The 144,179-nt window shown below is 34.6% G+C and overlaps 9 protein-coding genes, 2 long non-coding RNA genes and 2 other non-coding genes across 19 annotated transcripts; 4 read left to right on the forward strand and 9 right to left on the reverse strand.

Moving 5' to 3' along the window:
- Positions 1–3,521: 3,521 nt before the first annotated feature.
- LOC147393690 (uncharacterized) lies at positions 3,522–14,964 on the reverse strand. Of its 2 annotated transcripts, XR_015182158.1 has the most exons (4): positions 13,240–14,964; positions 5,001–5,046; positions 4,238–4,324; positions 3,522–4,138 (listed from the first exon to the last, which is right to left on the reverse strand). It is a non-coding gene; the product is annotated as an uncharacterized LOC147393690 (long non-coding RNA). The 2 variants fall into 2 exon arrangements; XR_015182157.1 differs by lacking the exon at positions 5,001–5,046.
- Positions 14,965–19,347: 4,383 nt separating this feature from the next.
- On the forward strand, positions 19,348–29,767 carry LOC147393691 (serine/threonine-protein kinase BSK3-like). 2 transcript variants are annotated; one of them, XM_086456698.1, is made up of 11 exons: positions 19,348–19,760; positions 19,949–20,232; positions 20,345–20,565; positions 20,738–20,873; positions 21,739–21,872; positions 21,998–22,103; positions 22,924–23,009; positions 25,686–25,874; positions 27,427–27,579; positions 28,712–28,825; positions 28,966–29,767. In XM_086456698.1, the coding sequence occupies exons 2-11, from the start codon at positions 20,151–20,153 to the stop codon at positions 29,215–29,217; spliced, it is 1,473 nt and encodes a 490-aa protein (XP_086312824.1). In that variant the 5' UTR covers positions 19,348–19,760; positions 19,949–20,150; the 3' UTR covers positions 29,218–29,767. The 2 variants fall into 2 exon arrangements, with proteins under 2 accessions (XP_086312824.1, XP_086312825.1); XM_086456699.1 differs by having other exon boundaries at positions 19,348–19,746.
- A 1,710-nt stretch (positions 29,768–31,477) lies between these two features.
- On the reverse strand, positions 31,478–33,641 carry LOC147393692 (Haloacid dehalogenase-like hydrolase (HAD) superfamily protein). The gene has a single exon (XM_086456700.1). The coding sequence runs from the start codon at positions 32,871–32,873 to the stop codon at positions 31,713–31,715; it is 1,161 nt and encodes a 386-aa protein (XP_086312826.1). The 5' UTR covers positions 32,874–33,641; the 3' UTR covers positions 31,478–31,712.
- Positions 33,642–38,999: 5,358 nt separating this feature from the next.
- Positions 39,000–43,283, reverse strand: LOC147393693 (uncharacterized). The gene is made up of 3 exons (XM_086456761.1): positions 42,910–43,283; positions 41,122–41,176; positions 39,000–39,600 (listed from the first exon to the last, which is right to left on the reverse strand). Exons 1-3 carry the CDS (start codon positions 43,135–43,137, stop codon positions 39,152–39,154), a joined length of 732 nt encoding a protein of 243 aa, XP_086312887.1. The 5' UTR covers positions 43,138–43,283; the 3' UTR covers positions 39,000–39,151.
- Positions 43,284–45,706: 2,423 nt separating this feature from the next.
- On the forward strand, positions 45,707–54,168 carry LOC147393694 (uncharacterized). Its single transcript, XM_086455183.1, has 4 exons — positions 45,707–45,850; positions 48,284–48,631; positions 50,943–52,697; positions 53,789–54,168. The coding sequence occupies exons 2-3, from the start codon at positions 48,348–48,350 to the stop codon at positions 51,571–51,573; spliced, it is 915 nt and encodes a 304-aa protein (XP_086311309.1). The 5' UTR covers positions 45,707–45,850; positions 48,284–48,347; the 3' UTR covers positions 51,574–52,697; positions 53,789–54,168.
- Positions 54,169–55,650: 1,482 nt separating this feature from the next.
- LOC147393695 (Pectinacetylesterase family protein) lies at positions 55,651–70,185 on the reverse strand. Its single transcript, XM_086455181.1, has 13 exons — positions 69,091–70,185; positions 68,867–68,949; positions 63,513–63,642; positions 61,181–61,260; positions 59,476–59,562; positions 58,389–58,513; positions 58,206–58,266; positions 58,018–58,074; positions 57,842–57,919; positions 57,634–57,739; positions 56,470–56,618; positions 56,150–56,260; positions 55,651–56,035 (listed from the first exon to the last, which is right to left on the reverse strand). Exons 1-12 carry the CDS (start codon positions 69,248–69,250, stop codon positions 56,156–56,158), a joined length of 1,221 nt encoding a protein of 406 aa, XP_086311307.1. The 5' UTR covers positions 69,251–70,185; the 3' UTR covers positions 55,651–56,035; positions 56,150–56,155.
- A 3,138-nt stretch (positions 70,186–73,323) lies between these two features.
- Positions 73,324–83,881, forward strand: LOC147393696 (signal peptide peptidase-like 1). Its single transcript, XM_086455182.1, has 4 exons — positions 73,324–73,473; positions 73,942–74,819; positions 81,133–81,333; positions 83,603–83,881. The coding sequence occupies exons 2-4, from the start codon at positions 74,016–74,018 to the stop codon at positions 83,717–83,719; spliced, it is 1,122 nt and encodes a 373-aa protein (XP_086311308.1). The 5' UTR covers positions 73,324–73,473; positions 73,942–74,015; the 3' UTR covers positions 83,720–83,881.
- Positions 83,882–84,114: 233 nt separating this feature from the next.
- On the forward strand, positions 84,115–84,188 carry TRNAV-CAC (transfer RNA valine (anticodon CAC)). The gene has a single exon. It is a non-coding gene; the product is annotated as a tRNA-Val (tRNA).
- Positions 84,189–87,090: 2,902 nt separating this feature from the next.
- Positions 87,091–89,791, reverse strand: LOC147393698 (uncharacterized). The gene is made up of 6 exons (XR_015182296.1): positions 89,229–89,791; positions 88,794–89,080; positions 88,624–88,694; positions 88,182–88,233; positions 87,898–88,011; positions 87,091–87,533 (listed from the first exon to the last, which is right to left on the reverse strand). It is a non-coding gene; the product is annotated as an uncharacterized LOC147393698 (long non-coding RNA).
- A 21,909-nt stretch (positions 89,792–111,700) lies between these two features.
- Positions 111,701–119,458, reverse strand: LOC147393699 (serine/threonine-protein kinase 12-like). 3 transcript variants are annotated; one of them, XM_086457004.1, is made up of 12 exons: positions 118,980–119,452; positions 118,576–118,812; positions 116,355–116,429; positions 116,109–116,189; positions 115,819–115,916; positions 115,506–115,626; positions 115,352–115,431; positions 113,687–113,749; positions 113,436–113,548; positions 113,264–113,349; positions 112,164–112,282; positions 111,701–111,961 (listed from the first exon to the last, which is right to left on the reverse strand). In XM_086457004.1, the coding sequence occupies exons 1-12, from the start codon at positions 119,010–119,012 to the stop codon at positions 111,823–111,825; spliced, it is 1,245 nt and encodes a 414-aa protein (XP_086313130.1). In that variant the 5' UTR covers positions 119,013–119,452; the 3' UTR covers positions 111,701–111,822. The 3 variants fall into 3 exon arrangements, with proteins under 3 accessions (XP_086313130.1, XP_086313131.1, XP_086313132.1); XM_086457005.1 differs by having other exon boundaries at positions 115,819–115,913; positions 118,980–119,450; XM_086457006.1 differs by lacking the exon at positions 118,576–118,812 and having other exon boundaries at positions 118,980–119,458.
- A 1,674-nt stretch (positions 119,459–121,132) lies between these two features.
- Positions 121,133–125,542, reverse strand: SKIP4 (SKP1 interacting partner 4). 2 transcript variants are annotated; one of them, XM_086456529.1, is made up of 3 exons: positions 125,454–125,542; positions 124,290–124,798; positions 121,133–121,883 (listed from the first exon to the last, which is right to left on the reverse strand). In XM_086456529.1, the coding sequence occupies exons 1-3, from the start codon at positions 125,526–125,528 to the stop codon at positions 121,280–121,282; spliced, it is 1,188 nt and encodes a 395-aa protein (XP_086312655.1). In that variant the 5' UTR covers positions 125,529–125,542; the 3' UTR covers positions 121,133–121,279. The 2 variants fall into 2 exon arrangements, with proteins under 2 accessions (XP_086312655.1, XP_086312656.1); XM_086456530.1 differs by lacking the exon at positions 125,454–125,542 and adding an exon at positions 124,971–125,381.
- A 1,584-nt stretch (positions 125,543–127,126) lies between these two features.
- On the reverse strand, positions 127,127–127,200 carry TRNAV-CAC (transfer RNA valine (anticodon CAC)). Its single transcript has one exon. It is a non-coding gene; the product is annotated as a tRNA-Val (tRNA).
- Positions 127,201–127,741: 541 nt separating this feature from the next.
- Positions 127,742–141,077, reverse strand: LOC147393702 (P-loop nucleoside triphosphate hydrolases superfamily protein with CH (Calponin Homology) domain-containing protein). Of its 2 annotated transcripts, none has more exons than XM_086455265.1 (22): positions 140,871–141,077; positions 140,301–140,394; positions 139,792–140,173; positions 139,544–139,654; positions 138,099–138,378; positions 137,140–137,267; positions 136,948–137,031; positions 136,728–136,805; positions 136,545–136,637; positions 136,404–136,433; positions 133,775–134,116; positions 133,610–133,691; positions 133,425–133,520; positions 133,151–133,330; positions 132,093–132,199; positions 131,785–131,964; positions 131,395–131,558; positions 131,056–131,309; positions 130,796–130,959; positions 129,127–129,653; positions 128,147–128,247; positions 127,742–128,032 (listed from the first exon to the last, which is right to left on the reverse strand). In XM_086455265.1, the coding sequence occupies exons 3-22, from the start codon at positions 140,086–140,088 to the stop codon at positions 127,971–127,973; spliced, it is 3,360 nt and encodes a 1,119-aa protein (XP_086311391.1). In that variant the 5' UTR covers positions 140,089–140,173; positions 140,301–140,394; positions 140,871–141,077; the 3' UTR covers positions 127,742–127,970. The 2 variants fall into 2 exon arrangements, with proteins under 2 accessions (XP_086311391.1, XP_086311390.1); XM_086455264.1 differs by having other exon boundaries at positions 140,301–140,422.
- Between the last annotated feature and the right edge of the window lie 3,102 nt (positions 141,078–144,179).

Genomic DNA, 144,179 nt, shown 5'->3' on the forward strand with positions numbered 1-144,179 from the left:
TTTACTAAATGTCTTGCCAAGCAACCACCAAAAACTTAGAGACTATTTAGAAAGAAACCCTTCTATGAGGGTCCTTTAAGTAATTTTTCCTACTTTAAAAGCAAATCCCAACATGAGATAAAAAATCTAAATATACGAAAAGAATTGATTAATTCTTGACAAAAACTTGATAATATATTAAATGATGAAAATCGTAATATTTTTAAATAAAGATTTCAATCATGATAATTTGATTCTCTTTTTATATATGCTCTTTATACGCTCCCTCCAAAAAAATATATAAAATTATAAAGATTTGTCCTTGTACATCCCAAAGCAAATAATCTACTGTTCTGCGAAGAAAGCGTATATAAGAAGAAAGTCAGATTATCAAGACTCAAATCATTAATATAAGACTTGAATGATGATAATTCCTAATTTGTTTATTTTTTAAGAGTATTAAAGGTCATTATTAGTTCCCAATTTTGATGTCTTCATTGTTACAATCCATGGTTAAGTTAGTCAGAGTTTCCAAATATGCATATAACGGCCGTTATAACCACAGTTGACTAAGACAACGAGTCTTGTACTCCTTTTAACTTTAAGCGAAACACTTCCCTTACTAAGATAGTAAGATCTTAAGCCTTACCATGGGTCATTTTGCTAAAATGGAGTATCATATCAGCAAATCCAACACCATAACCCTCTAAATTTCATGAAAAAAACTCAGATTCAGAAAAAAAAAATAGAAAAAAACTACCTTTAAACCAATATTTGAAAATGAACAGCTACCGAACTTTCCTATAACTCTCAAACTTAAAATTAAAATTTAATTGTGAAAAATAACTTTTTTTTTTCGAGTTCAGAGATTTTAATCTCTACAATCCCGAAGCATTGGATCATTTTATTTTTTTGATGCCACAAGGTGGTCCAAAGGACCCTTAGTAAGGGTGAAAATCTTACTAACTTTGTAAGGCTAGTGGACTCTATCTTTAACCAGTTACAAGAGCTTCTTTCAACCATTACTATTCCACCCCATCATTAAGCCATTATAACAGATTCTTTTAAATCTTATATAATACAATAAAAAAAAGTTTACATCATCATCAAGCCCTTATTTCCAGATTTGGGGATCAATTAAATGTTTATTTATTCAATTATCTTGAAAGTCAGCATTTTTAAATACAAATATTATGAGTCGTGATACTATGACTCACCCGATGGCATACTCAATCAAGTCTCTGATGTGGACAAGTTCTGGAACCGTAGATCTGTACGTCTCACGATACACGATTACACTTCCTCATAAAAAGGAGTATCTCGAGGGAATCGTGTATCTCAAAACGTACAGATCTACAATTCTCAAACTTGTCCACGTTAGAGAATCAATTGAATATGCCAACTTGGCAAATCATATTATCACAACTCAAATATTATATATATTAAAATATTTTATGATAATTAATTAAAAAATGAAATTAAAAAAAAAAAAATTATGAGGGTGCATTTACGAATTTAAGGGAGGTGCAACTGCAAGAAGTTGTCATGTAAAAGTTAATTAAAAAAAAAAAAAAAAGAAGAAGAAGAGATGATAAGTAAGGAAAAAGGTGCCCTTTGAAATTAAAAGAGATGAAGTGAGCATGTTAGTAATTATGAGGACAGATAGGCAGTATGGACTCTCTTTTTAAGGCTGGTAAGAGTTGCAATCGAACAGCTAAGGTTGATAGGAAGACTAACAGCAATCAACCCATCTAAGAAAATGACATTTTTCCTATTTTATATATTTCTTTTTTTTCTTCACTTAATTTACTATTTAATCTCTCTAAAGTCCAAACTAAAATTTTAATAAGATAAAGAAAAATGTACACGAATGAAAAGCATCTATGGTTAAGTGTGCATCTCCACACCAGATGCTAAAATAAAATAAAAGAATAATGATTTTCTCATGCTCCCATCACAAATCGTAGATCATTTGCCTCGAGATACACAAAATTATAGATACAAGCACACCTGCTTTTAGCTCGTAGTTTCACTCTCGCTTTTGAAAGAAAGATGTAAAATGACGGTCTTATTGTCACTCTTTAGAATTGGGCTAAGCAATTGCTACAGCGCGCTCGTATTAGTGTAGAACATTTCTACTCGGCTCCATCTCCTCATCGGTAGGGCTTGCTCTAACCTATAAAATATAGAGAGAAGGTTTCAGATTCATTCTAACGTATCCCTAGGCAAATGATCTATAGTTCTGTAATAGGGGTATATTGGGGTGTTAGATTATCATGACTCTAAATAAAAAGAGGACTTATTTGTGTTTGGCAATGAGTACAAAGTTACATGCCTAAGTTAATCCCAATTTGAGCAATCCAAGTATGGTTTCAAAATTCGATTTGACGTCTTGTCCATAGACAAGATTGAGTAGTCTCGAATGAGACAATCCATTTTACTTGGTTTATATTAATTGATTTACATATATTTAAATTAAAATAATTATAATTTTTTAATAAAATAAAATAGATTAGAAAAAAAATTAGTGATAAAATCATATTTTATTTATATAATAAATATTTAAATTCTAAAAAAAATTAATTATTTAAATCAAAATCTCAATTGACTCGGCCAAGTTTTACTAACTCGTCTGAGATTTTCAAAATATATCGTCCAAAATATCTCGTTTATCTTTCGAGATGATGCGAATGTTAAAACACTATGTATGTCCGTACCGTTGCTAAACGAGATTGAGACGGCTCAAGCGTCATTTGAATCTCGGATGAGATTTAAAACCATGAATCCAAGATTAACTTTTGGGCCACATGTGCTCGCACACCACGCCCACCAAGCGATTGGGTGCCTATCAACATCAATGTTCTTTCTTGCGTCCAAAGCTAACCCTAACGTCCTAACCCAACTCACCGTTGAGGCTCACGTAAATGGAACTTTGAAGAGATGAAACATATCCAAGGTTAGAATAACAAGAACTCGATATGGATTATAGGGGCAACCCTATTTTTAGGTTTCCTAGTAAGATAATGGAAGCAATGATATGACCATGTTGAGCCAAACTTTAGTTTCTAAAATGTTAAGCAGATATAAATGAATTATTTTTATTAATACGTTAGACAGGAAATGGCATTACTAGGAAAATGCATTTTCCACGTATTTGATTTTAATTTTATTGAAACAACCATTTTCCAGAAGAAAATAATTTCCCTGTTTCAAGTTGAAGGTCATAAAAGAGGAGAGGAAGACCCAAACATGGATGGAGATATCGTCAACAATAAAAAATGTGACTCTGAGCAGAGTGGAATGGATAAACATGATTCATTTAATTGACCTCAAATCTTTAGAATAAAACTTTGTTGTTAGGGAATATTTTTTTTTGTATTTCCTTTTGTTGGTCTCCTCGACTGTCTTAATGAAATGAGTTTTACCTTATAAAGAAAAAAAAATCCAAAAAAATTTCAGGAGCATTTTCTTTAGAAATTGATTTCCCAGAGAAAGCATTTACTTAGCAATCATACTAGGTCATCTTTGTTGGTTCAAATGTCTTTTAATTGAAATACCAACTATAATAATTATCATCATCAAAGCCTTATCCTCATGATTTGTAATCAACTAAACGAGTACAAATCATGTTCCACTATTCAATAAGATTCAGAGCCACATCTTATTACATTAAAATTCCAAAATAATAAATTATTAAATCCATGAATCATGTAGAAAATAAACTTAAAAAATGGCATATAATAATAAATAAATAAAAGCTGAGAAGTCATGGTCCAGCTTGACCTTTGATTTGAGATTGAAATTTGGTGGTGCATGTGTTTCCTCTCCATTACGTGAAACAACACTGTACGGAAGAGTTCCACACACTCACTTCATCAGTCAAACCTTCTTTCTCTACATATTACAAAAAAAAAGGACATCAACATGTGAGGTGTTTGGAGTAAGGTTAAAACAACTATGACAAGATTTTAGGCAAATCAAAGCCCCACAAGCTGATCATGCGCGATCTCTCGAGATATGCTTACGCCAAAAGGTCCTCTCGATCCGGCACACGTGGGCTCTTTGTACTATGTAACACCCTCTTTTTCAAACGAAAATGGTGATGGTCTATGTAGGTCTTTTCATGTTATATCAATGACAAGGTTTTGATATCGTGAAACTGAAAAAAGAGAGGATTTTATCTCATAAAGTAACCAAGAGAAAGCGATAAGAATCTACAAGATGAACTAAGCTAGATTGAGCAAGAAAAGAGTCGTACCATATCTCGATTTGGTCGAAGAAGGCAGTAAGTTTCCATCCAAACAACATGAGCAAAAAAACAATGATCTAGTATGCGACCCCACAACTGCAATCATACCACCATTAAAAAAACAGGATAAGGACCAGCATATATGGAGAAATTATTGTAATTAATAGCTGTCAATATTAGTAATAAGATCCTGTTTTCTATTTTAAGGATGATTAATTCCCACTTCTCCCAAATACAAAAACATTGTCTTGGGAATGGTCTGTCATAAGAGCAGCTCCAATGGGGATACCCATCTCCATGTCCATTAATAAGTAATCATGGGCTTATTGATAGCCACTTTGGATATTGATGGGATATGCACTCCAACCGTGCTACCCAAAAATCACTATCCATAAATATTTTAATATTTTTTTAATTCAACCCAAATTTCAAACAGTCTGACATAGTTGAAATTTTTCCCTCAAAAAAATAGAGAAATCAAGTGTAACTAACCACGACCCAAAATGGGTTGTGGGATGGGTCTTGCATTGTAGACCGCTATTTTGGATTTCACGACCCAAAATGGCAGTTGAGAAGGGATGGGTAGTGCGATAGGTCGTGCATTGGAGTTGCTCTAAGAGTATTTTATCAGGTAATGGGTCTCAGACCCACCCTTTAATGGGCAACCAAGCCAAGAGATGTTAAGCTGAAAATCAACCCCAAGCAATGATTGAAACATTTGATCTAAATAAAGTGTTTCTCCTGGACAATTTAAAGTTTGTTCCAACCATACAAAGATTATTATAGATCTGGCAGTCGTCGTCATCTGGTCTAGTCAGCTTTTGATCAGCAAATCAACCCACATGAAAAGGAAATTGACAAAAGAAGAAAAAGGTTTAAAGTTGGTCATGGCCTTTTAATGATTCTAATCTAATGCAACAAAACACATGTAACCAAGTTAGTAAAAGATGAAATTTTAGTCATTATTGCTTAGTGAGCTGGCAACAGATTACTGAGGTTAAAACATAAAAATCAATTGAAAAAAGATTAAATGATTAACAATGATTTAGCCTTCCGTTTACTTTTAAGAAAGGAAAATATGGCATTTCTCCTAAATGGCTTACTTTCCAGTTTTCACCACAACATATAATCAATATCACTAGACGAACTCAAGATGCTAATAAGATTAAGGGAAAACCAGCATCATTTGCTGTAGACTAGACTTTGGGCTACTTGATATGTCAAAGCATTGAAAGATTTACCAATTATTCGAACTTTGAAGCCTAGAAAATGGATAACATCAAGTCAAAAGTAAGACATGACAAACACTATGTACAAGAGATGCACAATGATTTCTATAGCCAACAGTAAAGTATTTGTTATATAATCAACACATATGATCAATGACCAAATGAATAGTAAGACATTCATTTGGCTAGATTTATATGTCTGCTTCTGTCCTCAACACTCAACAGAAATCACAACAACATAGTAAGTCTCACATGGCTGCAACTGTTCACCAGAATGATGAGATCTTGATCAACTATGGTTCTCAGGACCAAAGACAACCATTTCAGGGTGTTATATTATGGACAAGATGATTGCATTACTAAAAATCATGACTCCTTGAGAATGAGGGGAAGAAAACAATATGGTTTGATACATAAATAGATAGGTGCACTTGTCTTGTGCAGTATAGACCATAGAAAAACATGCCAAGTAAAACAGTATGTATAGTTGAATTCTGCCAATCAACGGACATGTTCATAGATTGAGCATAACAAAGATGAGAATGTTGAGATGGCTGAGTGGAAAAACTAGAATGAACATATTTGTGAAAATGTGATAGCAGTCCCAATAGATGATGAACTAAGTGGAAATTGACTGAGATGTTTTGTTCATTTGTAACAAATACCAAAAACAGTTCTAGTAAGAAAGAACACGCAAGTTGAAGGTTCTAAAAGAGTGAGAGGAAGACAAAAAGGACAGGATTGAGATAGTGAGAGCATATAAAAACACATTTGAATAAACAGAAGACATGGCTTTAGAAAGAATTGAATGTAGGAACAGGTCATGTTCAGTAGGCCCAAATTTTTGGGACAAGGCTTTGATGATGGCAACAATTATAGAAGATTATATTGGTTAGCAAATTTAAGGCTAGTAGATAGATGTGATGTTTGAACTACATATAATCCAAGAGGTGTCCCACTGATGGAACACACTACAGCTCAATAATCACAGTGGCACAGAGGGTATCACATTGTCTCCTATCTAAAATGTGATTCCATTTATCAAAATGTCCAAAAACTAGGATACAACACAGAAATTGGTTAAATATTTTTCTTCAATCAGACATATCTTTTATAAAGCTATCCTAATCAGAAGTTACATTCCAAGCAATAGCAATTCCAATAATTGGACCCCACTTTAAAGGTTGTGAACATGGTTTCAGGGATCAATGATCATAAAGTTAAGAAAACATGACTCGGAATACACAAGGAATTGTCTTGACTCTTGATCATTGTAGGACTGAGAGAACTGGCCGATTCGTACCAATAATAAAGTAACGCTTTTTTGTCTTTTTTGCCAAGGATCTCTCTGGAACTCACTCCACTCTTTCTTTCATCTCCAAAACTACTAGTTTCTGTTGCAATATCCCAAGGTTTTGATCAAAGAAAAATCAATCATTAGTGCTCATTTTTCGAGGTATGTAAAATCCAATTATTTATTTTTCTTTGCTTTTAATCTCACAAATAGTTTGTATATTTCTCTCAAATGCGTTGTCAGTGTTAAATCTATAAAATACATGCATTTTCAAGTAGAATGGATATGAATATCTAGCACTATGGTTTTTCCCTACTTTTTTTGTTATTTTGTCAAATTATTCAGAATTTTCAAATATTAAATAAAAACACATTAATTTAATATTAGTAGTATGATACGAAATGTGTTGTAGATCCATGCACACCTTTTTATTTATTTTGCTAAGCAAGCAAGGGATTGGTGATTAATGGAGGTGAAGATGGGTTCAATTGGATTTGAACCTAGGTCATGGGATCAACTTTCCTTAAAAGCCTTTACCACTTAGCTAAGTGTCACCTTCAATGTTGGACCACTTATGCGCAGCCTTTCTTTCGTTCTTTTTTTTTTTTTGTGTGTGGTTATTTTGTCAATTTATTATTTTTTAAATACTATATAAACAAAGATCTATCTAATATTTTGACTTGGATCGGAAATACGTTATGAATCCACGCATGAACATTCTATTGGTGAAATTCCATTGTATTTTGACCCATTTATTATGGCTTTTCTTGTTTTCTTCTTCTTCTTTTCCGTCATTTTATATGTTTTGACTTTATACAAGTAGTTGTTCGTTTCTGTTATTCAAATATTGAACCTTTTTATTTTAAAAAAATGCCTAAGGAAGTGTACCTATTATGACTTGGATCTGAAATATGTTATAGATCCACACATATGATTGCTCGATTGGTGAATTCTGGTGTATTCTGGAGCTTTATGGAAGCATTTTATTGTTCTTTTTGTCATTACATATGTTCTATGTTTGAAGGTGCCAGCTTGCTAACTTGGTTAAAGTCCATGAGCAGTGACACCACACAGATGTGTGTGTGTGTGTGTGTGTGTGTGCAAACATTTTAGCTAAAAAGAAAAGATGCCCAAAGAAGAGGACATCGACAAGCCACATGGAACACCAATTGGTTATAGCAAAAGACAAGTTAGGTGTAACTGTAACTAATATGATAGGGATTGTATGATTTAAGAAGCATTTAGCAGTTAACAAATATACACTAGCTAGGTTGAATTAACTAGATGGGTGGTAGTATTAGCCCTTGTGATGACATCCACCTTTCCAATTCATTTAGCAAGTCCAGTGAGTCATTTGTCAGGGAAGAGACAAAACAACTCAGAATGGCCTATACAACTCGGACATTAAGACTTTATGTGAAAAGGAGCAACTGTGGCATTCTAGGTGTGGCGCCTAGTAGTTCTAGGAGGGGGAGGGAGGATTTGATGTGAAGATGTTGGCACTTGATCGAGCACAACCAAAGTAGGGATGTTTCTAGGTTCAGTGATGAAGGAAGGCAGAAGCTAGGGTAAGGGAGGAGAATGGGGTATACGAGGATGACACCAATAAATGGACAGACCCTTCCACGTACTGGTCCAAGAAGGCTACCCAGAGACAATTGAAAGAGTCATGGTGTGAGAAGAAGATTTTGATTCTTGAGTAAGGTTTGGAAGGCAATCAGAATATTATTCATATTCACTTGACCCCCTTCAACTCAACAAATAGACATCATTGCATAGTCAAAAACTATAATCAAAGGCCCTACTCCATATCATGAGCGACATGTTAAATATGGAGGTGAAAAAATTGATTGACTACATTACATCCTTGGAAAATAAATGGTCGTCATTTGAAGGCATTGTGATATGAGATGGATGGACATCATGAAACATGAACTTCACAAATCGATAAATGCACCAAGATAGAAAAGAATAAATAATAGTTGCTCCATCAGACTGAAAGAGTTATTGATGAGATGTGCAAGGAAAATGGTATATGGATTGCAATGATTAATGAAACATCATTTAAGGCCATAGGGATTTCAACCAAATATTTAAAAACTTGTAGTTACTGTGCAAAACCTATAATGCTAGTCCATTACTCTGCAATTGTATATATCATCATATGATATTAAGGATCCTTTAGTTTCCAAAAAAAATATAATAATAATATGGCCACTTTGAAGTGAATTGGATTGAATGGGAACAATTTTGTAATATTCCTCCCAACTTTATTCAAAATCTACTTTACACCCTGTGTATCTTTCAACTTTTACAGGTAACCTTCGTGGATCTATACCTGAAAAGGTCCAATCCTTTATGTACCTCCTTCTTTGACCTTTTAAAACCAGTTTTGGTATTTCCCACCCCCTTTTTGATCCTCTAGTATCATCCCTAAAACCCCAACAAGATCTTTTTTTAAAAAAAAAACTATCCTAGTTGCACCCAAAGATGTGTCAGCTTCTCCACCCTCCTATCTGCTACCACCAGAACTAGTAAACACTTCATGCTTGAATATCGGATTCATTCCTCCTCAAGGAAAGTCTAATGGCTACTTTTATGGCCATCGTCAGGCATGCTCTATCTTTCCTATAAAATGAATCACTGGACTTTTCAGATGAATTGAAAAGGTGGATGCCCTTATTTGAAGCCAACATTACCATCAATTGACATATTCAATCTACCTAGAATCGCCTTTTTCTTTTTCAATAGCCTCATTTCAACTCCACTTAGGAAGGTAATTGCATCCTTGTAATGTTTCCAATTTTCCCAAATCATCTAGTACAAGCTTTCACCTCTCTTTGTTTAGTAGCTAAATATTGCTTAAATCGTGCAATCCTCTCATACACTCCATAATCACAATAGTTTTACCTAAGTTCCAATCAATGTCATCTTCCTTAGGCATCCTTTATTTTATTAAAAAAAATATTCAATAGTCAAATATTTAAATAACAAAGGAACAAACACACTATTTGCACAAAATGCTGGAAATATCATGCATAGATCTACGAGGTATTTTAGATTCACATCATAATATATAACAAATTTATCTTTTGTTTCAATATTCGAAAAAATGGGTAACAAAAACAATAAAAGTCCCACAAATGGTCAAAATACATCAAAATTTCAACAATAGAACAAGCATTCATGGATCTACTACATGTTTCACATCCAAGTCATAATATATTAATATTTGAATTCAGAATAAATTGACAAAACAACAATAAAAATAGGAGAAAAAACGTAATGCAAGGCATTAGCATGCATTACACCATAAGAAAAGTAATGATAAATCTCACGCTGCAAACGTATATGAAAACATCTAACAAGAAATTAATAGGTCTCGTTTATTGAATACTCTCATATATCCTTTGAACAACTACAAGAGATTGTGGACCTGGAATAAGAATAGAAAATTCTTAGTTTTACCATTCCTTGATAAATTCTCACTTCCCTTCTTTCCTTGCTTCAGTCATTCGGGACACAAAAATCCCTTCCCTATATATATATACTTTATGGATTGCAGACATAACACTAAACCATCTTAGTTCTCAAATTGGACGTTAGAAACTTTTTGTTCCATGTATAAACCTAAGGGAGAATCAATGAATCATTTGTTCCTACACGGTCGCATAGCCAAAGCCATTGAGATTTTTTTATTCATTTTTTTACAACAGTATGGGATGCACTGATTATGAGGGAGTCTGTTACGACATTGTTTAGCAGTTGGTATACAAGGTTGCATATTGTGGAGTTCATTTCAATTGTAATTTTGTGGGTGATTTGGAATGAAATGAATAATAGGAATTTTTTTAAGGGAAAAGGGTAGATCTTCAAGACATTGTCCTATCAATCATGGCCATATGTTTAAGTGAGCATCAATGCACAAAAACTTTAAATGGGTATTTTCTGAGAACATTGTTTTCCAATTGGAATCTCTTGTTCATGTGTAAACTTAGTGCGTGCTTGATAGCGCTTCAAAAAGCAGCTTTTACAATTAAAACTTGATTTCGTGCCGCGATTTGCATTTGATAGCACTTCAAAAAGCAGCTTTTTTTTTTGCGGCTTTTGACCGCAGTTTTGACGAGTAGGTTATATGAGCTTCTCTCACAATTGCATTTAAAAACTATTCATGTGAAATGACCGTAATACCCTTCATCAAATAATTTATTTACAACGTAAGTCCCACGACCTAAAACCCAAATGATCTCTCTCCCTCTCTCAGCTCTTGTTTTCGTTCAACCTAAACCCCACAGCAACGGTGATCTACGATCAATGCCATTGACGAAGAAAGCATCTCTGATCGATATACACATCCTTCACTAACCAGAAACGTAAAAAAAGGGAAAAAATATTTTTTTCCGCGAACCTATTATCCCTAAGCGTCCCTGAACCAGCTTTCAAGTCATGGCTTCGCGACAATGGCTACCTCGAGATACTTGACGAATGAACCACCAATCTTGACCGCCACTCCTCTTCCAACCACCACAATCGCTCCACCTCTAACCCACCACCACCAACAACAACAATAGTTTCTTCTTCAACTTCTCTTACTTGTCCACAATCATCTCTCTCTTCACTCTTAACCCCTTCTCCAAGCTCACAACCGAAGCTTTCTCAGTTGAGACTCCATCATGGACCATTGGATTTATTGGTCTTTGTGATTCTTGCTCGTTTCCTTCATCTCCTTCAAAAACTAAACATAGGGTTCATGAGAACGTCAAACATTACTATGGCAACTACGCCACCTTATTTATTCTGTTCTTCGCTTGTTCCTTGTAATTTTTAATGAATTTTGTTCTCAAATTTTTTACCCTTTTTAGTAATTTGTGAGTAATTGTTTGAATTTGTAGGATTTGGTAATAAACAGGTATCAAATGCCGGTTGCCCTTTTGGGGTTGATATCTTATTTGGCTCTTTGGGATTTGTTGAGATTGGGTGGTGAACGGTGGGGGTTGGAGCAGTACTTGTCGGTTTGGCACGGATTGGTTCGTCTTGCTCAATGTGGTGAGCCATTGTTCTTGCCCTTTCTTTCTATTATGTGGGTATATAGGAAATGAATTAAATATATTTTGTGTAATTTTGCAAATATTGTATATGATATCGATTTTTGATTGTAGAATTTATATGCATCTGCTAGGAATAGATTGGAGGACAATTATCATGATCGATATGTTTCAGAAAAAATAAAATTGAAGAACACTACATATTATCTTGTTCATTTCAAGTCGTCCCCCCCCCCCCCCCCCCCCCGCAAAAAAAAAAAAAAAATGCTTGGACAGATATAGGGTTAATAATAAGTTATAAGCCATTACTATTAAAAAAAAATTGAGTCCTATTTTTTGTTCCTTGTATCCTCTGTTGTCCTCAATGATTCACAGTAAACGTCAAAAGACCATTACTTTGTATTATATATAGGCAATAGTGGTCAAGGACCTTAATGTACCAAGTGATCAAATTGGCTGATAATTTTTTAATATAAATTTATTATATTTATATATATAGTGTACTTATATATTTATTAGGGTATTTTGGTCATTTTACCAGAATTCAGCAGCTGTATCAAACAATAATTACCAAATTCTGGTAAACAGCACAACACTTTTACAAGACTCTATCAAATAAGCTTTTCAGTGTTCCAACTTTTTACAGCTGTTTCTGACAACTACTTCTTACAACAAAATTTGACAGCATTATCAAACGGGGCTTTAGATTTTCAATTTTTTTTTCATTGTATGTTTTTAGCTTCTTCATTCCTTCCAAGTAGATCCTCTCAACCTCCTTTTTCATGTATTTCTTTTCTCATTAATAAATTATTATGCCTAGCATAAAAAAGGGAAATTGCTTAAAATTTACAAACAAATTGTTGATTTTTCTATGATTTAAATGCTTCAAAATCACCTAAAAATGCTCTTAATACAAGGAAGGAGAATTTAAAGGTGAACAAATGAGAGGAGCAAATTTGGAAGGGATTTATGGCAAAAAGACAACATGCATTACTTTTTATTCACTGATATAGACAAGGCCAACTCGACTAATCCACAATGATTGGATGATCCTATTACTAACCAGGGTGATCTATTGTGGATCTCAAATCACATATGTTTTTTCGACTCAGTGAACGTTATGTTCGACTCGAGATCGGCCAATCCCTGAAACCATGTTAAGGACTATTAGCAAATCTAACCAAAGTTTTCTTCTTTCTATATGTATCCAATTTATCCGTATTGTAATCATAATTCCTCAATTCATATGCTCATACTCTTCTAAAGTAATCATCGATGAAAGTAACAAAATAACGAGCACCTCCAATGAAGCTTACTTTCATAGGGCCACAAACATCATAATAAACCAATTCTAGAACATTTATTTTTCTTCGTGAGTTCTTAAGAAATAGAAACTTATGATATTTTCTAATTAAAAATCAACACGCGAAGTTAAAGACACACCTTTCATGTCAAATAGGATCTGCTTCTTCACAAGAGTTTGTAGGCTCTTCTCGCTCAAGCCACAAATCGGTAAACGGATCTTTCTCCGTTGTGTTCACCTCTCCTTCATACAATTGTGTTTGTAACTTGTAGAGAATGCAACACTTCTTTCCTCTTGCTACCACAAGAGATCCTTTGGTAACCTCCCAACATCCATTACCAAAGTGATTGATGAATCCTTCCTCATCCAACTTTCCAGCAGAAATTAAGTTGAGACGAAGATCTGGAGCATGTCTCACATTTTTTAGAACCAATTTGCAACCAATATTGGTCTCAATGGTTGAGGTGTCTTCATTACCCATTCTTACAAGGCCGTGATCGCCTAGATTGTAAGATGTAAAGAAATCCTTTTGTGGACTGGCATGGTAAGAAGCATCAGTATCGACAACCCAATTTGTATCTTGAGAAGTGAAACTGAAGCAATATTGATCGCAGACAGAGATAACAATAAAATCACCATCTGAAATAGTAGCAGTGGTATCTTTATAATAATGTTTTCTTCATCTTTTTCCTTCTTTTTTTTTCTCTTGACTGCAATCCCTTTTCATGTGTCCCGACTTGCGACAATTATAACAAATAATTCTTTTCCTTGACTTGGATCTTCCTCTTGACTTCTCAAGATTGAAGGCTTTCTACTTTTGCTCCGACCCCAATTTTCTGTGATAAGAGCCTCAGATTCTGAAGGACCCAAGGAATTTCTTCTAGTTTCCTCGTTCAACAAGCTACTTGTCACTTGACTCATTGTGACAATCCCATCTGAAGCAAAATTAGTGGGAGACACCACTAGAGTCTCCAAACTTTCAGACAAGGAACAGAGGAGTCGTAGGGCCTCCAACTCATCATCGAGCACCAACTTCATGGATGAGAGTTGGTTCACGATACATTGCACTTCAGTCAAATGTTCTTCAATGGAACTTCCTTCTTTGTATTTCAAATTCACAAGCTTTCTAATCAAGAAAGCTTTGTTGCCAACTATTTTTCTTCCATACAACCCTTCCAATTTCTTCCAAAGAGTGTGTGCCGAAGTTTCTGTGGACACTTGACGAAAAACGCTACCATTGACCCATTGTGGGATGAACCCAAAAACTTTTCGATCGAGTTTCTTCCAATCTTCGTTGGTCATCTCTTTAGGTTTGGTTTCATCACCTTCTAGGGGTGCATACAAGTCTTTGCAATATAGGAGATCTTCCATTTTTACCTTCCAAATAATCCAGTTAGGTCATTTAAAGTTTAAACTAATCATACTTGTCTCCATGATTTACACAAGAACTGAACTCAAGATTGAGATAAGAACCAATAGCTCTGATAACAATTGTTGGGAAAATATTTAACAAACTTTTCCCTGTATGTCTAATCAAGGAGATGATGCAACATTAAATTAGTTCACATTGGGATAAAAGAAGGGAAATTGAAGCATGTCTGCTTCCAGGATGGAGATATAGTAGAATTTTGACCTAAAACCCCTCTTTTTCAATTGTTCTTTGCCTTCATTTCCCCACTAAAATCATGAACTAGAGAGAAAACTTAAACTGTAAAAGGAATTTCTAGGGTTTCAAAAAGTACCTTAATGAAGGATTTGAAGCTCTGAATCAAAGCTTTAATGGCGGATTCGTCTATCACAAACTGGCCGTCTCACGTAATGTATTTTCTCTCACTGTAGAAAACCACGTTACTCGTTCTCACAGTCTCACTTCGTATTTCGTACTTCGTAGAGCTGCCAATGGGCTGGTTTTGAACCGGATTGAGCTGGACCTATCGGGTTTGAACCGTTAATAATCCTAGCCCATGATTGGCCTCTCTAATGACCAGACTGGGCCAAATAAAAATCGCTTGTGATAAGCCCGGCCCTTCATAGCGCTTCAAATTTTTGAAGAAGGCAGGCCGCTTCAAAATTTTGAAGAAACCCTCCTAATTACAAGACACATGGCTTTTTGAATTTAGTTTAATTATCATAAATAAAATTAATTTACTGGTCAGGTACCCATCAGATGACCGAATGAGAGCTTATCCTAATCTGGTCATTAAGATAGTTACCCAAGACCGAACCCAAAAATGTTCAGATCTATAATAGTAGACCCAAAATGGATTAATCGATTTCGGGTACATCAGGTAATTGGGTACCCATTGACACCCTTATCACACGCATTAGTTGACTATGTTTATACCGAACAACCTGTCCAAGAATCCAACTGTGTTTGGGGTGGAAATCGGGCATTGGTGACTCATTTCAAAGAGCCAAAGTTGCAACTCCCGATCGCTTCCACTACTCCCACTACTCCTAGGTTTGGTTGTTTTCATTCCTACCAAAAAGGGGTGGCTTTGCAACTATGGCTATTTGGCATCACCACACTCACCATGTCATCTCATCGCGTATCCTTCGTCGGGAACCAATTGTGCCCATGCCTTCCATGGTATCGAGCTTACCATGGGTAGAAGAAATAATGTACATGTCGGTAGGTAAGATTAGTTGCAATAAATTAGTTTGGAATTATGAAAAAATTATGGACCGTAAGTACTGTTTTTAATTTCATCAAATTGTTTCTTCCCACATTGAAATCACTAAACCTCTTCGACGACAAGTATACGTGCGTTTGAATTGGATTTAAAAGGGGTGCAACTTGGTTCAGTTTGGTTTAGTTTGAAGTTAAATTGGAACTAAATCGACATAAGTTGGTTCCACTAAATAAGAACTATAACCGAACCAAATTCCATTGGAATCAAACCAACCCAAGCCAAAATAAAGTTGGTTTGGTTCAGTCCGGTTTAGTTCTATGGGTTGCCAATATTCTACAAATTGTAAGTAACATTTTTTAATGAAAAAATAAATATATAATAAAGATAAAATTTCATACAATGAAATTCATACATGAAATTTTTTGTTTTTAAATATTTATTTGAAAATTATAATAATCATTGATTAACAATTGGACTCAAAAGATTCCATGTAAGGTAGCCAATAGAATCTTTATCTTGGACAACAACATTGCTCATGGTATAGTGTCAATAACTCCCAATCTACATGTAAATCTAGTAATGAGTAATCTAATTAGATCCTAATCCACTGTAACTTTGCTTCTACTATTTTTGTATTTTTATTTCATAATTTCGGATGCTTCCCTTATGCGGTTTACTCCTTATTTGAGAGTTGACAATTGCATATTTTTCAAGAGTCGAACTAGAGTGACCTCAAGATTGTACTTCATATCGCACATCCTGACATTAAAGTGTGTAAGAATCATAGATGCCTTTTGACTCATATCTCAATGAAAAGCATCTATCATTCCTACACACCTTCACGTCAAGATGTGTGATATGAGGTACAATCTCGAGGTCACTTTACCATTATTCATTTTTCAATAAGGGAAACTAGGAAAGGATTCCACAATACTTAATCCATTTTTCTATTTGTTGGGATCTTTGAAAGGAGACGATTAATCGAGTTTTGAAGGAAATTAGAATCATTTTTTTAATTATTTAAAGAGTTCGCACATTGATGTGAAAAGTGACTAGGAACCGCAGATTCTTTTTTATTCACATCTCAATGAAAAGCATCTATCGTTCCTACACACTTTCACGTCAGGATGTGCAATATAAGGTACAATCTCGAGATCACTTTAGCATTATTCATTTTTCATATAAGGGAAACTAGGAAAAGATTCGACAATACTTAATCCATTTTTTAATTTGTTGGGATCTTTAAAAGGGGATGATTAATCGAGTTTTGAAAGAAATTAGAATCATTTTTCAAAAAAAATTATTTAAAGAGTTGAAGAATATCTTGTTTGAAAACTTTTTAGAGTAATGATTTTTAGACGCCCCCCTCTAACATTCACTCCCATACACCCCCTAACATGACATGTGCTAGAATCATAAATCTTTTCCCTCAAGATACACAACTACACATGTTTATGGGGATGTACAGTTGTGTATCTCAAGGAAAAAAGATCTATGATTCTAACCCATGCCACATCAAGGGGCGTATGTCAGAGGGGGCGTAAGAAAATCACAACTCAACTTTTTATACAGATAAGGAATTTGTTATGTAATTGGATGGGCTCAGATGTGGGCTAACTTTATCTTAAAAAAGCAAAGTGGATTCATGTGATAAGCCTATAAACCAATAATTATGTTGGGAACTACCAACATTATGAACAATGTATGTCTATCTTTATTCATACATTCTATATCATTTAAAGGTTTAAAAATGAAATAAAGTTCCATTATTGATTCAACCAAGTAGACATTTTCCATAATCCAGCATGTCTAGGCCCATAAATGTATTTTAGGCACAAATGTGTCTCCTATCTACTCCTATGAGAATCTAAAACACAATCTTGTATATTAATGTGTCTACGTGCACATTATGGTATCTAGCTATGACTATTGGAGAAAAGGAGACCACTCACGTGCTATCATGGAGATCTAATAGTGGTCCCATTAGAAGAATTAAATATTTGCTAGTTGCACACCAAGTCTACGTAAGCAAAGACCAAGGAAATTGTAACCTAGTGAAACATCAAGGGCGGAACCAGGATTTTACCCATTTGGGGGCAATTAAGAATGAAAAAAATTTTGTGAGGGCAATAACGACGGATTTCTTTATTTATCATAATAGCCCATAAATTCTTGATAGATTTTGAAAATTCTTGTGAGGGCAAGTACCCCATTGTAAATCTGTCCCTGTTGATCATCATTTCAAATAATATAAATTCGAAAACACACTTCTAAGGAAATTCATTTTTAGGGCATGTTGATTCTTTGGAAAAACGCTTGTGAAAACATGAATTTTGTGGGTAAATGAATTTCGTTGTTTCATTGCACCCAGGAAAATATCAAGAGGTAATTTGACTTTTAGTTTAAGAGGTTATATTGGCATACCAAATTTTATTGATAACACACCATCCTTTTGAAATTAAAGGGTGGTTTGCATTAAATTGACATGTTATAAGTCGGTGTGCTAATAAAAGCTCTCTTTAATTTAGGGCTGAGGATATAAAATCATTTTTGTCATGGGTGGAGTGGAAACATTTTCCCTCTCAAAGTTGGGAAAATGGACAATCATACATCAGAAAATCATATTTTTTTAGGAAAATATTTTTCTACCCATTTCCCATAAACGATTATACAGTCCCATAGACGAGAATCATACATACTCATAGAGAGGTGGTGGGGGTAGATAGGCATAGAGCTTTAGTAAAAGAGTCCGCCTATCCTTACTAAGTTAATAAGGGTATCACCCTTACCAAGAGTCTTTGGGCCCATCTTGTGATATCCAAAAACATGATCCAATGCTTTATGATCATTGAGTTTTAATTTTAAATTTTGGAGTCACATAGAAGTTTAGTAGCCGTCCATTTTCAAACTTAAAAGAAATTATTTATTGAAAAAAAAATTGAATCTTAGTTTTTTGATGAAATCTAGTGGGTTGTGGTGTTGGTTTGCTAATATGGTAATCCTTATTAATAAAATCACCATTAATAAGGCTTAAAATTTTTACTAAGTTAGTAAAGATTTTAAGATTTGTTAAGTAAAATATCAAAGCCCATCAAAAGATGGATGAGGTAATTGGTGTATTATAATTAAATAATAATGTGCCAATAAAGTATAGAGAGCTTCTATTAACACGCCAATCCTTTTGAAATTAATTGGTGTTTACATGTAGGTTGGTGTGCTATAAGTGAAAAATAGTGTGTTAATATAAGTCCTTAAGAAAATTCATTTTAATTTAATAAAATATATAATTAAGAATGAAAGTTTCTATTGCCACGTCAACTTTTACTAGTGCCACACCAATCCCTATGTGATGTGGCGTTGGTAAAAGTTGATGTGGCAATAGTAACCCTCTTAATAATAAAAGAAAAATAAATTCAAAAAATAATTGCGGCGTGTCACGTGTGAGGATGAAGTGTGAAGAAAGGTCTTCATGTCTGAACCCTGAACACTCAGATGCCCAAGTGGAAACTCATTAAAAATATAAAAATAAAATCATTTTTTAATAATTTAATTGCAAGCATGTCGGTGGAAAATAGAATAATATTAAATTAATAATAAAACCAATCATATATGACTATGAAGAAAGAAGAACTATTCTGAGATCTGATCTGATCAAACTGACCTAATTCTCTCTCCCTCTCTCTCTCTCTCGATTTCTGAAAATTCTCCTTCGCAGACCCTCAGAATCGATGATTTCGATCTGATCAAGATTTTGTTGTCGTACTTGATTTGATCGAGTTGAAGACTTGGTTTGGAGAGCTTCGATCTGGTTGTAAGATCTGAAGTGTCACAGGTTTTGATTAGTTTAAGGTTTCAAAACGTCGATTACTTTGTAATTTAAGCTTTAATGGAGATTTTGGGGATGTTTGAAGTAAAAAAGGTGGTACCTTTGGAAAGTTTGCAGAGCTGATCTTTCTACTTATTAGTGTTTTGTTCTTCTGGAGCTAAAACGGTTCTACTGAGTTGACTCAAAAGGTGGATCGCTTTTGGTATTTCTATCTTTTATCCCAAATCTTGATTCCTCTTTACTTATTACTATAGTTGACTTCAAGATTTAGGTTAAAGAAGCACGAATTGGAGAATAGATGTAATTTCTAGTTCAATCGGTAATTAATACTTGTAAGTAGGTTTCATTTATGATCAACTCTGAAAAAAAAAAAATTGAATTTCATTGCAGATGTGTGAGAAAGGGCGACAAAATTGCTTTTATGTGAATTAGGGATCCTAGGTGAATCATCTCTAGTGTTTATATTCAGTATTGCTTGATTAGTGTGGTGAGTGTGGAATCTTCGATCGGGTGCCATGAGCTTGAACAACAAATTGGATTTGTTTCTGTGAAGTGGAATCACTGGAGTTAGTTTTCAAATTCTGATATAAGAATGGGGTGTCAATGCTCCAAACTCACGCCATGTTGTTGGGATTCACAGTTTAAGGGATCAGTTCTTGAGGCGCCCGACATTGGTGAGTGAAGTTATCTGGTGTTCGGTTGATAATTTCGTTCAGTTTTGGTAAAAGGGCAGATAAATGTATATGTTGTGACTTGCCATGTTTGTTTGTTTTTTTTTTTTTTCAGAGAATGTGGAGAAGAGTGAGGTTGATAACTTGCCCCTGTTCTGTGAGTACACTTTTGAGCAACTTAGGATTGCAACATCTGGTTTTGCGGTAGAGAACATTGTGTCTGAACATGGGGAAAAAGCCCCAAATGTTGTTTATAAAGGGAAATTGGATAACCATAGAAGGATTGCTGTAAAGCGCTTCAATAGAATGGCTTGGCCCGATACACGACAATTCTTGGTATTTTATTGATCCTCTTTGATTTTGTGATCCTGTACTATATGGTCATAGAGATACATTTTTTTCCTAGTTTAGTGTTATATGATATCTGCTTGGCTGTGGAAATATTCAGAAATACTTCATTTTTTCATTCCATAAAGTACCTTGACTCTAAGTTCCTTGGTAACTTTAGGAGGAAGCGAGATCTGTTGGTCAGCTCCGCAACCATAGATTGGCAAATTTATTTGGTTGTTGTTGTGAAGGTGATGAGAGGCTGCTTGTGGCAGAATATATGCCCAACGATACGCTTGCAAAACACCTATTTCACTGTAAGTCTTCGTGTGCCGCTTTACAATGTTTTCCAAGCATTCTGTTGATGTTCAGAGTTCTTGTTTTGTATAATTTGAAGAAAATGCATTATCTGTGTTACTTAGAACCGCTTATAATGCATATGAGAGCCTTCAAGTTGAAGCAGATTTGATGTTGATTTGTTGGTCTGTTGGACATCTCTGAACTCAATCCTATGTGCAGCGGTCTGAATACGATATAGCTAACTTCTGTTGATTCTCTTAGGGTACTGAATTGGAATGTATATACACACACACACCCACACCATTTTTGACACACAAACATGCATCATCCTGACCACACTACCGCACATTTGCAAAAACAGTGGTCAGGGTGGTATTCCTTTTGTGTGTGTGGGTGTGTGTGTGCGCGTGCGTGTGAATACATATATCACCACTTCCATGGATTACGATTACGACATCATTACCTGGCAATTTTCTGGGATGCTGTTGTGCCAATCTCTCTCTTTTTGTCTGATCTTTTCTTTATTTAAATTACCGCACTGATCTCAGCCATACCCATTCTGAATCAAGTTGAATTCCTGAAACTCGCTGACCACCTTTCCATTCTTTTTCTTATTCTATATTTAGCATAAAGAACTTGAAAAATAAAACAATTAACATGTATGCACCTTTTTGATGTCCATTTTCCATGAATTTCTCCTTGATTCTAAGTTAGACCTGCCAACCTGGACTATCTCTTACTCGAATATTATGGAAGTCCCAGGTTATTCAGTCTTCACTACTTGCTTTCCTCTCTTCTTTCCCTGATTGAATCTGTTGTGTATAGAATAGAATTTTATTGTGTTATTTATAGAATGAGATTCTGATCACCTTCCTAACATAGGGGAAGCACAACCAATGAAATGGGCAATGCGATTGAGGGTGGTTCTACATCTGGCACAAGCTCTAGAGTATTGTACTAGCAAAGGACGTGGCCTTTACCATGATCTTAATGCATACAGAATTTTATTTGATGATGTAAGTATTAAATATAAAAAAAGAAAAAAAACAAGCAAACAACCTATCATTGATTAACTTGGCATCTCTTTTCTACGGTCAAAGTTTATTTATCTATTCCTCTCATCATGTATTGCGTTTTGCAGGTGGGCAACCCCAGACTTTCATGTTTTGGTCTGATGAAGAATAGTAGGGATGGAAAAAGTTATAGCACAAATCTAGCATTTACTCCCCCAGAGTATCTCAGAACTGGTATATACCCATTTTTAATTCAGTAATCTGTTCATGAACAAACATATTTAGATTATTGTTGATCCATTTGGACTTGGGGTGGTTTACATGTGAATCTTCATGGACTTCACTCTCATAAGTTTTCAGGATGAATTCTGTGAGCTCATCAAGTTGTTAGTCATTTTTTATGCTTGCCACAGTTTTTCTGTCAACTGGTTTGAGGTTATGATATCATGGACTTCTAAGACCTGCTTTACTGAAAAAGTAGAATTGATATTTCTTTGGTATTAGTAGGATAGATTCCAAAGAAATTGGAATCAACATTCTTTAGTTTGGGTTTCCCCACAATCAAATTGTTATTCCCAATCAGGATTCAGATATCCCTTTTTGAAGATTTTCACCCTGCCGTGCTAGAGTAGAAATGGGTCAGTTCAATGTCAAACTTTGAATCAATTACAGAATTGTATTATTCATCCAACTAGTTTCGTCTGTTTAAATGTTTAATGAAAATTGTGATGCAAGTGTTATACGTAGCAGTTATTTTGAACTTTCATGACATAGGAGAAATCATGCTCTCCTATAGTGTACATGGCATGATTATAGTTGTGATGTGTTTGCTATAACTCGAAACAGCCCTTGAATATGTTGCTCAATCTTATTCTTTAATGTGATCTTATGCATTTATGTCTGGTTTAATGCCTCCATGATTATGCGGCTACTCTAAATTTTTTTTTCATGATGCAATATTTGATCCAAAATCTCAATGATCGTGGTTGTACTTCAAACGTTTGAAATTCCATAACTGGTTATGCGATTTCATTCTCTTATTTTTATTGTGTAGGAAGAGTAACAGCAGAAAGCGTTATATATAGCTTTGGCACTCTTCTGCTTGACCTTCTCAGTGGAAAACATATTCCTCCCAGCCATGTAAGTGGTCGTTTCTTTTCGTATGGCACTGTTCTGCTAAAATATGAAATTCAATCTGTGGACCGTTTTCTTATAATGTTGATAAAAGTAAGTTATCTTGTATGTTTTGCTCATAAGAGGTGAGTGCTGGCAAGGAAACGTCAACGGAAAATTCTTTAAAACGGCAATTTTAGAGAGGTGTGACTGAAATTTAGTCTACATCTAAACATGGGAAACATTTCTGTACTCAAAGTGACTATTATATTTTGTCAGTGTAAATGTGACAACATTGAGAATAAACTGCACCAACAGTACTTACCACTGAGGAGAAAACATTAAGGAAGGTGCCACCTTGGTGAGGTGATAATGTTTGTGTGCAGTAATACCACATACCTGGGATCAAATCCCTGCCTTTACATTGTACCAACGAAAAAAAAATAGAGAAAAGATAAAAAGTGAATTAACATGAAAAATGTATTATTGGATTTGACGGAATCTGGAATACTTATGTCAAAATATGGTTCTGGGGGGCAGGAGACTGGAAAGGAGATAAGCTTGGGAATTTTGTAGTGACAGAGGTGATGACATTGTAGTTATGCAATTTAGCTAGTTTGACATGTTAAGTGTGCATATTCTTTCAAATGTGAATATTGTGAGGACTTTTGATTCTATAAAGATGAGCTCATGTTATGAATTTTGATATGGGTCATTAATATTCTTTGCTTGGCTTCGCTGTTCTAGGATATGTTTTGTGGCTCAAAGGTTCTTCTGTATATGATGAGGGGACACGTGGGTGGCGGACATTGGTACGAGGTGTCTAACACCCTTCATAGTCACCAAAGTCGCTGACTATTTCAAAAAATCGAGTTTAAATCGCGATTTTAAAGACTGACGATTAAATCACGACTTTTTGAAAAAGTCGCGATTAAAACAAAAAAAGTGTGATTTTTTGTTTTTGTTTTTGTTTTGCTGTGCAAGCTATTTTCGATTTTTTTTATTTTTTACGAATTTTTCCCTTGCTGACTTATTCCCGAACTCCGACTTGGTGATTATGACACCCTGTGCCTTTGAGAAGCCTGAAAAGTCCACACATCTGCTCACATCTTTACATTATAATACTTTTAACTATATCAATATACCATGGGTGTTTTTAAAGTAAAAAATAAGGAAAAATGTTTGTGAAAAATAAAAGAACATTTCTATATATCATAACTTAATAAAAGTACATTTCTAATACGATCAGACATGTTTAGTAATGGACGTGAATCTAGTATGTCTGCTGTCTTTAACAGTCATCTTCATCTTTAACAGTCATCTTCATTTTTGTGCTCTTAGCACCAGATTTTATTACCATAGGGAAATTTGGTACTTTCTCACAGGATTTTCAATGTTGTGATTCTTCTATTTGTTAGTGTGGTTTAGTTCATTATTATGTTCCTTCTTAAGTTCCTTAAAAGCATACCTGATTGACTTCAGTTTTGGTTTTAATCACCTTTTGTGTGTCTTATTGCTCTGCTATATTCATTATTCTGAATGCAAAAAGCTTCTATGTGACTTCCTCCACCGAACTACAATTTCTATCCCATTTTTGTTTCCTCGTTAGAATTTTAACATTGGATATATATGGGGAATGCTAATGTCCAATACGTCATGGGGACGTTAGCATTCTCCATCACACTTTTTTTCCCAATAATATATATGGGTGGCGGTTGGAGGCCCTAAAGAGAGTCAAACATTGTGCCAAACATTTTTTCAATATATTGGTTAGAAGTTCGGAATGGGCTGATTTTTTGTGAGGATGATCTTTATATAAAGATCATCCTCACAAAAAATCAGCCCATTCCGAAACTTCTAACCCCATCAAAAGTGGAGGATGATCTTTATGATAAAGATCATTCTCACAAAAAATCAGCCCATTCCGAAACTTCTAACCCCATCAAAAGTGGTTTACAAAAATATGACGGTCCATGATTTTTCAACTTGTAAACTAGGGTTGGAAGTTTCGGAATGAGCTGATTTTTGGTGAGGATGATCTCTTCGCCATAGAGATCCTCACAAAAAATCAGCCCATTCCAAAACTTCTAACCCCTATTTTGAAAAAATGTTTGGCTCTCTTTAGGGCCTCTGAACGCTTTCCAATATATATACTTGTGTGTGTGAGTGCACGTGTGTGCTTGGAAATTTTAGATATGTGAGGAACTTTTTGCGATTTCAGAAAGGAGATTGAGAGAGAACTTGAGAACTCCTCCCCTTGAGAGGCTTTGGACAGTTGGGTCAGAGCTTGCTCCCCATCCCATCCTCCATTATCTCCAGCATTGAATTCACTCCTTGAAACAATAGATTGGGATCACCCCACCCAATTTGCATCAATATTGTTTTTCCATTTTTTTTTGATGGAGCAAGATAGTCCATATCAAATATTGTTTCCTGTATACCATTGTCACTGCTTGTGTGGTTACTTGAGCTCCTAAAGTTTGGGAGTTTCATACTGTTTTACCTGTTTCAATGAGTTGCTCTAGTCTAAATTTTACTATTATTCAAGTTTACATAGTCTATACTGGTGACATGTTTTGTCAAACTTGTACCTAGTTCACATAGAAATGTTGTAGACATCTTATATTTTTTCTTATTTTTTACTTACTTTATCATGAATGGTTTTGCGTGAATCTTATTCTTAGTTGCTTAATTTCTGTTCAGGCCCTTGATCTGATTAGGGACAGGAATATTCAGATGCTAACAGATTCCTGTCTGGAAGGACAATTTTCAAATGATGATGGGACAGAGTTAGTACGCTTAGCTTCTCGTTGTTTACAGTATGAGCCCAGAGAGCGGCCAAATCCAAAGTCACTGGTGGCTTCTCTAACTCCTCTCCAGAAGGAAACGGAGGTCAGTTATCTTTCCTTTCTTATGTGGCAAGCATTTCGTCAATTCCTGTTTCGGATTTCCCTGTTCTTTTATGCCACTTCTCTCTTTGATGCTTTTAAATGCTGCAGCTTTGTAGAATTCAATCACCAATAGTTGTGGCTCCAGTATATTGTATGGAAATCCCTTTTTTTTTTGCGGTATATTCTTTGATGCATATTTATGCTTGTATCATCTTATGGTAGCTAACCACATAGTTCTTAGGTTGAGATAGCTCTTAGTTTCTCTTTGGATATAATCTTCCTGGAATGGTACTTACGCTCATGATATAGGTCCAACCATGAGCTGCCTTGCTGGTCAGTGCCACATTATGCTAGCTTACTCTTCATATTACATCTCAGAAGGGGTAAATTTGGCAAGTGTAGATTCAAAGCATGTGTGAAGGATTCGGACTTATCTCATTAAGTAGAAGTAAATACTAAAGAATGTAATGAAGAAATGAAACATGAACAACATGTTTACAATTTTGCTGTTTGCTTACTGAACCAAAAATAAAAAATAGAAGAGTCAACAATAACCGTTTTAGGGGTAACAAGGTGATATGGTTAGGATTTTATCCAAAATAGCTCCCCAAGAGAAAACAAGAGTTCTTGGAAGGAATCTTGGACCTCCAAACAATGAGGGTTTGGGAAATAAAAAATTAATAGGGAATGCAAAGTAAAGTTAAAGGAGTTCACCAAGAACAAAGCCTTCCAACTCCAAGAACACAATCTCTTACAATCATACAAGGGGAATACGAGATTCCTCGAGATGAATAACGTGCCAGGAATCAAATCATTCTCACTCTACTGACAAGCACCCTCTACGTCTCTTTCATTTGAACAGAGGATTATTTTTAGCCTGCTAAAGATTCGTCTTGTTTTGGATGGTAAGCTAAAGATACATTGAATGTTTCTATTTAAAGGAAACTAGTTCTAGTTCTCAATGATCACTTTGCTTCTACCAGGTTCAATTTTTTCCTGGAATTGAATAATTCATCACAGACAGCTCAAGTCCCAAAGTGCTTGTCCCGGGTGTTTTTTTTTTCTGGAACCTGGGTGGGGGGGATTGTAGACAGGAAGTTTAACATTTGCTTTCAAGATGTCACTTATACCTTTTTGACCTACCTCTTTTCTTATATGCCATGTAGTATTTTATTCGTCTAGGATGTTTGCATGTAAATGATTACTAATACTTTATTTGCTGTCGTATTGGAAGAAGGCTGATATTATCTACTTCTATTTGTAGCACTCAAAATGTTTTTTTTTTTTTTTGGGGGGGGGGGGGGGGGGGGTAATTTTGTTTTTTTTGGGGGGGGGGTAATTTTGCTCCTTAAATGTGGCTACATATTTTTATTGGAGCCTATATACCCGTTACCTTATCTGTGTATTTAGATATATTGAGTTCTATCCATCTACATTCGATCGGTGCATGTTGAAGGCCCAAAAGATATGTAATCAGTTACTGGATTGCACTAGAATGTTGAACTCGTTTGAGGGTCTTTTTTTCTTTTGATTGATGGGAATTTATACTGCAGGTTCCTTCTTATGTCTTGATGGGTATACCATATGGTGCCACATTCTCACCTTTGTCCCCTCTTGCTGAAGCTTGCTCAAGAATGGATTTGACTGCCATACATGAGATCTTGGAAACTGTTGGGTATAAAGACGATGAGGGAACAACAAATGAGGTGAATGTTTTGACCCTTTAAGAATTACAGAATTATGGATTTATATTTCACTGTGTTGTCATCATCTCTTCATGATTTACTGTACTCATGTAGTGAAATGTACTGTCCCTGTATTGTGTATTTTACCAGTACCATTGACACTAAGTTGATAGATGTTCTTTCACTAACTTAACCATATTATTTTAAAGAGAGCTTCACTTGAGCTCCTCTATGGGTTGCTAAATGTTTCAAGACAACCCCTTTATATCAACTGTAAAGATGATTCAGTACTGCAATATTTCTGAATTTACAACGAGACCATCATGTCCTTACCTCACCCATCCTTTAAAAAAAAAGGTAACAGAGGGATCAAGTATATAATTCAATGTTCCCCATCATGCTTTGATGCATGATTGGTAGACCAAAATATTTCCTGGGAGTCGATGGTTTCTTTCTATTGATTTTCCTTTGTTGAGAATGTTAGAGAACTTTTCGTCGGTATATAGAAAGACTTCATTTGGACAGCAATGGATTTTTTTTCTTGTACAAAAGTATGTCATCTATTGATTGAAATTATTATATGCATCATTGCCAATTATCAACACAGATTATTGTTGAGGACATTTGGAACAAATTCAATTACCTGTAGACTGATCTTCCTCTTGATCTTGGGATTATCATATATTTCCTGTTACTTCAAAAGTAAGATTTCTTCCAGAGATTCAACATTGTGCACTTGGAACTCCTCCCGTTCAGCTATTTTTAATGTACAAGGTTTGTTGTAGTGTGTGATTCAAGTATGTTGGTTCCTTGCCTATGGTAATTTGTGGGCAAGTCATAATAACGATTAATTATTGAATTTGTTTTTAAAGCTTTTTTTTTTTCTCATTGGTTTTGGGCAAATTCAGTTTCTGTCACAGATAAGGCTCTGATTATAAATTTTATATATATATATATATATTTACACATGCATAAGATTTGTTGTCTGCAGGTTCAGTTGGGCGGCATGTCCATTTTGTACTTCATTTATTTTAACTAATATCACGCAGTGTATTCAACAATACATCGTCAATTAGTAATCACTAGATTGTTGGTTATTTATATTATCCATTGCTCACTTGAGTTCTTTTTCTTTTTTTTTCTCGTGCTCTAGCTGTCATTCCAAATGTGGACCAACCAAATGCAGGAAACACTGAACTCAAAGAAAAAGGGTGATGTTGCATTCCGACACAAAGAATTCACGGCTGCAATTGAATGCTACAATCAGGTAATTAATTATATTCTTCTACTATTAGATTTCCATTAAAATTATAGAATGTTAACGGTTCAGTCATGATTCATTCTTCTAGTTTAACAAGGGAGGATTCTCTCTCTCCATACTGACAATAAAATCTTAATTTGTTGCAGTTCATTGATGCGGGAACCATGGTTTCACCTACAATTTATGCACGCCGTTGTCTATCGTATCTCATGAGTGACATGCCCCAGGAAGCACTTAATGATGCAGTGCAAGCCCAAGTCGTATCCCCAGTTTGGCCCACTGCATCCTACTTGCAAGCCGTGGCCCTTTTCACACTTGAAATGGAAAATGAAGCACAAGCAGCACTTAAAGAGGGCTCGGCCCTCGAAGCAAAAAAGATTGCGGCTACTAGACAATAGAGAAAATTACGAACAAATCTGAGAAATACTCATCTGATGACCACGGCATTTCTTCAGTCCTTATTTGCAGGTAGAGCTATCAAACGTCATCCCTCACTAAATTTGACATTGTTTCTAACTTAAAATGGAAAATTTTGTGTTAAATGTGGAGATGTCTGTATTTGGAAATGGGTTGTGGTCAGCTTTCCCACTTATTTTTTATTAGCATTCCCCTCGGAGGGTTGACTGAATTGTCACATAGAAGAAGGATGTTTCAAAATAGTTGAGTTTTATTCAGGGATGTGCTTGCAATTACAAAAAATTGATAAAGGTGGGTGTGTGCTGGGAGGGAAAGTGAGAATTGTTGCCAGGCTTGTATTAGGTGTACAGTAACTGTCTGATTTGCTTCTTTTTCATCTGAAACTGGGTGTTTTTGTATGTTATAATCTTTTTTTTTTTTTTTTTCCCGGGACACGCCTTATTTTACTATGGAATTGAATTATCTGATGTAGAATGGAAAAAAAAGAAGAATTTTTTTTTTTTTTTCTTGATTATTTCCGAGATTTTTGAATTTTATTATTAATGTTAGAAAGCTAGCAGAAGTTTGTTTTCCTTTTCTTTTGATGTTTGTATCGGTTTTTATTCAGCCCTTGTTAATGGAAAACTTGCCATCATTACTGGGAACTAAGGCATTTGGTTCGGATTCTAGAGTCTATAATCAAATATTAGAAATTAGCTAAAATCATTAATGACATGGGTTTTTATTTATTTATTTATTTATCAATTTTGGAACTTATTGCTTGCATTTTTAAGATAAAAGTGACATTTTTGTACTTAATTCCATAGCAAAAAATGGGGTTGTTGACATAACCAAGACCTCGCTGGAGCTGTAAATGGATGCTAATCGAATCGGGCATGGTCATATCCGAATTCGAATCTGAAATCCAGCGGATCTTATGAATCAAGATTGTAAGGGTAGGCTTATTTTCTTCAGTTAATTCATTTTGGCCTCATACGTCGGGGAAGTGTCTTGAGTTTACCTCTAATGTTGAAAAGGCTTCGAATTATAGAAACAAAGATTGAATGATGGTATTTTTGCTGGGTTAACAAAAACCCATTTGTTCAGGGACACAAAATAGATTTACCTTTCTTCACAAAATAACACCCCTGAATACATGAGAACCCTCTGCTAGTATCCAAAGAATAATTGAGCTTTTTCTTTCCAACGTCTTAACACTTTGTTTGAGTTGACAGAAATGGAGCGGAGAAACCCATTAAAAGAAGAGGAGAGAGAGTTTCTCTCCACCATGTTTGGATTGACAGAATAGAAATTAGGACAACTTTGAAATTTTAAAATGTCTTAAAAGAGATACAGGAGTTGAGTTGAAATTATAAAGTATTTTACAGGGTTCTCTGTTTCTCTCCTCTTCTTTTCACTTTTTGGAGAGAGAAAACTCATCATTTTTCTCTCCTCTTCTCTCCCCCACTAAACAAACCAAACAAGAGAAATGCAGAGGAACCCATTTGTTTTCTTTCCTCTCCGTTTCTCTCAATCCTAACAGTGTAAATGTTCTTTACATCTAATTGAGAAAAGCGGTAAAGGGGTGCAGATGTTCTTTACATCCAATTGACCAATTTTTATTCAGACCAAAGTCATAAAAATGGATCTAAATTGGATGAGAGACACAGATGATAGAATAAGAGAATGGAAATTATCTATCAATTATTAAAGCATCAACCACCCCACCATCATATTAATCAGATTAAAAAAAAAAACTCTCCACACGTTTATTTGACAAAAATCTACCCAATTCAGAGGGTTTCATCAACATCTTACAGATGGTTTACGTTTGGAAATAATTATCTAAAGAATTTAAGGATTTTTTATTTGAAGATTTCATCTTTAAGTGAGACTTTCCAAGTAGGACCAAGATACAACAATTCGCACCTTGTCCACCTCAATGTTCAATTTCTTCTTTTCTCATGGTCTTAAATCTCGTTTGATACATCTTGGTATCCTCCACCAACGAGACGGATAGACAAGTAAAATGTATCGGACGAGATTTAAAACTATGGTTCATTTTTCTCATTGTTGAATGAGACAACTCAAACTTATTGAAAAACTCATCAAAGATGACTTGGTCTCATTCATGGACGAGATGAGACGTCAAAACGAGTTTTAAAACCATTTCTCTTCTTCGTAACATTGGTCTGCCCGAGCTCCACCACTGTAACTCATCTTTCTTACCCCCAGAGTTTAAGCAAAATAAGAAACAGCAACTAAAGGATAAAAGTTTCAAGCATACATGTTGATTATATAATACAAGTACATAATAACATTTAAGGGCAATCCAATGCAGATAACCCATCACCATTTTTTTTTTTTTTGGCCCACTTTTTTTCCTTTCTACACATTAAAGCCAGTATACAACTAAGAAGAGAGACTAAAGGCCTAATACATGACACTATCATAAAGAATTAGATGAAGCACAATGAACCTGTACATTTGTAAGATCTTACCAGAAAATGTCATCAACTCCAACTGATGTTGATGGATATGGTTCATCTTCTTCTTCCTCCATCTCCACCTCCAGTTCTCCTGACCCAAATTCAGCAGATTCGATATCGGCAAGATTCTTCAAATCAACTACTGAGAGCTCATCGAGCTGTTTCACCACCAAGTCCGCTGCTCCTAATTCATACATGGGGTGCTTGCTCGCGACTGCCACACACTTCATACGAGCATCATGTGCGGCCTCCACCGTCGAATTCGAGTTCCCAATCACAATGCACCTTTCGGGTATGAAGTTAAGAAGCTGAGCAGCGTAAACAAACATTTCAGGGTCTGGCTTCCCTCTATGAACATCTTCCGCTGCTACAATCACATTAAAGAACCCTTCGATCTCAATGGTTCTGATTGCGTTCTCAAGAATGGTCCTTGGACGGGTAGAAACCAATGCTATTGGGATCTTGTAGTTCATCAAAACATTCACAAATTCTCGTGAACCAGACCGTAACCTATACATCCCACCTTGCAAACCTTGATATATTTCCTCTCTTCTTGAAGCCATTCTTCGTAGTTGTGCAGGGTCCCTAGACCAACAAAGAACCTCGGAAATCGCTTGTTCGTTCTTCATCCCTTCAATTCGTCTAAGAATAAAAGCTGGGGGTGGGGATTTTCCTTCTTCTTGGGATAGAACCAACCACGCCTGCTTCTCGAGATCAGTATTATCTTCTATAATCACTCCTTCCCATTCAAAGATTGCACCCAACCAACCACAACCCATCCTTTCTTGACGAAGCAACGGGTTGTGCAACGAAGCGTTATCCGCCTTATTTAAAGGTGGCCATAAACCTTGTTTACGACGTGTACCCGTGTCAACGGGATAATTCAAATTCCTGGGTATTCTCTCTTCTTCTCTAAACGAATATGCCTCTTTTGTAAGCTCCATTGCAAGGGCCTTAATTGAAGAAACAGAACATCTATTGGCCCCCCGCCTTTCACTTCTCCGTGGGGAGGATATTGAAGTCGAGCAAATAAATCGACGGCCTATGAATTCCCTCATAGGGAGCCGACAGAAATCAAATGTCCTCCTCCTATTAGACCCATCTTTGTAAGGTGACCCTTGACATAGAGGGCGATGCCCGAGAAGAGATGTCGCAATTGAATCCACCATTTTTTAACAAATCAGAATAGAGAAAACTTTGATTTAACCCTAGTTCTATTTTCACAGAACCACCCTTTTGGTATATATTCCAAACCCCTGTTGAGTTCTTTGCTGAATTGGAGGACAGAACTAGACTAACCCCAAATCAATCAAATACACCCCAATTACTACCAGCCAAACCTACCCAATTGAGATTCTATAAATTCAATTCACACATCAATATGTCCTCAAAATCTAAAATTCTGAAGAAGAAAAAATCATTTTTTTTCCCAAAACAAAATCCCAATTTTAACCAGTAATAATCAAAATTCCACCATTAACAGCCCATTTAAAGCCAAAATGAGCAGAACCCATTAACCCAAAACACCCAAACACACAAAAAACCAAATAACTACCTCTGAAATTGAACCCAAAAAGGAAAAAAATTCAAAAACTAAAAATAAATAACAGAAAACCCACAAATTCAACAATATCCAACCCAGATACCCACCCAATTTCAGAGGAATTACAGCTATAAGTAACCTTAAAATTGAAGAATTCTACTTACAACCAATCCAGCTGAAGAGAAGCTAAAAACCCACAGTCTGATCTAAACATGAAGGAAGATCACTATATATGTACACAAATTAAGAAAGAAGATCCAACCGTTGAATCCAACTGTTGAAGATGGATAAACGGTGAGGAAGGAAGACACGTTGAACACGGCAAAAAGATAGTCAGAGAGAAGGAGAACTTTAGATTCCAAAGATGGGTGCTCTGACTCTCTCTCTCTCTTTGAAGAAATTTTTGTGGTTATTACAGAAGGTTACCTTTAAGACGGCTCTACCGGCAATGTCGGTGGAATCAAACATTTTATAAGGACACGTGTCCATAATTAAGGGGATATAATTGGAATTATTGTTAACAAATGTGCCCCTATTTTTCAACTAACACGAACTACATTTGACACAATTTTGATATACATTTACGATAATAGCCCCTTACCTTCGATGGGAAGATATTAGCTATCGTATTATACTGGGAAAATTACATAAAAAACCCTGGTGGAGGGATTTTTTTTCTAATTAGTTCATAAATTTTGGGATTTTTCTTAATAGTCCATTTAGTAAGACTTTTATTTCTAGTCAATCTCTGAACCCACGCCACACATTTCTTGCAATTGAAATGTTGAAACTATCATTACCATGTGAACTCATCATTTTCATTTAAAAAATTAGATTTTCGACGTCACTGTTGAGTTTCACAGATTCCATTCCGATGAAAATGATTTGAGAAGGAAGAAGTTATTTTCAAGAGTTTTTCAAGTATTTTGAAGATATATGAAATTGCGGTTGAAAAACCTAAGTACGCAAAAAAGATGAAAAAAGATTTAGGTATTTCAAAATATTATAATGATAAGATTGAGGGACCATTGAGAAAAGAAAGTTTTACCAAATGGACTATCAAGTAATTACTCAAAACTCAAGGAATAATTAGAAAGAAATCCCTCCGTTATGATCCTTTAAGTAATTTTCCCTATTATGTTACTTCTGGAGCTTGAAGAGCACATGATATGATGGAAGATGTTGATTGATCCAAAGTCGTATGTGCCTATAAAGGCTCGAATGCCACACTTAGCCCAAATGATAGAAGCTTAGACTTCACTACTCTTGTAAAAATGATTAAAACAAGAGTCGTGAAAAACCTAAGTATGTGAAAAAGATGAAAAAATATTTAGGTATTTCAAAATATTATAATGATGACATTGAGGGACCATTGAGAAAAGAAAGTTCTACCAAATGGACTATCAAGCAATTACCCCAAACTCGAGGAATAATTAGAAAGAAATCCCTCCACTATGGTCCTTTAAGTAATTTTTCCTATAATGTTACCTCTCGAGCTTGAAAAGCACGTGATATGATGGAAGATGTTGACTGATCTAAAGTCGTATGTGTTTATAAAGGCTCAAATGCCACACTTAGCCCAAATGATTGAAGCTTAGACTTCACTACTCTTGTAAAAATGATTAAAACAAGAGTCGTGACAATTTGACGACAACCCCCCACCCCCAACATACAGCCCCCATGATAGAACCATAGATCATTTACCTCGAGATACACAAGAAAAGATTTTTGAGTCTATGTATCCCGATGCAAATGATCTACGATTTTGTGATGGGACGTATGTAAGAGGGGGACGTCAGAAAATCATTATTCTTAAAACAAATATTTGATGGGCCCCAACATTCATTCATCATCATCAAAGCTTTATTTCAAGTTAGTTACATAGTCGTCTATAATTGTAACAGAACAATAGTCATATATCATTGTAACAAAACAATTTAACGCGCTTCAACACCTTTATTGGAGAGGTAATGGTGAAGTTGCGGTTTTGATCCCTAGTATGTGGTATTACCATACGAATTTTACCTTCTCACCAAGGTGGCACCTTAGTAGGATTTGCGCTATAAGCTTAGTGTCACTACTCTTAGGGAACAAAAAAAAAATGATTAAAACAAACTAATGATGGCCACAAAACCACAATCATCATCAAAGCTTCCTCAACTTAGTCATCTAGTTGTACCTCGACGAAACAAAGCAATCCGATGGACTTCAGCCCCTTTTAATCATATCCTGAGGAATATAGCAATTCGAGTCGTATTGCACTAATAGCAAGTTACGACTTTTCAGACATTGTGCTTCGGTGCTTATGCTTGACGTGCGAAAACACTAAATTTTAGCTTTGGGAATGAATAAGAATGAAAGTGAGGGTTTTGATATCGAAATCATGTTACCATCTCACCGAGGTAACACCTTATAAAAATACTAAACATTGTTATATTTGAAAAGAGAATAAGTTATATAATCAAAAACTATTTCAAAATTACAATTTGAATAACATCGATCAATCGATGATTAAATATGATCGAATGGTTGGGAATATGTGATTAGAAGGTACAATACAATTAAAAGTTGGCCCACCTATCTTTGACTTCTATGGACAAACTCTAGCTTGCACAAGAAGTTTGAAGTTTCTTTTCTTACTCAATAAACTGATTCTAGTTACATAAACGTAACACACACGAAAGAGTCTCAATTTCTTTTGCACTTTTTAAATAAACTAAAAATTCCTTTCAGATGGGGACTTGAATGGGAGAGATGCAATGGTCGGTTCTAATCAATCACTATAGTTAATTTTGGCTAAATTACAGTTTGACCCACTGTAATTTAGCATAATTCCATTTTAATCCCTAATGTATTGATAATTTCACTTACCTCCCTTATAATTATCTAAGGGATTCAATTACCCCTTCAGTCAAATTGCCGTCAACTTAATAATTAAAATCTTTTTATAAAGATTATTTTTCCCTTTTTAAAATATTAATTATTTTTTAGAATGCCTAAGCAGGGGTATTTTAATTATTATTTTAAAATTCATTTATTTTTAATTAAAAATAAGATAAAATAAGAGGGTAAAATAATAAAATAACATCTAAATTATAACCCATCAGTGAAAAGGGAGGTAAGTGCAATTACCAAAATGTTAGTAAGGTCAAAATGGAATTATGCCAAATTATAGCGGGTCAAAGTGTAATTTACCCTAATTTATTTGATCAAATGATTCCAAGAGGTTAATATTCAAATATATTAGTGATTGTTTAATGAGAAAATGCCGTCCCCAAATCACAAACATGCAATTATACAATGAAGGATGCTTTAGCTTAGCTTATTTTCTTGACTTTATTGTTACAAAACGTGCACACATGGGAGAACTTCTGTTGGGAGGCTCAATTCAATTATAAAACCTTATCTTAGGGTTTATTTTATTTTATTTTTTATTTTTTAATATAGAAATCTAACTTATAGGTTTGCGGGTGATCACGAGTAGAAGTTTCTTACTATTAATGGTGCAAAAAATTAAGTTTTGATCTTTTTGAAGTCGAAATAGGCAAGTAGGTTAGTGGTCACTAATTACTAGGTGAAGGTGGCCTACACCCACGTTGACTTTGAGCCTTCATCCAAGCTACGTGACTTCCTGCGTATACTAGATCATAGTTGCTCGTAACACATCTTATTAGTTTTTGTACTGTGTTACTCAGTGTAATTGCATATTATATCAACAAAATTGCCTTCAGACTTTGTTTCGTGTTGCCCCCATTTTTTTTGTATTACTTACTATATTTTGTGTGTAAGATAATTTTGACAGACTTACTTGTTGATTAACATCCCAAACGTCGCACGATCTCGTTTCGAAAGAACACGGTCGTGTAAATTTTGAATCCAGGTCGTGGTATCAATACTCACAAATCTTACCAACTTAATGAGCGAGCACTCGAGACATGATTCTAACCCTAATTTTCGTTGATTAAAATCGCATCAAAACATCAAAAGCACCTAAGCGTTATGGTACAAAATATCAAGTCCTTATCTCATCTAATCAACTAATTAGAACCCAATTATTTGTTGGCCCCCCAAGCATAAAGGAGGGTTATGTCAACTTAGTAGTACCGACTCCTAACTAAAGGAGTTATCCATGAATTTAGACAAAATTGAATGGAGGAACAAGATTCGATCTAAAGATCAAACTATGTCGGCCATGTTTAGGAAAGAAAATTCTGTCACGACGCACACCATAAGACCATGTAAATCATGCGTCCGTGTTCTATGATCTGAACTCATAGGTAACGACGATTCCATCTCGAGAGGATACATGCATTGACCATTCGATGTTTGGACGCTTCTTGATGGGCCCCATGGCAATTTTGACATGAGCGATGTCTACATCTCCAGCACTCCTAGTTCATGTAAGGAATTCCACCCATGGATCTCTACTAGTTTGTAGATTAAACAAGAATAAGGACCACAGAAACACAAGAAGATACCAACCAATTCCAAAACAAATGATTCCAAATTCTAATGGGCCCTTATGTATATGGTAAGAAACATTCCCCGAGTGTCCATATTCTAGAAGTTTTACAGAATTTTCCGCTCCATATAACATGGACAAGCCCAAGCCATGTACACAAAATTTTAATGGGTACAAATGAAGACATGTCAACAACAAGGAACAGTGGTTATTTTGGTCCTATAGCATAAGAAATATCAGCAAATATTAATATATCACTTGTGGTTCCAACTAATGATGGTGATGTTTGCTTGTAAGGTTAGATTTGCACCATGTTTGTTCAATTTTGGGTCTAGTAAAAGGAGTTTTACCAGTAAAATTTAACCTAGCAGTCGAGCACAATCATTAAGCATGTCGTCGGAATCAAAAGACAACCCCAATAATAATATCAAAAGAATGCACGATGATTTTGTGCAGAAGTAAAGCAAAACCACACAACAAAACATGGCTTATAACCTCTTCGACAGGGCATTAAGACAATAATAATACTAATTCTTTCATGTCATGATGATCTAATATATATATATATATAATAAAATACAACGGTGGATCCCACTCTCTGTCTCAAGATTTATGCCCGATAAAGAATCTCGAGGATAAATTTTACCTTTTCTCCTCTTCTTCTTTCTACATATACTCCAAACTTAATTCTCTTTTTCCTTATACACTTTTCCAATACTACCCATCCAATGTTATAACATTGTCTTTCCTCTTTCCCCCCTTTCTTAATAATACCTCTCCAACTTCTTCTTTTTTCCTCTTTTACCCCTCCTTAATAATCTCAATTTAATTTTTAATAATACCCCTCAAATTTTATTTTTTTTTCTTTTACCCCCTTAATCTCAAAGAGGACAGTACATGCAAACTCTAGTGTATATAGGGGCAGATTTACTGTGGGGGCTGTGGGGGACTTACCTTCACAAGAATTTTCAAAGTCTATGGATTAGTGAGTTATTGCAACAAATTTTATCGGTGGATAAAAAAATCTGCCACTATTGCCCCCACAAAAAAAAAAATTCTACTCTTAGTTGCCCCCACAACTATTTCTTTTTCACTCTTAATTGTTCCCACCAAAAAAAAAAAAAATTAGATGCCCCCACACGGGCAAAATCTGGCTCCGCCTCTGAGTATATATATATATATATATATACAATTCTTTGATTCAACAAAAACAGTTATAATAAGAACCGAACTCCAGAGATACAAAAAATTTCATTCCAGTTTAAAGCAAAATGACAACAAATGCAAAGATGTCTAAATTTTATATTGAAATCCTTTCAACAAGAAGATACCCATTAAGGTAAGCACTTTCTTGGAACTTTTGGTGTACATGTTGGTTTTCAAAATAAGGGTGGTTTCACATAGGTCAGACAAAAGTTGAACATGATGGAAAGACGAAAAACTCACTTTGTTTTTCGTCGCGACTCCTTCGTTACTCCACAATAGATTGGCTTACCACCCGGATACAAAATAAAATTCCAACCCAAGTTCGAACCTCCAATAACATACGTCCCTTGTATCTCGTCATCTACCAACTTCTTCTCAGAGTTGTTCTCAACCGAAGGAGGCTCAAGTGATTTCTCTTGAACATGGTCAGGATGAGGCTGCTTGCCCTGCTTTTCCTCTTGTTGCCCCTCCATGGGTTTCTGTTCATGCTTGCTTTCACTTGACAAGTGCTTCTCAAGAGGTTTCTGTTCAGGCTTGCTTTCACTTGACAAGTGCTTCTCGAGGGGTTTTTGTTCATGCTTGCTTTCACCAGATAGAGACCGGCCCTCAGGTGGTTTATTACACTTACCCATAGAGACTGTCTCAACCGTCCTTAATTTGCAACAATCCATTACAAGCTTCATCTCTGGAAATTTTAGTTTATGAAATAATTAACACATATATTTCAACTAACATAATCACTAGTTTCTTGACTCAAACTATAAGCACAAAAAGAAGGGGAGGAAAAAAAGATTGCGTAAATAGTTTATTAAAGAGAATTTCTACTGCCACACCAACTTTTCTAAGAGCACACAGAGATGTGTGCTAAAATCATATGAATTGGTGTAATATTAGGCAAAGAAGAATGTGGCAATAGAATCTCTCTTATTAAAATGTAAAGGATCTGGGAACAAGGGTTTTAAAGAAGCCAACCAAGGTCCCTAAGCTTTCAAGTCCATTGTCTTGACTCTTGAGCCTAACCTAGAAGCTTGTGCAAGAGCGTCAAGTAGGGTTCAAGCACTATTAAAAGCTGAGTTAGGCTCAAAATAAATGGGTACATAGAGCATTTCGGTGCTCATCTTGGATCAGGATCGGGTTGTTAAAATATTTTTTATCATTATTTATTATAAAATTACATCAAATTATTGTATGTGGGTGGCTGGGTGCAAAACCCATTTTATGCCTCGTGATGGTTGTGGAATCTTTTTGTGCCTGTATGTGGGAGCATGGGGAGGGAGGCTTGAGAGCCAAGCCTGAACTCAAGTCCTAGATCATGAGCCCAAGCCATGATGGGTAAAGCATGGTCCAATTAGGAAGAAAAATAAATCAAGAATAAGAGTTTGATATTAGAATTACAAATGAAACAGACTTCACACAATCACACGTACACCAGAGACCCTGCTTTTTAGTTTGTGCGCGCCAACCCTAGAAATATATCAACCATTGCCAAAGATCTATCCAGAAAATGGTCGGTGAAAGAATCTTGTTCCTCCATTAAATTCTATCTAAAGCCGCCTCTTATGTTCATTCTAGTGTTTTCATATCCACTTACAACACATCAATCCACATTCTTTTTTATCTTCCTAACTCTTTTTTAGAACCTTCAACTTGAAAATTCCTTCTAAATGGGGCTATAACTGGCCTTTGTCGCACATGAAAAAATCATCTCAATCAACTTTTTAATATTTTTCCACCTATTGGAGCTATTCTTACATTAACAAATGCGTTCATTTCTAATTTCATCTTCTTAGTTTTTCTACTCATCCACCTCATCTCCGCTATGCCCAATCTAAGTACATGTCGCTTCTTGATTTCCCAACAATCAACTCCATTTAGCATAGGATCTATTCTGGTGTTGAACAAAAAAAAAAATAGATTCTATTTGCCACACCAACTTTTGCTAATGCCACCCCAATTCACATGTAAATCACCAAAGAGAATTAGCGCACATCTTGGGGTGGCATTAGCAAAAGCTGGTGCGGTGATAGAAACTCTCAAAAAAATTTGAACATTTAATGCATACTAACTAAAAGCAACCCTTCCCCTTCAAAAGCTTGAAATTGAGTTAGCAAAAACATATCAATATAGAGAATAAACATTTGTGAACATGATATAACCATTAATGCAAAGTAAATGTGAAGCCTAAAGTATATCTCGAATATCTTACGTTTTCGAATTTCATGAGCCGCTTTACTATTTCGAAAGTCCGGGGTCCGCAAAACCTTCAAGAAAACAAAAATGTTTTTTTGATATTTTTAATAAAATAATAAACAGATGCTGAAGATAAATACAATGACATGAGAGAGATATATAGAAAGGTGAAATAGCGAATAAAATATAGGTAATATGAAGTGCGGCAAATGGGGTTTTCACTTCCTAGTGATTAATCAGAAATGTGGTGCACCATTTTGCATGTAAAGGGCAGCATTTTATCTGGCTAAAATCAGTTCATGAAAAAATAATATTTACATATAAGTAAAAAAAATCTATAACATCAAGCAAAGTATTCTGAATTAGAGAATAGAGATGCCTTAGCAAAAAAGATTTACTTTACACGGCCAACAAATTGGAAAATTCATTGGCACTTCTAAGAGTGAAAAATAATAATAGTAATGCTTCAGTTCCAATCAAGGATTTGGTCAATTTTATTAGAAATCTCCATGGGCATTGGTTGAGTCCCTTTTCCGCTAACAAGACACAAATAAACGTAAGGAGGCTTCAAAATTAAAGTAATTTGGGTGAAAATCAGGTCGACCATTGCTGGCTTTCTACCACCTCTGAGAACTTGTACAGTTGGATATCTTGGATGCTTCCTAGAAAACAATGCTTAAAGGGGTGTTACTTACAAAGAGTAAAAGCATGGAATACTGGAAGGAGAAGGGTGAACCAAATGATCATACCTTATCCAATAAATAAATAAATCATACCTGAATAAGAAAGCCTATTTGGAGGCAACCAACCTATCCCCTAAAAGTATCTAGCATTGTTTAAAAAACACCCCTCTAGGCCAAGTACATGACATTTTATTTGAGGCTTAAGCCTTCGAAGTTTTAATGCCTCACCCAGTTGAGGCATAAGACCTAGTGTGCAAGGTGCAAGGAAACAGCCCAAACAGAGGTCATAATTTACTTTTATTTTTTAAAATTTTCCCCAAAAATCATTCCCCTTCCTCCAAGTGACTTTTAATGTATAAAATGGACAAGTAAAAGGTGATTTAAACCATTTTCTTCAACGTCTCAGGTTGAAAATCTGTAAATGTTATCCTAAAACTTAATTTTAAAGATATTGTCTTCCCTTGAACTCCAAGTGGACTCTCAATTTTCTTCCTTTTTTTCTTTTCTAACTCTATATCCTTCCCAAATTCAAATTATTTTCCAACAAAACAATCCCCAAAACCATTCATCGTACTCACCCTCAATTTCCAAGCATCAATAACCCATTTTATGGAAACAAAGTGGGCAGTCTAATTGTTATTATATGTAAATCTTCTTAGAAGGCCATGGTGCGCTTGCATTTTGTCCGACAAAAAGGATCATGCCTACCAGTACCTAAATTATAAATATTTACCCATCCAATCAACCAAGTAACCTCAAACCACATCCATGTTTCACAATGAGATCTGTTTTTATCCAGATCACAATTGCACCAGTTTTGAGCTTTAAAAGAATAAATAAATAATTACTATCCATAATAAGAATCACTTATGTCCATTAAATCAGGAAAAAAAAAACATATAGACAAGCCTCAATCATCACACTCTTCAATTGGGTACAATCCCTAAACTTTAAAACCATCACAATTTTCTCCTACCCATCAAGAACACTAACCAATACCTTTAAAAAATCACTTTTTTAATGATCCATTATACAATTTTGCCTTGAAACACAACTAAAATGCACAAATTACAATGAAACCCATAAAAGGAAATCAAGAAAATTTTAATGGGGTTTTGTACCTCGATGAAATGGGGGCGAAGATCTCTAACAATGGCACGGATCTTATAGTAATTGGAGTTCTGCTTCTGGATTTCGACATTATCAACCTTTCTCTTCTTGTTCTGGGGATGAAGAGGAGGACGAGAAGCAACAGTAGGAGTGGCTTGGGAAGGAGGAAGGTTTTCTGTTGGGTTTGGAGGTTTTGGGGTTTCGACGGTTGGGTTTGGAACAGATTTTGCCTCCTCCATGGATCTGTTCAGGCCTGTTTAGTCGAAGCTGCGGGATGCTTTAGAGTATAGTCTTTTCTTCGGTATCGAGAGCTTCTATTGCCACACCAACTTCTAACCTTTGTTTGGATAAAGGGAAATGGAGAGAAAAGAAACTCATTAAGAAAAACAAAGCGAGAAGAAGAAATCATTTTCTTCCCACCTAGTTTGATTTATCCATAGAAAAACTTAAGTTTGGAAAGAAAAAAAAAAGTAGAGTTGTAATTTTTAGTACTTTTAGTTGTGAATATTTCTTTTCTCTTCATTTTTTTTTTTTTTGATTGAGAGAAAAAATCGATCCACTTTTCTCTTCGTTATTTTTTTTTCTCTCTTCACTTAACAATCCAAACAAAAGAAATGGAGAAAAACTCATTATTTTCTTTTCTTTTCTCTCCAAATCTTTCAATCCAAACACACCATTACTAAGAGCAACCCAAAATGTGTGATCATTCTTTGTTGGTGTAAGTTATATAGCATAGGATAAATCTTCATTTCATGCTTTGGACATGAAGAAATTTTGAGTTTGATACACTGTTTATTTTAATTTCTAAAACATATTTTTTTAGTGAATTAATCACTTTTATAATCAACGAATTCATTGATATAACACCAAAGATTTTGTTATATCAACGGTCTCACTGATAATTTATCAACTCACAGATTCACTGGAAAAACATGTTTTGAAAATTAAAATGAGCATTATACCGGAAATGAAGTTTTGTCATATGTTGCACAGGTTTTTAGACCCCAACTTTTACTTATTCTCCCCATTTACTATATTTTTAAGGGTGAATCTCAATTTCAAACGTTGAATATGAGAAAATTTCAAGTTTGGTATACTGTTCATTTTAATTCTTAAAACATGCATTCGTCATTGTTATAACTGTTGAACTCGTAAGTTTGTCATTTTTAACATCTACAAATATCAGCGAATTCATTGATTAGAAAAGTGACGAATTCACTCGAAATGCATGTTTTGAGAATAAAAATCAACAGTGTACTCAAACTGAAATTTTGACATAAGTTGCACACGAATTTTGAAGTAATTGGAGTTCTGCTTTTGGATTTCGACATTATCAACCTTTCTCTTCTTGTTTTTGGGATGAAGAGGAGGGCGAGAAGCAACAATAGGAGTGGCTTGGGAAGGAGAAAGGTTTTATATTGGGTTTGGAATAGATTTTGCCTCCTTCATGGATTTGTCCAAGCTTGTTTAGTCGAAGATGCAGGGATATTTTAGAGTATAGTCTTTTCTTTGGTATTGAGAGCTTCTCTTGCTACACCAACTTCTCCCCTTTGTTTGGATAAAGAGAAATTAAGAGAAAAGAAACTCATAAAATAAAATAAAAAACAAAGAGAGAAGATGAAATCCAGTTTCTTTCCGTCTTATTTGATTTAACAATAGAAAAACTTAAGTTTAGAAAGAAAAAAAGGTAGAGTTGTAATTTTTAGTGCTGTAGTCGTGAACATTTATTTTATCTCCATTTTTTTTTTTTTTTCTGATTTGAAGAGAAAAAAAAAAGAGGAAAAATTGGTCCACTTTTCTCTCAATTATTTTTCTTTTCTCTCTTCACTTAACAATCCAAACAAAAGAAATGGAGAAAAACTCATTATTTTCTTTTATTTTCTCTCAAATTCTCTCAATCCAAACACACCATTACTAAGAGCAACCCAAAATGTGCGATCATTCTTTATTGGTGTAAGTTATATAACATAGGGTGAATCTTCATTTCATGCTCTGGACATGAAAAAATTTCGAGTATGATACACTGTTTATTTTAATTTCCAAAACATATATTATTTTAGTGAATTTGTCACTTTTATAATCAACAAATTCATTGATAAAATATCAATGATTTTGTCATATCAGTGGTCTCGCTGGTAATTTATTAACTCACGATTTCACAGGAAAAACATATTTAGGAACTTAAAATGAAAATTGTACCGAAAATAGAGTTTTGTCATATATTGCGCACGTTTTTAGACCCCAACTTTACTTATTCTCAACCATTCACTATATTTTTAAGAGTGAATATCAATTTCGTGCGTTGAATATGATAAAATTTCAAGTTCGGTCTACTGTTCATTTTAATTCCTAAAACATACATTCGTCATTATTATAATCGTCGAACTCGTGAGTTTATCACTTTTAACATCTACGAATACCAACGAATTCACTCAAAATGCATGTTTTGAGAATAAAAACTATTAGTGTACCCATATTGGAATTTTGACATAAGTTGGACATGTTTTTGGAGAAAAATCCATTTTCTTTATTTTTAATTGAAATCTAATAAATAAAATTAGGGTGCCAACAACTAGGGGTGTCAATGGATAGCCGAAATATGAATTCGAATTCAAAAAATCGGATATTATCCAAAATTTTCGGATATCGGATTTGGATGTTATTTTAAAATTCAAATGAGTTTCAGATACAAATTCGGATATTGCGAAATCCGATCCGATAATATCTGCTCCGATATAATATACATATTATGTATTAATGTTTTACAACAAAACTTTTATATATGTATATATAAGTGTCGTGTATTCATGTTATACAACAAAACATAACTTTTTAACCTTTTATCTTCTCTCACGTCTTCACACACAAGAACCAGCAGCCATTAACGATCGGTGAGGGGGGTTTCGACTGTGAGTTCCATACCCATCGTCTTCTCCGGTCGACGACATATAGGTACACATTCTCTCTCTCTCTATCTTCCTCTCTCTCGCCTCTCGGTAAAATCCGACCGACGGACCATAACCATCGTCTTCTCCGACCAACGAGCTTCCAAAGATACTCTCTCTCTCGCTCTCTCACACACACACACACACACACAAAATAAAACCCTATTTTATCCGATTTGAAGACTGAAATAGTTAGAAGATTAAAAAAATAAAATAAAATCGATTTGTTTGTTTACAGATTGAGAATGGTGGTATTTTATAAGATTTTTTTATCGGATCGGATGTTATCGGATGCCTGATACATTTTTCGAAATTCGAATTTGAATGTTTGTTAGTGATATCCGATCGGATTCGGATATCATCATTTTTTGGGCTTGATATGCTTTTGATCTTGGATATATATATATGATGTTGTTTTATGTGTGTTGATTATCTGTGGGTGTTATAGAAATTGTTTTTTTTTTCTTCTTCTTTAAAACCTTTGATTAGATTTCATATCTAAGTCACTGTAGAGAATTCTATTCTTTTTGTTACTAGATTGAACCTTGAATTCTATTCTATCTATATATATATATTGTCTCTTTGAATTGCTTTCATTACAAATCAGCTCCAAAAAATTATGGAGTTTTACTCTATGGCATTTTTTATGGACTTGAATTCAACTCTTTTGATCTTTGTTGTGAAATGAACTTTTTGGCATACAGTTATTTCAGAAATCTAAGCTGTTGATTGTTTTGCATGATTCTTAAACCATTGTTTTTCATGTTTGGTATCAAACCCAACTAACTAAAGTTTTGGTATCTTTTCTTTGGTATCGAGAGCTTCTATTGACACACCAACTTCTACCCTTTGTTTGGATCGAGAGAAGTGAAGAGAAAAGAAACTCATTAGAGAGAGAGAGAGAGAGAGAGAGAGAGAGAGAGAAGAAGAAGAAGAAGAAGAAATCCAGTTTCTTTCCATCTTGTTTGATTTAACAATAGAAAAGCTTAAGTTTAGATAGGAAAAAAACAGTAGAATTATAATTTTTAGTGCTCTTAGTCGTGAACATTTCTTTTCTCTTCATTTTTTTCTGATTTGCAGAGAAAAAATTGGTCCACTTTTCTCTCCGTTAATTTTCTTTTTCTCTCTTCACAATCCAAACAAGAGAAATAGAGAGAAATTCATTATTTTCTCTCCATTTCTCTCTATCCAAACACATCGTTACTAAGAGCAATCCAAAATGTGTGATCATTCTTGTTGGTGTAAGTTATATAACATAGGGTGAATCTCCATTTCATGCTCTGAACATGAAGAAATCTCGAGTTTGATACACTGATTATTTTAATATCCAAAACATAATTTTTGTAGTGAATTTGTCACTTTTATAATCAACGAACTCGTTGATAAAATATCAACGATTTTGTCATATCAGCGGTCTCGCCGGTAATTTATCAACTCATGAATTCACTGGAAAAACATGTTTTGGAAATTAAAATGAAAATTGTACCGGAAATGGAGTTTTGTCATATGTTGCACACATTTTTGGACCCCAACTTTTACTTATTCTCAACCATTCACTTATTTTTAAGGGTGAATCTCAATTTTGTGCGTTGAATATGACGAAATTTCAAGTTCATTCTACTGTTCATTTTAATTCCCAAAACATGCATTCGTCATTGTTATAACCTTCAAACTTGTGAGTTTTTCACTTTTAACATCTACGAATATCAGCGAATTCATTGATTATAAAAGTGATGAATTCACTCGAATGCATGTTTTGGGAATAAAATCCAATAGTGTACCCAAACCGGAATTTTGACATAAGTTGCGCATGTTTTGGGGGACTAATTTTGACAGCTCTCTAAAAGTTAAAAGTCTTTAAAACACTCCAAAGGCTGCTTTGATTTTGGAGGGAAAGAAGTGGCGGGGTCGAGTGAGATTTTTTTTTGGGGGTTTCTTAATTGTTTAATTACTGCACAACAAAGAAATATCTTTGATTTGATTTCTTAATATTGGTTTTGTATGCGTGTTGAGAATTAGGGCATCGGTGGTTTGATATTAACTTGAGAAAGACTTTTATTTTTATATTTTGTTTGTTTGTATCTACATTGAGACTAATTGTTGCAATTTAAGATTAGGGTTGCAACTTTAAGAATATTTTCGAGAAGTGGTTGAATTTTAGATGAAAAAAGAAAAATCAACTTTATTTATCTTACTTACCCATTTTGTTGATTTTGGTTTTTGGGACGACGGATGAAAAATATCACCTTGTTGATGGCTACACAAATAATTGGAAAACCCTAGAGATATTGATTTCTGTGTGTGTGTGTGCGTGCGCCCGTGTGTGTGTGTTACTCTAACATAAACATGTGGGTTGTGGGTAACCATACGTGGAGTTTCTTCATTGGTCTTTCTCACTAGTTCTTTAGAAAGTTGAATCTCTTATTTTTGTAAATTGCAGGTCATCTGTTTGATTAAATTACTGAGTGAAATACTTTGAGCATATTCAGAGAAATAAAGAAAAAATGGGTAAGAATGGAAACAAGAAGGGCTCATCGGCTATTGCTTCTGGATTTCATCAAAGAGCAACATCACTTAGAGAGGAAATCACTGGTAGAAAGCAATTCAGAGGAGGAGGCTCCAACAATGTCAAGTCTATCTTGAAAATGCAACATTTGCAGAATCTGGCATTATGGGCTGGTGGGGAAGCTTCTATGCCTTCTTTGGGTGCTCTTTTTGGACACCGTTTGGCCACTTGTGGGGAGGCCATGGGGACTCCACTTGATCCATCATTTTTTCCTTGCCAGAGGTGAGACTCTTTTTGTATGGTAGTTTAATCTTGATTGAAAAAGTAATTAAAAAAAAAAAAAAGTAATTAAATTTTCAACTTGATTGACGTAGTTTAGGATCCTGGATGTCTGAAGTAGTATGATGTCTGAGCATCTGTCCTTGTGTCATTATTTTATTTGTACTCCTGTGGGGAGATTTCCATTTCTATATACACTTCGAGATATGTTACCTGGTTCTTTGGTTCGCTTGGTTCGAATTTGGGTTTGCTACTATAATAGTGAACCTGGTAACATCGACAGGGTACCATTTTTTTTCATAAAGAAAAGGGTAGCTATAAGAGTGAAGTGTGGGGTTTCGAACCCAGGTCCGTGGTATTACCAACTCACCAAGGTGGCAACTTCATGTTGGTGGGGTACTTTTTGTTTGATAAGCAAGTGGGTTAGTGGTAAGTAATTAGTAGGTGAAAGCGGGTTTTGAATGCAGGTCATGGGCCTCATGGAAATATTACTCACAGATTTTAACCAATTTGGCAAGTTAGTACCTTTTCTTCAAGCACCTTTCGACTCGAGTGAGTACATATATGTAAAAGCTCTCTTACTCACTTCGCATACCCTTTCTCTTTAGCTTCCTTCCTTTTATAGACTTACTGGCATTAATCTCACATGGTATGTTTCCAAGATTTTGACTTTGATTACCAACAATTTACCTCAGTTCTTAAACACGATGCTTTTGTGGTGTGGCAGTTTGGCCTTGAAACCTCAGTTCCCATAGCTATACTCTGTTTCATCTAAACACCATTGCCCATCAATGGTTTCAAGATCCAATCTGGGAATCGCATTTGCAATTCTAAGAAGCTTTGGAGACTCTGGAATCATGATTTGACTCTCTTCCATTTTTATCAATCCTGAGGTGGCTGATCGGGGAGTTTGGGTCAAGGATGAGACATCTTTTTGGTGAAGTCCTTTTATCTTCTCATTGTCTCATTCTAATTCCTTTGAGTTCCTTAACAACTTCTGTGGTTTGGAGGCCAAATGCCTCGTCAAAGGTTGCTTTCCTCACTTGCTCTGTTGGACAGTATCATGTCTAGGGCATAATTTCAGTTAATTTTTTTTGTTATATGTAAGGCTAGTGGTGAATCTGTCAATCACTTGCTAATTTATTTTACCTTAGCTCTTAAGGTGTGGTCCCAAGTCTATTCTCTCTTTAATATTAGTTGGTGCTTCCGTGGTTCTACCATTTCTCTCTTTCAAAGTTGAAGATTAAGAGCTGTCTTTGGAGGGAAAGGACTTATTGCACCTTTATTTTTTTTTGTTTTTTTTGTCGTGTGTTTGGGGATTTGGAAAGAGATGAAATGATGAATAGCCAAATTTTCAAGGTCTAGGAGCATTTCCTGCAGGAAACCATAATCTTTGTTATGGGATTTTATTCTTCTGGAGCAAGTCTCTGTAGATTTTAAAGAGTCTTTTTCATGAACTTTATATATGGTTCCCCCCTTCCCCCCCCCCCCCCCCCCCCCTTTTCTGTGTTTTTTTCTTGTGTTCTCTTTGACAGGTCTTCTTGACCTTCCTTTACTTACTCATTTCTTCTGTAATAAAATTTTATTTAAAAAAAGAAGAAGCTGAAAACCAAGATTTCCATTCATAGATGTTACAACTTTTTGGTGTAGTAGGTCTTTTATTTTATTGGTGTAAACAATTTAAATATTTTAGGGGCTTTTTCTTTGAAGATTTCTTGTATTGGTGGGAGCTTGTTTGTAAAAGGGTGATCCATCTCTGTTTGTATCTTTCTTCTTTAGGACAGCTTGTTATCCTTTTAATAAATCTTTCATTTATCTAAAAAAAAAAGTTACAACTTACTGTTCTATTTTCTTCATGATTTATAAAGGGCTATGTTAGTTATGCATGCATGAGAGAACCCAAAAGGAATAGTTGCCTACATACAAGGTCCTTGTTATACAGATTGGGTTATGTGTACTTTTATTTTGATAGATGGGTTATGTGTATTCTTTTAATGTATTGTTCGAGTGAGAATTATACCCAGATACTTAATTCTCTATGCACAGTGTTGAGGTATTGACGTTATATGATTACTGATGCTAGTGCAGTAGATTGCAGGGGTATGCAATATAATATATTTAATTATATCTTGTATTTTGCATACTTGAAAATTTGTCTTCCCTTATCTTACAGTGAAATTGTTAGATATTGATATTGTACAAGGAATCAACTTTGAATGAACAATCTATGTCCAATTTTGAAATTTCAATTTGGTTTTGCATACACTAGTGCTTAATACTTCACCACCTTAATTACTTATTCACTGTTCTACAGATGTGAGTCAATTCTTCAGCCCGGCTATAACTGCACTGTCCGAATTGAAAAGAACGAAGCCAAGATGCGCCAAAGACACAAGAAATCAAGCTTTCCTACCCAAAACAATGTGGTCTATACATGCCACTTCTGTTCGCACCGTAACCTGAAAAGAGGTACCCCAAAAGGTCACATGAAAGATATACTTCCTTGTAAACCAAGACCAGTTTCTGAATTAAAGCCTGTCTGCACCACTAGTGAGAAGTCTGCTTGTTCTTCGAGAGGTATAGAAAGCAACACGGAGATTAATAAGAAGATGGAGGAGATAATATTCCCATCTCAACCAATATCAGTTTCAGAATCAAAACCCAAAGATTCTGCTATGCAACCTGTTGAGAACAGTCCAGCAACTCCAACAGAGGGAATTCGAATGACTTTGTTGGATAGAAAAAGGAGAAAGAAGAGTGGGTCTGGATCTAACAAGCGGGTTGGAACCGAAAACGTATCTGCCACAACAGATTCAGGAAACACGGTTAGTGGGTCAAGTAGAAAAAGAAGAAAATCTTGGATGAGTTTGAAGGAGATTGCTGAGAACAGTGCGCGTGATAAAACCCGCAACATCACTAATTTAACGATCCCTTTCTTTATATGAATAAAATGTATCCTTTTAAATTATAGGAAAATTTCTCAATTCTATGTACATAAGAACTTAAAAAAATTTGTTTCTTCAAAACCAAGAATTGTTAACAAAAATATTAAAATCATTCATGATTTGAAGGAAATCAAAGGATCACATTGTGATACCATTTTGGGTTATTGTTCTTTCTGTAATCTGAGTTCTTTTTTAGAAACACAATTATTTACCCTTTTAAGAAGTTAATCTGCGATCGTTGCGCCCACATTGGCAAGCCACTGACCCCATGAACTTTACGCATCATTTTCAAGGGAAAATGGTATTCTAGGAAAATATGCATATGATCACTTGTTGTCGCTGACATTTTTTCAGAAAACTATTTTTCTATCGATTTCCGTCTACCATCATACATTCAGTTACAAATGTTAGTCGGGTTTGAATCAGGTCAATCTCAAAACCCGACCCATATATCATAAACCCAAGCCCCAGCTCTGGTAATCATTTTACACAACTGAGGATATCATGTATATTTCCCATAATAGGGACAACTTAGAAATATTGCCAAAAGAGGTGAAAGAAATTGTGTAGGGCTATCAATAGATTATAGATCCGGTTCGAATTATTGGTACTAACTTAGAATATGGATCGAGAATTTGGATTTCGATAAGGATCCGATTTAATAATCTATCTCATTAATTCTTAATCAACCGTATTTTTACTAAAATGTAATGAAGTAAATAAGTTGTACAGTATTTTGTATACAAATCAATTTGATCCCATCAGATAAAATTTAGATTTCTATTGGGAACATAGACCACTTGGCATCCTCCACCGTCTCATGGCATTTCCAAACAGGCTTTTAGATCCGATAACAACCCAATCTGACAAGAGTCCGACCCAATTCTTACTAATCAGTCCCGGGGTCTGATCCGATCCTGAACCGATCCGATAACCCGACCCATTTCTTCCCCTAACTCCCTAGTCAAAGAGAGACGTCTACAATCTTCTAGGCGTGTGATGAAGTAGAAATGGACCCAAAGACAGAAAAGCTGGTGAGAAGAACAACAATGGTGGCCACTGTAACTGCTTCATATTTCCTCCTCACTTCTGACTATGGCCCCCAACCCAATGTCCTTGACCCTGTAATTATTTTTTCCTCAATTTTTTTTTTCCTTTCCCCCCTTTTATTTATTTATATTTCGTGTTCTGGGGTTCTATCTAATTTGTTGGTATCAGTTGATTTTGTGTTTCTTACATTGATATTTCCTTCACATCTTAACAATTACAGACATTCTGTTTTTTTTTTTTTTTTTAATTACCATTTGGGGTATTTGATTAAAATGGGTTTTCGGGGTTCTACCTTTCTTGAAAAGATTTGTTTTTTTTTTTTTTTTTTTTTTAAATTATCTCTTTTTCTTTTTTGTTTGTTCTTCATAAACTTGTTTGGGTTTCTTTTCTTCACTTTGTTATCCTAAAACTTCTCAATAAAAGTAGTTGTAAAGCTCCTATATGATTGTAATTTCTGTTATGCAAAACTCTAATTAAGGTTTTTGTAGGGAAAAAAAAATGAAATTTCTATTTCAAGCAATTGAAATTTCGACTAGTTTTGGCTTAGAATTACCCAAGATTTATGATAATTGGATGAAATTTCAATGAAAATTTAGAGTTTTATTATTTTATTTCAATTTTATGCAGGACCCAAAATCCAAAATTGACTGTGAAACTGAAGTTTAAAACATTTCCCATACACCCTAAATCCGAAACTTAAATCATTAGTTTGGATTTCTAGTTATGGTCGAGAGAGTTGTTCGCATTTCTCTGAATTTTCCAAGGGTGTGTGCATAGAAATTCACATAAGTGTGAGAATTTATAAAAATCCTTTGAAGAAATGATCGAAAATGTTGAAATGTGGAAGTAATTTCCACCAAACCAACAAAGATTAAGGTGTTAAGGTTGGCTCGTCTCCTGATTTATTAGTGGTAAAAACTTTGAGGTGCCCATCCCACTTCAAAATTTCGGTAGAACCCTCTCCTTTATATTACACATGGTGTCTCCAAGGAGGCATCCCAAATATTAACAAAAAAGTAGGGGTCTGAAATAAGCACAAAAAATTACGTGTCGTGTTACAAGGAGGGTTCCTCCAGGCCGCATCAAAGTTGAACTCTTTAAAGTAGTTGCTAGTCCAATCTTGTATGTTGTTTGAGCTTCTGATGAGTTTAAGTTGCAATTGCAGATCAAGAAGACCATCCAATCAGCCGAGTGTTCTATGAAGAGGTTCATCTTTGGTTCTGACAAAGAATGTGAAGGCAGCGAAAGTGAAGAACCCAAATCCAATCCCACAAAAGAGAGGCCCTAGTCGTATGTACCTCCTATGTAGAGTTATATCTCACAACAAACACGGGAGATGAGATTGGGGGTAAGGTTATAGCATCGATCAATGTTCTATGTTTTTCGAGCCATAATTGGAAATTCTTCTAGTTTACGTTGTAAATTAGATACTCAAGGTCATGGAATAGATACCGCTAATTATTTTCAGTTTCTAATAGCATTCAAACTTCAGAAGACGTACAACACTACAAAGTGGAGTTAAAAGAGTGAGATATTTGCTGTTTAGTTGCAATCGTTGCTTATGATTATGTAGCGCTTCATGCCTTCATGCATTGCAAATCTAATTACTTGCACATGTACTATTGGTTGATTGAGAAAGTTGTGAGATTATTGAAACAATGATGAAGCATAAGCTTCTTTATTTTATTTGGAATCAAATCCATGACCAAAATCTTGAGTCAATTTGATACTAAATCTAGGGGCATAGCGCCTTTATGATAGTTTGAAAGGTATCGATTTGTGGGATTTGGTTCATTTCCTTTTAGTTTCAAAGTTTGGTAGGTACACTTTGATAGGTGTTTTGACTTGGTAGCTCTACAACTTTGTAAGTCATTGGAAGATATTGATTAATTTGGACATATCCCTCTAGGTTTTGGTGAATGTTTGAGATACTCTGTGAATTTTCAAATTGTTGTCAAACACCACCCCCCAGACCCTGGTCTTCTTGGAGTAACGGTCAAAAGATGGCCAAAATACACTAATCTTCAAATTCTTAATTAAAAAACCCTTGATTCTCCACCCCCCCACCCCCCCCCCCCCCCCCCCCCCCCCCCCCCCCCCCCCACACACACACACACACAAAAAAAACAAAAAGTTGAAGACAATGGAATCAAGGGTTGCCAAGTTAATTGAAGTTTTTAACTTAAAGATTGAAGTCGTGGATTTTGGGGTGGGGAATCAAGGATTTTTGGAAAGAGGTTGAAGATGAGGGTATTTTGGCCATTTCATGGGTGGACAATTCATCAGTTTGAAAATGGAGGAGTATCTTGATTATTTATTTGATAAGCTAGTATCTCGAATGTTCACCAGAAAAACAGAGGAGAATGTCTGAATTACCAGAATATAGTGCTGGTGTTTGGATGTAGGATTAAAGTGGCATCTTAAACCTAAATCAGGATTAGATCTGCAACCACCTTATAAGGCAGAGTGTATTAGTGAGATTCAGCAATGTCCACTCACCTCCAACCCAGGTAATGTAGACACTTACGGAGTGCTTGATTCTGCCTACAAGTTAATATTGAATAGAGATTTACATTGAACTTTATAGTTTGTTGATTTGCTTTCATGTTTAATATAGAATTATAACTCTTCCCACCGAAAGGATATTATTCAACAAGTGGAGTGGATCGGGGAAAGACTTGAATTTTATTACTTTAATTTTAGCTTTCCAAGTTTGTGAATGATTTCTGGATGTGAGGAGGTTTTGTGTTGGTTGCTTGGACACAAACCGCCTCCTTCATCCAGGGCTTGACCTGCAATGCAAGCTGAAAGCTTAACATTGTTATTGAATACTGACACGCCCACGCGCAACTACTCACACACACACACACACACACATGCACACACACATGCACACGCTGGAGAGAACCCGTTTGATGCATAACACTTGAAACTAAAGCTGTGAAGTGTAAACAACACAAATAAAGGTCTAGCTGCTGTGTATGATTCCATCAATCTAATTCAATAATAATTTTTAAAAGACATAGATTGATGAAATACTGCAAATTTATTGGACATATGTTTATAGTACAATAAATGTCAATCAAAAGAATTACATCTCATCTGTCAACTAACAAAACCAGTTACGGTAACTCTTCCTTCATTAGAAAGCAACCCAACAGCTTCGTTGTCTCTGAGAATGTGATGATAAAGAAGTAATACTTGATTTACTTCACCTAAACTTTATCTTTGAGACCACTAATCCTTGATACTTAGCTTCTCTAACGTAAGATCATTGCCAATAAGAGATGCTTCAATTGTATAACTATAAATGTCTTTATAGATTTCAGTTCAATTTCTGGTAAGGAAATTACCCACTTTTGAGCTCTCCTTACTAGATCCAAACATCCAAAACTTGTGTTGAACCCAAGTCCTAACATCATAAAGGGTTACAATAAGTACTTCGAAACACCATTATTGAGTACATGATATAGAAATAAGCTTCAAGACATTTAGTAGATAATCGTGATCATCGATAAAATTGTACCTGATTCTATGGTATAAGGTTGTGGCAGGTGGTGTCACAAGGATATGGGCAATCAATCTCCTTGGCGACGCTTCTCTCGAAGTACCAATCCCCAACTACCTCAGCAATTGTCTGAACGAAATGCATCAAAAGGAAATTTTCGTGAAACTTTCAAGTTAAGAAAACAAAATTTTGAAAACATTTAGAAGAATTTGTATGTTACTCAAACTCAAGAAATTAAAAATTCAATTATCAAGAAAATTTCTGTGGAACTTGCAAATAACTATAACAAAACTTCTTGGTATAACCCAACTGTTATGATGTTACAAACATTTAAATACCTTATCGTTCACTCTAGGGGAGTCAGCTGCAAACCATGTATCTTGAGACTCGCTTTGGCAATGAGCAAAGCACGAATTTATGAACATCCCTCCGTTTATTGAATATTCATAGAAGAATAGTAATGATCTAATCATCTCATATCTGAAATCTGTAGGACGGAAAATGAAGTCAACCAAATAAATTCGAATGGGCAATCTGCAAATTTTATAATTTATTTAACCTTATTCACATTTGGATAGCCCGGTCATGGAATTCTTTGTCAAATAATGTCAAGGCATCTAATTGTCAAGATGATGGGAGGAAAACCATGGCCAGAGGCATCTAAGAAGATAACTATGTAACAAAGACACATAAATATCGCTACATTTTATGCTTTATGAACTTAAATTAGTGCAATAATTTATGTTCACCTTCATTGTTATTGTCATATTGCCAACAGAGGCAAGATGGTGTTTCTGTTTCCTATAGTTGCTAGGGTCTTAACGCGTGCCATAAGGGCACACGTTAAAGTGCAATAAATATTTGGAAATAGGCATATGAGGGTATTTTGTAAAAATAATTTTTTAAGGGCATTTTCGATACAAAATACAATTTTCAAAGTGTATTTATTATACTTTAATGTGCCCTAAGGGCACACGTATACAAGATCCTAGTTGCTATTACTAACATATTGTAGTTGTGTCTAACATTAAGACCCATACCCGTGTTGAAGTTATTAAAAGCAAAAAAACAATAAGCAGAATGTTGAGTTTAGTCCTACATCGGACACTTATTGCCTTGTCTCTCTCCTTCTAAGTTCCAGGGCCTCTCCACTCATTGCCAATTGGTTTTGGGTAGGACCCCCAAATTTATCATGGTATCAGAGCGAGTCTTTCTCTCCTTCATGTCACCCAATTCATATCTCCACATACTTGGGCCTAGTCTGGCCCACACATGCGGGACGTGTTGACTTTAGGCCCACATCAGACACTCATTGCCTTGTCTCTCTGCTTCTAAGCTCCTGGGTCTCCAGTCATTGCTAATTGGTTTCGAGTAGGACCAAATTTATCACAGAAGGAGATGGTCAAATAAGATCACCCTAATAAAACTCACAAGTTATATAATGGGGGACTGAAGACTATAAATAACTAATGGAGTTGTTCATATAGGTAAAATGTACCAACCTTGTAAGATGCTTAACTGAATTGGATTACATGAGGCCGGATTAACCTTGCATCGATTCCAATATCCATGCAAATCAGTGGAAGGCGGCACTAGATGATGATGAAACTGTTGGCATAAAAAATCTTCATCATTCTTTTATAATGGCTTACAAAGACCACCCACTCAATATTCTAGTATTTCAAATCAATAAAGGCAGAAAACTCTTACCTGGAATACATCATAAGCTGAATTTAGTATGAAGTATGGTGTTGTGATGTATGGCAATGAATATTGTGGGAAGAAACACTGCATAAGAAATTGAAAATATCAAAACCATAATTCAGACAACACAAAGCAATGTTTGGTGCAACCAATAATTTGCAGGAGTTATGTAAAATTCATACTTGATGAGGATAGTAACGAGAACTTGTACAGTTTCTATCGAGATTCTGTCCTATTCCCTGTAACATGAAATTCTCATGCATGAATACCAGAAATAGAATTATATAAACTTTAAATCAAATAGTAGTTCACTGTATTAAGGAAACTGTAGCTGATTTCATGAAATAAAAACCATTGATGGAAGACAAACCTGCAAAGAAATTAGGTTTTCAAAGAAGTTCCTTGCAGTATGGTTCAAGCTTACGTCTCTTCTGAAAGAAGAAATTGCCGAACACATATCAGTATAAGTTGGAAGAAGGTTAGAACTACTAGGTTAAGCTAGCACGAATAAATACATGTATGCGTGTGTGTATTTAAGGTTAGGAGAATTTACATGTCAAGAAAAAATCCAGCGTCGCTCAAGCACTTCACACTGGCATTCCTTGGTAAAAGATTTGTGAAGTCGTCACAGTGCAAAAAGGTTGCCAGACCCCCAGCAGAGCAACCTGAGAGCAGAGCCTAGAGAAGAGATGCAAACAAAGATTCAAAAACAGTGGGAAATAAGTCTTCTTGGAGGCAGCTTACTAGTATATATTTGCATAGAATGCATTTAGACCTAATATAGGTGAATACATAATTAAAATATGCACATGTGCATATTTAATTACAAGATGTTTTTTCATCTCAGGGAGAGGATTCCCATATTAATTATCCATGAATTCTTACTCATAGTCATAGAAGTGTGAGATACAAAAAGAAGATTTCCCAATGGGTCTTAATGCATCTCAATGTGTGCCATTATATTTTTTAAGTCTCGTAGGCATTGACAAAGACTCGAGATCCAATATGGTGTCCCGTTCCTATAAAATAGGAATGGTGTCTACGTGGCATGTTTGGATTGGATGCAGCCCAATGTGTATATTCTCCAATCTAAACGTGCCATGTAGACACCATTCCTGTGTATAGGAACAGTACACCGTTCTAGATCGCTACTCATTGAAAAATGTTAGGACGGTGACATGTTGGCAAATGTGCCAGTCTCATCACACAAGCCCAACACTTCATTGGCTCCTTCATGTACAAGTTCACTTGGGCACCTTGTCAATAGCGATGTATCATCCTTAGGCATAGACCGAGTGGTCCTCCCCACCAAACCACCAGACCTTACCCCTACATCATGTCCCCGTCAATGGGGTCTGCAATCGTGCATGCCAATACATGCATTTAATGTTCAACCCTGATTGGTCAACATAGCATTTCAGTGGTCTGATTATATGTGGCATTGCATGCATATAACGTGGGGCCGAATGGGCCATCCACACTAGCAAAATTTGTATCTATATGTATGTGTGGTCTCTATGCGCAACTACTATGTGCGTCCTTGTGAGATATGTGTATGTGTTTACATATTTATATTAAGCAAATAAAATCAAAAGACTTCAGGTGAAATCTTCAAAATCTAGAATATATATATGTTATACCTTATCTGCTTGGTTCAATCCCTTAGGAAGAAGATCGAGAATGATGGCGCGCCAAATCCTTTGCCCCCTAAAATAAAGTCTTGATGTCTGCCCATCGAAACCCAATTTTCAGTATAACTACAGAACTATTTTTCTCTCAATAATAAAAGACTACGGAAATACTAAAAAAAATTATATATTTTTGTCTAAATTACCTAAAGAGATCTTTTTTTCTTAAATTTATGAAAATAATCAGATAACCGTGCTCGAAAAAAATTAAAAACAAATGACTGATTCAATAATTTTTGCAAAATACTCATCCACTAAAATGCACAAGAAGAGCACGTGGATTCTTCCAACTCTAGTCACTAGTGGGTGGATCCCATATGCCTCATTTTTCTGGATAGCCATAACGAGTCAATCAGGTGACAAAGTCTCATGCCCGTGAAAGGTATATATTTTGTCAAAAGTCTGTGCCTAACCCTTCGCAATGGGGGACCGACGTTGAACGATTAGCCCAATTCAAAATTTTGGAAGAACCAAAACACTTACCTTTATATTATATATATATATATTATATATATATATATATATATATATGGGGTCGGTTCATGGGACATATGTAAAAACAATGGTTTTTCAAAATATGGGTTAGAAGTTTTGGATTGAGCTGATTTTTTGTGAGGATGATCTCTATGATGAGAAGATCATCCTCTCAAAAAATCAGCCTAGTTTGAATCTTCTAACCCCATCAAAAGTGATTTAGAATGTGAACCATCGATTTTTTACCAATAATTAGTAATCACTTTTAATGGATTTAGAAGTTTCAGATAAGGTTGATTTTTTGTGCGGATAATCTTCTCATCGTAGAGATCATCCTCACAAAAAATCAGCTCAATCCAAAACTTCTAACCCATATTTTGAAAAACCATTATTTTTACATATGTTTTTATTTATAGGCAGATTTACCAAAACATGCACAACTTTTCGTTTATTTACCAAAACGGTATACTATTCAAAATATTTCCGAAAACGGTAATTTTACTGTTTTCGGAATTAATTTTTTTTACCAAAACAGTAAAAACAGTAAAATGTATTTTTTTATACCGAAAATACCCTTTTTATTTTTTGACTAAAATTACAAAAATAAAATTGATTTCGGTAAAAAAAAATTGTAAATACATATGATTGTTGGATTACCGAAAGAGAGTGAATTTTTTTAGTTGGATTTTCATTTTTTTAAGGTTAAAATTATAAATACATATGTAAAACAAAAAAAGGGTATTTTCGGTATAAAAAAAATATATTTTACTGTTTTTACTGTTTTGGTAAAAAAAATTAATTCCGAAAACGGTAAAATTACCGTTTTCGGAAATATTTTGAATAGTGTACCGTTTTGGTAAATAATTTCAAAAACTCTACCGTTTTGATAAATTATTCTTTTTTATATCCCCATGAACGGGTGAACCGCCCCCTATATATGTATATATGTATATTCTAATACTCCATTTTTGGTTTGATGACCATCCAAAGGTCAGGCAAACATTCATGGAATTGTGGGTCCATAAAAACTATATGCTACATGGCATTTTTTTATTTTTGATAGTGGTGTCCTTGAGTATTGAATTACCCAATGTCATAAAATGCAATTTTCCTCCTAGCATATAGAATCAACAAGAATAAAAGGAGTTTTGGTAAAAATTCACAAAGAATTTACTAAGCTTACACCATTGTAAAACATAGCATCACCGGCAAATGAGGCTCCATCGCAATAACGAAGCTTTACTCGATTCCAATTGTAGAAATCTGCTCAAAAAAGAAAATCCTTCTGAAATTAGTTTAAATAATTGAATAATTTTTAATAGAGGGAGTTGCACCTACTTAAATAATTTTTCATTTTCTTACTTTCTTTATAAATTATTTTTCTTCTTCTCCCATGAGGTCTCAGGGTTTCACCACGGCAAATCCTGTGTTCAAAATTTGGTGACCTCTTAACTTATCCTTTATACATTCTTTTTACAAAGAAACTTTCAATACCATTCAAACTTGACTAATTATCCTATAAACATACTCGTTAATGCCTTATGAACATAACCAATTAAATATTTGTCATGAAAGCATTATCATCCAAAGATTCCTATTATTCCATTTTTTTTATTGGTAATTTTGTTTTTTAATAAGTTCACTCGATGTTAACAAAATTCGAACATAAGCCCATGGTGTCATTAACCCAAAATTTTACAAACTAAGCTAATTGGCACTGCAAAGAAAAAAGAGTGCAACATGAGGATTTCCTAATAAATTAATTATCTTAAATTCTTAATGCTACTCTCGTTCAAGAATGCTTAATTATGAAGTTCAATTATTCTTTTTTTCTTAAAAATAATTTTATTCATAAATTTTATAAATATTCAAGATGTGGATTGAGGATTTGGGTTGATTCTATTTGGGAATTTAAGATCTTAACATTGAGATAAAATTAAAACACAATCAGAAAAAGTTCCAATCTATTTTTTATTGGATCAATTTTAGATTTCATTGTCCCAAATAAACTCCAATCCATGTTAAGACGTAACACACGACACATCGTCACTATCTGATATGGGTTCGACTGTAAGAGATTCGTGCACGACTTTATCTTATGAGAAGGGCAAGTTGCAATTCTATCAGATAACCATCACCATATGAATATGTGAAATTCTAGTTTTAAAACTCGATTAAAGTCATGTGAGGCTGTTTCCCACATACTTTGTGAGGCGGCGATGTCGCTGTCGTGTGTTGTGTGGAAAAAAAAGACAAAATTCTATTATTGAGTTTCGTCCGCGACGACTACTCTAATAGACTACTTTTTTCTCGAAGAGTGCGATGTTTGTCACTTTTCTATACGGGTGAATTACACTTGGACCCCTGTGGTCTGGCATAATTCCATTTTAACCCCCTAATTTTATCATAATTGCACTTACCTCGTCTTTCACTAATCGGATTAAAATTTAGATGTTATTTTGCAATTTAACTCTTTTATTTATTTTTATTAAAAAAATAAAATTTTAAACAAAAATTAAAAATTCCCCATCTAAGCATTCATTGAACCCAATTTTGCACAATATATTTTTATTTACAAAAGAAATTTAACATTAGGTTGGGGGTAAGGCCCCCTTAGATAATTATAAGGGAGGTAAGTGTAATTATCAAAACAGTAAGAGGTGAAATTGAGATTAAATCAAATAACCGGGGGTTCAAATTGTAATTTACCCTTTCTATGGTGTTGGGTACAGTAGAAAGCTACAATTACTTAATTAGTAAAAAATAATAAATTTATTCCCACAAAATTCGGCTAAATTGATTTTTCGGTCAAAGTGACGATTATGCCCTTTAGAACTAATAGGATGAGTACGAGAATGCAGTGACACTAAAGGGTAACATAGTTATTTTAACCGAAGACGTAGAAGTTAAACTAAGCTGTCTGTTTTACGGTCGATCGGTCGTGTCATGTGAGAAAAGGAAAATGGAGGACCATGAGCATGCTTCATCGTCACAATCAAAGTGACGAAAATACCCTTTTACAAATTCCATAATATTATAAATGTGGAATCTCTAGAGATAATATCATATTTGTAGCCTATCAGATTAACGATCTAGATTGATTCTAATTTAGCTCTCAATGAATTAGATGGTAACAAAAGATGTGTGTGGTGCAAGTGCCAAATAGCTTAAGAGATGTTTGGTAACACTTCTGAAGTTTGGAGTCTGGAAATTAGAAATTAGACTCTAGAAATTTCATCCAATGTCCCTCATCTCTAATTCAAAACTTTTGAATCTTAATTTTGAAATCTCAAATCTTAAATAAAACAAATAAAAATAAAAATTCGAAAGTTTGAATTTTAAAAATGGATCACCTCCATTTCAACTTCAAAAATATTACCAAACACACTTGATTGGTAAAATCTTTTGGTGATGATATTATAAACTTGAATTATATTCTCGTGATCTCGTCAACATTGAGTTATTGAATCTACTAAAAATAAATTTAACGATAAAAATAGTGTCTAGATATGTACCGGGATTTAGAGAGGCATTGTTGCTTAGGATTCCAGAGAAGACTTCAAATTTGTTCATGAATAGCGTCGATCCTCGACGAGTTGTGGATCTATCCAAACATGATACTATGTCATTGCACCACCCACCACCCTGTAAAACACATGATGTTCAATGATTACTTACCAAAAAATATATCATAATGTCTAGCAAGCTTGGGAATCAAGCAAAGAGCTACATTGATTGGATTGGCCCACAAGAGTGGGCTAAGAATCTGGGACCCACCATTTGTTGGATTCTTCTACTTTAAGGGTCTGAAGGATTGGGCATCCAAAATGGTAAGAAAATTGTTTTTTTTTCTTGAAAATGTGAATATCAAGTTCACTATCGTCCATTTCTTTCCTGAAGTGATTTTCGCCCCTAGATAGGAAAATATTTCCGCATCCCACTCGCAAGAAACTCCTAGGATTTACTCCCAATCCTTTAAGAGAGAGAGAAAGAAAGAATAAAAGGAAAAAAAAAAAATATTTATGACATTGTCCTATACTCAATTAAATATATATATATATATATATATATATATATATAGGGTCCCGTTCGCCACCCTTAGTTTTACCACACACTTTAACAAACGCGTTTTGTCTTACATGGGTTAGAAATTTCGGAATGAGCTGATTTTTGGTGAGGATGATCTCTATGGTGAGGAGATCATCCTCACCAAAAATCAGCTCATTCCAAAACTTCTAACCCCATCAAAATTGATTTACAAAAAATGGACGGTCCACGATTTTTCAACGTGTAAACATGGGGCTAAACATTTCGGAATGGGCTGATTTTTGGGGAGGATGATCTTCTAATCATAGAGATCATCCTCACCAAAAATCAGCTCATTCCAAAACTTCTAACCCATGTAGGACAAAAAACGTTTGTTAAAGTGTGTGGTAAAACTTAGGGTGCTGAACATTTCCCATATATATATATATATATATATATATATATATTATATATATATATATATATATATATATATAGGGGGCGTTCAATGGCAAACTTTTTAGCAAACTTTTTGACAAAACATTTTTCAAAACATGAGTTAGAGGTTTTGGAATGGGCTGGTTTTTGGTGAGGATGATCTCTACGGTGAGGAGATCATCCTCACCAAAAATCAGCCCATTCCAAAACTTCTAACCCATGTTTACAAGCTGAAAAATCGTGGACCGTCCATTTTTTGTAAACTGTTTTTGATGGGGTTAGAAGTTTTGGAATTGGCTGATTTTGGGTGATGATGATCTCCTCACCGTAGAGATCATCCTCACCAAAAATCAACCCATTCCAAAACCTCTAACTCATGTTTTGAAAAATGTTTTGCCAAAAAGTTTGCCCTTGAACGCTACCCATATATATATATATATATATATAGAGGGTCAGGTTCAAAGGACAACCATTTCTACACATATATAGACAACATGTTTTGTCTTATATGGGCAAAAATGTTTGGAATGGACTGATTTTTTGTGAGGATGATCTCTGTGATGAGGAGATCATCCTTGCCAAAAATCAGCTCATTATGAAACTTCTAGACCGTCCAATTTTTGTAAATCAATTTTGATGGGGTTACAAGTTTTGGAATGGGATGATTTTTTGCCAGGATGATCCCCTCATCACAGAGATCATCCTCACAAAAAATCAGTCCATTCCAAACATTTTTGCCCATATAAGACAAAACATGTTGTCTATATGTGTGTAGAAATGGTTGTCCTTTGAACCTGATATATATGGGAAATGTTCAGCACCCTAAGTTTTACCACACACTTTAACAAACGTTTTTTGTCCTACATGGGTTAGAAGTTTTGGAATGGGCTGATTTTTGGTGAGGATGATCTCTATGATTAGAAGATCATCGTCCCCAAAAATCAGCCCATTCTGAAATGTTTAGCCCCATGTTTACACGTTGAAAAATCGTGGACCGTCCATTTTTTGTAAACCATTTTTGATGGGGTTAGAAGTTTTGGAATGAACTGATTTTTGGTGAGGATGATCTCCTCACCATAGAGATCATCCTCACCAAAAATCAGCCCATTCCAAAACTTCTAACCCATGTAAGACAAAACACGTTTGTTAAAATGTGTGGTAAAGCTTAGGGTGCTGAACGGGACCCTATATATATATATATAGGGTGCGGTTCGGAGGCCATAAAGTTATACAAGTTTTGAGCCAAGTTTTCTGGACTGTTAGATGTGGACAGATCCGACGGTTCGCAAGCGTCTGATGGTTTTAAAGATAAAACAGTAAAAAATTAAAGTTGCCCCTTATTTAATTTTGTAATTCTTTAAAACTCCCTCTCTACACTCTCTTCTTCCTTTCTCTCTCAACTTACTGAAAGAGAGAGAAACTTTCTCCCCCCCTCTCTCTCTAATCTCTTGGGAGAGGAGATGAAGCAAATAAGTTTAGCTTTCATTTTTCATTTTGTTACAAAATATCTTTTTTCAAGTCGTTTTGAATCACGACCAAGCGGGCTGGACTAGCGTCAGTTATTCTATACAATAATCTCCAATCAATCCTCTAACCTTTCATCTCAAAGAATCCCACATCATGAACAAAGAAAAATTTCATCTCACATAGTAATATAGTCAAACACCTTGTGGGTTTAATGGATTCACACCAACAACAAGGGAAACTTTCTTCCATCCTTCATTACACTTACAATCAAATGGAAGCATGGCTATTGTTGAGGGTTTAGTTTGGAGAAACGCTGCCTAAGAGCATGGCTGTTGTTAAGTCTTTGAGAGATAAAAAGAGTTGAAGCTCTAACCTGGGGAAGAGTTGCATTCATGGCTTCTCCACATCTCACCTTCTTAACTAACCGTTAGGGAGAAAAAAAATCGTATTTTCTAAAGAAAAAAAAAAACACATTTTCCATTTAGCTCTTGTTCAAACCCTTTTTGAGAAAGAGAGAGAGGGAGAGAGAAAGTTTCTCTTTCTGTAAGTTGAGAGAGAGAAAGGAGGAAGAGAGTGTAGGAAGGGAGTTTTTAAAGAATTAAAAACTTAAACATGGGGCAACTTTAAATTTTTATTGTTTTATCTTTAAAACCGTCAAACGCTTGCGAACCGTCGGATCTATTCAGATCTAACAGTCCAAAAACCTTGGCTTAAAACTTGTAAAACTTTAAGGCCTCCGAACCGCTCCCTATATATATATATATATCTCTATGATGAGAATATCATCCTCACAAAAATTCAGTTCAATCCAAAATCTTTAACCCCATCAAAAGTGATTTAGAATGTGGATCATCGATTTTTTACCAATAATTTGTAAATCACTTTCGATGGACTTACAAGTTTTAGATTGAGCTGATTTTTTGTGAGGATGATCTTCTCGTCATAAAGACCATCCTCACAAAAAATCAACTCAATCCAAAATCTCTAACCCATATTTTGAAAAACCATTGTTTTTACTTATGTCCCATGATCTGTCCCCTATACAATGTAATAATAATAAATTTTCAAAATATGGGTTAGAGGTTTTGGATTGAGCTTTTTTTTTTAGGATAATCTCTATGATAAGAAGATCAACCTAAAAAAAAATCAGTCTAATATGAAATTTCTAACCCCATCAAAAGTGATTTAGAATGTGGACCGTCAATTTTTTACTACTAATTTGTAAATCACTTTTGATGGACTTAGAAGTTTCAGATTGAGCTGATTTTTTGTGAGGATGATATTTCCATCATAGAGACCATCATCACAAAAAATCAACTCAATCTGAAACTTGTAACCCATATTTTGAAGAACCACTGTTTTTACATATGTCCCATAATCCGCCCCCATATATAATATATATGTATGACATCGATTAAAATTGATTTTGATTCTCACGACGTGGATGTTTGTACGAAACCATAGATGCTTTCATTGAGATACGAGTGAAATGCACCTATGGTTATGTGTGCACCTCCACATCAGCAATGTGAGAATTGATGTACATTTTAATGTTACTCTAGCACCGACTCTTTTAGTCGTATCTCGATAAAAACATCTATGATTCTATACATACATCCACGTCATCAATGTGAGAATCGATGACAATTTTAATGTTACTTAAGCATTTTCCTATTATTTTATATTAAATAAGATTAGTTTAATCAAAATCATCTAATTGCAATTAATTGATAGTCCAAATATTGATATTGAAATCTATTAAGGATCTAATCCGAAAGTATCGGATTGATTCCAGCAATCAAAACCAAATCCATTGACTATTGAGAACTAAACCGAAAAATAATAGAGCCCATGATAATAGATCCAAAACCAATTTCAAATACATTGGCCCATTGACAGCCTTAATTAAGATCTAGCATGCCATTTTGGGGGGCCTGCACCAAAAATCAATTTTTGGTGAATTTTAACTTCAATTCTAGTATAGTTAGGGCCCATGAGAAAGCTTCAATAAATCACAAACCAGACTCACTTTTGCTTATGGGTCGACTAAGAGAGTGAACCTGATGTTTATAAATCAAGTGGGCCCGAAAAGTGTTCAAGCCATGCACACAAGAGACATATAATTGGGTACCCCAAATCTTACCCAACTCCTAGGGTTCAGAGGCTTAAGTCTTAACTATGTAAATGTAATAAATAAATAAAATATTTAAATAATATAAAAAAAAAATGTAGTAGTGATTGTATACTACATGGAGTAGGATTGAAACCCAACTCACGGCCTTCTTTTCTTTGCTTATTGCACACTCCACCGGACCCACAGCTGGAAATCTAAACAAAGGTTGGTACAACCACCTTTGGAAGTCAGTTTGATTTGATTTTTTCATTTTTATTTTTGGCTCAAACTATTTCTTTCTGTATAATGGCCTACGTGAACAGACCCTGAAGGCTGAACCTATCATATTGTGTCAGTGGGCCCAAAAGAGTATCCTAAGCTGGCAAAAACCAGAAATCTTATAGTAACAAACCTCTGAAAGTATGTTATCGGTATTTTTTTTTAATAAAAGAAAGCCAATTTCCTTACTAACTAAATAAGATTTCAATCTTACTAACTACTAAGGGTAGGGTAGTTGGTCCACATAGAGCCTTCTACATTTCATAAAAAAACTACGATTCAAAAACAAAAACAAAAAGAAAATTCAAATTCTTTCTTTTGAGAAGGTGTTGAAATTGGACAGCTACCGTTCATTATTTACAAGCCGTGGCATCAGATCATGGTTTTAGATGACGAGGTGTGAGCTCACAACTATTAGTAAGATTTGAATTCTTACTAATTTTGTCAGGCTAGCCTGACTCAGAAAACAAGAAAGAACATTTGCAACTTTATCTTTTCTCTTTGTCTTTAATTTCTTTCCTTGTTTTGCTGTATTTACGATTTTACCTCAAACTGTAACAGCCAGTTACGTGCTCCAGATCCAAATCCTCTGTCGAGATGATAAGCAGGCAAGCTTCCATCCAGGCAAACTGGTCCCCCAAAAATACATTTAATTAAATTATTATTTAAAAAAAAAAAAAAAACCAACAACCGAACAAGAACAAATAATAAATATTAAATATAATAAAAAAAAAACGGTTATTTTAAGGAATTTTCATTAAAGAACTTACCTGCTCCTTGAGCTGTAGCGTTTCGAATCAGAGTCATGTCCACCAGATGCCGCCACTCCGAGTAAACTCTCCATGGTGCGCACGTTAGCATAATCAAACAAATTGTAAACAAATTCAAATTCATTCTAATCTCACAGAAATTTCGATTGAATTTCAACATCAAGTTCTTCTTCTTCTTCGAATGGAGAAAAATATTTCTATATATCACAGATATTTACGGAAATTTTCGTCAATTTAACGGAATAATGAGTTTTAAATGTATATTACTAAAAGCTGATTAAAAAAAAAAACGATTTCAACCTTCAACATAAATCAAAACGGAAAAAAATTTCTTTTTCCTTCAAAACTACAAGACCAGATGCGTTTTTGTCCAGAAAAAAGAAAAAAAAAAAAAAGCAGAAAGAAAGAACAGTTTATCTAGTAGACTTAAAACAATTTTTTCTATATTTTATTTTAAATATACAACGAAAAAAATTCAAAATAAATAAAAAACGAGATAAATATGGAAATTTGAGTTATATTTTCAGATATTTTTCCAAATAAAACAGGTAACTAGTGGTGCGGAGATTTTGTGGCTATGGTTCGAAATGAGAATGGAGACGAAATACAGAGAGCTATGTTCCAATAGAAAAGCGCGCGAAAAGTTGCCGCGAAAATTATTTATCTCTGGAAAGTGATAAAAAAACAGGGAAATTGGGAGAAATTCGGGAAAATTTTTTGAAGAGAAACACTGCGAAGAACGAAATTCGATTTGATTTGGCAAGATTTAGATATGAGTTCAGAATCTTTTGAAATTCAAAAAAAAAAAAAAAAAAAAATCAGAGCAAACTTGGAGAGAAAAAAATACTGAAATCGGATCTCACTACGAGAACCTGTGAAAAACCTCTGAAGATCGAATTTCTTTTTTAACAGAATCAAGTAAGCGAAGATTTCGATTCTTCGAGTGTTCTTGAACTTTTGAGAGAGAGAGAGAGAAAAGCGAAGCAAACTGTCTGTGAAGAAAAGAAAACTGCTATGAGTTGGCGGAGAGTCGCTCAGATGTAGTGTAAGAGAAGGAAAATTTTGCTGTGTTCGAACGTACAGCATTTTTACTACCCATAGTGGCACTATTTTAGCCATTAGAATGAATGGCCCACAGCCCACTGATTCTTGCCCACAGATTCTTTATCCACAAATTCAAGATGATCAAATTAGTTATTTCTAACCATTCTATTTGACCATTTTTATTTGTGATTGAGATCTACGTAGACAGACTTTGGTGGGCCCAAACAGGTTGACCTGGAGAACCCTTCTTCTACCAATTGCACGGCTTACTCGTTGAAGTCTCGTTTTGGCATTTTACAAGATGCAATCATGGAGTGAAGATTTTATTTATTTGTTTATTTTTTTATATTTTACATTGGACTTTCTCGTTGGTCGAAGAGTTGACAAAAATGATGTGGTGGCGCATACATAACCGTAGATATTTATAACTCGTATCTCGTGAAAAAGCATCTATAACAATGTGCGCGACACCACATCTTTTTGTCACTTTTGTGTCTCCATTTGTGTCACCCTCTCACGACTCATAAATAAATATATGTAGAAAAAATAAAATGTTATTAAATTGAAAGCATGAGAAAATAGAGGAAAAATTATAAAGTTGAAGAGATAAGAAAGAAAGACGATAAGGGGTAATGTGGATCCCACTCCATTGTAATTGAGTGAACATTTATCCCTTGTAATTATAACATGAGTAAGGTCCATCATGTTGTGTTTTATTATATATAATTTTTTGAGTTTTGTATTTTTTGAAAGTGTATTTAATGCACTTTAACGTGTGCCCTTAAGGTACATGTTAACACTGATCTTTTTTTTTTTTTTTTTAATATTATTTTCTCATGGCCCATTTTTTAAGAATTAATATTTCCTTAAAAACTTTTTCACCCAACAAACACAAGTTTCTTGTAAATGATTACAACTGTGGCTACAAGTTTTTGTCACGCTTGTCTCTATAAATCTCTTTTATCTAAAAAAGAAATGGGGTCAGAAACTTGGTTTATTTTTTTTTCTTTCTTTGTTGATGGAGACTTGCAAAAGTACTTTGATAATCAAGTTAGTGACAATATAACTAAAATTTAGATACTAATAATGAAAAATTGTATCATTTTACTATCGGTCAATTCTTTGATTATTTAGGTGTATCATAGATTTCTTTGTTTGGATTTATAGATATGTGTCAACATACCACCAAGTATGCTCATCCCTTATGCTCATGATATGTGCAAACAAATTCTAGTCAACTTAACATCTAATTTAGGTTATTGCGTCGACATTTATCCCCCGTAACCATAGCTAGAGTGGGGTCCATCGTGTTGTGTTTTATTATATAAATTTTTTTAAGTTTTGAAAACATGTGCTCTACCATATATTTATTTTTTGTGTTTTATTAACATGTGCCCTACACCTTGTAAATTTATTTTCCTATCACAAGGGTCTTAAAAAAAAAATTCCAAAAAAAACCTGCACATATTTTCAAGATGTATTTAATGTACCTTAACGTGTGCCCTTGAGACACGTGTTAATACCCCGTCTTTTTTTTTTTTTTCAAATACATTATTTTCTCATAACCCTATCTTTTAAGAATTCATATCTTCTTAAAAACGTATTCTCCCCCCCCCCCCCCCCCCCCCCCCACAATCACAAAGTTTCTTGTAAATGATCACAGCTGTGACTACTAGTTTTCATCATGCTTTAGTCTCTATAATTCCCTTTTATTTGGAAAGGACTTGGGATCAGAAACTTGATTTATTTTTTTCCTTGCCTGGTCGATGTAGACTTGCAAAAGTACTTTGATGACCAAGTTAGTGGCAACATGACTAAAATTTAGATTTCAATAATAATAAATTATATCCTTTTACCTATGATCAATTATTTATTTATAGAATTTTGAATATTTGAATGTATCGTAGATTTCTTTGTCCAAGTTAATACATACGTGCCAACATACCACCAAGTCTGCTCATCCCTTATGTTCATGAAATATGCAAATAAGTTAATCTCAACTTAATGTCTAATTTAGGTTATTGAGTGAACATTTATCCCCGTAACCATAGCTGGAGAGGGGTCCATCGTGTTGTGTTTTATCATATAAATTTATTTTTTTTTGAGTTTTATTAACATGTGCCCGGTACCTTGTAAATTTATTTTCCTACCATAAAGATCTTCAATTATTATTATTATTTTTGTTGTAAATATTAAAATATTTAACCCTCTTTTCTCAAAAAATGATAAAATTCATCGAAGAAAGGACCATTGATGAAAGAAGTGAATTGACGAATTCAACATCAATTTATAGACTAATTGCTAAATATACTAACATTTTTACCATTCCAACCTCTGAATCTAGCCTTCGAACTATGAAGTTAAGCCAATCCCATGTTGGACCTAAACATTTCTAGCCAAGCCCATTTGAGTAGTAATTTTAACGAAAGAGTGGTGCTGGAGTGACCTCAACAGGGGACACACGGGGAACACCTTGACGTGGTGATGCATGTATGTCTGTAGATGCATTTTACTCATATCTCGAAAAAAAACATCTATGAACATACGTGCACCACCACGTCAAGTTGTTCCTCGTGTGTTCTCACTGCCACTCCAATATTAATCTATAAGAAATAAACTCAAGCCAAATCAATGGGAGTATAAACCCCGTATAAGACCATATATTGGACCTAAAAGTAATTATGGCCTAGCTACAGGTCAAATAAAACCTGACACATCAGATATTTTTCACGATAAGTATTCGAACTCTGATCATTAATCTCTGACCGTCCAAAAATAAAGGTTACAGATTGAGTGATCAGAATCTTTTCGCATTAGCCAATCCCATGTTGGACCTAAACATGTCTAGCCAAGCCCATACAAGTAGTAATTTTAAAAAGTAAACTCAAGCCCGATCAATTTATCAAATGGGCCTAATCCAGCCCAATGGGAGTATAAAGTTGGACCCAGTACAAGACAATATATTGGACCTAAAAGTAATTATGCATGACTGGCCTAACTACAGGTCAAACAGAACCTGACACATCAGATGTTTTCATGACACGTGTTGAAATCTGAACACTAATCTCTGACCGTCCAAAAATAAAGGTTACAGATCGAACGATCAAAATCTTTTCGCACAATTGGACAACCTGTGGCCCAACCTTTAGTTGGTGGTAGCGGTCCAGATGGACAACCACATCACTACGTGTACTGTATAAGTCGACACGCTCAAGCAACTTTATGTCTTTTTCGTTATTTTCTTAATGCTCAAGGGCAAAATTGTAAGATGAAATATAACTACAAACAGACTTCGAAGACACACAGTTCTTTCCGGGGTGAAGCCGTACTGGTCCAGGGGTAAGAACTCCAAAGAACCAAAATCCTCATTAAATTATAAGATTGATAAAAAATGCTTCTTTTTCAAACTCTGAGTCTCTTTCTCTTCTGTTTCGATCATTTTCTCAACAATTCATGGCGTTTTCAGTATTTTAGTTTCAAATTCAATCGATTTTCAAGTCATTCAACCGTTCGTTTTCATTATTTCCCGCGTTTTCCCATCAAATTCCATACATAATCACTTCTTTTTCGTGAAAAACTTGATTTTGGTTTGATTTGAAGCCCTAAATCGTTAAATTTCAAAAAACAACTGTTATTTCTTACTCAAATTTGTTTCAGAGATGGTTTTTTCTTGTTCTTGCTTGAATCTTTTACTTAGTTCAGAAGAATTTCTTCGGACTTACATCAAAAGAGAATTTTTTTTAAGAAATTTGTTCGAAGTTTTGAAACTAGACTCTAAGTTTCGTTTTTATTTAATTCTTTTTGCAGATTGCACGGAATTCTAATTTCTGTGCCGAAGAAGAAACTCTTAAGAGTCGAAACAAGAACAATTTTGGGTTTTTATGGCAATGGAATCGATTTGGAACCTAGCTTACTTATTAGAACCCGCTTCGATTACTCTCATTTTGACCGCCATTGTTGTGACCTTCGTATCTGCATTTCGAGCTCTCAACCATGGAAAAGAAATGGAGAGAAACCACGATTTCCAAGATACCATCATCACTTTGGATTGCTCCCAAGCCATCTTGATCCCAATCCTGAGTTCATGCAGCTTGATTTTCATGTTCTATATGTTCTCGTCACTCTCGCAATTCCTCACTGCCCTCACATGCGTTGCCTCGGTCTTCTGCCTTTACTTCTGTCTCTCACCACTTGTTACCTTCTTCAATACCAAGCTTGGGTTGGTGGACCCATTTGTCTCAAATTTCTTTTCGAAGTCGTTCACCCGAAATCAAGTGATCCTTTTGTTTGTTTGTGTTGGAATTGTGATGGGTTGGCTTGTTTCCGGGCATTGGATGTTAAACAACTTGTTGGGCATTTCAATTTGTATCGCATTTGTGAGCCACGTTCGATTTCCGAACATCAAAACATGCGCTATACTTCTCTTTTGTTTGTTCTTGTATGATGTATTTTGGGTTTACTTCTCAGAGATGTTCTTCGGAACCAATGTTATGGTTTCGGTTGCTACACATCAAGCATCTAATCCTGTTCACATTATGGCTAATAGTTTGAGTCTTCCAGGGCTGCAAATGATAACGAAGAAGCTTGAATTGCCAGTGAAAATCGTTTTCCCAAGGAATTTGATGGGTGGAAATGCTCCTGGAAGCGATGCTGTCGATTTCATGATGCTTGGTCTTGGTGACATGGTATGGTGTTATCTTTTCTTTGGTGATTTTACTGCAATTACTAGTAAGCTTGTAATATTACACTGTAGTTTAAACTTTAAATCATTTTGCAATGCAATTGCATGTTGGATTTTTATTACTGCTCATAGCTTTCCATGTGTGCTTTGTCAATTTTGAAAGGAAATGTGGTGGAAGTCAGCCTAAAAGTGTTTTTGTTAGGACAATAAACATTCCAAGTAAATGTATAGGTATAAATATCAATCGATTGGTGGTAAGTGGTAACTGGGGTTCAAGCTGACACAATTATCATTCCTATGCCCCCCTCCCCTCTTTGCGTATTTTTCATTTTCTCTCTTTGATAAGGGTGTTACTTGTCCAGAAATTGGAAAAAAAAAATTCTTCATGCATGCCATTTTTGCTGTTGTTTCTTTTGTAGATGGTTATTAATGCTTGTTCATACCCAGACAGTAATTTTCCTGAACCTACCTTATTGGAAGGATTTGAGGCCCGCGATGGGTATTTAGTAGAGGCTAAATGGGTCTTATTGAATTTTTACAGATGGAAAGTTATTCAATATGATCTTATACAAAGCAATGGTTTCAATGGGTTTCCATAAATATGTTAATGTGCAGATGTTTTTAGGACTGGGGGTGGTGTGGGTGTGCTTCTATATGATGTATGTCTAAATTTGGGCATCAAAGGGGTCTTCCCTGGTGCTGGATTTTTTGCTATTAGATTGCATTTATGAAGTTCACCTTAAGCATTTTTAGGTTGACCCAAATTTCTTATGACAAATATTTAAACTTCTTTGTATTATATCCATTACTTGAAACTTTCTAGCTATCAAATTCAACATGTCATCTATAAAAAAAATAGTTATATCAATTTAAAGTTTGAAACTTGTATCCACTAAGGTTGGTTTTACAACAGTATCTCAACCAATTGAATGGTCTCTGAAACAATCAAATCGATACTAGTTCACATAGATTCTTGGGTTAGGTGAGTTAGAAAGGTCACATATGCCAGCAAATACACTAAAGAGAGAATAATTAAAGGAATGTGTGATTGAATCACCATGTAGTTTCTTATCATTTTTGTGTGTCCAACATTGGGTTGAGGTCACACATCCAATCCTTTCTCATCCAACAAGGAAAAGTTTGTCGAGGGGTTGAGGATGGCTTCCTATAACCATGGGCATGTAATTTGGGCGAGCCTTTGCCTCCTATAGCCTTTACTACTACTAATATATTTTATGTACCATTTTCTTGAAGGAAAAGAAAAAAAAAGAACATGAGGGTGATCGAGTATCAAAATAATAAGTTCTGCATTGATAAGTTCATTCTTCAATTATCTGAATAGGAATCTCTGAACCACCTATCTCTACATTGCTTGAAAACTAGGAAATTGTCAATTTTCTAATCATGGTTGTCCCATCTAAGGGACCACTTGGATTTATATAGAGGGATCACTCTCTTTTGTCTGGGTCAAAAATGTGTTATCTGAAGCAGTTTTTCAAAAAGCAGAACAGACTGACAGTTCAACTAGGATTCCAATAAAAATCAATTTGGTTCGATAGGAATCGTTGTTCAATCAACTAACAAAGGGTTGGTGAGATGGCCACCACTATGCCTCAGGAAGCAGAGGTCCTGAGTTCGAATCACTTCACCCCTTATTGGCAACCACCCTGGTGCTTTAAAAGGCCAATTACACAAGGCATATGTTGGAAATGGTGACGGGTGTCTCCATGGGATTAGTCTGACAAAGTCTGGATACCCATGTATAAAAAAAAATCAAGAACTGTCAGTTTTTTTTAATCTGATGGTTCAACCGTGGAACCATCCTCTACTAAAGACTGTTTTTGGAAATTTTAAAATATTTCAACTTTTCAACGATTCATTCTTAGATTCTCTTGCAAAATATCAAATAAAATCTTGGAAAATCTGGAAATCAATCCCTTTAGATTTGTATTGAATTTTTTATCAAATAAATATAGAAACCGATTAAAACTCTTAAGAATTATATTGATAAATAAAATCTATAAATTTACTAAATTATTTTTATGTTTTAGGGATCTTTAAATTAATATAAAAACCTTCTTAAATCTTAATTAAATAAAAAATCTAGAACGATTTTTTTACTTTTTTAGTTATCAAATGTCAAGTGAAATACTGAAAATAACATTGAATAATTTAACTATACATAATTATTTAAAACTATAGAAATTGGTTCGACCAAATTGTACCTCAGTCTGACTAGTTGAGAAAATTTTTGGTTCAATTATCGGTCTTGATCCACTGTGACAGTTGAGTAGGTAAGGCATGTTGTTACTCATCAGACTCCCATTTTTATTACATGTTGTGTTAGCAAGGAGTCAACCTAAGACAACTAAGTCAACCTGAGAGTCTGCTAAAGGGAATTGTCAGCAGTGTTGATGTGTTTGTCGTGCCTAGTATAAGCCTCAGGCCTTGTGAGACATTTTGCCTGTCAACCTTGGATCTCTCATTGAAGGCCCACCAAACCCCGGTCTCATAGTACTCCCCCTTGATTTGTTAGTCTTAGTCCTTTGATTATGTAGATGACATTCATTTACTGGATGAAACTGCTGGCGTAGGGCATGTGGTAACACACCAATGTGCCCAAGGTGTGGCATTGGCATGACAAATAGTTGGGTGATGTCGGGCGTCCTCTGTTGGCGTCGGCGTAGTGTGTTGGCTATCAGCGTGTGACCTATTGGTGTTGACATGCACGCCCTGTTTGCATCCGTACAACCTAGCTGGCATCCTTGAGGCTCGCGCCAGTCTAAATGTAAAAACGCCTTTCAATATTATCTAATATAATACAAAGACTACCCATTGGATTGTATATTGTACGTACATTTTCTAATACTACTTTATTTTGACCAATGCATTGATAGTTTTCTAAACTCTTTCTATTTTTTCATGTTTCTCATTTGAAAGTTGTTGGTAGTCTGTTGCAGGATTTACTCAAATCATTTATTTTTCCAATATTAGTCTTTCTTCACTAAAAAAGTGGTATTTTTCTAATGAGTAAACAATCAATGCAAATGCCTAATCCTTGATTTTTTTTTGTCTAGCTACCACTAGTTGGCATTGTTTCTGAGAACTTTATACTTCAAATCATGTGTTAGTTGGGCATCAAGATTTAATCAGTAGGAAAGAACTCATCCAAAACTTTTTTATGGCTTTTATAATTGATTTTTATTACTCATAATTAGTATTCAGCTTATAACAAGTTTCTTAAAATGTCCCTTAGAACCTCAAAACATCCAAAATACACTACAATGAGTTGTGCGAGGGCAATGTAAATATTTCATTTACGAATTAATAACAACATTGGGAAAAAGAGACGAGAACCTAGCGATTTTCAAAAGTGGAGAGTGATTGATATGTGTAAAATTTCACTATCTATCATAGAACAAGACTTATGTGTCACATGAAATTTTTGGGGAGGGTGATGGAGAAAGGCAAAAGGCAATAAACAATGATATCAGATAACTAGTTTGGTTTTAAGTCAAGTAACTCAACTGTCAAGGCTATCTTTTTAGAAAGTCATGGAGATGTTTTGAGAAAGGAGCCAGAATTTGCACATATGTGTATTTGGATCAGAAGAATAATATGATAGAGTCCCTGGAGAGTTAGTTTGGTGAATAGTTTGAGGTGATACACGCTGTCTCTAGTTATAGAGGATTTGCACCAATGATTTTCTCTAAGCTTGTACCTTTTTGCACTAGTAACAGATGGGTTAATTGCTCATATTGAAGGAGGGGTCTCTTCCTGTATGTTATTTGCGATCGATGTAGTGTTGGTCAATGAAACGAGGAGGGAGTAAATTCAAATTAGAATTGTGGAGGGATATATTTTAAATTGGGGGTTTAAAAAGGTAAGTTCAAGATAGAATGTATGATTTGCAATTTTCATGAGGAAACTCCTAGGGATAGGATGGTAGTTAAGCTTGATTGGCAAGAAGTCCCCCCAAAGTGACCACGCTCATTATTTTTGTTTCAATTATTTATATAGATGGAAAGGTGGGAGTTTAAGTGGAGGATCACTTTTGGAATATTACAAGACAAGAGAAAACCTGCCCTGTTTTATGCAACTGAATGTTGGGCAGTCAGGAAGCATGTTCATAGAATTAGTGTATCCAAGATAAGGATTTTGTGATGGATTAGGGATAAGATTGGGAAAGACAAAATTAGAATGAGCACGTGTGAGGGATTTTGGAAATATCTACATAGGAGAGAAATAAAGGGGAAGTAGATTGAAATGGTTAGGGCATGTATAAAGAAGACCTGTGATGAATGATTTGATGTAAGTCAAAGGCTCTAAAAATGAATATGGAGGAAGTAAGAAAATATATGAAGAGACTTGCTCAAAATAGAGTTGAATGAAAAAATAGGATTTATGTTTCCATCACCAATGTTTGGCTCATCCATTGAATGACTATTCTCCAATTGGTGTCATTTTAGCTTATTACCATATGAGAGGTGAGCAAGCAAATTGGATGGCTTTGGTTGAGCTCATTGGAAAGATCTCAGCATGAGCTTTCTAATGGATCCATTTTTATAGCACACGAAATAGGGATTAAAAGTTATGAGTTTTTGAAATTTTTCATTATATTTTTTCCAAAAAAATATTATGTTATTTTTTAAAAGAGGAATTTCTCATTAATTCTTTTTCCTAAAAGATATTTTTTTTATGGATGTCATTTTTTCAAAAGATATCATGCTAGTTTTAAAAAGAGGGATAATGTAGGAGGCACTATGGTTTCTCTCTTAGACACATTCACATTTAGTTTGTGGAAAGTTGTGAAAGGACATACATACCCTTAAGGATCAGGATCCAGAGTGGTGTCCCGTTCCTATAGAATAGGAATGGTGTTTACGTGGTATGTTTGGTTAGGAGTTTAAACACATTGGGCTCCTAACAAAGCCATTTTCTATGAAGCGTGCAGCCCGATGTGTTTAATCTCCAACCAAAACGTGCCACACAAACGCCTTGTGTTGATATAGGAATGGGACACCACTCTGGACGCTACTCTACCCTAAAAACAACGAAGCAAACAATTATTTTTGTAAGGTATCATTGGAGAAACTAGTACAAAGCACTTGTTTCTCTACCCTGTTGTCATCATCATCATTGTCTACACCTCATCTCAATTAGCATTGCCAATACCAATCCTATTCTTCAGTCAAGGCTTGTTCCTTATCTTTTCTTACTATATCCATCTATATCATTTTCGATCTTTCTCTTGCCTATCAAAGCACTCTTTATCTTATCCAATCCATTTTCTCTACAAACAGTTGTCTAATCTTGGATTGGATTGGATTGAATGATATTGAAGATGAACATGTGATTTTAGATTAATGACATGTTTTTTGTTCTGACATGTTCATCAGGAGAATATCATCTATTAATGACATGCGGCGTGTAATTATTGTCAACCATGCTTCTTAGATTATGCTTTTTATCACCTGTTATCTTATCACTTCAGTAGAACGTGCGGCGCGGGCCTTCTAACAAATCTCATAATAATAACTGAAGTTGTAAACTTTGATTTTTCTGTGATTTTGTCTCCACCAGCCACGCAATGCAGTTTGTATGTACTTTATATATATGGCATATTAGGAACTTTGCTATTTCTCTAGTCTCTGCAGGATTTAGAATCTCACTATATCTTCTGGCATTGCTCTTTCCATCAGAGCAACTTATGTTATTTCCTCAAGTAGGAAAATTTTAAGGGTAAATTACCATTTCATGAGCTGAATATGACAAACTTCCGATTTGCAAGATTGCTGATTTTTCAAATTGACGATCTCACTGATATAAAGTAGCGAGATTGCTGATTTTTTTTCAAGGTGACAATCTCACTGGTTTATATGGTGTGATCTTGCAACTTTGTAGCAAACCTGTGAGATCATCAATTTTTTAACCAGCGAGATTATCTCTTTGAAAAGAAAAAAAAAATATCAGTGAGATTGTTACTTTGAAAAACCTGCGATCTCGCACTTCAAGTTTTGGGAATTAAAATGAACAGCAAGCCGGAATAGGAAATTCGTCAAAAGTTGATCATGTTTTGGGAAATTTCTCAAATTTTAATGAGATTAATGATAAATCGACGCGGCAAAACATATGCGGTCTGTATGCAACTGATGTGGCAAGGGTACAGAACCGTTGATCTTTTTCCTTGTCTATCCCAAAGTAAAAGATCTATGGTTCTGTGCCCTTGCCACGTCAGCCGTGTATGTTTTGCCACGTCGATTTATCACGGCTCTTTTAATAAACTGCAAGTGGTTAATGTTTGTGTTGTTTTACAGGCTATTCCTGCCATGCTTCTGGCATTTGTTCTCTGTTATGATTATCGAAGGAGCAGGGATTCAATGAGCTCTTTAGTTTTTCCTTCCTTGAGGGGGCAAAAATACATATGGTATGCAATTCCTGGATATGTCATTGGACTAGTTGTCGCTCTAGCCGTTGGGATCGTGACTCACTCACCCCAACCTGCTCTGCTCTTTCTGGTATGTTTCTATTCATCCTAACCACCAGAAAAGAAAAAAAGAAGGATAAAAATCATTCTTAGCATTGATAATTGAAATTTGATTACTGAAATTTAGGAGCATCTGTTATCAGTCCCAGAGTTAACCGCTGAAAATTTTTTCTCTTTACGAATATTTGTCATATATTCTTTTTCTTTGTGCAAATTGATTGATGACATGAGAGTTTCTATTAGTAAAATTAGACCTTGTTTCTTTGGTGTTTCCGTTAGTGTTCAGTTTTTTAATAGAATGGGATTGGTAGAATCCAGGTAAGTAAAGATTATATTATTTGTATTAATTGTAGAAAGGCAAGAACATGATAAAAAATCAAAGACTATTTATAAAACAACATGATTAGAGATATGAATATATTTAATATTCACAAAGAAAAGCTTTATTGCTCAACAAACAACTGAACAAGAGTCATATTGTGGTTTAGAGACTACTACTAGTAACCAAAACGGGTAATTTATTCCTTCAAATTCTCTGAGGATTTCAGAGTCAAAAAGGCCATTGACAATTAAGAAAAAGAATGTTAACAGGGAACTAAAGTGTTTAGTGTGAAGGACGAGAAATCAAACAAGTACTTTCGTTCGTATAGATAATGCATCATTAGTCTATTTCCTATATTTACGTCTTTGTAAGATATAATGTTGATTTTTTATGTGTGTGTGTGTGTGAAGAGGTATAAACTTAATATTCTAAAATCACCAGTTCTTGCTATGTTATTATTGCAAATTTACAGTGTTTTTTTTTACTGGAATATCACTTAGTACACACTGAAAGATATGCATGTTCATGCTTGTGAATTGAAATTTCGGGATTTTACTGATTGGAGAGAGAAATTTATTAAATCTAATGATGAATTAATGAGACAGGTTTTGACATTTCTTTTTGTGAAAAGATGTTTTATTTGTACAACTGTGTTTTCAGAAATATGTTTCTAGTCTATATATCAGGTTTGCCAGGTAAACTTCTTTGCTATTAATTTGGAAGTTTGTACCATATATTTGATAAATTACAAAAGTACAACTGTAAAACAGTAAATTCTGTGTGCCTTGTACTTTTGCTATGTATAAGATATATTTCTATACGGCTAATGATAAATGCACTTGCTAAAAAATATGCGGTCTGTACGTGGATGACGTAAGGGCACAAATCTTTTTCTTGTGTATCCCAAAGAAAAAGATCTATGGTTCTGTGCCCTTGCCACGTCATCCGCATATCTTTAGCGCATTGATTTATCATGACTCTTTCTATATATGAATTTTTGGTGGGTAAATATTGTTAAGAGTTGCGATTTTCTGATGCCCCCTCTGACATACACCCCCAGACGTGGCAAGTGCTAGAACCATAGATTTTTTCTTCAGGATACACAACTGTACATCCCCATAAATATGTGCAGTTGTGTATCCCGAGGAAAAACTATGGTTCTAGCACATGCTACGTCAGGGAGCGTATGTCAGAGGGGGGGTCAGAAATCATTATTCATATTGTAAATACTAAATAGTGTGGCATACACATACTAGAAAATTGGCTAATTCTTAGACTTTGAACATGTCACAAGTGGATTAGAAGTTGAAACAATCTGGACCTGTTTCACAAAAGAATAATGCTGGAGTGACCTCAAAGATTGATGGCATTTCACACTTTCTGACGTGGAGGTGTGTGCGAACCATAGATGTTTTTCATCAAGAAACGAGTGAAGCATCTATGGTTCTGTGCACACCTCCACATCAGCAAAGTGTGAAATGAGGTCAATCTTGAGGTCACTCCAGCATAACTCCTCACAAAAAACATTGAGCCAACAGTTGGTTAAGTGGGGTCCTACAAAACTGTGTTAAAAAAAATTGTGAATGTCTTTATAAACATTACATTCATAGCTCTTATTTGCAAATTTAGAGTTAGGCAAGACAAAGTTACCAAACCAAAACTCTTTAGAAAAGAGAATGAAAATCTGATAGTGAAAAGAATTGGAGTCACTTTCAGATTAGGTGCATCTTCAACGATTTTGCTTCTCTATTCATGAAAACCATCAAACTTCTATTAGGAGCAAAATCTTTGCAGATGACGTAGTTAAATGTATGAGTTGTGCTGGACTGACCTCAAGATTGTTCCTCATATCACACATCTTGAGATCACTTCAGCATTGTATATATGTAGGAAATCCACTTCTTTGGCATTCAAAAGCATACCATAGTAGCTAGCTTTTAGAGTCTTATTGAAAATTTCGTGACTATGGTTATTGCAGGTGCCTTCAACACTGGGACCAATCGTCTTCATCTCGTGGGTTAAGAAGGAACTCATCCAGCTCTGGGAAGGAAATGGGTCAAACCTGAATGACAAGATCCGTGAATTGGAAGTTTAAATCACCCGACAGTAGTAGTGGTAGTAGTATCAGTAGTACTTAGCCTACCTATATAAGGCAGAATGCGCACGGTGGTTGGGTAGAGAAGCAGTCCTTGTTGGAATAAACATAATAAAATAATGGCAGTTTAATGTTAATTATTCTGCATTTGTTCATCTTTAATTTTATCTGTTCTTCACACATTATTATGTCTTTTAATGTCCAAAATTTCTCGGTAACAGAGATGAGCCAGATTGAATTGCAAGGGACAAGAAATCGTGTCCACACAATCTTTGTTGGCAGTCTCTTAAGCTGATGATCTGATGGTTATGAATCATCCCCTTCAAGGTAATATTGCACCATTCTACAAAAGATGGAACAAATAAAATGTTTTAAATTGGCCTTTTATTCAGGCTGTCTGGGTGGTGTAGTTGGTTATCACGCTAGTCTCACACACTAGAGGTCCCCAGTTCGAACCTGGGCTCAGACATGATTTCTTTATTATTTTCCTTTTTTGGATACGAAACTTTTCATGCCTTGAGAATTCAGATGTCTTGGTGGACACCAAACAAAATTTGGATCTCACAAATCTTTATATTTAAACTTAATATAATCATGTCATTTTGATCAAAAATAAGAAAATTGCAGTCAGACGCACGACGATCTTATAATCACGTTGGTTAATTTTTAAAATTACAAAATATATAATTTTAATCATTTAATCTTTAAAAATCTTTTAATTAATATTTTAAATTACAAATAAACACACACCTTCAACACCAAATTTTGGAACACCAAAAATGCCACACAATCTTTCTCCTTGTCAAGCTAGACATTAACGTTCTCGTGTTTATAGGGAAACTAACAGAGTAGCTGACTACCTTTCTACTATGTAGGCGCTAACTCTTTAGTGATGATCTAAATCGTATTGTGGAGGATGACGTGAATGGGTGGTCCTATGTCAGACTTTGATTGCTGATTTATTCTCTGGGTTGGGGTCCGTTTAAACCCTCGATTACCTTTTTAAAAAAAATTGATAAAAAATGGGTTATTAAAAAAAATTAATCATACATGCAGTACTTTGCACATACCACATCATGCAAACTCTGTACATTTAGCTCTTCTACCATTAATATTTATTAAAAAAAAGAAAAAAAACCCATTCTCTAAATCATGGTTTTAAAATTTGGTTTCCGTCTCATCCATGCCAGATATCGAGTCGTCTAGGACGAGTTTTTTGATACATTTAAGACATCTCGTTCAAAAACGAGAAAAATGAGCATGAAATTTTAAATCTTGTTTGAAAAATTGACTTGTCCGTCCGTCACGTCCATTTATTAAATTTTAAAGTACTATTACAAGTGTGAGAGGAACTAACTAGAAGTCTAGAACACCATTTATTTGATGTGCATGGCTTTAAAATCAGCTGAGTTGACTTGTTTGAGTCATCTTGTCTCAGTCTGTTGTAGGGTTGATAACGGGTTGGTTTGATAACAGATCAGTATCACTCAAATACCGATCTGATTTTTTAAACATGTACCCGATCCAATCCAATTAATGAATATATGAATTGAATCCGATCCGTATCATTTCATCATTAATTCGAAATCGATTTGATCCAAACACATGCCTTATTTTCAAATTATAGATGTTCAAATTTAAAAAAATAAATATAAAATCATATAAATTAAAAAAAAAATCTACTTTCCACCAACAAATATAAAGGGAAACTAAAAAGACTAAAATGTTTTATCTATATGTATTTATATGAAATTAAGAATAATAAAAAACTTATTAAAAATGTGTTTGGATCGAATTTTTTTCAAAGTGGATTGGGGTACATCCGAATCCGATCCGAAATTGTTTCGGATTTAAGATTTCAATCCGAATCTAATCCAAAAATCTGATTTTTCATATTTTTTCGGATCGAACATCGGACGTATTTCAGATCATTGCCAGTCCTAATATCTTGGATAACTCAATTGTTTAAACAGATTTAAAATTAGAGTCGTGATTTTCTGACTCGAAAATTTTCACTTTTGTCTGTATGTAGTTGACATGACAAGGAAACATAACCATAGATCTTTTCTTCAAGGTACACAAGGAAAAAAGTAACAATTTTGTGCCCTTGCCATGTCAGCCAAGTACAGACTGAGTGAAATTTTTTTGGTCAGAATATCATTAGCGTTAAAATTATTTAATGTTATTGTTAAAATTTAAATAATTTAGCTTGTTTGTTATTATTATTAAAATCAACTCGTCCCCCAATATATCCCCATACTAATGAAATCATTTATAAAGTGAGATTTCATTATTATTAATTAATCATTTATTTATTTATTATTATTATTATTGAAGAGATGATTTGAATAACATGGGTTAGTGAGCCTGATTGAGTTTTAAAACACGGTTTCTTGTGTCACCTCTGCCCCCCAAAGACCGAGTTGACTCATCATGTCATCTAAATTGAGATTATTTAAATCATTTAAATTGGTTTAATTATCCTTTATTATGGAGTGTAGATACTCAGTACCAAAATATTTTTATTTTCTTTTCTTTTAATATTCTAGTATTTTACAAAAATATAAATCAATAAAAAATGATTTCAGATAAAAAATAGGTGATCCAATAGGCCAAAGTTTCATGGACGCTGTTATTTTCTTAATATCAAAGTAATCATCTCTAATTTCTGATGAATATTCATTGTGATGGAGGCTTCACATTAATTATCTCGCGCAATTGCCTATGAGATCAGGATGGCTCGCCCGAGTCATTTCACTCTCACGGTGCAAGCATTAGAGGTGCAACTTGGTTCGGTTTGAAGTTACATTGGAACCAAACCGACATAAGTTGATTCCACTAAATAAGAATCAGAACCGAACCAAACAAAACCAAATTGAAGTAACACTATAACCCAAAATGAAAAATAAAAATAAAAATAAAAAATAAAGTCAATTAGGAACAGTTTTCAGCCGTTCCTAACTATGTATGGAATATTTTCTTATCGAGGCGTCGCTAATTGCTTGACACAGTGGAAGCGAGTTCAAAATTATTAATTTTGGAACGTTTTAAAACAGTTCCACCTATTAAACTGTTACAAATCATTGCAGATTATAATTCTGAAAACAATATAAATTGAAAATTCTTTCATTGCTTTTTTTTATTTATATTTATGGTAGGGTACATGGAATCAAAATCTTAGATCTAGTGGGATCGATTTAACCCACTACTGTTACTTCTGTTTGAGGTTAGGCATGTTGAAATAGGCTACTTAATTTTAGGCCTAAATGCATGTGCGAGCAACCATAGAAGATAAAAAATTCAGAATCACTACAAAATTTGTTACACAGTTCAGAGAACGGGTAGAAATGCACAATGCCCCATTTAGTTCTTTAGATCACTTTTTGAGGGTTTCTTGTTATTTTGCTTGAGATTTCAGAAGTCTTTAATTTTACTACAACGATAAAACAGCAGAACAGATCCCTTCTTATAAATGAGGCCCCAACAAAATTCCAAGGTTTTGAATTTAACTTTTCGAGGAAATTGGGACCCATTAAATTAATACTACCAACAACCTACTGTTAAAAGTCTTAGCTTCTATATAGAGTCAAGAAATCCTAAAGTAAACAAGGGAGATAAGCTTCTCTCTTCCCTCTACTACTACTTCACACTATACTTCCTTGATCGGAGTCGTCTTTGTAGTAATATGGGGACAATTTCCTGTCATCCCCAAATTCGAGTTCAATAGGACGCCTTCCAGTTATCAACTGTAGAATCACCACTCCAAAGTTGTATAAGTTGCTCTTCTCGTGCACTCGAAGTGTCTACGCATACTCTGCAGCAAGTTTAAGGCCAAACACAATAGATTTAATTAAAATTGGAACAAAAAGAAAACAATTGAACAGGAAATATTGAATTAATTGTGTAAGTTTGTTAGAAACAAAACAAGGGCTGATAGAAATAACTATGTAAGCTCATCAAATCGATCATACAAGCTAAGTACAAACTAGAAAATATATGTAATCAGACATTGTAGATCAACAACAATGGGAGATATTATAAGCCAATACACCATGAAAAGATTATATGGCAAATAAATTGGTGAAAATTCAAATACCCAATATGAAAAGTAGAACATAATTCAATTAAAGATGACAATGTGAAATAAATTAAACAGGTATGATGTAATCTTGACTAACCTGGTGCAATATAACCACATGAACCTGTGATCGCAGACATGGATTTAGGCCCAATGCTGATCACATCAACCACTTTGGAAACCCCCAAAATCTGCCACTTGTGCACTGAACTCTCTGTCCAACAAAACGTTATTTGATTTCACGTTTTGATGAACAATTGGAGGCACGCAATCATGATGCAAGTTGGATAACCCATCCTTTACTACTATGAAGCAAATCACCCAAGCTTCTATTTGGCTACTAATTCCAAGAGAGAGAGAGTGTTCAATGACATTCTCATGTACCTTGTAACCCTACGATACATGGATGCACCCCTAGAAAAAACCACTGCTTTTTCTGAAAATTCCAAGAAGACAAACATTTAAGTTAGCAAAACATCAATATAATCAACCACTAAGTTAATTTCTACTGTAATTAATGTTGCTGCCATTGTACCCAGCAGAGTATACTCTGGTGGAGAATGTTGATCAAGTAAAGGATGGTGGCCACAATTTTACTCATTAAGAACATATTGTTTCTGGTCAGATCAGACACTCACTAACACTAGACAATGTCTAAGCACCTTCTATTTGCACATGTATCCTTAATATGTGACCCTGAAATGAGATGCGACCATGCACTTAAACTCATGAAGTTGTGTGTATAACTAAAATAGAATATCAAGTTTGATACTAGTCTGTAACTTGAGGTGTCGAACAAGCACGACTTTGTTCAACTCGGACTTACCCAATGAATCTTGAAGTAAATGTGTCAACTTGGAGTTCCTGGAAAATCCCCAAGATCGAGGCACATGGTACCTAATAAGGTGAACATTAATCTGAAAAAGGTTATAGTAAGAAATCATTGATGGATCGAGGCACGTTCAATGACTAAAGTTTTCTTATAAGAGTCATTACCATCATTGAGTTGGGTTGGCCACAACCAACTCGACAATTTGGAGGTCGGAATGTCCCAGAATAGCTACACGTATTGCAGTTACCATTTGCACCAACAGACCATAAACCGTTTCCTCCAAAAATGCCTCACCTGTGTCACAAGTGCATAGAGGGGAAGAGTAATGCAGCTGCGAAAGACTTGAATAGTCACCCTATGAAATAAGAAACAATTCACACTTGGAAGGACCATTTGTGATGGTATGGCAGCATCTGTATGCCCCAATCTTACAACCCCAATGCGCAGACACCTGAAAAGATCAATATGATACAAATCAAAATTGTGTGGTGGTTCAACATAACCATTCCAAGTTTCTCTCACTGTCAATTAGAAGAACTCTTAAGCTTTAAACAGAGAAGGAAAAAAATATATATATCGCACAAGCTAATTATACTCACCTCCTTTTAATTCAAGTATCCCTTCTTTCAATTTGGTTGGGGATGTGAAGGGGTTTGCACTTGCAGAATGCGACGTGTGCCCTCTGATGATATTTTAAGATTGGTTCTCATGGATTAGTTTTTCTACAGATGAGGAGGCGAAAATGATTCTTTAATCTGAATCATGAAAAGAGGCACCAACCTATTGAAGCAACCAATGGTGTGTGACAAATATAAAACAGTTTCAGGACAAGAAAACATGAGCACTGAATGGTAGAATGTGCAAAAGCAAGTGTAACTCACTGTCCAAGTATCTAAGTACTACCAAGTAGCAAGATAGAGCTTTAACAGTCTCCACTAAGAATAAAATAAACATAATTCAATCGATATTTCCAATATATCAGGCAAGTCATATCAATCTCAGTCTAGAACGATAATTCACATTAAAAATCACACTCGTTTACAGTCAAGATGACTCAATCTCAAATGATTTTTCAAATCCATGGCCACAAGGCCTTTTCACAACATGCATCAAACTTCAATATTAATAAAAGAGAATTACTATTGGCACCCCAATTTTTAACTTATTACATCCCAATTTCTAAAATTATTAATCACACCCCAATTAAAGATTAAACCACTCTTCGATCAGTACAAAGGTTTGGCTCAAACTATAATTTTAACATTATCAGACGTTATAACACTCGTTCAAACAATTTCAGTAATTGTTTAGAATTATGATTAGGCTCATATAAAACCCTAACCACAATATATATATATATATATAGGGTCAGGTTCAAGGGCCATATGAGAAAACATATGTAAAAACTTTCGTTTTTAATAAAATTTTAAAATATGGGTTAGAAATTTTGGATTGAGCTGATTTTTTGTGAGGATGATCTCTATGATGGGAAGATCATCCAAAAAAAAAAAAAAATCAGCCCAATTTGAAACTTCTAACCCCATTAAAAGTGATTTAAAATGTGGACCGTCGATTTTTTTACCAATTTTTATCACTAATTTGTAAATCACTTTTGATCGATTTAGAAGTTTCTGATTGAGCTGATTTTTTGTGAGGATGATCTTTTCATCATAGTGACCATCCTTGCAAAAAATCAACTCAATCCAAAACCTCTAACTCTTATCTTGAAAAACGAAAGTTTTTTCATATGTTTTCTCATATGGCCCTTGAACCGCCCCCATACATATATATATATATATATATATAATATATATATATATATATGGGTAGCGTTCAATGACAAACTTTTTAGCAAACTTTTTGGCAAAACATTTTTCAAAACTTGGGTTAGAGGTTTTGGAATGGCCTGATTTTTGGTGAGGATGATCTCTACGGTGAGGAGATCATCCTCACCAAAAATCAGCCCATTCCAAAACTTCTAACCCATGTTTACAAGCTGAAAAATCGTGGACCGTCCATTTTTTGTAAACTATTTTTGATGGGGTTAGAAGTTTTGGAATGGGCTGATTTTTGGTGATGATGATCTCCTCACCGTAGAGATCATCCTCACCAAAAATCAGCCGATTCCAACACCTCTAACTCATGTTTTGAAAAATGTTTTGCCAAAAAGTTTGCTAAAAAGTTAGCCATTGAACACCCCCTTATATATATATATATATATATATATATATATATATATATAAGGTCCCGTTCGGCACCCTAAGTTTTACCACACACTTTAACAAACGCGTTTTGTCCTACATGAGTTAGAAGTTTCGGAATGGGCTGATTTTTGGTGAGGATGATCTCTATGGTGAGGAGATCATCCTCACCAAAAATCAGCTCATTCCAAAACTTCTAACCCCATCAAAAATGATTTACAAAAAATGGACGGTCCACGATTTTTCAACTTGTAAACATGGGGCTAAACATTTCGGAATGGGCTGATTTTTGGGGAGGATGATCTTCTAATCATAGAGATCATCCTCACCAAAAATCAGCCCATTCCAAAACTTCTAACCCATGTAGGACAAAAAACGTTTGTTAAAGTGTGTGGTAAAACTTAGGGTGCTGAACATTTCCCATACATATGGACAGCTTTATTACGATCCCTATTACGACTCACATTGCGACACACCGTTTTGTCTTATATGGGCAAAAATGTTTGGAATGGGCTGATTTTTTGTGAGGATGATCTCTGTGATGAGGGGATCATCCTGGCAAAAAATCATCCCATTCCAAAACTTCTAACTCCATCAAAATTGATTTACAAAAATTGGACGGTCTAAAATTTTTCAACTTGTAAACATGGGGCTAGAGGTTTCATAATGAGCTGATTTTTGGCAAGAATGATCTCCTCACCATAGAGATCATCCTCACAAAAAATCAGCCTATTCCAAACATTTTTTCCCATATAAGACAAAACGGTGTGTCGCAATGTGAGTCGTAACAGGGGTATACGGAACCCCGACTATATATATATATATATATTGGCACCCCAACTTTTATTTATTCTCATCCTCTCAAATATTTTCTTTATTTTTAATTAGGGTGTAATAAGTAAAAGTTGGGGTGCTAATAGCAGCTCTCTAATAAAAACAGACCCAGATGATTTGAAAACCGAGCGCAGTCGCTCCTTCTCACACTCGTATTGGGACATTAAAAACTAATTCGATTTAGTTTCAAAATACAAAACTCGTTTCCTAATAAAACTAGAGTTTCTCACTTTTTTGTTTATAAATTAAGATTGCATCTTCACTTATTTTTCTTCTCTTCTTCGATATTAGAATTAGAATTAGAATTATTTTTTAAAGATTTTATTTGGGTTTACTAACAATGAAGAAACCTCTTTCTCCTCAAGTTGTCTATCAATCTTCATTAAGTTCAATAATTGACGAAACTTTGGAGAAGGAGATGGCGATTTCAAATGAGAAAGAAATTTATGTTTCAGCTGCACTGACTTTATTCGATCATACCTGCATCAATGACGAGCCTCACCGTAAAGAAGAAGACATTTCGACGAAGAAATCCACATTGAGTGATGATGATGATTCCACTATCGACAAGAAGAAGAACTCTGTTACGCCAATCTCCATTAAACGAAAAAGAAGCTTTGAAATATGTTCCGAAGAAGAAGAAATTTTGACACAATTAACTTTGGGTTATGGTAATAATTCGAGACAGAAACAGGAAAAGATCAAATTGGGTGGTGGAAGTTTCGATCTCTCGCTTGAAGACTGTTCTCTAGCCCTTAACGACGAGATGAGCCATTCAGTTCGTCGTTGCTGCTCTTATATCTCGATATTCCCTGGAAAAAAAAGAAGAACATGTTCTATGTCAACTGTTGATGATCATATGGCCTTATTCACTATCGAGAAGAAACTCACAAGTAGTGATGTTGGAGCTCAAAGTCGACTTCTATTGTCGAAGTACTTGGTTGAGAAACACATAAAACCCTATTTCAGTGATGATCAGATGAAGAATATCGAGAGTGGGATAGGAACGAGGGTGGTAATATGGGACGATGAAACGTTATCGAAGCACACATTAACATTGAAGAAGCAGAGGAGTTCGAATAGCTACACTTTCATCAACAAATGGGTGGACCAATTTGTGGAACGGAGGAGCTTAAAAGAGGGAGATGAGATTGGAATGTATTGGGACTGTAACGAATCCTACTTCTGTTTCAGAGTTCTTCGACGAGCTCACTCATTTTTCTATTGAAGCCTGTAACGCTCTGTTTGGATTGAGAGAAGGGAAGGGAAGAGAAACTCATTAAAGGGATTGAGTCTTTAACTGATTTTTCACTTGTTCGTTCTACTTTTTTTTTCCCCTTTTGGGTATATTTATTTGGACAGAATATCAATAAAAACTAAAAATAAAATATGCATTTAGAGAGAATGAAATATGTTTGGGGATCTTGGAATGATTTACTAGATTTCAAATTGACAATCCCAACCTTCCAGATTTCATGAAAATATTCATATTCAAAAAATTTTAATTTTAATTTTAATTTTTTTCTTAACTTGATCCAATACCGGGTGAATCTGGTAAATCCGAGAATCGAACCAAACCGAAGCCTTTGGATTGGATAGGTTCAGATTGAGCTTGATTTGGTTCGGGTACGGATTAAAAAAAAAAAAACCGATTGATTTGGTTCGATTTTGGATTAGGGGGAATAATAGAATCGAACCAATTTTTATATTTATTATATTATATATATTTAAAAATAAAATATAATCTTAAAAAATAAAATGTAAAAATATCCAAACAATACTCAAAGTCTCAAATCCCTTTCTTAGTTTCTTTCATCTATTCTCTCTTCTTCAAGTTCTTTGAAGAAAACCTAATCATTTGTCTCTCTCCCCTTATCACTCAACACCTTTTTTTAGTTTCTTTAATCTATTTTCTAATTTTTTCATGATTTTTATTTTTAATGTGTTATGCGTGATGCTTTGTTTAGTATTTATTTTACTTACTTTTAGGTTTAACTATTTTAATTTTACTATTGAAAATAATAAGTATGAGAACCAAGAACCAATCTGAACCAATCCGAACCAAGGTTAGTTTGGATTGGTTCAGTTCTATAAGGTAATTGAATTGGTTCGATTCTAAATTTGTAGAACTGATAATGTTTGGCTCGATTTTAATTTTACAACAAATCGGATCCAACTCGAGCCATGTGCACCCCTACCGAGCACTCAAGTTTAAAAATAAATTTCAATGGTAAAAAATAACTATTTTCTACAACCCCATTTCATCAGATCATGTTTTTGAATGTCACAACATGATCAAATCAAAAATTTTGTTTTAAAGAATAGGAGAGAGAGAAAGGGTGTAAGGTACGTGCGTCAACCGAGGTGTTATATTATTAGTACTCTATAAATAAATAATTATGTGATAGCATGATATTGTTATGTTTATCTTTGGGACCTACTCACATTTATCTTTCAGTGAATCTATAAACTGAAAATCAGCTTAATTGGTGATTCTTATCTTTGGTAATTTTCATGGTTCATTACTAATAATTAATTTCAACAATTTTTTGATATTCAATTCTATCAACTTTACATTATTATTATTATTATTATTATTATTTTGTGAAGCTATATGTATAGGGGACGATTCAGCAGCCCTAAAGTTTGCCAAGTTTGGTGCCAAACATTTTTCAAAATATGAGTTAAAAGCTTTGGAATGAGTTGATTTTTTGTGAGGATGATCTCTATGATGAGGAGATCATCCTCACCAAAAATCAGCCTATTCCAAAACTTCTAACCCCATCAAAAGTGATTTACAAAAATAGGACGGTCCACGATTCTTCAACTTGTAAACTAGGGTTAGAAGTTTCAAAATGAACTGATTTTTTATGAGGATGATCTCTTCACCGTAGAGATCATCCTCACAAAAAATCAGCATATTCCAAAACTTCTAACCCCATCAAAAGTGATTTACAAAAAATGTTTGGCACAAAACTTGGCAAACTTTAGGGCTGCCAAACCGCTCCCATATGTATATATATTTAAATTTTGATCTTGATCTTAATTTAAAATTTGAAATTTGAAGCTTTATCCCGAACGTAGAATTATTGATAGGTGGTCACACTATCCTCGATCCAAATCATACAAAAAGGAAAAAAAAAAAACAATTATATTTGTAAAATAAAACGTAGGGTTTTCCCATGAAAACCCTATGTCTTGCATATTTTCCAATGACCAGGGACTATTCAGTTATATGAACACACAAGTAATAGAATCTTGTCAGCATTTGAGATTATCCCATGTCATGAAACCAGCAAAGAACATAGATTAGGGTGCAAACTGCAACAAATAAATATAATCAGAATGCGAGATTATTTTTTTCAAAAGCTCGAAGAGTTATTATTTTTTTACATATAGATTTAAGCATAGGGAGGTTCATACAAAATCCCTAAAATGTAAATGCGTCTATGATTATCGGATCATAAGATAACACAGTTACAGCAAGCTCCCTCAGCCTTATGCTTTTCAGAATTCTCTTATATGAACTCCAATTTTGTGATTATTTTCTTCACCTATGATCGAGATTCTTGTGCCAGCATTCTCGAAGAAGGCTGTGAATGAAGAAAATTAGTGAAGTTATACGTCATGAGTATTTTAAATTTCAAAACTCGTAAATATGATTACAATGTAACGTGATGAAATGGTTATAGGCGGAATGAACCTAAATGTCACCATTCAACTCTATCATGAACCATATATTTAGTCAAGTATATCACTTTAGATACTAATTTGATTGATTTAAGATATACTCACATCTTGATTTCATTTGGGTATAAAATAGAGGAGAGAGATGGTCGGGAATCTTCGTAAGCTCGCCAGTCCACTACCTCTTCTGGTGATTCTGCCCTATTTGAAGGTCTCCCTTGGAACATCTGCAACGACAAGACACACACTTATCCATGTAATCAAAAGAGTACACACACACAAACAATGATGCAAATGGAAATTTCATGTTGTTAATAAGTTGTTGTAAGTGAACAAGTTAAACCAATATGAAAGATACGAGGATGTTGAGATGGATGAGAGGAAAGATTAGAAAAGATAACAGGATAAAATGTAGTAGAAGCTCCAATAGCCGATAAACTAAGAGAAAAATGGGTGAGATGATTTGGGCATGATCGATTAAGGTTGATTATAGCCTCAATGAGAAGAAATATTCAAGTTGAAGGTCCTAAAAGGGTAAGAGAAAGACCCTAAAGATGGATGTGTTGGAATTTAGAGGGTTGAATTAGAAAACCCTTTAATATTCATTTAATTGCAACCATATGGTAAATCAATCTATTAACCATAGGGTATTTAAATCCCATGTTTGCTTTATGCTTTTTACTTTATTGCTTTATGTTTAGTTGAATGTTTTGATTTTGCCTTGAGAAATTTTAGTCCCACATCGACTAGGAGAAGAATTGATTTGCAATTCTTAAGTAGTTGTGCTTCTAATAGCTTTAAAGTGGATAGAAGTAGTGGGCGGGCTCACGCGCGCACACGGGGGTCCAAGAGGAAAACCCATGGTTCTAATTGGAATTTGGATCCACCGGTCCGAAAACCTTAATGCGCGCAGGGGGGGGGGGTGCAAATTCTCGGATTTACACCTCACGCATCCGCGTGCATAGGCCCGTTTTTGCTTTAATTTAAATTGAACGAACCAGCACAATGTGACTGTTCTAAAACAGTCACTTTCTCTTTTATTTATATCAATTTTTTGTAGAGCACACAACATCGTCGAGTTCGAAGTTACGTTCCAATTTAGAGTACCCTTTTGGATACGTGGGTTGTTGAATCCTGCAGAACGAACGTTTTAGGACAGTGCTTTGTGCACGCCTCAACCATTTCTTTTTAGGTAATATTTTCTTTTACATTCAATTTCGAAATATAAGGTTTGTTCTAACTTCTTCTCACTTTGCCATAAAAGAAATCAGTATTCATAAACAACAATCTAAAACGAAATTCTTATTACTGATTTCTATGGAGATAGTTTCTAATTCCGTGCACAGTGAAAAACCCGATAAATTCGATGGAAAGAATTTTAAATTCTGGCAACAAAAAATGTTGTTTTATTTAACAACATTACATTTGGCTCATATCATCACTCAAGAACCAGTTTCTTTAGATGATGATGAGGAGGACCAAATCAAAAGAACCGAATATCGGAAATGGGAACATTCCAATTTCATGTGCCGGAATTATATCCTGAATGGATTAAGTACTGTTATTAGAAGACTTGGTGTTGGATTGAGTGGGATGGAGGAACAAAATTTGTTTACCTAACCCAAAACCTTTTGGATAAAGGTTTGCTGTAATTGTAGCAATCATTTGATGATTTCTACATGTAAAAATTGTGAATAGATGACCTTTAAAACTGAAGTTCCACATGGTGAGAAATTGATGAATTTGAGACATTTCAATGTGTTTTTAATCATAAAATAGAAGAACCAATTGATGATAGAATAAAGCATAGCTTATAGAATGTTGTTCACCTCATATACTATCAAAGCAAATGAGAAGACATCGACACTCTTTGCATATGCTTCTCTACGATAAACCTCAGGTGCCATATAGTGATCTGTCAAAAGAGAAGCATTAGAGAAAACTTAAAATTTTCAGAAAAAGCTTAATTTTCAAGTGGTTAAAGAAATGGTATATCTCAAAGTCTGTAACCTTAAGGTGCCCTGCTTTATCTTGTAAGACATTTCTGTAAAAGTAACAGAGGATAAAAGGAAATGGTGTCATGAGAATTTTTTTTAAAGCTTGCACTGAAATTAATTCTCCGAGGTAACAACAGAAGTTTAATGCATAATGCTCCAAGTTGCAGTACCTTGGTGTCAAATCCCAGTGGATCACAGCATGTGGCTTATGCTGGTGAAGATAATTCATTCCTCTGAAGAATTTTCATAAAGAAAGAGTTTGTAATAGCAGATAAATGTGTCAAAACTAGTTAACAGCAATTGAACAACACATAATGGATACAGAATGAACAATATATAATTTTTTTTTTTTAAAAGTACTATTTACAATTATCAAGCTGACATTTGTTTTTTTGTATCTAAATGGATCCCTGATCTGAAGCACTTGGAACTAGGGGTGCAACTTGGTCCGGTTCAAACCGAACGAAACCAATAGCTTTGGGTTGAGAAAATGGAGAACCAATCAATTCGATTCAATCTCAGTTCAAGATTTGTATAGAACTGAACCAAACTGAGACTCTAACCTTAATGAATTACTGCTTTTGAGGAGTTAGGAAATGGATTAATGACTTTTTGTCATGGAAAGATTACAGACATTTTTTATGGATAGATTAATGACTTGTTAAATGAAATTTCATGTTCATTATTTATTTATTTTTCATTAAAAATATGTTGCTTCCGAGGAACGTTATAAAATATTGGGAAGCCATAAAACCGAACCAAACCAGACCGAACTTAGTTCTGTTCAGTTTGGTTCTGGATCTTCTTTTGTAGAACCAACCTATGGTGGTTCGGTTCTGATTTGGCCCCAAACTGAACCAAGTTGCACCCTTACTTGGAACCATGGTCAAATAAAACTCACAGATTAGACATTCCTCAGCAGTTCTAGCAGATACAAAACATATGTCTAAGCAGTCCTCATTTGTTTTAACAGAATTGACTGTTGTATGATGCCCTAGTGCCTTGTATTATAATGAGTTAAATAGAACTATAAATAGCAATTACATGGAATGCAAGTGTACAACTGTTGCAGTCAATTATTCATCAATGAAAAAGTTTTTCAACCGAAATGGAAAGTACCGTTTATGAATTTATATTGATCTAAATTTAAAAACAAAGTCTATGTCAATAGCAATTAAAACATGTTCATCGATTGAGATTGGAAGAGATAAGGTTGGTGAAATAGAGGAGTGGAAAGACAATGAAAGATTTAAAAAAAAAGGGGGAAATTCAATTGAAGTAGGAGTCTAATTAAGGTTCTAAAAGAGCAAGAGTAAGAGATTAAATGCCACGGGCTGAGGTACTAATAGAAGATACGAACACACTTGAATTAATAGACGACATGCCTTTGACAATGTTGAATGGAACAATAGGATGCATATGCATAAGAAAGAGACTTGCTTACCTTGCAAATGTCTAAAGCATAAGCTACGGCTGTGGTAGGCTCAAGTCTCCCTTTTCGGCTTGTTAGTGTAGAAACTCACATTGCAAAGATACTAAGTGAGGAAGATCAATCTGTCAGAGTGCTTTAGAACACCTACAAATTGCACTATGCTCGTGTGGCGCAACCTTTGCCATAAGGCCAGTTCCTTGTATTCCTGACCAACGAACCCAGTACACCACAGTACCACACATGTTATCAGTTTATTTATACTAGCGAAGAGGCACAAATGATGCATTCATGTAATAATGAATTATCATTAGTCTTCACTGTCTTCGAAAATACCTCGAAATTTTGACTAGGATAATTACATTTATGGGGGAAAGCCATTAGCACAAGAAGAAGAACACAAATGATTATTCCAAATTCAAGGCAGAATGCCCAGGATCATATTCATCGTTCAATTTCCACTAAAACCATTGACAAGAATTCAAATATCAACTGAGTTTTGCATTCTGTAATTTGTTATAAAATTGAAAGTAACATTTTTTTTAATGAAAAAATAAATATATAATAAACATAAAAGTTCATACAATAAATCAATAATTTAGTCATCAAAAAGTCGTTAATCTATATCTTAACTCCTAAAAAATTCATAATATATATTACATAGAGGTTCAGTTCTTGGTTTGGTTCGATTCTATACAAGTTTCATCTGAGAATTGAACCAAATTGACCGATTCTCCATTTTCTTAACTCAGAACCGAAACGTAACTTGTTCCGAACCTAACCAAACCATCCCAAAGTTATTGGTTGGTTCGATTCTCAGTTTGAACCAGACCAAGTTGCACCCCTAGTTGATTCCCTTGAGTCACCTTGTCTCATAGAAATGAAATCATTTACTCTATTTTAAATCAATAGAAAATTATTTCATATATATAAAAAAAAAACAGGTGATCCAATGGGCCAAATTTTCATAGTTTCTTACTATCATAGGAATCATCTCTAATTTCTGATGAATATTAATTGTGATGGATGGTTCCCATTAACTGTCTCACGTAATTGCCTGTGAGATCAGGATGGCTTGCCCAAGTCATTTCAGTCTCACGATACTAACATTAGGGTGCAACTTGGTTCGGCTTGAAGTCAAATTGAAACCAAACAGACATAAGTTGATTCCACTAAATAAGAATCAGAACCGAACCAAACAAAACCAAATCGAAGTAACACTACAACAAAAAAAAGTCAATTAGGAACAGTTTTCAGAAGTTTCAGGTGTCATATTATCACAACTCTATTTTTTAATTCAGTCGATATTTCCAAAATATCAGGTAAGTCATATCAATCCCAGTCTAGAACTATAATTCACGTTAAAAATCACACTCGTATATGGTCGAGATGACTCAATCTCAAATGATTTTTCAAATCCATGGCCATGAGGCCTTTTCACAACATGACATCAAACTTTAATATTAATAAAAGATGATTACTATTTGCACCCCAATTTTTACTTATTACATCTCAATTTCTAAAATTATTAATCACACCCCAATTAAAGATTAAAACACTCTTCAATCATTACACTACAAAGGTTTGGCTCAAATTATAATTTCAACATTATCAAACGTTATAACACTCGTTCAAACAATTTAAGTAATTGTTTAGAATTATCATTAGGCTCATATAAAATCCTAACCACAAAAAAAAAATCTAGAAAAAAAATATATATAAAATCAAGAGATCTTATATTGGCACCCCAACTTTTATTTATTCTCAACCGTTCAAATATTTTCTTTATTTTTAATTATGGTGTAATAAGTAAAAGTTGGGGTGCCAATAGCAGCTCTCTAATAAAAACAGACCCAGATGATTTGAAAACCGAGCGCAGTCGCTCCTTCTCACACTCGTATTCGGACATTAAAAACTAATTCGATTTAGTTTCAAAATACAAAACTCGTTTCCTAATAAAACTAGAGTTTCTCACTTTTTTGTTTATAAATTAAGATTGCATCTTCACTTATTTCACTTATTTTTCTTCTCTTCTTCGATATTAGAATTAGAATTATTTTTTAAAGATTTTATTTGGGTTTACTAACAATGAAGAAACCTCTTTCTCCTCAAGTTGTCTATCAATCTTCATTAAGTTCAATAATTGACGAAACTTTGGAGAAGGAGATGGAGATGGAGATTTCAAATGAGAAAGAAATTTATGTTTCAGCTGCACTGACTTTATTCGGTCATACCTGGATCAATGACGAGCCTCAACGTAAAGAAGAAGACATTTCGACGAAGAAATCCACATTGAGTGATGATGATGATTCCACTATCGACAAGAAGAAGAACTCTGTTACGCCAATCTCCATTAAACGAAAAAGAAGCTTTGAAATATGTTCCGAAGAAGAAGAAATTTTGACACAATTAACTTTGGGTTATAGTAATTATTCGAGACAGAAAACGGAAAAGATCAAATTGGGTGGTGGAAGTTTCGATCTCTCGCTTGAAGACTGTTCTCTAGCCCTTAACGACGAGATGAGCCATTCAGTTCGTCGTTGCTGCTCTTATATCTCGATATTCCCTGGAAAAAAAAGAAGAACATGTTCTATGTCAACTGTTGATGATCATATGGCCTTATTCACTATCGAGAAGAAACTCACAAGTAGTGATGTTGGAGCTCAAAGTCGACTTCTATTGTCGAAGTACTTGGTTGAGAAACACATAAAACCCTATTTCAGTGATGATCAGATGAAGAATATCGAGAGTGGGATAGGAACGAGGGTGGTAATATGGGACGATGAAACGTTATCGAAGCACACATTAACATTGAAGAAGCAGAGGAGTTCGAATAGCTACACTTTCATCAACAAATGGGTGGACCAATTTGTGGAACGGAGGAGCTTAAAAGAGGGAGATGAGATTGGAATGTATTGGGACTGTAACGAATCCTACTTCTGTTTCAGAGTTCTTCGACGAGCTCACTCATTTTTCTATTGAAGCCTGTAACGCTCTGTTTGGATTGAGAGAAGGGAAGGGAAGAGAAACTCATTAAAGGGATTGAGTCTTTAACTGATTTTTCACTTGTTCGTTCTACTTTTTTTTTCCCCTTTTGGGTATATTTATTTGGACAGAATATCAATAAAAACTAAAAATAAAATATGCATTTAGAGAGAATGAAATATGTTTGGGGATCTTGGAATGATTTACTAGATTTCAAATTGACAATCCCAACCTTCCAGATTTCATGAAAATATTCATATTCAAAAAATTTTAATTTTAATTTTAATTTTTTTCTTAACTTGATCCAATACCGGGTGAATCTGGTAAATCCGAGAATCGAACCAAACCGAAGCCTTTGGATTGGATAGGTTCAGATTGAGCTTGATTTGGTTCGGGTACGGATTAAAAAAAAAAAAAACCGATTGATTTGGTTCGATTTTGGATTAGGGGGAATAATAGAATCGAACCAATTTTTATATTTATTATATTATATATATTTAAAAATAAAATATAATCTTAAAAAATAAAATGTAAAAATATCCAAACAATACTCAAAGTCTCAAATCCCTTTCTTAGTTTCTTTCATCTATTCTCTCTTCTTCAAGTTCTTTGAAGAAAACCTAATCATTTGTCTCTCTCCCCTTATCACTCAACACCTTTTTTTAGTTTCTTTAATCTATTTTCTAATTTTTTCATGATTTTTATTTTTAATGTGTTATGCGTGATGCTTTGTTTAGTATTTATTTTACTTACTTTTAGGTTTAACTATTTTAATTTTACTATTGAAAATAATAAGTATGAGAACCAAGAACCAATCTGAACCAATCCGAACCAAGGTTAGTTTGGATTGGTTCAGTTCTATAAGGTAATTGAATTGGTTCGATTCTAAATTTGTAGAACTGATAATGTTTGGCTCGATTTTAATTTTACAACAAATCGGATCCAACTCGAGCCATGTGCACCCCTACCGAGCACTCAAGTTTAAAAATAAATTTCAATGGTAAAAAATAACTATTTTCTACAACCCCATTTCATCAGATCATGTTTTTGAATGTCACAACATGATCAAATCAAAAATTTTGTTTTAAAGAATAGGAGAGAGAGAAAGGGTGTAAGGTACGTGCGTCAACCGAGGTGTTATATTATTAGTACTCTATAAATAAATAATTATGTGATAGCATGATATTGTTATGTTTATCTTTGGGACCTACTCACATTTATCTTTCAGTGAATCTATAAACTGAAAATCAGCTTAATTGGTGATTCTTATCTTTGGTAATTTTCATGGTTCATTACTAATAATTAATTTCAACAATTTTTTGATATTCAATTCTATCAACTTTACATTATTATTATTATTATTATTATTATTTTGTGAAGCTATATGTATAGGGGACGATTCAGCAGCCCTAAAGTTTGCCAAGTTTGGTGCCAAACATTTTTCAAAATATGAGTTAAAAGCTTTGGAATGAGTTGATTTTTTGTGAGGATGATCTCTATGATGAGGAGATCATCCTCACCAAAAATCAGCCTATTCCAAAACTTCTAACCCCATCAAAAGTGATTTACAAAAATAGGACGGTCCACGATTCTTCAACTTGTAAACTAGGGTTAGAAGTTTCAAAATGAACTGATTTTTTATGAGGATGATCTCTTCACCGTAGAGATCATCCTCACAAAAAATCAGCATATTCCAAAACTTCTAACCCCATCAAAAGTGATTTACAAAAAATGTTTGGCACAAAACTTGGCAAACTTTAGGGCTGCCAAACCGCTCCCATATGTATATATATTTAAATTTTGATCTTGATCTTAATTTAAAATTTGAAATTTGAAGCTTTATCCCGAACGTAGAATTATTGATAGGTGGTCACACTATCCTCGATCCAAATCATACAAAAAGGAAAAAAAAAAAACAATTATATTTGTAAAATAAAACGTAGGGTTTTCCCATGAAAACCCTATGTCTTGCATATTTTCCAATGACCAGGGACTATTCAGTTATATGAACACACAAGTAATAGAATCTTGTCAGCATTTGAGATTATCCCATGTCATGAAACCAGCAAAGAACATAGATTAGGGTGCAAACTGCAACAAATAAATATAATCAGAATGCGAGATTATTTTTTTCAAAAGCTCGAAGAGTTATTATTTTTTTACATATAGATTTAAGCATAGGGAGGTTCATACAAAATCCCTAAAATGTAAATGCGTCTATGATTATCGGATCATAAGATAACACAGTTACAGCAAGCTCCCTCAGCCTTATGCTTTTCAGAATTCTCTTATATGAACTCCAATTTTGTGATTATTTTCTTCACCTATGATCGAGATTCTTGTGCCAGCATTCTCGAAGAAGGCTGTGAATGAAGAAAATTAGTGAAGTTATACGTCATGAGTATTTTAAATTTCAAAACTCGTAAATATGATTACAATGTAACGTGATGAAATGGTTATAGGCGGAATGAACCTAAATGTCACCATTCAACTCTATCATGAACCATATATTTAGTCAAGTATATCACTTTAGATACTAATTTGATTGATTTAAGATATACTCACATCTTGATTTCATTTGGGTATAAAATAGAGGAGAGAGATGGTCGGGAATCTTCGTAAGCTCGCCAGTCCACTACCTCTTCTGGTGATTCTGCCCTATTTGAAGGTCTCCCTTGGAACATCTGCAACGACAAGACACACACTTATCCATGTAATCAAAAGAGTACACACACACAAACAATGATGCAAATGGAAATTTCATGTTGTTAATAAGTTGTTGTAAGTGAACAAGTTAAACCAATATGAAAGATACGAGGATGTTGAGATGGATGAGAGGAAAGATTAGAAAAGATAACAGGATAAAATGTAGTAGAAGCTCCAATAGCCGATAAACTAAGAGAAAAATGGGTGAGATGATTTGGGCATGATCGATTAAGGTTGATTATAGCCTCAATGAGAAGAAATATTCAAGTTGAAGGTCCTAAAAGGGTAAGAGAAAGACCCTAAAGATGGATGTGTTGGAATTTAGAGGGTTGAATTAGAAAACCCTTTAATATTCATTTAATTGCAACCATATGGTAAATCAATCTATTAACCATAGGGTATTTAAATCCCATGTTTGCTTTATGCTTTTTACTTTATTGCTTTATGTTTAGTTGAATGTTTTGATTTTGCCTTGAGAAATTTTAGTCCCACATCGACTAGGAGAAGAATTGATTTGCAATTCTTAAGTAGTTGTGCTTCTAATAGCTTTAAAGTGGATAGAAGTAGTGGGCGGGCTCACGCGCGCACACGGGGGTCCAAGAGGAAAACCCATGGTTCTAATTGGAATTTGGATCCACCGGTCCGAAAACCTTAATGCGCGCAGGGGGGGGGGGTGCAAATTCTCGGATTTACACCTCACGCATCCGCGTGCATAGGCCCGTTTTTGCTTTAATTTAAATTGAACGAACCAGCACAATGTGACTGTTCTAAAACAGTCACTTTCTCTTTTATTTATATCAATTTTTTGTAGAGCACACAACATCGTCGAGTTCGAAGTTACGTTCCAATTTAGAGTACCCTTTTGGATACGTGGGTTGTTGAATCCTGCAGAACGAACGTTTTAGGACAGTGCTTTGTGCACGCCTCAACCATTTCTTTTTAGGTAATATTTTCTTTTACATTCAATTTCGAAATATAAGGTTTGTTCTAACTTCTTCTCACTTTGCCATAAAAGAAATCAGTATTCATAAACAACAATCTAAAACGAAATTCTTATTACTGATTTCTATGGAGATAGTTTCTAATTCCGTGCACAGTGAAAAACCCGATAAATTCGATGGAAAGAATTTTAAATTCTGGCAACAAAAAATGTTGTTTTATTTAACAACATTACATTTGGCTCATATCATCACTCAAGAACCAGTTTCTTTAGATGATGATGAGGAGGACCAAATCAAAAGAACCGAATATCGGAAATGGGAACATTCCAATTTCATGTGCCGGAATTATATCCTGAATGGATTAAGTACTGTTATTAGAAGACTTGGTGTTGGATTGAGTGGGATGGAGGAACAAAATTTGTTTACCTAACCCAAAACCTTTTGGATAAAGGTTTGCTGTAATTGTAGCAATCATTTGATGATTTCTACATGTAAAAATTGTGAATAGATGACCTTTAAAACTGAAGTTCCACATGGTGAGAAATTGATGAATTTGAGACATTTCAATGTGTTTTTAATCATAAAATAGAAGAACCAATTGATGATAGAATAAAGCATAGCTTATAGAATGTTGTTCACCTCATATACTATCAAAGCAAATGAGAAGACATCGACACTCTTTGCATATGCTTCTCTACGATAAACCTCAGGTGCCATATAGTGATCTGTCAAAAGAGAAGCATTAGAGAAAACTTAAAATTTTCAGAAAAAGCTTAATTTTCAAGTGGTTAAAGAAATGGTATATCTCAAAGTCTGTAACCTTAAGGTGCCCTGCTTTATCTTGTAAGACATTTCTGTAAAAGTAACAGAGGATAAAAGGAAATGGTGTCATGAGAATTTTTTTTAAAGCTTGCACTGAAATTAATTCTCCGAGGTAACAACAGAAGTTTAATGCATAATGCTCCAAGTTGCAGTACCTTGGTGTCAAATCCCAGTGGATCACAGCATGTGGCTTATGCTGGTGAAGATAATTCATTCCTCTGAAGAATTTTCATAAAGAAAGAGTTTGTAATAGCAGATAAATGTGTCAAAACTAGTTAACAGCAATTGAACAACACATAATGGATACAGAATGAACAATATATAATTTTTTTTTTTTAAAAGTACTATTTACAATTATCAAGCTGACATTTGTTTTTTTGTATCTAAATGGATCCCTGATCTGAAGCACTTGGAACTAGGGGTGCAACTTGGTCCGGTTCAAACCGAACGAAACCAATAGCTTTGGGTTGAGAAAATGGAGAACCAATCAATTCGATTCAATCTCAGTTCAAGATTTGTATAGAACTGAACCAAACTGAGACTCTAACCTTAATGAATTACTGCTTTTGAGGAGTTAGGAAATGGATTAATGACTTTTTGTCATGGAAAGATTACAGACATTTTTTATGGATAGATTAATGACTTGTTAAATGAAATTTCATGTTCATTATTTATTTATTTTTCATTAAAAATATGTTGCTTCCGAGGAACGTTATAAAATATTGGGAAGCCATAAAACCGAACCAAACCAGACCGAACTTAGTTCTGTTCAGTTTGGTTCTGGATCTTCTTTTGTAGAACCAACCTATGGTGGTTCGGTTCTGATTTGGCCCCAAACTGAACCAAGTTGCACCCTTACTTGGAACCATGGTCAAATAAAACTCACAGATTAGACATTCCTCAGCAGTTCTAGCAGATACAAAACATATGTCTAAGCAGTCCTCATTTGTTTTTAACAGAATTGACTGTTGTATGATGCCCTAGTGCCTTGTATTATAATGAGTTAAATAGAACTATAAATAGCAATTACATGGAATGCAAGTGTACAACTGTTGCAGTCAATTATTCATCAATGAAAAAGTTTTTCAACCGAAATGGAAAGTACCGTTTATGAATTTATATTGATCTAAATTTAAAAACAAAGTCTATGTCAATAGCAATTAAAACATGTTCATCGATTGAGATTGGAAGAGATAAGGTTGGTGAAATAGAGGAGTGGAAAGACAATGAAAGATTTAAAAAAAAAAGGGGGAAATTCAATTGAAGTAGGAGTCTAATTAAGGTTCTAAAAGAGCAAGAGTAAGAGATTAAATGCCACGGGCTGAGGTACTAATAGAAGATACGAACACACTTGAATTAATAGACGACATGCCTTTGACAATGTTGAATGGAACAATAGGATGCATATGCATAAGAAAGAGACTTGCTTACCTTGCAAATGTCTAAAGCATAAGCTACGGCTGTGGTAGGCTCAAGTCTCCCTTTTCGGCTTGTTAGTGTAGAAACTCACATTGCAAAGATACTAAGTGAGGAAGATCAATCTGTCAGAGTGCTTTAGAACACCTACAAATTGCACTATGCTCGTGTGGCGCAACCTTGCCATAAGGCCAGTTCCTGTATTCCTGACCAACGAACCCAGTACACCACAGTACCACACATGTTATCAGTTTATTTATACTAGCGAAGAGGCACAAATGATGCATTCATGTAATAATGAATTATCATTAGTCTTCACTGTCTTCGAAAATACCTCGAAATTTTGACTAGGATAATTACATTTATGGGGGAAAGCCATTAGCACAAGAAGAAGAACACAAATGATTATTCCAAATTCAAGGCAGAATGCCCAGGATCATATTCATCGTTCAATTTCCACTAAAACCATTGACAAGAATTCAAATATCAACTGAGTTTTGCATTCTGTAATTTGTTATAAAATTGAAAGTAACATTTTTTTTAATGAAAAAATAAATATATAATAAACATAAAAGTTCATACAATAAATCAATAATTTAGTCATCAAAAAGTCGTTAATCTATATCTTAACTCCTAAAAAATTCATAATATATATTACATAGAGGTTCAGTTCTTGGTTTGGTTCGATTCTATACAAGTTTCATCTGAGAATTGAACCAAATTGACCGATTCTCCATTTTCTTAACTCAGAACCGAAACGTAACTTGTTCCGAACCTAACCAAACCATCCCAAAGTTATTGGTTGGTTCGATTCTCAGTTTGAACCAGACCAAGTTGCACCCCTAGTTGATTCCCTTGAGTCACCTTGTCTCATAGAAATGAAATCATTTACTCTATTTTAAATCAATAGAAAATTATTTCATATATATAAAAAAAAAAACAGGTGATCCAATGGGCCAAATTTTCATAGTTTCTTACTATCATAGGAATCATCTCTAATTTCTGATGAATATTAATTGTGATGGATGGTTCCCATTAACTGTCTCACGTAATTGCCTGTGAGATCAGGATGGCTTGCCCAAGTCATTTCAGTCTCACGATACTAACATTAGGGTGCAACTTGGTTCGGCTTGAAGTCAAATTGAAACCAAACAGACATAAGTTGATTCCACTAAATAAGAATCAGAACCGAACCAAACAAAACCAAATCGAAGTAACACTACAACAAAAAAAAGTCAATTAGGAACAGTTTTCAGAAGTTTCAGGTGTCATATTATCACAACTCTATTTTTTAATTCAGTCGATATTTCCAAAATATCAGGTAAGTCATATCAATCCCAGTCTAGAACTATAATTCACGTTAAAAATCACACTCGTATATGGTCGAGATGACTCAATCTCAAATGATTTTTCAAATCCATGGCCATGAGGCCTTTTCACAACATGACATCAAACTTTAATATTAATAAAAGATGATTACTATTTGCACCCCAATTTTTACTTATTACATCTCAATTTCTAAAATTATTAATCACACCCCAATTAAAGATTAAAACACTCTTCAATCATTACACTACAAAGGTTTGGCTCAAATTATAATTTCAACATTATCAAACGTTATAACACTCGTTCAAACAATTTAAGTAATTGTTTAGAATTATCATTAGGCTCATATAAAATCCTAACCACAAAAAAAAAATCTAGAAAAAAAATATATATAAAATCAAGAGATCTTATATTGGCACCCCAACTTTTATTTATTCTCAACCGTTCAAATATTTTCTTTATTTTTAATTATGGTGTAATAAGTAAAAGTTGGGGTGCCAATAGCAGCTCTCTAATAAAAACAGACCCAGATGATTTGAAAACCGAGCGCAGTCGCTCCTTCTCACACTCGTATTCGGACATTAAAAACTAATTCGATTTAGTTTCAAAATACAAAACTCGTTTCCTAATAAAACTAGAGTTTCTCACTTTTTTGTTTATAAATTAAGATTGCATCTTCACTTATTTCACTTATTTTTCTTCTCTTCTTCGATATTAGAATTAGAATTATTTTTTAAAGATTTTATTTGGGTTTACTAACAATGAAGAAACCTCTTTCTCCTCAAGTTGTCTATCAATCTTCATTAAGTTCAATAATTGACGAAACTTTGGAGAAGGAGATGGAGATGGAGATTTCAAATGAGAAAGAAATTTATGTTTCAGCTGCACTGACTTTATTCGGTCATACCTGGATCAATGACGAGCCTCAACGTAAAGAAGAAGACATTTCGACGAAGAAATCCACATTGAGTGATGATGATGATTCCACTATCGACAAGAAGAAGAACTCTGTTACGCCAATCTCCATTAAACGAAAAAGAAGCTTTGAAATATGTTCCGAAGAAGAAGAAATTTTGACACAATTAACTTTGGGTTATAGTAATTATTCGAGACAGAAAACGGAAACGATCAAATTGGGTGATGGAAGTTTCGATCTCTCGCTTGAAGACTGTTCTCTAGCCCTTAACGACGAGATGAGCCATTCAGTTCGTCGTTGCTGCTCTTATATCTCGATATTCCCTGGAAAAAAAAGAAGAATATGTTCTATGTCAACTGTTGATGATCATATGGCCTTATTCACTATCAAGAAGAAACTCACAAGTAGTGATGTTGGAGCTCAAAGTCGACTTCTATTGTCGAAGTACTTGGTTGAGAAACACATAAAACCCTATTTCAGTGATGATCAGATGAAGAATATCGAGAGTGGGATAGGAACGAGGGTGGTAATATGGGACGATGAAACGTTATCGAAGCACACATTAACATTGAAGAAGCAGAGGAGTTCGAATAGCTACACTTTCATCAACAAATGGATGGACCAATTTGTGGAACGGAGGAGCTTAAAAGAGGGAGATGAGATTGGAATGTATTGGGACTGTAACGAATCCTTCTTCTGCTTCAGAGTTCTTCAACGAGCTCACTCATTTTTCTATTTTAGCCTCTAAGGGATTGAGTCTTTAACTGATTTTTCACTTTGTTTTTTCTATTTTTTTTTTCCCGATTTTTCACTTGGTTTTTTTCTACTTTTTTTTCCTTTTGGGTATATGTATTTAGAGACAATATCAATAAATAAATAAATAAAAAATCTATTAAGAGAGAATGAAATATGTTGGGGGATGTTGGACAGATTTATTAGATTTCTAATCGCTGGGCCCACATTGACAATCTAACAATACACAGCCTTCTAGATTTCATGAAAATATTCTTATTCATAATCAAAAAAAAATTAAAAATAATTATTTTCTACAACCCCATTTGAGCTTGATCCAAAATATTGAAAATAGATGGCTACCGAGCACTCAAATTTAAAAATAAATTTTAACGATAAAAAATAACTATTTTCTACAACCCCATTTCATAGGATCATGTTTTTGAATGTCACAACGTGATCAGATCAGAAAGTTTTTTTTTCTAGGGTAGGAGAGATAGAAAGAGCATCACGGACATGCGTCAAAAAGGGCATTATATTATCAGTACTCTATATATAAATAAAATTATGTGATACCACGATATCGTTATGTTTATCTTTGGGACCTACTCACATTTATCTTTCAATGAATCTATAAATTGAAAATCAGCTTAATTGGTGATTCTTATGTTCGGTAATTTTCATTGTTCATTACTAATAATTAATTTGAACAATTTTTTTTATCAACTTTACATTATTATTATTATTATTAGTATTATTATTTTGTGAAGCTATTTTTTTTTCCAATTTTGATCTTGATCTTAATTTTAAATCTGAAATTTGAAGCTTTATCCCGAACATAGAATTATCAACAGGTGGTCACTATCCTTGTTCCAAATCATACAAAAAAAAAAAAACAATTATATTTGTAAAATAAAACTTAGGGTTTTCGTGAAAACCTTCAAGTCTTTTATATTTTCCAATGACCCCTGGACTATTCGGTTATATGACACGCAAGTAATAGAATCTTGTCAGCATTTGAAATTATCCCATGCCATGAAACCTGCAAAGAACATAGATCAGGGTGTAAACTGCAACAATAATCAGAATGCGAGATAGTTTTTTTTTCAAAAGCTCGAAGAGTTTTTATTTTTTACATATAGATTTTAGCATAGGGAGGTTCATACAAAATCCCTAAAATATAAATGCGTCTATGATCAGATCATAGGATAACACAGTTACAGCAAGCTCCCTCGGCCTTATGCTTTTCCGAATTCTCTTGTATGAACTCCAATTTTGTGATTATTTCTTCAAATGATGGTCTACGATCGGGATTCTTGTGCCAGCATTCTCGAAGAAGACTGTGAATGAAGAAAATTTGTGAAGTTAGACATCATGAGTATGTTAAAATTCAAAAGTCGTAAATATGATTATGATGTAACGTGATGAAATGGTTATAGGCAGAATGAACCTAAATTTCACCATTCAACTCTATCATGAACCATATATTTAGTCAAGTATATCACTTTAGATACTAATTTGATTGATTTAAGATATACTCACATCTTGATTTCATCTGGGTATAAAATAGAGGAGAGAGATGGTCGGGAATCTTCGTAGGCTCGCATGTCTGCTACCGCTTCTGGTAATTCTGCCCTATTTGAAGGTCTTCCTTGGAACATCTGCAACAACAAGACACACACTTATCCATGTGATCAAAAGAGTACACACACATACACAAACACTGATGCAAATGGAGATTTCATGTTGTTAATAAGTTGTTGTAAGTGAACAAGTTAAACCAATATGAAAGATACAAGGATGTTAAGGTGGATGAGTGGAAAGATTAGAAAAGATAAAATGATAAAATGTAGTAGTAGCTCCAATAGCTGATAAACTAAGAAAAAGACGTGTGAGATGATTTGGGCATGATCAATGAAGGTTGATTATAGCCTCAATGAGAAGAAATATTCACGTTGAAGGTCCTAAAAGGGCAAGAGAAAGACCCAAAACATGGATGGGGATAGTGAAAGCAGATATCATATAATTTTCTCAATATTAGAAGACTTGGTGTTGTATTGAGTGCAGGGGTGGAGCCAGGATTTTCTTGTAGTGGGAGCAAACTATGGTTAGTTATATAGTTGAAGAACTTGAAGATGAATGGTTTTTGGGAGAAATTCAGAGGTTTTTGGTTAGAAGTTGAAAAAAAGGATATTTAGGTCATTTTCAATTAGTATATGAGAAGGCCTGGTCAAGAGGCAATGTCATCAACAAAAACTTGAAGGGGGGTACAAAAATTGGAGGGAGTGAGGCTGTGGGGGCAAATGGGGAGAGAGGTGAGGGAGTGGGCACAAATGGGGCATTTAATTAGTTGAAAATATAGGGGTGTCTCAAAGTTCTGTGGGGGCAATTGCCCCAACCAGCTTCGCCCCTGATTGAGTGGGATGGAGGAACAAGATTCGTTTATCTAACCCAAAACCTTTGGGATAAAGCTTTGCTGTAATTGTAGCAATCATTTAATAATTTATACATGTAAGAATTGTGAATGGAAGACCGTTAAAACTGAAGTTCCATATGATGAGAAATTTCAATGTGTTTTTAATTATAAAATTGAAGAACCAATTGATGATAGAATAAAGCATAGCTTATAGAATGTTGTTCACCTCATATACTATTAAAGCAAATGAGAAGACATCAACACTCTTTCCATATGCTTCTCTACGATAAACCTCAGGAGCCATATAGCGATCTGTCAAAAGAGAAGCATTTAGAGCAAACTTTAAATTTTTGGAAAAAGCTTAATGTTCAAGTAATTAAAGAAATGGTATATCTCACATGAACCCGTTCCTCCAGTCATTTTGTAACCATATGAATCTTTTTCCTGAGCGATCTTGCATAATCCAAAGTCTGTAACCTTAAGGTGCCCTGCTTCATCTTGTAAGACATTTCTGTAAAAGTTATGAAGGATAAAAGGAAATGGTGTCAAAAGAATTTTTTATGTTTTTATTTTAAAAAAAGCTTGCACTGAAATCAATTCTCCGAGGTAACAGAAGAAGTTTAATGCATAATGCTCCAAGTTGCAGTACCTTGGTGTCAAATCCCGGTGGATCACAGCATGTGGCTTATGCTGGTGAAGATAATTCATTCCTCTGCAGAATTTTCATAAAGAAAAGAGTTTGTAATTGCAGTTAATTGTGTCAAAAGTAGTTAACAGCAATTGAACAACACATAATGGCTACAGAATAAACAATATATAATTTTAAAAAAAACCACTATTTAAAATTATCAAGCTTACATTGTTTATTTTATCTAAATGGATCCCTGATCAGAAGCACTTGGAACTAGGGGTGCAACTTGGTCTGGTTCAAATCGATAGCTTTGTGTTGGGTCGGTCCGGTTCTGTTTGGGTTGAGAAAATGGAGAACCAATCAATTCAATTTGATCAAGGTTTTAGACTTGTATAGAACTGAACCAAACCAAACCCTTAATGACTTACTACTTTTGAGGAGTTAGGAAATGGATTAATGACTTTTTTTCGTGGAAAGATTAATGACATTTTTTATGGATAGATTAATGACTTGTTATATGAAATTTCTTGTTCATTATTTATTTATTTTTCATTAAAAATATGTTGCTTCCAAGGAGGTTTATACGATATTGGGAACCCATAGAACCAAACTGAACCAAGTTGCACCCCTACATGGTCAAATAATACACGAATATTAGAAATCTTCCCCAGCGTTTCTAGCAGATAAAGAACATATGTCTAAGCAGTCCTCATAAGTGCTTCTGTTCGTTTTCCTTCTTCTGCTCTCTTTTTTTTCCTTTCATTTTTTTAACAGAATTGACTAGACACATGTACACTACACTGTTTGGTGTTCCTGTACATGTAACTGTACTTTGGGCTCAGTAGGGAGTACTGTTGTATGATGCACTAGTGCCTTTTATGATAATGAGTGCAATAGAACTATAAATAGCAATTACATGGAATTAAAGTGCACAACTGTTGAAGTCATTTATAAAGGAAAGTACCCTTTATGAATTTATATTAATCCAAATTAAAATAAAGTCCATGTCAATAGCAATTAAAACATGTTCATCGATTGAGAATGGGAGAGATAAGGTTGGTGAAATAGATGAGTGGAAAGACAATGAAAGATAAAACAAGAACGCACTTCGTGAAAATGAAGGACTAGCCCCAGTAGGCGAAAAAGTAGGGGAAAAACAATTGAGGTAAAGTCTAACTAAGATTCTAAAAGAGCAAGAGTAAGACAAAAAATGCCACGGACTGAGGTACAAATAGAAGATACAAACACACTTGAATTAATAGAAGACATGCCTTTGACAGTATTGAACGGAACAATAGGATTTGTCCAGAAGGCTTTGACGATAATGATGACTTGTTATGGTTGTGGACATAATAAACATTTACTTTAGTATGTCATTTTGCATTTTCTTCAATGCATGGATATCTATATTCATATTGCACACCAAAATATGCATCAAGGGGACGCACTATTGGTGTAAGGTCACATATCATTGCTCAGATGATAGATTTTTTAACATAAAGTAAACTTAGGTTAATTGATCAATATGGTAAACTTTGTAAGGGAAATGAATATATAATAATTTGGATGGCTGAAGAAGACTAGAAGAAAACAAAATAAATTCCTACTATTATTAGAATTTAGAAGTGTGACTCAACCTGTAAAAATTAGGGATGCATATACATAAGAAAGCGACTTGCTTACCTTGCAATGTCTAAAGCATAAGCTACAGCTGTGGTAGGCTCAAGTCTTCCTTTTCTATTTAGGATATCATACAAACTTCCCTAGCACTCAGCAGAAAGCAAAGATCAGAAACTTAAATTCCAAAGGCCCACAGCTTGTAAGTGTAGAAACTCACATTGCAAAGATACTCAGTGAGGAAGATCAATCGGTCAGAGTGCTTTAGAACACCTAGAAATTGCACTATGTTCGGGTGGCGCAACCTTTGCCATAAGGCCAGTTCCTTCATAAAGGTATTCCTGTGAATCAGCAAAATGAAAGAAATATATCAATAGAACATAATACAGAAAATGTACAAATTTTGCATAAAACAATCCAATTTAAATTTAACAAGTGGAGCAAGTCTGAATAGTTTTATATGAACTAGTAATGTAGATGACAGCAAAGAAAACCCAAAATTTAATTACACATCACAAGATGACATAACTCACCTCACCCGCTGATTTGATGCAATGGAAGAGCGAATGGTTTTTGCAGCAACTTCAGTACCACGCCACTTCACTAAATAAACTTCACCATATGCTCCCTGCTACACTTCATAATGTATTTTAAACAAAAGCATCTCCCAACGAAGAAGTAAATCATAAAAATGTTTAACAAAAAAAGATTAATGTTTCGAAAGATCAATTTTTTTTCTACATAATTGAGAGAATAAAATTAGTAAATTCAAGCCCTTCATTCTAAATATTAGAATCAAGAAATTGAAAGAAAGAGTAATCACTTCTCCAATAAGAGTTGCTCCATCCATGTCCACCTCAGTGTGATCAATCTCATAGCATGGGTTCTGGTTGTCAAGCCCCACCTATACAAAAAGGAATTATGTAAGGCTCATTGATCCATGAAGAGATTTATAAAGATTCGGCGCCACTAATTTAATTAGATGCAGAAATCACTACATTAGTGCACAGTATGATTAAATATTTTAACCTGAGAAAAAGTTTGAAATAAAGTAAAAATAATGAAATACCGGGTCTGTTCCACCCCGTTCCTCCAGTATCTTGCAAATCTCCTCATGACGAAAGCTACGAGCATCTGACAATGGCTGCAAATCCATAATTAAATCAGTATCTCTAGAATACAGTTTACTGTTGATTATAATTTCAGAGGCATGAGTCACATGACAAATTTCAAATTGCATTAGATAAAGAAGTGAGCGAATAAACTATCAAAATTTACAACTAAACAAAGAGCTCGTAATTGTAGAAAAGTGGCCTAAAGATATAGAAAGAGTTAAATAATCCCCAATTTCAATAAAGAAACACTGAAACATTGATTATATCCAAGTTATGTGAACATGTATTGTAATTTGTGGTGCCTTGCCATTACATGTTCAAAACTAATCAAGAAGAAGTAAGTTTTCTTCACTTAATGCATTCATTATTAAATATCTGTAACGAAATATAGATTTGAATGTCCAAATAGGATTCATGTTGTGGACCACAATGTTTGTGATAAAGTATGAAGATGATGATGAACCCCTCGTTCCAACCTTCACATATTTGTTGGAAGAACAAGAAAAAGTTCAAGAAAATATCAAGACCTCTTTTTAGGAATAATTAGAACTTTGTGATCCTCATAATAAAATTAGAAAATAAGCTAGAAGGAAAAAAGGAGAACCAACACTTGCCCAGAATAGAACTTAGTAATAAGGAAAAGAAACAAAAATACAAGACAATAGACAATGAGGAAAAGACTCCAAAATTTCAACATACAATCTTAGAGAAATAATATTTAGATAACTGAAATTTTAAAAGGATGAAATCTTGGGTAACAATTAAGCTAATATATTATAATATTATTTTTTATGAATGCAAAGAGTCAGGCATGGATATGAAGAATCAACACATTGACCCCAGTACACCACAGTACCACACATCTTAACAGTTTATTTATACTTGCAAAGAAGCACACATGATGCATGCATGTAATTCATGTAATAATGAATTATCATTAGTCTTCATTGTCTTAGCAAATACCTCGAAATTTTGAATAGGATAATTACATTTATGGGGTAAAGCCGTTAGCACCAGAAGAATATGAATGATTCCAAAAAATATATATAAATTGAATAACTTATGAAATTAGGTTAATTTTGTGTTAGAAATCCTTGGTGTCTCATTATGGTCAGTCTTGCATTTGTGCAGGTCCTCCCACTTCATTCGTTGCACATGACTCACACATATAATAGCTGCAACCTACATTTGATGGATCTATCAAAAGATCAACATCATTCAGTTTTATAATCCTAGATGTCCAATATATCAAAAGCATTCCACTATTCATGAATGCACAAATGATCTACAAAAGATCTTATAGATTCATTATTACTAACATTGGAAATTTAAAATTCAAATAACTAATAGAAATCCATAGTTTAGGTAAAAAATAGATAGTGATTACAGGGGATATATAAAGGACTTTCAAATTCAAGGCAGAATGCCCAGGACTATGGAGGTTTTTGAGATATCCCCATGACCACAAGATTATATTCATCATTCAATTTCCTCTAAAACCATTCATTATCTATACATTGACAAGGATTTCGAATCACAACTGAGTTTTGCATTCTATAATTTGTTAGAAATGTTCATGCCAAACGCCATACGGGGCAGTTCATACATGAATTCAAAATAAACAGAAGAATTTCTTTTCATTGAATTAGTTATGAAGTGGGGTCTTGAATATGATCAGTGTTGTCCCTCTTGGAAAGAAGAAACCATTGCAAGCTTCATATTGTGCGCTTATCAAGGGGGGGGGGGGAGGGGAACTTCATATGGTGCACTTCCAATTTTTTAATTTAGGTCCATATCATTTCTAAAAATCTCATTCTAGAGAAGGTTTAGGGAGATACAACATAATACTTCCCATGAGTTTCTACTGGGGAAATAACAGCTTAAAAGGAAGTTTGAAATTTCCCATTAACAAAACTAAATAGTGAACATATTTTATTGATTTGGTTAATAAATGTCAAAATCTCATAAAATCTTTCAAGACATGATAATTTAGGGTAATCTATTTCATGCAGGATGTCAAATTTCTATAGAGAAATTCAAGTTTGCAGTGTTTCTTAAGATTCTACAAATAAATAGTAGAATTTTCAAAAAATGTAAGATGCCAAACATCCTGATGAGTCTTGATCATAGAAAATACACATAAATTTGAGAGGAACGAGCTAATTGAGAACTTACGGTGCGACCCCATCGATCTACAGAGTTCACATCAGCTCCTTTCTCAAGAAGCAAATCAACAATTTCAGTACAACCTTCACAAGATGCCAAATGAAGTGCAGTTCTCTTATCGTAATCTGCTAGGTTAGGTGATACTCCTTTATCTATCTCTTGTAGAACACCTTCCTTATCGTCCTTACTCGAACAATAAAGAAGCCGATATGGACCTTCCAAATCCACCATTTGTTGTTGGGTCCGCTATTAACAATAGCAATTAAGTTTTAAAATCTAAATTAATCTTACTCAAAACAAGTGAATAAAGGATCTGTTCAAACTTCGAATCACTTTGCGCAAAAATTAAAATTTCTGATTCAAAAAGATGGCAATCCGACAAACATTTACAGAATTAATCAGCAAAAACTCACCTTTGATGTTGGCGATTTACAATCTTCTTCCATAGATTCAACCAAAAGCGAAGAATCAAAATTAGAAGAAACTGAAGTTCAGATTCAAGAAAACTATAGCGAGATCGACACTCGAAGAACTGAACACAACGTCGACAAGAACGAAGGATTGGATTAAACACAGTGCAGAGTTGAATCAATTGAGAGGCAAAAAGGGGAGAAAAATCCAATAACGTCTTCATCGAATTAGGGTTCCGGAGTAAACAAAGATGTGTCTGTTTTTGTTGGATAAATATAAAAAAATACTTCGTGATCTCCACCTCGTTGAGCCAATGAAATTAGGGTTAGGGTTTAGGATTTTGTCATCTCGACATTAACAGCTAAGCCGTTCTATGTTATCGTTCGGCTTCGAGACTATGACGAGAGAGTCATTTTTAATTCTCTTCCCGCCTTTGTTTTTTGGCGGTTGGAAGTTATGGGAGGATTCGGCTAGTTGACTTCGATACAATAACATGTATCAGGATTTTGATGCGTACATCCATGTAAATGTTACGTGTCACCCATGGATTTGTTGGCCCGGACTTGATGAACCTACAGACCAAAAAAATTTACCAAAAGTCATTCATCATGGAAATTAGTCAAATTCAAAACTGATCTTATCTAAAGTCTAAACAATGTTTTAAAACTTGGTTTGACAAGACGAGACAGTCCATTAAACTCGGTTTATATGGATTGATTTACCTATATTTAAATTAATATAATTATAATTTTGTAATAAAATAAGATAGATTAGGAAATAAATCATAAAATCATGTTTTCTTAATGTAATAAATATTAAAAATTTAAAAATAATAATAATTTTAATCAAAATCTACAAAATGCCAATTGACTTGGTCGAGTTCTACTGACTTGAGCGAAAATTTTAAAATATCATCTGAGGCATCTCGTTTATCTTGCGAGATGATGTGAATGTTGAGACATTGTGTATATTTGTATAGTCACTGAACAAGATTGAGATCAAGATCTCGATCTCGGACAAGATTTAAAACCATGCATCTAAAGCATCAAATGGGAAGCATTAGAATATATTTTCGGATTGAAATTTTTGATTGTCACGACTTACGATCACATTATAAAAATTTCATCTTTAACAATACTATTTTAAAGAAATTGATTTAGGAATCTAAATTCATAATCATTTTTGGTCTATTTATTATTACGGTTGTATACAAAATATTATATGATAAACTTAAAAAATAAATAAATAAATAAACATTTCTTTAGACGTCTTCTCGATATCATTCACAAACAATATGATTTTACGGATTATCAATAAGTTTCAAATTGCACAACATCTTCTTTGACAAACAAGATGACTTGGACGATATCATAAAAATCTCAATCAAATCAACCAACCTCATCAGAGTCAATTGGGATTTTATATACGTAAATCAAGTTAAATAGTTTCTCATTTGAGACAAGTCAGCTTCATACGACTAGACATCAAATCAATATTTGCAAACATGATTATGGGAGAACACTTTTTAAACCTAAATCCTACATTATATCAAACCGTAACTTCTCGAGTAGGTGGCATGTGCAAATTCACATGTATTAAAAAAAATTACGATTGGTGTATAATTTTTTTTTTTTATATTGGCTCCAAAATTTTACATATATTATTTAATTTTATATCATTTAATATATTTAAGAATCGTGATTTCCTTACAGCCCCCCTCTGAGATACGCCTCTATCACAAAGCCGTCTATCATTTGCCTTGAGATACACAAGAAAAAGATTTATTATTCTATGTATCCAAGGAAAATGATCTATGTTATGGGGGTGTATGCCAGAAGGGGTGTCAAAAAATTATTAGTGTATATTTAAAGATCTATTAATAATTTAAAATATTAATTAAGATGACTGATTTTGAAGATAATATATTAAAAGAATACTTTTGAAATTTTAAAAAACTGATTAGTGGTATTATAATTTTATTTATTTTGACAATAATAATCTTGATGTATGTGGGGCATTTTTGGTCTTTCAAATATTGGTGTTGAACCACTCATAGCATAAGATCCACTCCTGCAGTCCCACCTACTCTCATACTATCAAGTCAACATTATAGTCAAACCAACATTGGCTCGACTTCATTATCAATTAGTTGGTATTTGGTAGAATGAGGCATGCATACATTAGATAGTCTTCCAAGACAATTAAGACTAAAATCATAGTTACAGAATAAATACAAGTTTCACGACACGATCTTCAATTATGAGGGTCACTTTAAAGTTTAAATGAAAGTGGCTAATATAATTCAAATCGACAGTATTTTACAGCTGATCACTGTGTCATTAGAGGCTAATTTGGGTATGGAAGAGCCTACCATCACGCCTTGGAAGCTCTGGGCCTTGCTCACATCAAACGCCACCGTACTAAGTCCCTTGCCAATAAGGAAAATGATCTTCCCAATTGCTGCAAGTCGACAAGGCGGCTTTGTCAGCTGTGATGACAGCCTACCCACTGCCACCCAATCCCTAGTGTCCTTCCGCCACATCATCAGCTTGGTTCCTAAACTCTGATCCAATACATAGAGTGTCCCATCTACGACAATGGCGGGACCACTCCACCCTGAAACCATGTCCTTGTCCACTTGCTGCCACGTGTTGCTTGATGGTTCATACAGAACTGAATCAACGTGAGGGGGTATGATACAAGAACCACAATTGATATAAATTTTTCCATCCATCACAACAGATTCTTCAATGTTAGCATTGAGGACAATATTTGGGTCAGAGTGAAATGTCCAACTGTTTGTACATGGATCGTAAGTGTCCCATGTGATTGCATCGCTTGAATTCAATCCAACTCCTCCAATAGCATAGAGTTTCTCGTTTAAAGATTCACAAGCAAAATAGCACCTGAAATTAATTAAATGTCAGAAACTTACGAAATCTTTTGAGGCGAAAAAGACTCTCTGGCTTAGTGGGTTGTAAACACTGATGTAAATTGGAGTAGCCCTTAGATGTCCCAAACAATCACATATAGTAAAGTGTTCGACCCTAGGATCAAGAACCTGCATTTTGAGGGCAGAAAAATCTGGAGCTATATTGGGCAAAAAATTTACAAATTGATTTTCAGTCCATGTGGTTTGGGATTATGGGGTGATCCACAAATGAACAGTAGGACACATATACCCAAAAAATAATAAAAGATAAGAAAGTTACAAGCTTAACCAATCCAAAAAAAAAAAAAAAAATCATGTGGCAATTCTGACAAGATCTCTCCTTTAGTTGGGGGAAGAATCCGCACGAATCGGATTTTTTAGGAACGTATCGATCAAGTATAATGGAATCATCAAAGATTTGATCTTTTCAAACTTTAATTGCAACTCACTAGAGGCTCAGGAAACAAAGAGAAGATGTGTACAAACTAGATATTAAGTAATAAGAAGAAGGAAAATGATTGAAAAGAGGATCTCCCGAGCATTTGGTGATCTTAGATGTACCCCTATCAATGGATCGGGTGACAGTTTGATGTAGATAGGTTTGCCGACACTTATCTCAATGCCTATGATCGATGCATCGAAGAAAGAAATCAGCCCTATTTACCGAGTCAAATTAATTTAACCGAGTCAACCCGATCCAATCTTTAATAGGTCCTCAAGACCTAATCCAACTTCTCTTAGGACTCTTTCTTTTATTGAGTTTCTATGTTTTAAGTTTCTTAAATAGTCCTAGTAGGTTTCTATTTCAATTTTAAAAAGTTTTTCTTCCTAGTTAGTTTCTAATTTGTTTTTATGTTTAAAATTCGTTTTTATTCTTTAAATTATAATTAAAAATTCTTTTAGATGTTCAAATTGAGTTCTAATAGAATTACAAGGTTAATAATATGTTATAGATAGATTAGGAAGTTATTTTTTAATATTTTAGAAGGTTTCTAAGTTGTTATGAAGGAGTTATCTATATAAGGAGCTCCAATACACAAATTCAGTAGTGAGTTAGTTTTTTTGAAGATTGATTAATAAAATATACAAGAAGAGACTTCTTCTGTTTCTTTATTTTTTTTTATTTCGAGCATAAGAACCCGATATTGGTTCTTAATTTTAGTGTTTGCGATTAATTTTCATCAATCTCAAACCTGGATTGAAGTTTCTAGTCTATTTTGCTCGACATAGAGATTCTTCAATACTCCTAGTTCTTGGGATTTCACCCTAGAATCAGATTTTTAACATAAAAAGTTTTGTGTGTTCTACCCTACATCACAGTCTAAACCAATATAGAAAAGGATAAAATTATGAATTTTCCAAAAGAAGAAACATGTATCACCACAAAAGAATAAGGAGGTGCTCCCTTCAATGTGTGGGTGCATGTGCCAGGGAAGCGGATCTACATCCACCATTATGTGGAACAGAGAATTTATAATAATAAAAAAAGTCCTATAAAGTGAAAAAATTTGATTCCATCAAATGATCTTTAACCATTTATCAGTTTAACTAGAAGGCTACACGTGTGACGAACTTTTTCGCTGCACTCCCTTTTGGAAGTGAGTTTCATTTCGCATAAAAAAAAAAAAAAAAGCTTATTCTAATCAAATTATAAGATGCGTGCAATGACAAGAACTACAACATCTACAGGAGCACTCTTGCAAGTAATGGGTAAAGCCACTGTAGATTTAACAAATATCTTTCCTAGCAGAAAGAAATATCTCAGGGCTATCCTTCCCCTTGCCACAAGTTGGGGTATATGGAAGGAAAGGAACAAACAGATTTTTCAGGGAAAGGAGCAACCGACTCGAGAAGTGATTTTGGAGATTCTTGGTCTTCTCTTCTATTGTGCAAGTTGATTAAATATTTTGAAGGGGTGTTCTTCGAGGATTTTGTGTTTAGATGGGATGAACTTTGTTTTTAGTTGGAGCCCTTATAAGTGGGGTGGTTCTCTTTTTTTTTTTTTTTTTTTTTTTTCTTGTTTGTTGTTTTGGCTTTGGTGTATGTTTTTTGGAGACCCACTCATCCTCTTCTTTTTGAATGAAAATTTATACTTATTAAAAAGAAAAGAAAAAAAAAATTTAACAAATAATAAACAAATTGCAACTAATGATACCTATTAGTAGCATTCATAGACAAGGTTTAAAAAATTCATATCGATTGAACATTTCGGTTGATGAAAAAACCAATACAGTATTGGTCAATAAATTCCCGAAACATTGAATGTTTCGGGGTCAATGTTATGTATTGGTCTTGGTATTATGAGCCGATACATTCCAATATTTTAAATCATGAATCTTAGAGTTAATTTGAGAAAGACTGAAAATTTTGAATGGGTTACCGGGCAGTCGACAAGGGAGCAGCTTCATCCCAAGTGTTCTTAGAAGCATCATAGCAATAGACTTCATCTTTGGCATCTCCAAACCAATCCCAGCCACCCATCAAGTAAACTTTCTTCCCCAATACTTCAAAACTCATGCCTTTCCTCTTCAAGCACTGAGATGGGGGGCCATGTATGGGCTTCCAACACGAGCTAGATGAATTGGGATCCAACACATAACAGCAAGCTTGCTCGGATTTGTCTCTACAAAACGCATAAATCCAAGCCTCGTCTAACTTGAGCTTTCGACGAAAAGAGTACCACTCTTCACTACACACCAAATCTCTCCATCTCTTCGACACACATTTGAGTAATGTATGGTACCTTCGTGGAACCCTAGCTAAGCAGAAGAGAGCAATGTGGTCGGGAAGCCCATGTATAAGTGGCATATGTGTTGGCTCTATTTGACTAAAATCCGTTGATTCACGTTCATCCATTACAATCGAAACACTCTTGACTACTCGAAACACCTACCAAAAAACAAAAACAAAAATTGGAAAAAAGAGGAATTTTTTTACTGCCAATTGTGATTATGGAGAATGTAATTGCATAAATAGATGCATCAGAGATTTATTTTTTCCTGTAAAATGAAATTAATACGATTGTAATAATGCAATTGTGTTGCAGGGTTAAACAATTTACCAGATACAGATGTGAGAGTGCATATTCAACAATAGCGACGAAAAAAACCCTAAATCCAAAGTCCTAATTCCACAAAACCCCTACCAGAAATCAAATTCTTCAAGAAAGGTAATTAATACCCTAAAGAATCAAATAATCTAAAGGGAATGCTTGGAACACCATTCTCTCATCCACACACACACACACACAAAAAAGGAACAATTTTTATTTTATTTTTTGGTTCAAATAAGCTCTTAAACCCAAAAAATAAAAATAAAAAACTTGTTTGGGGCGCAAAAACAGGGATCAAAAAATGCCCTAGTTTTTTTTTTTTTTTCTGAGATGCAATGAAACCATAATTTCATCCAAACAACATGACAGAAACCGATCAAAAAGGAAAAATTGCAGAAACAAATTGAGATTCAATTAAAGAAGAAAAAATCACAAATTTCTTGAAAAAAAAATACAAAACAAAGTAGGATTTTAGAGTTTTAGATAAAATACCTTAAAATTATTAGGCTGGTTTGGGCTTTGTTCTTTGTTTGCAGATGGGAAGAGGGGAAAAGAAGTTGTGCTCATATACAAAGAGTAAGGATCCTGTACTCTGTGGAGTTGTAAACACAATCAACATCTAGGGTGGGTCTATTTGCACACACCACGAAATGGCTTATTTCACCCCACTTAAGTGACTTCTGTACAATAAAAATAAAAAAGAGTCGTGATAATCTGACTACCCCACATGGCAAACTCAATCGACTACCTGACGTGACCGGTTCAGGAATCGCAGATCTATGCTCATTTGGATACACAATTCCCTCAAGATACATTTTTTTTATAAGAAAGTACAATTGTGTATCCCGAGGAGCAAAGATCTATAGTTCTTAAACTTGGGTGTCAACTTATTTTATGAGAGAAGAATGGTTGTTTAATGATTGATTAATGTGTCAATTTATTTTAAGTCACATAGTATAAATTTAGATCGACCAACTGTATCGATGTATAATTGATCCCTTGTTGAGCCTACATACAAAAAATGAGTTTGATCGAAGATGTGTATCTATTAGATCTAATTATTTTATGGAAAAAAAAAAAAAAAATCTAATGGTGATAAATCATTCATATGTCAAAATAAATAGTATTTTAGAGAAGTGATAAGTTATTTTAGAGGAGGGGTGGGTTGGAGTTCCAAAAATGTTTAGATGGGAGAGTCCTCCAAATATGGGGATCATGCACTTTTGGAAGAGCATCATAGAGGCAAGGGCTCATCCCCAACACCATTCTTTAAAGCATCTTTTGTTAAATAATAATAATAATAATAATAATAGTAAATAATAAAAGTTATTTTACAGAATGTAAAATTTGATTTAAACTGTAATAAACTCAACACTTCTTTCTTTATTCTTAATATTTAATATTATTTTATTTTATAAATAAATATTTGTCAATAGAGTCATGATAATATGAACCACGTGCCCCTATGATTATGTGTATCTCGAGGCAATGGATTTATGATTTTGTTATGGGGGCATAGGGGGCCATTAGAAAATCAATACACTATATTAAAACCTAATTAAATCCTACTAAGGGTCTTGAGCTCACATCTTGGTATCAAAAACATGATTTGATGCCACGGGTTGGTAAAGAATGAAATTTTAAGAATTTTTAAAAATATATAAAATAAAATAAAAATATTATTTTTCGTCGTTAAATTTAAATTTTAATTTTTGGAGTTCGACAACTATCCATTTTCAACACCTTGGATCAAAGTTTTTTCATGAAATCTAAAAGGATGTGTTGGATTGCCAATGTTATAAACCATGTGAGGTCTACGGCTCTTAATAAAAAAAAAGATTTCATTTTTTTAATATTAAAATAACTAATCTTGAAGACTTTCTCCATGTAAAGAGGAGAAATTCCCTCTTTATTTTAACATTTACGTTTAAAGAGGCTCTTGGAGACGGATTTTCCACCTAAACTTTAAAGAGTTGTAGGAGATGCTCAAACATGTTAGCCACAAATCGAATTTTAGAGAGCATATCAAACGTACCGCTGAGATGGATGGATATCGTAGGAATTCTCCAAAGATGTATCGCAATTTTAGAGTGTATATAGCTAGAAAATTTGTACTATATCAAACGTTGATTGAAATCCAAAAAGGTTGATAAATGAGTTCCATTTGTCTGAGCCCGGGTTCGAACCGGGGACCTCTAGTGTGTGAGACTAGCGTGATAACCAACTACACCACCCAGACGTCATGTTAGACTTTTGCATTTAGTATCTATATTTCAGGAAAAAATTTTAAAATTCACATTGACAAACCGGCTGATAATATCATAGGTGTGGAGCCTAGCTTAAGCATGTTTTCTCATATGGAACTCTAATGAATCTCAATTTGAATCTTTGAACACCTATAAGGAAATTTATAGACACCATATATTGGGTCTTTTAACGGTCAAGGGTAAACATTTCTGTCATACAGATGTTGAAAATAAAGGCTCACTGGCAAGAGGTTGAAGATAAGGGTATTTTGGTCATTTTATAAAAATGTAATTACTCATAGAAGACCAAAGTCAAGTTTCAAATTATGCCCAGAAGCCTTTGATGAAAGAATTCCTTTCTTCGAGGATGTTTTAATAGTGTAGATTTGCCACTCCAAAATCATGTACATTTACTCTTGAATGAATCAAAAGGCATTCGCAATCCAATATGCTTTGAAATGTTTGGTTTGGGTAAGACTTGCTTGATCTGACTAGCAATATTCACGATGAATAAGACAAGCTCACACTCGCAAGTTACAGAAGTCAAAGTTTTTTTATAAAAAAAAAGATCATATATTACAGACTTGTAATAGTTGTTGATTATCTTCCACTAATACAATGATGCCATGTCGTAGAGAGCAAAAAAATTAAGCTAGAGAGGCGAGAAACCCCACATAGTTAGAAATACAAGCTAAATGGTGAAGCAAAATAAGTCAAAGAAGAGTTACAAACAGGACTGTTTGCAATAAAAATGATTTCTGCTTTACTGCCAACGTTTGCCGGACTTGACTGCAGAAGAGCTGCCAGTAGTTGGTTTTTTGGAACCTGGGAGGAGAAATTAGTAGCAAACTATAAGAGATGACTAATCCACCTTTTAAAAAAAAGGCATTATGGGCATAGATTGACATAATAAAAATAACTTATCTAACGAATACTTACTTGTTGACACCTTCGAAATGTCCTTCAACGATGATGGTCGAGTCAATGTTGTTTGCCCCTGCTTTAGTGCTGGTCGAGGAATTTTGGATGCTACTTTTGGCCTATAAACAATAGTTTTGGAATTTTAGCACATCAGATGAAGTCACACACACACACACACACACACACACACACATGCATATGGAAAATAATATTTTTACATGGTTTTGTTCATGTATTATTTTACCTACCCAAGCTTGTCGGGCCCACATCAATATGATCAGCACATTCAGAAACTTCGAACACGATCAAAGTTGGATCACAATTCCAGATTTCATGAGGTTAGAAGTTTCAGAATAAGTTGATTTAGTAATTCTTGATTTGTTTAAACAATCAACACAACCATTATTTCCATATAAATGCAATGCGAACACACTTTATGCATATATATAATTTGATAATCGTCCATCTAGAATGTTTTTTTTTTTCCTGTTTAAGTGTTTTAGTAGTTACCGACTTCATAATTTATGCAATCTAACCATCTGTAATAGTTGAGCTCAAGTTTTGAATTCTAACACACTCCTTGTATTCATCTACAAATGTGACAATGTGCATCAATCTCAGATAAAAAATAGCCAGAGAAATTTAACATTCGGAAATGTAACCAAGAGAACCAATACACATGAGGTATTGTAAATAATATAATGCAGGTTGTTTAAAAAGTTTAGGAAAATAATGAGATAATATAACTACATTTTTCTCATTAGAAACGGAAAAAAAAAAAAAGAGAGCACACTTAGCCATGTTATAAAGGGAGAAGAAACAGCACCCAAATTCAAAACCTGTTGCAAATGCAGCTAAAGTGACCAAAAGTATACTTCCAAGCAAAAGCTACTTTTACAATTCATGGAGGTTCTGAAAATACAAAAAGTTTCATAAAACCAAAAATAAATAATAAAAAAAACCCAGCAAGTACCCAAAGCCTCAAGGAAAATACTTACTTCTCGGTGGTCTCAGCTGGTTTTGAACCTTCGGGGAAAAGCGTGAACTCAACGACACTGCATATTGAGCCATCAGTTTCAGTTCCCATGGAAAGTTCACCATCAGATATATCACTTAATCTCTCCTCAGAATCTGCATCACCGAACCCTAATAGTTCAACATCTGTAGGAAGACCCTGACTTGCATCCACTACAGATGCTAGCTTTGACTGTCGGAAAAAGTCCTTCTGGTGCCGAAAGTCGTCCATAGACTGATGTGAACCAGTTTCAGAATGCTTGTCACTATACTCCGAGCAATTGTCCTGATCCGAACCTGCTTTGTCAATAAGCCCAGAGCCCTTCCCACCAGACAGTCTACGGCTTCGTTGTGAGGTCCCACCCAAAGAATGCCTACTTGGAGACCTTAATGAGCTTATTCCGCGCTTCTCACCATTCGCATTGAGGGACACGGTTCTGAGATCTTTCATAAGTTGTAATCTCTCAATCTCCTCATCTTTCTTTGCAATTGTGTCCTTGAGAGAAGCCACCTAAATAATGTAAATTACCAAGTGAGTATCAAAATGGATAACAAAGAAGTAAATAGTCATAAAACATCTAACTTTACACAGAACAGAATACAGGGCGTAATTATGTCAAAATCAAAAAAGAATAATAATAATAATAAAGAATTCCCTGGTGATTTTAAGACCCTTACGGGCTGTTATCTGAAGACATGGAAAGGGATAGTTTTAGTTCAACTGTTCAACAGAAGCCAAACTCATGTAATTGTTCATCTAGGAGTGATCGAAAAATATAGTCCAAGTCAATCAAATATCAAATGAATCCTGACAAATGATGACCGAGCATCTCTTTGGAATTTTAGAACCACAAAATGCTTGGATGAAATGGGAGAGAATCCAATCCATGCAGTAGCATCATTTTGGGTCTGTTCAATTAGAATTGGTAATTTCTCCAAAATGATGGCTTTTGGAAATCTTTATTGATATTCCATCTCATTGATCATTTTCCATTACAAAGTCCACAAAATCAATTCACGATTTCATCAAACCTACAAAGTCAGGATTTAAAAAAAAAACTATTATGCAGATAAAAGTTCCCAAGAAGTTCATGTGGTTTAGTAAGTTAACAGTGACTTGATTGAGTAATTAAACTTTCCATGGAAGAGAATACAACAAAAATTATGTTATATGATTGCACATTATCAAATCCACTAGATTGAGTCAAGCTTTGGTCGCTAAACTAGTCAATTCTGAGTTCTGTTGTGTTAATATATCATCCAAAGAATAATTCTGAATGGGTTCATGTGATGTGTTCTAAGGCAATACAAATGCATATATATAGTAACTTTGAGTTCATTTACTTGCAATCTGGTGGTAAATAAACTTAGAATACAAAATTACATATTCGTAATTTTGAGTTCAATTTAATAATCATGGGGGAAAAAATCACTTAGCATAGAAATCTGATTGTTTTTCAAATTTTCAATAGTCATGCTCACTGGCCCCTGATAAACCATAAAATTCCTATTTGTATTAGTAATTTTTAGTATTATTTCATACTTGCTTGATCTTCAAAATAATTAAGTTCCATTGATTCATTTGCAAAGAATATGTCCAAACCCATAACAGCATAATAATAATAAAAAAAGGTAGCATTGAAAAGAACAGACCTGGTCCATTAATTCTCGGACATCCCTGCCCTCTTTGTTGCTCCGCGCAGCACCTAACTCAACTCCAGATACTCTTTCAGCAAATTTCAAGGTACTTACAGTCTCAAGGTATGAATCCACATCAGGATTAAGTTGTACAAACATGAGGGTCTTCGCCTGACCACCTGAAGCATGAACCACGAAAGGAAATCAAATAAACTTCCTAGAGAGCAATCTGAAGCAGGTAATTACAATCGGAACTAAATAACAGATGAGAGTACCTAGAGAGCTCTGAAGAACTTGAGTCAGTTTGCTATTTCTGTATGGTACATGAGGACCCTTTTGAGCTAAAGCAAAGATAACATCTCCAAGTGCAGATAGTGATTTGTTTATATGTTGTGCTTCCCTAAGCCGATCTCCAGTTGCCTCGGAACGATCTACTCTTTCACTTCCAGCAAGATCAACCAAATGAAGACTACCACGCAAAGCAGCACCATTCTCCAAGTCCGTGCCACGAACGTGAACCGTGAGAACACTGTACACAAATATTATGAAAACCAAACCCAAAGAAGTAATTCATCTGTACACCAACATAATGACTATTAAACAGGGGGAAAAACCTGTGGGACCGGCTACTTCTTTCATTCAGGGCAGTGGCACCTACAGCTCGGTTATTTAGTCCAATTTGCATTAATTCCAAGACGTCCGTGGTTGAGTTAACAGGGTGAATGCTGGCATCAGGGACAGCTAGTCCATTGGGTTGGGAACCAGTCCAAATCCCAAGTGTGTGCAAGTCAAAGAAAACAAAGAAAGATAATGAAACACCGTCTTCAAAATTTTAAAAGAAACACAAGCACGTCAGATTAAGATGATAGTCAAGAAAACTATACGCACACAGGAATCTACAGAGTTTAAGCAAAAAAAAAAAAAAAGTGTTTGGATAAATATATCTCATCTATAAGTACTTCTTTCTAGCTGAGAACAAACATAAATAATCAATTGGAAGGATATTTTTTTTGTAAACCGTCACTTGAGAGCAAATCACGAACTTGTTCGTTGTATATTTCAACCATTTGAACACTAATTTCATATATAAAGGAGCTTCTCCTATTTTGAGAGATTTGGAAAAGATCATTTAGAGCTCGATAGTTGACCCCCCAGTCCTCTTTAGATGATGCATTGGGCCCACTCTGTGAAAGACAATTAAGTTGCATAAGGTTCAAATTCAAAGTCATCATCAAATACATATTGTGGAACAAAGCACAAGCAAGCAAGAACAGAACTACTATGAAAAAGGAAACATAAAGAGGGTCCATACCATTGTGTAAGTCTTTCCTGAACCAGTTTGACCATAAGCAAAGATGCAAACGTTGTATCCATCAAGAATAGACCGAATTAATGGCTGGGTGTCCAAAAATACCTCCTCTGTCAACATTGAATAAGGCTAACTATGAGCAAAAGGTAGCACATTTTTCCCTAAGAAACACAATCAAGTATAACTAAAATGTGAGTACAAAAATTTATTCGATTCAAGTATAGACCATCAAAAAGTATCTACCTATGCACACCAATCTAATATTTCAAAAAAGGGAAACTAATCTAGGCAACTTTTTTGTACACATCTACAAGTTTTGTTTAACTTATATTCCAACAGTAAAGGTTCATGAACACCATCTCAGATTTTTATTCACTGTAATAGCATGACATGAACCAGATAGGCGGGACCTAAGCTACAGCCTCAACCTCAAAATGGAGGATTGGAGGGCTTGTCTCACTCCAATAATGGAAGCCTCAGAAGCAATAGGGGAGAACGAGACCCCAACATTCAAATGGTTGGGAAGCAATGCTTTTACCCAAAACCTTGATACAAGGACCACCAAATCTCCCAAAAGTTAGAATAATGCTGTTTTCTCAAGACGCCAAAATAATCCCATTCTATAACATAACCAAGAAATACCTTTCTCTTTAGCATAATTACTTTCCTACTTGCACCACCCTCATTGAGTTGAAGAAACTCGGCCCTACCAATTAGTTGATGACATCTCTAGCTTGGGTGAGGTTGTCGTGATATGCTAGATATGTGCCCCACAAGCTGGTAATGATGGCCTTGATCTTTTGGGGAATAGTCAGTAATTTTGGAAATGATACAAAATGAGTCTAACATGGGTACAACATCCATTTCAAAATGTACAATTAACAAAGAGGATGATCATGCAAGACACAAACACATGTAAAAAATGGATTTAATCATATAAGGATTGGAGGATTCATGTCCATAATTTATGGCTCTCATGCTTCACTAGCAAGCATATGAAGGCTATTAGTTCCATGTTAAGAAGCATAAATTAAAAAATCAACAGTCATAAAGTTTAAAACCTTGAGAAGCTGCTGGACCAAAAACTTTGTTGAACTTGAACAATCGATGACTTTCTTTTCCTTGTTTGGAGGGATTTGCAACAACCAACTCCCCATTCTCACCAATGTACTCTATGGTTGTCTGTTTTTTATTTTGTCCAGGAAGAAATGGCCTTATCCGACAGTACACTCTAATATTTCCTATCCAAAAAATAAACAAATCCAAAATGAGCAAAGGAGTGACAAATATTTAAGACCCAGGAATTAAAAAAAATTATGTGCCAAGCAGTTGCACCTTTTAAGTCTTGAACCTCATTATACAGCTTTCGGTTTTCTGCAAGAACCGTATGATAATTTTCGGCTGCATCTGCTAAACCTTTAAGCTTTTCACCTGAACAATGTTAAAGTAACGTAAAAACGAGAACATGTAACCGAAAGTTAAAGATGGTAATGCACCACCATTTGAATAACAAATCCCACCCAAGTGAGTAAATTCTTCTGAATAGCTCCTATGAGTACTGATAACCTCCCGTTTGATGGACTCAGAAGACACCCTCAATTCCTGAATAGTTCGTAAGTTTCAGTCGTATATCACTTCAAACATTATGCCAAGAAAACCTAATACCATGGTTAGATAGGGCATACCCGCAGCGCTTGGAATTGAAAATTTACAAAACTTTGGTAGCTGAGTTCTTTCCTCTTCCAACTCTGAGCTTTTGATTCAGAAAATGTCTCAAGTTCCTGCTTCTTCTCCCTTGATTCCCTTAGGAGGGATTCAAGTTCCCTTAACTTCCCCTCTAAATCAACCTGAGCTACCTTAGATTGTGTTTCCAATTGCAGGCAATGTTGTTCATAGGTTTTCTTGGTTGCTTCTAATTCTTGCTTCAGAGTTGATATTTCAAGATCGACATGATCCTTCTCTTTCATCAATCTAACCACATCTTGTTCCTCAAGTTTCTTCCTCTCTTCCATTTTGATCTTTTCAGTCTGCAATGAACAAGATAACCCATGAAGTTGGGAACATAAAATTACATCAATAACAACTAAATGCAAATCAGATATCTGTCGCTTCATAACAAATTGTATCTTAAATGCACCTATATCTCATACGTAATTTTGGGACCTTAGCAATAAAAGGCACCTTAATAATTGGGAAGTAGAGGACTGTGGCAGGGTGATTCATCTTATCACAAAAACTTCTTTCTTTATTGGTTTAGAGAACAAGAGAGTGCGGAAAAGGAGCTGAAATGGTAAATATTCTGTTAAATCATTGTTCAATTAGTTTGTGATAGTGAAGGGGTGCCCTGTACGACTCCAATCTTTTGCCATTTAAAGTGGCATTTTTTGTTTGGGCAGCCGCTTTGAATAAAATCCCAATTACTCATGATCCAAGTGTCCAATCATTCACAAAAGAGTTAATGGAGTAAAAAAAATTCTCATACGACGGTCATATATCATGTCTTATGAAGCCTTGACAAACAAATAGCGAGACAAGTGGTCTATGTTCTCAAATCCCATCAGGCCTAGCTTATTTCATAACTTTTTACTCATAGATCTGATTGGGAAGATTCCAGATGCATTACAAAGCTCGTTCACAGGTCTACATCAACTATATAGTGGCTTTGGGTCAAATTCTGATGTTTTAGATGTCAAAAATATATTGAAAGTTTTGGTGCATTCAAAGTGACAAAATTTGGTGGTCTTTTAGGTATTAGTAGGAAAATATTTATGTTATTTTGGATGAATGGTTAAGATTTGTTTCTTTGTCCTTAAGTTAGGTTTTAGGAGTCTTTTTTCCGATAAATAGTTGGTTATGAGAATATGTAAGAAGACTTTGATTGATTAATAATATTTTGATAGCTTTACTAGATTTGGTTAACCTAAATGTTCCTTAGAGTTAGCTTGTGGAGAGATTTTGGTGGGTTACCTCTTGATTCAATCACCTTGGAAGACTATTTTCAGTCTCTTCATTTCAATTATACTTTATTCAAAACTTCCCCAATTCTGAGCTCTTTCTATCTGTTTGTCTTCTACTTCTTTTTCATTTCAAGGTTTATAGGTCTTTTTTACAAACTTGATGTTTCCCGCAAAACCATCGTTTCAACCTCTAGGGTGAAATTTTTGCCATTCAACCTAAAGATTATATATGCTTCAACCTCCAAATCTCAAGAACAATATAAGGTTTTAAGGGAGTTAGAAGTTGATGGATTTTCAGTAAGAAACCCAAAAACATCATTTTATGATCCCTGGAATTTTACTGAAACTTTCCTGGATTTATATTGAATTAAACCAAATTGACCCCTGACGGATAATTGCCGAATCCGAACTTGGTTACTACAGGAATCATTAATAGGAGATAATTGTCAGGGCCTGGTTCTAGTGGGGACTTTCCTTGTATTCTTCTTTTTAGTTTCTTGCTAGGTCACCTCAACCAACTTCTTGTTTGTTTGAAGTTCTTGTTGTTTGTTAATGAATCCTTCTACATATAAAGGGGCCTATTTCATTTCTACCATGACTGGCGATATTGCTATGCAACTGGCTATAATATATATATATATATATGGGTTAGGATTGGGGGACAACTATTTGTTACAACTTTTTTTACATCGCTCAGATGACATCCATTTTACAAGATCCAACGGCATCCAGCAATTTTGTAGAAAGCATTGAAAAAATGGACAACATCCAGGCGGTGGTGTAAAAAAAGTTGTAACTAATAGTTGTCCCCCATCCCAACCATATGTATATACAGGGGCGGAGCTAGTAAGGAGCTGGTGGGGGCAATTGTCCCCGCAGAACTTTGAGACACCCCTATATTTTCAACTAATTACATGCCCCATTTGTCCCCACTCCCTCACCTCCCTTCAATTTTTGCCACCCCCCACCTCTTCAATTTTTTGTTGATGACATTGCCTCTTGACCGGGCCTTCTCATATAATAATTGGAAATGAACTAAATATCCTTTTCCTCAACTTCTAACCAAAAACCTCTGAATTTCTCCCTAAAACCATTCATCTTCAAGTTCTTCAACTATACAACTCACCATAGTTTGCCCCCACTACAAGAAAACCCTGGCTCTGCCCCTGCGTATATATATATATATATATTATACTGTTCCCTTATGCATTATATCACAACACCTGGAGGAACGTATTACAGTTTTCTGTAATAAGAAAATGAAGTATTTCGAAGAAGAAGAAAAAAATACATTAGAGCTAACAAACAGGAAGCATTTCTTTTAACAAAAAGCTGATTTTAAAGATTACTGACGGACCTTTATCTGCTGGAGCTTGTTCATTACAATCTGTTACAAGAAAAATGATGCACTATCAAATCAATTGAAGGAATACCGGGAAGAGTATTTATATAACCCTATCCATTCAAAATAGATGATTAGAAATTACCGAAGAAGTACCTGAGTCTCTTCACTAGTCCCAGTTGCGAGGGTTTCAAGCACTCTGAGTCTCGACTGATATTTCTCTTCACGAGCCTTATACAGATTGTTTTGCTGTACGTGCACAAGAACTAAGAAATGTCTAAACGGTAATTAAAAAAAAAGTTTTTTTTACAAGAATTAAACTCGGTAAAAGTGCATTACAGTTCTTATATGTTCTGCTTGAGTTGAAATTCGACGCTCAATCTCTTGCACAACTTTTCTCAATAGGCATGCAACACGCTGAGCAAAAAAAATGTAAATTCTCTCATCAGAGATGCCAGAATTAAACTAACTTTTGGATCAAAGAAAGAAAAAAATTATGATGAAGAATTAATTCATGCATGCTTTAGTATAACATCCATGTGCCGTCTTTCTAACATACATGAGGTATTTCACCATTCTTCCGGTCAATGCTTTCATCTAGAATCCCATTCACAACACTCAAAAGTGATTGAGTTGGGGCATTCTGCAAGAAAGAAAAGCCATTAAAAAAACATCCAAATGATAGATCTAGGAAAACTAAATCAAGCCAAATTATGAGGTCAATTCATAGAAAAAAACTTCCGGAAATTACATCTAAACTATTTGATTTCATCATTTCTGAAATCTTTGCAGCAGGAAGATCAGCATAACGTCCTTGTTTCAGTTGAAAAACCTCATGGAACTTATGTCCGACATGATGAATCAATGCAGCCGATGGCTCTACAACGGAAAAAAATAATCAAAAGCTTCAACTATTTGAATGATAAAATAGCATGCAGAACTCAATGAACGAGATAGAGACAACAGCTGTATTTAAGGACATTTTAGGCATCATTTAATTTTTATATATAAATTGGGGACCGTTCAAGGGCCAAACATTTTGCCAACGTGTTTCATCCCATATGGGTTAGAAGTTTTGGAATGGGCTGATTTTTTTGTGAGGATGATCTCTATGGTGAGGAAATCATCCTCGCGAAAAATTAGCTCATGTTGAAACTTCTAACCCCATCAAAAGTGATTTACAAATAATTGACGATCCTATTCTGAAACTTCTAACCCTATATGACCTGCGAAACTATTTAGAATCTCTATGGATGTAAAATATAGTAATGTGCCCTTCACCTAAATCTTCTAGAAGGAACCCATACCATGTAGTCATTTCCTTACAATCCTACAATAGGTTCTGTTTTGAAAGTTGAGTCCAACTTAACCAAATATAGTGAGAAAGAGAAAGTAATGAGCACTCATCAGGTAAAAATGGATCTGCACCCGTGAGTGTTGAAAACACGTATCTAGCGACTTTTAAATCATGAATATCAATTGCTTCTGACCAGTTGGTTAATAAAAGAACTTATCCAAATGGAAATGGTCATTAAATCACATAGACGGGACTAGAGAAACATATTTTATCAGTTATGCGACCGGAGAAACATATAGCAATAGACCTCATACTAATACATCTACAATTGGCATTCTGATAAGAAATCTTCACTCCCTCGGTTCAAATAACTTTATCTTCCTTTTTTGACAATAGCCACAACTCAGCCATACCTGACATAATGGGACTTCGCAAAACACGTTGAAATTTCGAGTCTGATAAATTCTTCCGTCTCTCTTCTCCAGATAATGTAGAATTCTGTCCATGTGAAGAAAGATTCATTTGGGAACCATCAATTCCCTCCAAACGTTCTACTTCTGAGACTTTCCATCTCTTCCTTGGTTGGTTTCCAGATTTAGTAGTTAAACTTGTAATAGTATTATCTCCCCCCAAATTAGAGTTAAAATGTGCTTTAAGTGCCCAAAGGCATTCCAAAACTGTCGTCATGGATCCCTGCACGATATACATACCATTTAACAATGTGTGAGAAAAAAAGAGGGGGAAGAAGAGATGTTGAAAAGCTTAAAGACTACATGGAGCACAAACCACAAATAAATAACGGACAAGATACTCTGCAGCATAATACCACTAGAATTATGCCTGTGTGCATATAACACGTATATGCATTGTTAATGAACCGTACACCTCCAACATTATCTGCATGAGAGGCGTACTCCTCATGCATAATGGTGCACTTCGACACATAGGCATCATGCGTATGCTTATTTTTAACTAATAATCTTTCAAAGCATCAGATAATATTTTATATTGAATATATTTTTATCAAAATAATCTGGGAGTGTGAGGCTTAAGTAACACACCATGAGTTTTAGCACTCAAAACCTCGCCTCATACCCTTTGAGTTTAAAAACAGTATATATTGTTATTGAGCATATATTTTCCTCCAATCTCGGGCATGTCATACCCCAATGAAGTCCCATGACCCAATTATATTCATAGTTCTCCTCTCCAATAGATCGGTCTTTTGGAGTAGTTGGTTGGTTAACATGGTATCAGAATGCTAGGTTCATATAGGTCACAATTTTGATTCTTTCCATATTTATGGGTGAGGGTGAGTGTTGAGTGTATATTTTCCTCCACTCTCAGGTATGTCATACCCCAGTTAATCCATGTGACCTTCTTATATTCATAGTTCTCCCCTCTCCAATAGATCGGTCTTTTGGAGTAGTTGGTTGGTTTGTATGGTATCAGAGCGCTAGGTTTGTATGGGTCACAGATTCGACTCATTCCACCCTTATGGGTGAAGAGGAGTGTTGAGTGTATATTTTCCTCCACTCTTGGGTATGTCATACCTCAATTAAGCCCCGTGACCCTCTTATAGTCATAGTTTTCCCTCTCCAATAGATCGGTCTTTTGGAGTAATTGGTAGGTTAATAATTGTATGCATGTTTATACATATGGATGAGTGAAAATGTGCATATGCAATCATATGAAACCAAATATATTGGAAAGCGCACATTCAAATCCATGACCATGTTGTTGCAATTCTTGCATCCTACCCGCTAAAAGATTAGTCACATCTCTGTTTACATAGTTCCTCACCAAAAAAAATAACAATCAAAAGTACTTGGGAGGAAAAAAACAACAGCTAGGGTACCTGCTCTATGTCTGACAATTCAAACCTGGGCAACCCCATTTCATCCATTGCTGTGAGGAACTTTTTGACGTAACCCAAATATGGCTTGGAAGGAATGTCTGAAATACCATCCTACGAAAGAAAATTATCGAATTAGATGAGAATCCAAGAATGCCAAAAAAAAGAAAATAAAAAATTAATAATAATTCTCAAATCCATACTACTAGCGGGATTCAATAGAACATCAAGTCAACTGAATTCAAACTAACCTCATCTATAGATCCAGGACTCAGCCTATTCAAAATACTACAAATTGCAGTCCCGTCAATCAAACGTGCTCTCAGTTCCTCTTCAGAAGCTTCCAATTGAAGCCTTAAATAAGGAACCATATCATTTAACCACTCAACCAATTCTGCTCGCTGCTTACCCTCAACCTCAATATTCGTATTTTGCAACGATTCAACAATGTTCCCAATACTAGCTGAATTTGAGCTTGGGGCTTCACCATTTTCAATTTTACGGTATTCGGATTTGGAATTCATTAGAAGATCTCCAAAACGAGGCATCAGACTTCAGAGATCTTCCAAAGAAGAAAAACCACTTTTTGTTCACCAAAAAGATCTCCTCAATGTGGAATGCAGCATCAATAACCTATTGGGGCAAAAGTATGATCCAATAATTATCATAAATGTACCCTAGATTCCACAGAAGAACAAAATTCAAAGCATAAAGCCATCAGAAGAAAAAAAAAAAAAAAAAAACGTATAAATCCACATACCTATACCGCACGAGGCAGAATAATAGTCCTCAGAATCACACAAAAAAATCGAGGAAATTGAGAATCCTCCTTCTCCAAGCTCCTGGAGCTACTTCTAAATAATTCGACACCATGGGAATAAACTGCAACATAAATACATCAAATTCAAAGAAACCAAAACCAAAGAAATCTAAAATGGTTTATAAACGTAAAAAACACACTTTGAAACCCAAGCAAACTCCAGAAAATTTATAATTTAGCTCTCAAATTTTGAAAAAGAAGGTACATTTTCGAAATTCAAAACGAAATTACATCAAAATAAGGCACATTTCAACCCCAAAGCAGAACTCGTAAAAAGATTTGAACTTTTGGAAATAAAAATTAAATTTGTACGAATTAAATCGAAAAAAGAAACCCAAAACCGTGGAATTTAAAATGTAGATCGATTTTCAAACATCCCCAACAAAATTATAGATAGACATCCATGTATTTCAGATCGGATCCGCACAAAAAAGAGCTACATTTTCCAAAAAAAAACAAAAACATAAAAAAGGGGGAAACAGTTTGAAATGTAGAGGAAAAAGTACCAACCTCCAGAGAAAAACAAAAAAGAGAAAGACAGGGAGAGATAAAATTAGGGATTTTGAATCGTAAAAGATTGGAATTTTTAGGGAAGGATCGAGCAGAGATTATGGCGGCAAAAGGGGACGGAGTTCAAATAGATCCCATCTCCTCCAACCATCCTCTCTCACCTCTGCTCCTGAAACCGCTAATTTCTTCCGAATTTTCAGAACTACGACAAATGCAATAGCTTTTCTCAAAACAGGTTTGAAAAGACAATATTACCCTCCCATTTTTTTCTTTTTTTGAAAAAGAGAAAGTTCAAATGTACAATACCCCTCCTTGGGCTTCTTGAATATTTAAGACATTCACATTGAATGTAGGCTTAAATGCCTTTTTCTTTCATTCTTGAATTTTTCTATCAAAAATCCATTTTTTGTAAAATTTTCGATCTCAGATAAAATTTTAACATATTCAACCTAATCAGCAATCCATACGTCTTTAAAAATTTTGCCAAAAATAATCAATATTTTCTTCTTTTAAGTGAGTTTTTTTTTTTTTTAAATGACATAATTTTCGAATCATATGCTTAATTAGCAGGGGCGAGGCAACAAGCATCATATCTTACCCAAATCTTTCGGGTTCATGTAATATCCCACAAATTACACAGATAAATCATGAATTCTTGTGAATGGTCAATGAGAGTGCTTGAATTCAAGACCTCTCCCTTTTTGAAGGGTTGTCGTTGGTTTAAGTGAGGTATTTGCCTTTTAGAGAAGTTAAGTAATACTTAAGAGTTAAGTCATTGCTCATAGTGAGAGATTGAAAGAGAACTAAGAAGAGAGGGTATGTAATATGTATGAGAAATTTTTAATAAATAAAAAAACGTATAATTAAATTTGGTTTGGATTTTTATCAGATTGGTTTGTGGTTAATCTAAAATCGAACAGAAAATTTGTTGAATTTGTAATTTTCAATCCAAATATTTTTTATCCGAATCTGACCTCGAAAAGCCAACCTATAAATCTGAATCCTATTTATTTGGATCGAAATGGATTGTGAATCGAATAAGATCTGACCCATTGTTAGTCCTTGTTCAAAGAGTGAGAAAAAAAAAAGGCATTTAGGTCATTTTATTAATACCTCAAAGAAGACTGTTGTCAAGAAGCATGTCATCATTTTGAAAACAGAGGAGCACCTCAAATACATTAATTAACAAAACCTCAAAGGTGTCTCTGTTTGTCTACATCACCCTTTTTTTAAAAAAATTTAATAAATTCCACGTGGCACCACGTAGTGGTACTCCACATGAAAGCTTGAGCTTGACTAAGTGATTTCTATTCGTTTAAATCTGAAGACTTTTTATAATGGATCGGGCTGATAAAGGGATTCAAATGAACAGGGCCCATGGAGCATGGTCCATGTAAAAGGTGGCAGAGATATGAGAGCTAATTCGGTTCTTATGTCGTTATCTCATGAGTGACGGTGTATAGTAGGGGTGCAACTTGATCCGGTTCAAACCAAGAACCAAATCAAACCGATAGTTTTGAGGTGATTTGGTTCGGTTTGAAATAAGTTGCGGTTCGATTCCGAGTTACGAAAATGGAGAACCTGTCAATTTGATTCGGTTCTCAGATCAAGTTTGTATAGAACCGAACCACTATGCAATAAATATATATATATATATATATATATAGAATTATTATTATGAATTATTTTTGGAGTTAGGACATAGAGTAGTGATCTTTTATGAATAAACTAATGACTTTTTATGGTTAGATTTGTGATTTATTGTATGAAATTTTATGTTTGTATTTTCATTAAAAAATATTACTTACAATTTATAGAATATTGGCAATCTATTGAACCGAATCGAACCAAATCAAATTGGTTTGGTTCCAATGGAATTTGGTTCAGTTCTAATGCTTATTTAGTCGAACCGACCTATGTTGGTTCGATTTCGATTTGACCTCAAACCGAACCAAGTTGCACCCCTAATGTATAGTATAAGAGTAGTCCAAAGTGCAAATCAACCAATATTGCAACATTGGAGTTGGGACAAATAAAAATAATTAGACATCTAATGAAAGAAAAATAATAATGTGGATGATTGTTAAACTTGAAGATAATAGACTTTTAGGGAAAGAGCTTATTTGTTTTGTTGTTTTTTGTTTAGTTTTGTTTTTTATTTATAATAGGAGTGTCTGGAGTTACGTCCGGCTAGGAGGACCAGATGAGTGAGGGTCGGAACCAAGTCATATGGGACCCTTCCCCCGGGCAGGTGCAACACCCACACATCATATAGACCAAGTAAGTGAGTACGCCCTCACGAGTGGCCCTAGAGAAATAATGCTCATACTAGGTATCGAACACACAACCTTTAGACTCTCACTGCTTATTGGATTTGAAATTGCCATTGAGCCACCCTCTTGAGATTGAGCTTCAACTTTAAAACCACCTCAAGGACAAGATTTGATATTGATAGAAATAAAATAATGGATTTTGGGTAGAAAAAATCATGGATTTCATCTAAAACATTGAAGGTGATGGATTGAAGACAAAGTTGAATAGATTAAAAATAATTTACCCTAAAGACTACTAACTTGGAGATGAGGAGCGAAGCCAAGCGATAGGACAAGAGAGCTCAATCACAAAATTCGTAAAATTCTCCAAATTAAGGGTTAGCCAATTAAATCAACGAACTTTGAATTCTTAGATTAATCATGGAATATAATAATATTTTTATACTCTACCTTCAAAAATTTTATTTTTTCAACATTCAAACATCAAGAAGAAGAAAGGGTGTTACAGAGATCAACGGTGATGGGTTTGGTAAGAAATCCAAAAACAAAGTTGTATAATCTTAAAAAAAATCTATTTTTTATTTACGAAACTTTCTCAACTTTCTCCGAAATAATTGAATTGCACCCTCACCCGATAATTACCAAATCGGAACTTTGTTACTATTTTTTTTTATAGTGATGTAGACCCCATACCTTTGTGTTTCCATACTAATGACATGCTCCCTGTGACATGTTGACCCCCACCCCTTTATATTTTGGTGAATATTTGATTTGAGATATTTAAAAGGCATTACATGCCGCCATCTGCTGTTGTTGGTCCTTCCCTTAACATTGTGAACGATTTAAACACCCCCTATATTTTATGAATATTTTGAAAAAAACCCTTTGTTTTAAAATTGATGATATGTCCCCTCCTCTCAATTTTATTAAAATCCATGGAAATTTTGGTAAATATTTGAGATACTCCTACATTTTCGAACTTATGGTAAGCCGCCTTTGGTCTTGTTATTCTTTTCTAAACTAACAAAATTCAAGG

Source organism: Akebia trifoliata, chromosome 10 (assembly GCF_017979445.1).
Source record: "Akebia trifoliata isolate Shusen 1 chromosome 10, ASM1797944v1, whole genome shotgun sequence".
In the NCBI taxonomy this organism is placed as follows: domain Eukaryota; kingdom Viridiplantae; phylum Streptophyta; class Magnoliopsida; order Ranunculales; family Lardizabalaceae; genus Akebia; species Akebia trifoliata.

What these genes read in the sequence shown, in the direction of transcription:
- LOC147393693 (XM_086456761.1), bottom strand. Translation starts at nt 43,137, where the DNA reads ATGGAGGAGGCAAAATCTGTTCCAAACCCAACCGTCGAAACCCCAAAA. An exon ending in TTCGCCCCCATTTCATCGAG is followed by an intron (nt 41,177 to 42,909) that starts GTACAAAACCCC and finishes GTTTTCTTGAAG; the next exon opens with GTTTTGCGGACCCCGGACTT. An exon ending in GGCTCATGAAATTCGAAAAC is followed by an intron (nt 39,601 to 41,121) that starts GTAAGATATTCG and finishes TAAAATTTCCAG; the next exon opens with AGATGAAGCTTGTAATGGAT.
- LOC147393692 (XM_086456700.1), bottom strand. Translation starts at nt 32,873, where the DNA reads ATGGTGGATTCAATTGCGACATCTCTTCTCGGGCATCGCCCTCTATGT.
- LOC147393695 (XM_086455181.1), bottom strand. Translation starts at nt 69,250, where the DNA reads ATGTTGAAATTCAATCGAAATTTCTGTGAGATTAGAATGAATTTGAAT. An exon ending in CAATGCCTCTCTAAATCCCG is followed by an intron (nt 61,261 to 63,512) that starts GTACATATCTAG and finishes TTTTTTGAGCAG; the next exon opens with ATTTCTACAATTGGAATCGA. An exon ending in AAAACCTAATTTCTTTGCAG is followed by an intron (nt 58,075 to 58,205) that starts GTTTGTCTTCCA and finishes TTCATGTTACAG; the next exon opens with GGAATAGGACAGAATCTCGA.
- LOC147393691 (XM_086456698.1), top strand. Translation starts at nt 20,151, where the DNA reads ATGGGGTGTCAATGCTCCAAACTCACGCCATGTTGTTGGGATTCACAG. An exon ending in TGCAAAACACCTATTTCACT is followed by an intron (nt 20,874 to 21,738) that starts GTAAGTCTTCGT and finishes TTCCTAACATAG; the next exon opens with GGGAAGCACAACCAATGAAA. An exon ending in AACATATTCCTCCCAGCCAT is followed by an intron (nt 23,010 to 25,685) that starts GTAAGTGGTCGT and finishes ATTTCTGTTCAG; the next exon opens with GCCCTTGATCTGATTAGGGA.
- LOC147393699 (XM_086457004.1), bottom strand. Translation starts at nt 119,012, where the DNA reads ATGGAAGAAGATTGTAAATCGCCAACATCAAAG. An exon ending in GCATCAAATCAGCGGGTGAG is followed by an intron (nt 115,627 to 115,818) that starts GTGAGTTATGTC and finishes GCTGATTCACAG; the next exon opens with GAATACCTTTATGAAGGAAC. An exon ending in TATGCTTTAGACATTGCAAG is followed by an intron (nt 113,750 to 115,351) that starts GTAAGCAAGTCG and finishes AAAATTCTGCAG; the next exon opens with AGGAATGAATTATCTTCACC.
- LOC147393694 (XM_086455183.1), top strand. Translation starts at nt 48,348, where the DNA reads ATGGGTAAGAATGGAAACAAGAAGGGCTCATCGGCTATTGCTTCTGGA. An exon ending in TCATTTTTTCCTTGCCAGAG is followed by an intron (nt 48,632 to 50,942) that starts GTGAGACTCTTT and finishes ACTGTTCTACAG; the next exon opens with ATGTGAGTCAATTCTTCAGC.
- SKIP4 (XM_086456529.1), bottom strand. Translation starts at nt 125,528, where the DNA reads ATGAGCACAACTTCTTTTCCCCTCTTCCCATCTGCAAACAAAGAACAA. An exon ending in ACCAGCCTAATAATTTTAAG is followed by an intron (nt 124,799 to 125,453) that starts GTATTTTATCTA and finishes GTTTTTTGGTAG; the next exon opens with GTGTTTCGAGTAGTCAAGAG. An exon ending in GCTCCCTTGTCGACTGCCCG is followed by an intron (nt 121,884 to 124,289) that starts GTAACCCATTCA and finishes AATTAATTTCAG; the next exon opens with GTGCTATTTTGCTTGTGAAT.
- LOC147393696 (XM_086455182.1), top strand. Translation starts at nt 74,016, where the DNA reads ATGGCAATGGAATCGATTTGGAACCTAGCTTACTTATTAGAACCCGCT. An exon ending in TGCTTGGTCTTGGTGACATG is followed by an intron (nt 74,820 to 81,132) that starts GTATGGTGTTAT and finishes GTTGTTTTACAG; the next exon opens with GCTATTCCTGCCATGCTTCT. An exon ending in AACCTGCTCTGCTCTTTCTG is followed by an intron (nt 81,334 to 83,602) that starts GTATGTTTCTAT and finishes TGGTTATTGCAG; the next exon opens with GTGCCTTCAACACTGGGACC.
- LOC147393702 (XM_086455265.1), bottom strand. Translation starts at nt 140,088, where the DNA reads ATGCCTCGTTTTGGAGATCTTCTAATGAATTCCAAATCCGAATACCGT. An exon ending in AGAAGAATTTACTCACTTGG is followed by an intron (nt 133,521 to 133,609) that starts GTGGGATTTGTT and finishes AACATTGTTCAG; the next exon opens with GTGAAAAGCTTAAAGGTTTA. An exon ending in CCAGCTGAGACCACCGAGAA is followed by an intron (nt 128,248 to 129,126) that starts GTAAGTATTTTC and finishes TATTGTTTATAG; the next exon opens with GCCAAAAGTAGCATCCAAAA.